At 48.3% G+C, this 130621-nt stretch overlaps 4 protein-coding genes, 1 long non-coding RNA gene and 2 other non-coding genes across 7 annotated transcripts; 5 read left to right on the top strand and 2 right to left on the bottom strand.

The window, feature by feature from the left end:
• Nucleotides 1-1283: 1283 nt before the first annotated feature.
• On the bottom strand, nt 1284-2693 carry ZBTB3 (zinc finger and BTB domain containing 3). Its single transcript, XM_056852274.1, has one exon. The coding sequence runs from the start codon at nt 2689-2691 to the stop codon at nt 1294-1296; it is 1398 nt and encodes a 465-aa protein (XP_056708252.1). The 5' UTR covers nt 2692-2693; the 3' UTR covers nt 1284-1293.
• Nucleotides 2694-18246: 15553 nt separating this feature from the next.
• On the top strand, nt 18247-24254 carry LOC130479938 (uncharacterized). The gene is made up of 3 exons (XR_008933401.1): nt 18247-18402; nt 20324-20401; nt 24142-24254. It is a non-coding gene; the product is annotated as an uncharacterized LOC130479938 (long non-coding RNA).
• Nucleotides 24255-24270: 16 nt separating this feature from the next.
• LOC130480837 (5'-3' exonuclease PLD3-like) lies at nt 24271-39789 on the top strand. Its single transcript, XM_056853460.1, has 10 exons — nt 24271-24429; nt 26694-26785; nt 28829-29012; nt 30230-30344; nt 33349-33476; nt 33602-33802; nt 35576-35715; nt 36009-36174; nt 38245-38344; nt 39590-39789. The coding sequence occupies exons 1-10, from the start codon at nt 24271-24273 to the stop codon at nt 39787-39789; spliced, it is 1485 nt and encodes a 494-aa protein (XP_056709438.1).
• Nucleotides 39790-44631: 4842 nt separating this feature from the next.
• POLR2G (RNA polymerase II subunit G) lies at nt 44632-59083 on the top strand. Its single transcript, XM_056852282.1, has 8 exons — nt 44632-44745; nt 46818-46927; nt 48630-48789; nt 52528-52578; nt 53743-53808; nt 54768-54839; nt 56548-56581; nt 59024-59083. The coding sequence occupies exons 1-8, from the start codon at nt 44734-44736 to the stop codon at nt 59035-59037; spliced, it is 519 nt and encodes a 172-aa protein (XP_056708260.1). The 5' UTR covers nt 44632-44733; the 3' UTR covers nt 59038-59083.
• A 3083-nt stretch (nt 59084-62166) lies between these two features.
• On the top strand, nt 62167-80613 carry EEF1G (eukaryotic translation elongation factor 1 gamma). The gene is made up of 10 exons (XM_056852276.1): nt 62167-62278; nt 63905-64063; nt 66068-66131; nt 67277-67419; nt 68521-68664; nt 69503-69632; nt 72766-72958; nt 76974-77146; nt 77245-77369; nt 80310-80613. Exons 1-10 carry the CDS (start codon nt 62264-62266, stop codon nt 80466-80468), a joined length of 1305 nt encoding a protein of 434 aa, XP_056708254.1. The 5' UTR covers nt 62167-62263; the 3' UTR covers nt 80469-80613.
• Nucleotides 80614-102830: 22217 nt separating this feature from the next.
• On the bottom strand, nt 102831-102933 carry LOC130481264 (U6 spliceosomal RNA). The gene has a single exon (XR_008933452.1). It is a non-coding gene; the product is annotated as a U6 spliceosomal RNA (small nuclear RNA).
• Nucleotides 102901-103003, top strand: LOC130481265 (U6 spliceosomal RNA). Its single transcript, XR_008933453.1, has one exon. It is a non-coding gene; the product is annotated as a U6 spliceosomal RNA (small nuclear RNA).
• Nucleotides 103004-130621: the final 27618 nt, after the last annotated feature.

The raw sequence follows: 130621 nt of genomic DNA, 5'->3' as shown, positions 1-130621 counted from the left end.
AAACCAAACCCTATTGAACTGATTCAACAACACAAAATGTATCATGTAGAACTCAGTTAACATATTAAATGTTACTGATAAGAGTATTGAAGGAATTTAGAAGTATAAATGCCTTCTTTTTTTAAAGAAAAATTGCAGGTATACCCAGTACTTGAGAGGGTTTTGCAAACTGCTGCCCCTATGCTACCATAGAACATGTATCTTTAATTTCTGCCACCTGACAGATAGGAAAAAATAAAAGTTGAAGGTAAAAAAACAAATTCTGTTGTAAACAAAAGAAACTGTATTATTTGGCCAGAGACTTTCACACTGTCCCAATTTGTAGGACTGCCACCACATTTTTGTATTAAGTTATATTAACACCAAATTCTTAAGAAGTTCTCAGATTTTTTTTCATGCTGTACATTTGGAATGAGTGAAATGCTTTGCAAGACACGGTTTTTCTCCCTCAGAAACAGAAAATATTTCATTAGCACTTCCCAAATTTCCCAATTTTCCCTTTGGAAATCCTGAAATGCGTGGACTTTTTATGCTGTACATTTTGAATACAAAAACCCTTACCTCAAGAAGCATTTTACTCATTCTAAAAGAGAAAATATTTCATAGAAGTTCCCCCCACCCCCGTGTTCCTCAAAATTTCTCAATGTTTCTGTTGGCTAAATAGAAAAAAAAACTTCTAGGGAAATAACAGGAAAAAAGCACACACACCCTTAAACTTTCCTATTTTTTCTAGGCCTTCACATCTCTAGGGGTGCTGCTTCTCTTATGTGACATATTCTGCACAATCATTCAGACTAGAAAGGGGTTTCAAGTGAAACTGCAATCTCCATAAACTGCCATGATTAAAAAGCTTCCACACCCACTTCTGAGCAAAAACCAAGCCAGGATCACTTGGCTAGCTAAGCAAGAGATCTCCTCCAGTCTCACGTTCCCTAAAGCCACAATGCTTTGTATATAAATAAACATGGGGGGAAATCTTTCCCCATACTAAGAGTTCATACTGTGTGGCTTCTTCTGGACTATGTGCTGGATCCAAAGCCTGGATCTGAATTGTGTTGACCAAGAACTACCCTGTGAAAAAAATAACACCAAATCCTTGAGGCAAAAGACAGAGGGACAACGTGGGAACACTGAGCCGAGAACAATATGGAGCGGTCAGTGGCTCGGAAGGAGGTTGCCTTTGTCACTTGGCTACAGACACTGTGGATTTTTGCACAAAGTTCAAAAAATTTGGCCTTTGTGTTGGGAAGCAACCGAGTCAAACTGCAGACTCTGGCCCCAGATGTGGGCACCCTACGAGGGATTCTCCACGTCCTGTTTGCACCGTTTGGCTGCCAGGTCTGCGTTATGCGCCTTGCGGATGTGCCGGTAGAGGTCTCCAGACTGGGTGTAGCTCCGCATGCAATAGCGGCATTCGTAGGGGCGCTCCCGCGTGTGGACCGTGGCGTGGCGCCGGAGCGTGTAGGAGCACGAGAAGGTCTTTCCGCATGTCTTACAAGTGGGCATGTCCTCTGTGAAGATGCCAAAGTTAGGGTGAACCTCATAGTCTTGCAGATACATCTGCTCGTGCAGTGGTGGAATCGCCATGTTGGAGAAACTTTGCCCCCCAGGAACGGGGATCATATGATAGGGTACGGGCTCCTGAGTCAGGAAGCTGCCCTCTGAAGATACCTCCTCCAGCCCACCAGGCTCTGCAAAGTTGTCCAAGTGGCGGCTGCAGCTTCCGGCTGACCCTCCCTCCACAGCGGGCCGCTGGAAGACACTCTCTAGCCTCCCCTCCGAGTTCCGCCCCTCCAGCTGCTCAGCCGTGTCTGGCTCCTCATCGGAGATCACAATAGCTTCCATTTTGACTTTGACGGAGGACCTGTTTGGTTCCTTTTGGCAAAATACGCGGAGGCTTCCTTCCCGCTGTTCCACATACTTCGCCGGAGCAGTGTCTATACTGGAAGGCCCCTCGACAATGTTCCCCAGAGGAAAGCAGCTATGTGAGATGGTTTCAGTGGAACTGCTGGGGCTGGAGAGGGAGATGTCAACGATAACTGGCGGGAGGGGTCTGGTTGGAGGAAGAGCTTGTGGGGAATCGCCTTCCATGCCAGGCTGTGTGGTGTCCGCCACATCCAGGGTGGAGGCCAGGGGTTCCTCAGAACCAGCTTTCTCTACTCCTTTCCATTCCTCTGTGTTTTTCTTCTCTGCTTCACAAGGCTGAGGGGGCGGAGGGGGCAACGGTTGCGCCTCAGGGGCCCGCAGTTGGCACTTGGAGGTGCTGGGCAGAAGTTCCGAGCTGGCCGGGTAATCCTCTTCCTTCTTGGTGCTGTCTGCTTCAGCCAAAGCCCGGGCCTGCAGTTTCTTTTTACACACCTTCACAATGTCATTCATGTGCAGGTAACTGGCGGCAGCAAGAATGTCCTCCACCGGAGTGTCGTTGAAGGAGAGGCCGCCTTGGTACATGAATTCCAGGAGCAGCGCAAATGCTGGGGCGGTGACAATTTCGTTGTTGACGCACACCAAGTCCCCCTTGTCCAGCCCTTCCTTGTAGAACATGTGGAAGAAGGCACTGCATGAGGCCAGCACGGCCCGATGGGCCAGGAACTGGGTGCTGCCCACCAGCACCGTGCAGTCACAAAGGAAACCCTCGTGCTGCTGATCCCGCAGACACCGCAACAGGTTCTTGCTGTGGTCGGGGAAATCCATGCTGGCGGCCCTTTCAGGACTGTGGAGGAAGAGGAAGAAGAGTTGGTTTTTATACGCTGATTTTCTCTACCACTTAAGGAAGAATCAAAGCGGCTTACAATCCCCTTTCCTTCCTCTCCCCACAACAGACACCCTGTGAGGTAGGTGGGACTGAGAGAGCTGTAAGAGAACTGTGACTGGCCCAAGGTCACCCAGCTGGCTTCATGTGGAGGAGTGGGGAAACCAACCTGGTTCTCCAGATTAGCGTCCACCACTCAAGTGGAGGAGTGGGGAAATCAAACCCGGTTCTCCAGATCAGAGTCCACCGCTCCAAACCACCGCTCTTAACCACACCACCACCCTGACTCTCCAGCCCTTCCACTCTTGGGATGGATGAAAAAGGGGGGACAGTAACTTTATGGCAAGGGCTGTGAATGGTTGGATTTTCAGTCTTTAGGCCATATTCTGAACCCCAGGTGAGGTGAACTATTGGCTTATATTAGTCCATCTAACTCAAATTATCTCCTCTAACTGGTAGTCAGTCCCCAGCGTCTGAGGCAAAGAAAAGTTTTCCCCAGCCAGGCTACCTGAGATGCTTTAGAGTCATAGAGTTGGAAGGGACCACCAGGGTCATGTAGTCCAACCCCCTGCACAACGCAGGAAATTCACAACTACCTCCCCCACACACCCCCAGTGACCCCTACTCCATGCCCAGAAGATGACCAAGATGCCCTCCCTCTCATGAACTGCCTTAGGTCATAGAATCAGCCTTGCTTACAGATGGCCATCTAGCCTCTGCTTAAAAACCTCCAGGGAAGGAGTGCTTACCACCTCCCGAGGAAGTCTGTTCCACTGAGGAACCGCTCTAATTGTTAGAAAATTCTTCCTAATGTCTAGATGGAAATTCTTTTTAATTTAATTTCAACCTGTTGGTTCTGGTCCGACCTTCTGAAGCAACAGAAAACAACTCGGCACCCTCCTCTATATGACAGCTGTTCAAGTACTTGAAAATGGTTATCATATCCCCTCTCCTCCTCTTTGGGCTTTAAAATGACCTGGGAACTTTCTGGGGCAGCACCTTAGCTCTGCTATCTGGGGGTCTACTATCGACCCTCAAGTAACCAGGGGTAGAAAGGTGGAACTTCAAAGTCTCCTGCTGATTTCTCACTCCAATTCTATGTCTCTTTCATTTGGGGTTATTACACCCTTCCTGACCCCAAACAGTTGTCAAGACAGACAGGCTGATGGCCAAGACCGTTCTCCTCCCAAATCCCCCCACAAATCTCGCCCCGAATGGTCACCATAACTTGGGCACCCTTCCAAAGTATCCCAAAGGAGCCCAGTACCCAAATATGAGCCTGCCCTCGATATTTTTACAAATGCATGCTGTGGACTCTCTTTATCATATGCTGATTTGAAAAACTAAGGCAGACCTTCTTTTCAAAGATACATTTGAAAAATATAAATCATGGGGAGGGGCTGTGGCTTAGTGCTAGAGCTTCTGCTTGGCATGTAGTAGGTCCCAGGTTCAATCCCCGGCATCTCCAGTTAAAGGGTCTAGGCAAGTAGGGGATATGAAAGACCTCTGCCGAAGACCCTGGAGAGCCGCTGCCGGTCTGAGTAGATGATACTGACTCTGATGGACCAAGCTTCATGTGTTCAACCCTTACCCCAATTACTTTTTCAGAATGCCCTCTTCAATTACCAGTTCAATTAATTGTGCCCCCAACAAGAATGCCCCTTGCTTTAAGCTCCACTGGCTAGCCTCTTCCCCATTGTCCAACACCTTTATCCTTTAAAAGTGCCTCTGTAATGAATTGCCTTCAGCCTATTTTGTGCTCTGCCCCCAAATAACACCTGTTCCATCTTTCCCCCCCCCCCATAATTAATCTCCCCTCCTGGATACTGGGCTGGTGTTTACCTCCCCCCTCCCATTTGCATTTTTCCCCTCAGCTTCTCCCCACTGTGCCTTCCCCCATGAGGACCCCCTTCCCAAACACTGGCTCCTCCTTAGTCCACCCGTCCCCCACCCTGAGCCCCCCACACTTCAAGCCTCTCCAGCCCCCACCCATGGGAAGGGGAATCTCATGCGTTTCCTTCCTTTAGCATATAATATAACATATATATGTAGCCTATAACGCGCCCTTCTTCCTCCCCCCCAATAGGGGGTGCGTTGGGTGGTGCTGGGACCCCTTCTTTTCCCCCCACTTACCCACCACAAAGCAGAGGCCTCCAGGGGACCGCCCCCTCCCTCCTGATTGGCTCCTCTTCCCTGTCAGTTCCCTCCCGCTCCTTCGATAGGCGTGGCTTTGCAGCGCCCATCTGTCACTCTCTCCCCCGCTCTCCTGCCGACTGGCTCTCCGTCCGCCCGCCCTCTCGCAACACTCATTGGGTTGCTGGGTTCGTTCGTAGTCGCGCTCGCCCAATCTTTATTCCACTGGGTTTGAATGAGCTTGACTTGAGAGCAGAGAAAGGTGAGATAGTGGGGGGGCGGGTCTTTTGCCACCCAAATGTATCCTCTCATTGGCCCATCCGACCTCTGTCAATCACGAAATGCTCCCAACCTTTTTTGATTGGAAGAGCTACGTAACGGTAACGTCTCCGAGACCGAACTGTCCGTTGACTCCTGGCCCTTAGCGTTGATTGGTGGAACCTCTCCTTGAAGCAATCCATAGGAAGAAGAGGCGAAAATACGGTTTCTATAGTAACTAGGAGTTGTTCGTAGGGGGCGGTCGCATACTTAATTTATGTAAATACGTATACTTGTAACGTAATATCTGAGTAGAGGAAAAACCACACGAACTTCTATAATAATTTATAATATAAATATAACATACATTTTATAATTCTGTGATTATATATTTAGTACATTTTTATCCCACCCGGGGTTACTGTAAACGATTCTCCTCTTCCTCCATTTTATACGCACAACCCTGTGAGGTAGGAGAGGCTGTGAAAGTGGTGGGCCTAAAGTCTCACAGCAAGTTCCCATGGCAGGTCAGATTTATAATTTGGGTCTCCCAGATCCTAGTTCAACACCATACCTGCTATGTTACAGTGGCTTTTCATATTATTATATATTACCATAATATCACAATTGTTTATAATACACCAGAAAGCCAACCTCTCCGTCTCACAGCTCTGCCCTAAGTTTTGTACACTGCTCATCTTAAAACATGACAGAATGTCAGGAAAACAATGTAATGCAAGAAATTGGGTTGGGTGCAGATGGGACGATCAGAGCCAGAGACCGCTAGGCCCAATTTCCAGGTTGGGCTTCAATGCAATTAAGGAAGAATCAGTTATTTCTTCTGAACTGGAGGGCCTTTCAGGAGCACTGTTATTTCTTTTGAACGACCTATGAATTGCTAGCATCACAAATGTATTGATTGAATACAATGTTATTTTAAAGTTCTGTTATGGCAGAACTCAGGAGCTGGATTTTAGAGTTCAAGACACAAAGACCTCAGACCACTTTTCTTAGGAAAAACAAGGTTTATTTAGCAATTGCTAGTCCCAGCTTTCGCTCTTGTGAGTGATAGTTAGAAAGCTCGGCCCTGAACAGAGGCGTGCAAGACCTTTTATAATTTTTGGTTAGTTCATTATGCATTTTCTAAAATACGTCACGTATACATTATACTAATGATTGGTTTACAACCTTTCTGCTAACTTACTGGTTGATTAATATGTAATTCATTTGTTAATTGGCTTACTCATACAGACATTTCATTGGTACATCATAAAGCAGCAATATTTTCATTGGTCTAGATTACTGGTTCCCAACCGGGGGTCCATGGACCCCCAGGGGTCTGCGAGAACTAAATTAAGGTCCGCGAAACAAAGTTATAAACCCATAATAAATTAATATTTTCAATTAAAAGTTCTCTATTATAAAATATATATATTCAAATATAATTCTAAGTTTAATGTTTAACTAACAGTTATGATTAAAGTTTATTTTCAAATTCCCGGAATTTTTATTTTGAACCTTGGGGTCCCTGCACCGAATAAAAAAGTCCTAGTGGTCCCTGGTCAAAAAAAGGTTGGGAACCACTGGTCTAGATAATACTTGTTTAGAGTTATTGTTAGTGCACCTGGTATTTTATCTAGCTGCCCTCCCTAACAGTCCCCACACATCTTGTCTGCTTTAAGTAACTTTTCTCTGTTTTTCACCTTGGAGAGCTGAATAACAACTTTCTTTCTATCTCTGAACTAAATATATCTTTTTGGCCCCCTCCTTTGGAGTCCAGTGATTTTCCAAAAGGCCTACTGATTATCTAAAAGCCTGCCACCTCAGTTCAGAAGCTTTTATCTTCTCATGGCAACATCCGGGCAAGGCCTTGGCCTATATGTAGTGTTGCCAACTACATATGGTGGCTGGAGATCTCCTGCTAGTACAACTGATCTCCAGGTGACAAAGATCAGTTCACCTGGAGAAAATGGCCGCTTTGGCAGGTGGACTCTATGATATTATATCCCATTGAAGTCCCTCCCTTACCCAAAACCCACCCTCCTAAGTCTCTACCCCCCAAAGGCAAACTTATTCCGGCCTGGTGTTCTTATGAACAACCTCCTTACATAAATAAGCTACTCCTTGGTCCCTTTGATCACTCTTCTTAGAGTTGCTAACTCTGGGTTGGGAAATCCCTGAGGATTTGGGGGCAGAGCCTGGGAAGGGCGTAGTTTGTGGAGGAGAGGGTGCCCGACAGGGATGTGATGCCTTAGAATCCACCGTCTGAAGAAGCCATTTTCTCCAAGGCAACTGTTCTTGGTTGTCTGGAGATCAGTTGTAATTCCAGGAGAACTCCAGTCCCTACCTGGAGGTTGGTAAGCCTAACTTCTGGTGAGTCATAGTAACTAAAAGAGAGATTAGCTTCAGGATCACTTAAGAAAAAGGGTGCCCGTGGCCCTGAAAAATCCACCTCAACCCAAGTGGAATTTCAGCTTGGCAGAACTGGGCAGGGCAAATAGTTGGGAGTGTGGCATTCATCCACTTTTAGGCCAACAGCCACCACCCCTTTCTAAAAAAAAGAACCTATTTTTGACCAACCGAACCCAAAGGGTGCTCATTAACAGCACAACTTCATCCTGGAGAGGAGTGACCAGTTGAGTGCCACAGGGGTCTGTCTTGGGACAGGTGCTATATAACATTTTTATAAATGACTTGGAGGATGGAATAGAGGACATGATAATTAAATTTGCAGATGACACCAAGTTGGGAGGGGTAGTTAATACCCCAGAGGACAGGGTCAGAGTTCAGAATGACCTTGATAGACTGGAGAGCTGGGCCATAAACAATGAAATGCATTTCAATAGGGAGAAGTGTGAGGTACTTCACCTAGGCTATGAGGAGAGACTTAAGGAGTTGGGTTTGTTTAGTCTGGAGAAGAGAAGGTTAAGGGGTGACATGATGTGTGTGTAAAGTGCCGTCAAGTCGCAGCCAACTTATGGTGACCCCTTTTGGGGTTTTCATGGCAAGAGACTAACAGAGGTGGTTTGCCAGTGCCTTCCTCTGCACAGCAACCCTGGTATTCCTTGGTGGTCTCCCACCCAAATACTAACCAGGGCTGACCCTGCTTAGCTTCTGAGATCTGACGAGATCAGGCTATCCTGGGCCATCCAGGTCAGGGCGGGTGACATGATAGTCATGTTTAAATATTTGAAGGGATGCCATGTTAATGAGGGAACTAGCTTGTTCTCTGTTGCTTTAGAGACTAGAACACGGACTAATGGATTTAAACTAAGAGACAAGTGATTCCACCTAAACATTAGGAAGACCTTTCTGACGGTGAGGGCGGTTCGACGGTGGAATGCCCTGCCTGGAAGGGGGGGGGCGGTGGAGTCCCCGTCTTTGGATGTCTTTAAGCAGAGGTTGGATGGCCATCTGTCGGGAACACTTTGATTGTGGGATCTGCATGGCAGAGGGTTGGACTGGATGGCCCTTGTGGTCTCTTCCAACCTTGTGTGATTTTGTGATTTTGTTTGAATTCTAACAAAATATTTCCCTTTCTTTAAAACAGGAACTCTCAAATTCAAATTTCCAAAATTTTTTTTTAAAAGGTTAGCTGGGTTGAATCCGTGGTTCAAGTAGAGCCCATGAACTGCTGTCCTCACTCTTGATTTAGTGAGAATTTAGTTCTTTCCAAACAGGAAAATGCTTCCATTCCTAAACTTCCATTTTTTAAAATAGATATTATTTTACATATGTGGTTAGGTATGATATTTATATATTAGTTTTGACACAAGTGTTCTTGAAGCAGCTGACGCTCCTCTCCCTCTGATAGTCTTAGTTGAAAGTTGAGTTAGGGGCTCTCATCTGGAGAGCAGCTAGATTGGAGTCCAGTACCCCCTTAGACATTTGTTGTTCTGAACTTGTGAATGAACTCAAGTTTTGCAGTCTCGCATTGTAATCTCCCCTTGAAGCTTCTCTGTTTGAGGACTGCTACTGTAAGGTCAGCAGTGGAATGAAATGGGAGATTAAAATGTTTCCCCCACTGGCTTTTTAGTGTTGTGGGTTTTTAAATGTCCATTTATTAGGGCTGTTTAACTTAGAAAAAAGGCGGTTAAAGGGACACATGATAGAGAGCTATAAAATTATGCATGGTGTGGAGAGTGGACAGGGAGAAGCTTTTCTCCCTCATAATACTAGAATGTGGGGTCATCTGCTGAAGCTGGAGGGTGAGAGATTCAAAACAGATAAAAGGAAATATTTCTTCACACAATGCATAGTTAAAGTGTGGAACTCCCTGCCCCAGGATGTGGTGATGGCTGCCAACTTGGAAAGCTTCAAGAGGGGAGTGGACATGTTCATGGAGGAGAAGGCTATTCATGGCTACTAGTAAAAATGTATACTAGTCATGATGTATACCTATTATCTCCGGGATCAGAGGAGCATGGCCATTATATTAGGTTTGTGGACACAGGCAGGACAATTCTGCTGCAGTTGTCTTGTTTGGGGGCTTCCTAGAGGCACCTGGTGGGCCACTGTGTGAACAGACTGCTGGACTTGATGGACCTTGGTCTGATCCAGCATGGCTTTTCTTGTGTTCTTATGTATTCTGGAGGTGGATCCTGGCGTAGCGGCTGCTGCCTTCCCTCCCTAAAATGTCCCCATCAATGGCAGCTGGAAATTGGAGGGAGGGGGTTCTCATCTGCATCTGGCACAGCACAGCACTGCCTGTCTGCTGCCTCCCCTCCCTCTCAAGAGCGCTGCAAGCCCTGCAGCCTGGTTTCACTAACTGGCATTCTTGTCTGCCTTCCTTCCTTCCGACAGCAGCCGCTAGGAGTCAGCTGGCGGACGAAGCCTGAAAACAGCCAGCCAGCCAATTGCTAGCTGTTGTTTCAAATGCGTCCAGCGGGTTTGAACTGTTAACGTCTCTGCGTGGTTGGAGCGGAGCCGAAAAGTTTCAGTGGGACTTTGGAACAGCCCTTTCTGGTGAAGAGGAGAGAGAGAAAGAGGGAGAGTGCTGCCGGTGGGCATCCCCAGGAGCCCTTCCTCCCATCCTGAAACAACATGAGGAAGAAAGAGCCCGTGAGGGGGGATACCCCTCTGAGAAGATCCACCCGCCTGCAGCAAGAGAGGCCTGGGGAGCAGGTGAGGATCGGTGGCGGGAAACAGTCCTGCCAGGGAGGGGGCACGGTTCAGCGGCAAGGCTGGGCAAGCCGAGGTCCCAGGTTCGGTCCTTGGCATCTCCCAGTAAAAGGATCTCAGGGTACGATCTCGGAGAGCAGCTTGGGGTCAGAGTAGACCGCTGGGAGTAAATGGACCAATGGGCCATCTGGACAGCTCTGTCTTCATCCATAACAAGGACCAAGGAGCTGGATTTTCCATAGGTCTGGCCCCTTTCACATTAGGGGATGTGGAATCCAAAGGCAGGTGACCAATTCCCTTTGACAGAATTGTTTTTCACATTTGTGGGGCATGGAAACAGCAGACGCATGCATGCATTTAATGTGTTGAACCCCGACAGCGTGGCTTAATTCTTTTTGGTAAAATTTTAATTTTAATTAAACAAAAACCTGGCACGCCGGTAGCTCAGAATTTGTCTGTCACCACAGTGCTTTGTGCTTGTTAGCCAGAACAGCCGGAAGGTGGGAACAGCTTGAGTAATTCTAAAGAAAATTTTCCACCTTCCTAATTCATTCTTATATTTTCCAAAGTAAGAAGAATAAAGAATTACGTCTTTAAAAAAATGAAAGCTGAAAATTCAGAGAAGGAGCCTAGAAAATTTCTGTGGGTGGCAGTTTTCCATAGAGTCCCATATTTAGGACCTTGAAGGAAAACACGGGCATTTCGCCAAACCAATATATTAAACGCTTTAAACCTTGCCGTTCCAGTAAGGTCTGAATCCGGGTGGCCAAGATTTGGACACGTGTGGAGGTTATTGTTCGCGTTTGTCTTGCAGAAGAATGCAGGTGAATTCCCCAGCAGCAGCTCTCCTTTGGTACGCCCACCCCTTTGAGGTTTGCCCGGCGCCTGCCCTCTCCTCTTCCAGGCGCCAGGCCAAAACTTTCCTTCTTACCCAGCCTTCTTAATTAAGGGGTTGATCTTTTGACATTGCATTCGTAGCGTGCGTCTAGCCGGGGAAATGTTTTATGAGACTCGTTTTAAGCTGCTCATTGTTCTTTGCTGCGTTTGTGCTCGGGCTGGGTTTTGAATGCCGGGTTTGAAACAGTTTATTAATTGCCAACAACCCTATTGTTGTTGTTGTTTTTACGGTTGTAGTATGTTTTCCTTTCTAAGCCACCTCCAGCAGGTTCTCTGGAGTGGCAGCACAGACATTTTCTACATAAATATATGTGTGTGTGTGTGTGTGTGTAAAGTGCCTTCAAGTCGCAGCCAACTTATGGCGACCCCTTTTGGGGTTTTCATGGCAAGAGACTAACAGAGGTGGTTTGCCAGTGCCTTCCTCTGCACAGCAACCCTGGTATTCCTTGGTGGTTTCCCATCCAAATACTAACCAGGGCTGACCCTGCTTAGCTTCTGAGATCTGACGAGATCAGGCTAGCCTGGGCCATCCAGGTCAGGGCAGACAGGTAAAAAGTATCTTGGGTAGCAGGTGCTGTGAAATATGTTTCTCTGCTGGAGGCCTGGAAAGCCACCACCAGTCAAAACAGATCTTCATATGAATGGTGCCATTTTGGAAGAAAATACAACTCATTGGATATAGTTTTAACTGTATCATTAATTGTTTAAATGTTTTAATTTTTTTCTATATTTGCTGCCTTGTTAGGGTTGCCAACTTCCAGGTAGTTACAATGACAATAGAAAACCTGTGCCGTATATAACGTCGTTGTGGAAATTAGCAGCACGAAAGGCTCCAAATAAAATCCAACTGGAATTACATCACAAAACTATATTGAACTCAAGCATTACATCATGCTAAATATCATGCTAAATGAAACAAAATCAAGCATTACATCATGCAGAAATAAGAAAATACAAACATATGCGGCTCAGACAATAACCCCCGGTGCAACAAGCTAGTAAAGTGGGGCGGGACAAATCCTTCTACTGTCTGGGATGGTCAAGTCGCAAGTCCAAGGAAACCAACAGGTAAGCAGGACGGAGAGAGTTCATGCAGAGGAGAGGAGAGGAGAACGCGTGGCTAGTCGCTGGTGCGCGTTTCAAAAAGGCTTTCTTCAGCTCCAATAGAAAGGCAACGTCAGCTTTTAAGTCCATATGGTGATAAGCTGGTTGTCAAAAAGACCGTCAACACAGCTTTGGAGTCACAGAAGAAAGATCTACTGGCTCAAAGAACCCCAAGATGCCTTCACACAGCTCAAGTAGTCCCTGTCCTAGTTTCCACAGGAGACAAAACTAAAGTCTAGATACCAGGCTTGGCTGCCCACAGCAGCATGAGTGACAGAAGACCATCGCACATAATGGACCAAAGCTGCAGCACTAAAAAGACATCAATATCAGGGTAGCCATTGCAAATGCTCCTTCTTTGTTGGTTCAGGTCCCTGGGGACCTGAACCAACAAAGAAGGAGCATTTGCAATGGCTACCCTGATATTGATGTCTTTTTAGTGCTGCAGCTTTGGTCCATTATGTGCGATGGTCTTCTGTCACTCATGCTGCTGTGGGCAGCCAAGCCTGGTATCTAGACTTTAGTTTTGTCTCCTGTGGAAACTAGGACAGGGACTACTTGAGCTGTGTGAAGGCATCTTGGGGTTCTTTGAGCCAGTAGATCTTTCTTCTGTGACTCCAAAGCTGTGTTGACGGTCTTTTTGACAACCAGCTTATCACCATATGGACTTAAAAGCTGACGTTGCCTTTCTATTGGAGCTGAAGAAAGCCTTTTTGAAACGCGCACCAGCGAGTAGCCACGCGTTCTCCTCTCCTCTCCTCTGCATGAACTCTCTCCGTCCTGCTTACCTGTTGGTTTCCTTGGACTTGCGACTTGACCATCCCAGACAGTAGAAGGATTTGTCCCGCCCCACTTTACTAGCTTGTTGCACCGGGGGTTATTGTCTGAGCCGCATATGTTTGTATTTTCTTATTTCTGCATGATGTAATGCTTGATTTTGTTTCATTTAGCATGATATTTAGCATGATGTAATGCTTGAGTTCAATATAGTTTTGTGATGTAATTCCAGTTGGATTTTATTTGGAGCCTTTCGTGCTGCTAACTTCCAGGTAGTAGCTGGAGATCTCCTGCTATTACAACTGATCTCCTGCCGATAGAGATCAGGTCACCTGGAGAAAATGGCCGCTTTGGCAATTGGACTCTATGGCATTGAAGTCCTTCCCCTCCCCAAACCCCACCCCCCTCAGGCTCCGCCCTAAAAACCTCCCACTAGTGTGAGAAGGGACCTGGCAACCCTATGCCTTGTGGACGCTGATTAGGTGGAAAGGTAGCATAAAATGTTTTTAATAACATAAATAATAAATACTGGGGTGGGTCCAACCATCCTACAAGTAGTCTTGTGCCAGCCTAAGGAGCCTCCCTCCAATTTAAGTGTCTCTTCATCCAGTGTGAGACCAACTTCAGGAAGTCTCCTTAGATTGGAGGAAGGCTTCAGACCCATGCCAAAAGGAAAGGCGGGGTATAAATTTTCCACAAATAAATACATAAATACGGTTGGATGGGGATAAGATCCGCCCCACTGTCTTGAGTCCCTAAGTGCATTGTCTGAAGTGTTGCTTGACAGAACACATGCAGTTTTGCAATCAGAAGGCTCTAGGATCACACCCTGGTATCCTGAATTGAGGAAGTCAAGTAGTCAGTGTTGAAAAAGAAGAAGAGTTGGTTTTTATATGCCGACTTCCTCTACCACTCAAACCGGCTTACAATCACCTTCCCCTCCCCACAACAGACACCCTGTGAGGTAGGTGAAGCTGAGAGAGTGTGACTAGCCCGAGGTCACCCAGCTGGCTTCATGCATAGGAGTGGGGAACCAAATCCAGTTCACCAGATTAGCCTCCGCCGCTCATGTGGAGGAGTAGGGAATCAAACCCGGTTCTCCAGATCAGACTCCACCGCTCCAAACCACCGCTCTTAACCACTATACCACACTGGGCGTGGGGGAAGCCATTCCACTACATCACACTGCGGGTGTGGGAAGCCGTTCTCTGCCTGAGAGCTTGGAGAGCCGCTGCCATTCAGAGTCGAGGATGCTAAACTGGAAGGCCCCCCCACTGTAGCCTGACTCAGTACAAAGCATCTTCATGCGTTCCTTGCGAAGGCAGGAAGTCGCTGTGAGTGGCTGAGGAGGCTGGGAGAGGCCTTCTTGAAGCTCCTATCTCGTTGCAACCGTAGAAACATCTGTGCAGTTTGCCTGCAAGAGGAAACTCCCAAGAGAGTTCCGCTGCCTTAACTGCAACTTTTTAACAGTTGCAAAAGGCAGCCTCTGTTCACTCGTCTGCAGGGGCTTTCTCGCACCATTGTCCAAAGCATTGCTGACCACATTTTGCCCGGTAGCCCTGCACGTCTTTTTCCAGTGACAACCATGTAATATTTTTGACCTTGCCCTGAATTGCAGAAGGGCCTTTGCTCTTTTTAATCCGGTGTGATCTTTCTGCATTAGGGCTGCCAGGTCCCTCTTCACTACCAGCGGGAAGTCTTTGGGGCGGAGCCTGAGGAGGGCGGGGTTTGGGGAGGGGAGGGGCTTCAATGCCATAGAGTCCAATGGCCAAAGCGGCCATTTTCTCCTGGGGAACTGATCTCTATTGACTGGAGATCAGATGTAGTAGTAGGAGATCTCCAGCTAGTATCTGGAGGTTGGCAACCTTTTTATGCATAGACTGTTGGGTTGGTTTTATTTATTGATATGGATCTATGCTGGTTTCTTGTTTTATGCATGATTTGTTAAGTGCCTTGAGGGTTTCTTTGGACTCAGAAGGTGGGCGTTTAAAAAAACCTCCCTGATAAATATGAAAAGAATCCTTACGAGCGCTTACAGTATGGAGAAGAGACTGGTTATGCTTTTGCACCACTCAAACTTGTTGCTGGGGGAAATACATGCAGTAGACCTGAATAGCAAGCAGACACCCAGACCATTTGTTTGTACATGTTCACAAGCCACTAAATATAGCAGTGGGTAGTATATGAGATACTCTATCTCATGGTACTGGCAGATCCCAGGGAGGCTGTGGAAAATGTGAACAGGTGCTTGGAGGCACTTTGGGGGTTTGCACACCCCATAAATGAGCAAGGGGCACTTGCAGCTTGGGGACGCTCCTGGACCTGGGCCTCCTGTTGGATAAACAGGTGGCAGCAGGGGCCAGGGGTGCCTTTCACCAGCTTTGGCTGGTGAGCCAGCTGTGGCGCTTCCTGAGTAGAAAAGATGTTGCCACTGTGGTGCATGCCCTGGTAACCTCTAGATTAGTTTACTGCAACATGCTTTATGCGGGGATGCCCTTGAAGACTGTCTGGAAACTACAGTTATTGTAGAATGCTGTGGCCAGAGTGTTGACTGGAGTGGATCGAAGGGACCATATCATTCCAGTCTTCTTCTACCTGCACTGGCTTCCAATTTGCTTTCGGGTTAAATTCAAGGTTTAAAGCCCTGGATGGCCTGGGGACCAACACACCTTAAGGACCCCCTTCTCCCATCATATGAACCTACCCACTCGCTCTGGTCATCCTCAGAGGCCCTGTTTTAGTTGCCCCTGCCATCTGAGGCTAGATGGGTGGCGACCAAAGAAAGGGCCTTCTCAGCTGTGGTACCAAAACTTTGGAACTCCCTCTGTTGGTTTTTGTCTGTCTCCCTCTGTTGGTGCCTTTCGCCAGCAGGTGAAGATCTTTTTGTTTCATCTGGCATACTCCCAATAACTGTTATTGGCCCTCCTTCTAGTGCTGTTTGTTCATGTGCTTTTAATTGACTTTTATAATTGTAACTGTATTATTGTTTAAATGTTTTAATTCTTTTAAAATATTTGCTGCCTTGTGGACCCTGATTAGGTGGAAAGGTAGCATAAAATGATTAGGTGGAAAGGTAGCATAAAATGTTTTTAATAACATAAATAATAAATACTGGGGCGGGTCCAACCATCCTCCAAGTAGTCGTCCAACAGCCTAAGGAGCCTCCCCCCAATTTCAGTGGCTCTTTGTCCAATTTGAGACCAACTTCAGGAAGGTTGCTTAGGCTGGAGGAAGGCTTCAGACCCAAGCCAAAAGGAAAGGTGGGGTATACCTTTCCCACAAATAAATACATAAATAGGGTTGGATGGGGACAAGATCCACCCCTCTATCTTGAGTCTATATTGGGAGGGGCAGTGGCTCAGTGGTAGAGCCTCTGCTTGGCATGCAGACGGTCCCAGGTTCAATCCCCGGCATCGCCTGTTAAAGGGGCTAGGCAGGTAGGAGATGTGAAAGACCTCTACCTGAGACCCTGGAGAGCCGCTGCCGGGCTGAGTAGACAATACTGACTTCGATGGGCCGAGGGTCTGATTCAGTATAAGGCAGCTTCATGTGAACATGTGAGTCCCTAAATGTATTGTCTGAAATATTGCTTTATACAACACATAATGAATTGATGGAATTTGCCGAAACAGAATGTAACGATGGCCACTGGCTTTAGGGGACTATAAAAAGACATTAGACAAATTAATGGAGGAGGTTAATAAAAGCTGTGATAGCTACATGGAACTCGCAAGTACAGAGACAATATATCTCTGAATACCAGTTACTGGGAAGAGCAGGTTAGGGCTAGCTATTGCTTTTATGTCCGGCTTGTGAGCTTCCCAGGGATATCTGTTTGATGTCATTTGGAAACAAGATGTTCTCCTAGATGGACCCTTGGCCAGTCTTGCAGGGTGCATGTTCTTGTGTCCATTGACAATACAATGGAAAATGTACAAATCTATAAATATGTACATAAATACCATCAAGTTGCAACCAATTATGGTGACCCTAGCAAGGGTCTTTCAAGGCAAGTAAGGAGCTGAAGTGGTTTGCCATTACCTTCCTCTGCAGAGTCTTCCTTGGTGGTCTCCCATCCAAGTACCCACCCTGCTTAGCTTCCAAGATATGATGAGATCGGGCTTTACCATGCTGCCTTCCCTCCCACAAATCCATAAATAAGAACACACATACACACAATTCTGTTGTGCACAGACTTTTGGACTCCTCAGTATTGCCTCCAGGTGAATTCTCCTGTCAGAGTCCCCAAACCTGCAGAGACTTGCAGGTAGTAACTAAGGCTATACATTTATTTGAACTGGATAAATTGCTGGGCATGGTAAACTTGGGTAATTACACCTAATACTTTCCTGCCTTCCTACAGCTGAAATCTCTTGTTTCCCCCACCTCAGAACATTGCATTTAATAGTAATTTTATTTTAAAATACAAATATTTGCGAGAGTAAAGGGTTACGTTCCTCCTCCTCGTGGCAGCCACTTGGTGGGTGGGGCCCACCAACCTTCCTCATAATTCCAAAAGTGCCTGCAAGACCCGTGGCTAGAGTTGCCAACCTCCAGGTGGTGGCTGGAGATCTCCCGGTATTACAACTGACCTGCCGATAGAGAACAGTTCCCCTGGAGAAAATGGCCGCTTTGGCCATTGGACTCTATGGCATTGAAGTCCCTCCCCTCTCCAAACCCCGCCCTCCTTAGGATCCAGCCCTAGAGTAGGCTGCAAGCCATTGTTGGGACATTTTTGGCTGTAACATTAAGGTGCACTCTGTACCTACTATAAATATTATCAAGATTGTAGTTGAAACATCTGGATGTAATTGGTTTGTTATGGTTTGTGTGTCTTGTGATATGTATATGTATGTATAGGATTAGTAGTTGTGCACATATTGGATTGTTTATAGATAAAATTGGATGTTGAATATATTTTTGATATTGTGAAGTGTTGTATTGTGGCCATTCTATGTGACTTCAGTTACGCTGTTCCTATCGCATAGGTTGATGTTATGTTTAGTTCTATAGATTCCCAGAATTCAGCCAGTTCCACTCAAATCAGATCAGTCATAGTTTCCCTTCTATCCCTTTTCCCCACCACATCCAGAGGGACAGCTCAAGGAGAAATGGGTTTGGGGCCTTCCTTGACACATTTGTATGCGCACTCTCAGTTGCAGGTTTCAAAGGAGTTCCAACACTCAAAGGAGAGGAGCATTGCTGACATTCTTCAGCCCCGGGAGAGCATCAGAGCTCACAGACAAGTTATCCCAACTAAGGAGCCGTCACCTCCTCCTCCATCCAGTGGTCCTCTGTTGGTATCAGGACTAGAAGCTCCAAAGGATAGCAAGCAAGCCATGCTGGAAAAAGATAATCTGTTGGTGAGTCCTGACACCCAATTTTGGCAGGTTCGGATTTGGGGTTTTGTTGAGGTCTGTTTCCCGACTAGTGTTTTGTTTCACCTTAGCTTTTTTATCACAGCATGGTTTTGGGGAACATCCACATGATGTCATCCCCTGTCCATCCTGCTTCTGTGATCCCCCCCACTTTGCTGCGGTCTTTCCAAAACCTAGTGTGGTGGAAAGATCTCAGTCAATGCACCATTGGATGCCATGTAGATGGGAAAGTGTACCTTTCTACAGGTCCTACCATTTTCCTTAGCTCAGCCCTCACATCATTCTCTGGCACCATCACCGGATAACTAATTGACATTTTACTGTAGTGTTATAAGTCTCTAGTGCTTTTCCTTTTGGAGATATAAGGGAAATTGTGGATGCTGCACATTTCCCTTTATAGCTTGGCAATGAAAAGGGCTAAAGGCTTACTGTTTGGAAAATGAAAGCTGGGAACTACTGCACTGGTGTAAAAGGTCATTATAATGCTGAAGTTATATAGCAATTCCTGATTTTTTTAAAGGTGGAGGGGGGAAATGGTGGCAGCAAGATATGGAGGCAAGAAAAGTCTGGGGAATGCTACTGAGTCAATGTCCCATTCCGACTGCCATGGCTTCTGCATTCTGCATCACAGAGAAGCAGCTATAGTAAGCAACAGAGATGGCCGGAGACATCTTGGTCCTTGAAATTGAAAATTCAGGTGCTAACTTAGATGTGATGCGGGAAGCACCTGGAGGCGCTTTTCATTGTAAAGCCAGTCAGCCAGTGTGTGTTTGTGTGTTAATCTGATGGGAGGTAATGAAAGTACTTAATCTTTCTCTGCTAACGCTCACTCTCTTCAAACTGCTTTCCTCCTCACAGGGAAAAAGATATGAGGCTGTGTCTTTCCAGGTGGAAAGACAGCTGGGCAGGGAATGACTTTGACTGGGGGGGGGGGAATTAACCCCCCCGACTGCTGCTCTGATAAGATTCAGAGCCCTTCTGTAGCTGCTGTGTTGTTGTTTTTAAAGCTTGTTGAGAGATGCTTTTGAATCACATCTTGTTTGGCTTTAACATGGAGCACAGTTTACGGGGATCTGCACAAGCTCCATTGGGAGACAGAATAGTCCTGCGCAGCTATCATTTGTTTCAGTGGGGTTTGTGCAGGATAATTTCCCGATGGATTGTGGCCCCAGGCCCGTAAGTTAGATCTAGGGTTGCCCAGCCTCCAGGTGGGGCCTGGAGATCTACGGGAATTACAACTGATCTCCAGACTACAGAGTTCACTTTCCCTGCTGAAAAGGGCTGCTTTGGAGGGTGGACTCTATGGAATTATTTGCCACTGAGGTCCCTTCCCTCCCTTCCCCACGCCCCACCCCCCACTGGCTCAACCCCCAAATCTCCAGGAATTTCCCAGCCAGGAGTTGGCAAGCCTAGATTTTGCTTTGCTTCGTTTAACGGCACCTGACATTCTGAATCAGGTGCTTTGGCTTGCCTCTGCCTGGCAGCTCTTCAAGAGGCAGAATTATGGCCTTCTAAGTCTTCTGGCAGCAGTCTGATACGCACAGATTGAGAAGGTGAACCAGGCCTTTAGGAGTATCTGTCACTTTGATGTCTGTGGGTCAGGCTGCTGTTACAGGTAGGGTTGCCAGGTCCCTCTTCGCCACCGGCGGGAGGTTTTTGGGGCAGGGCCTGAGGAAGGCGGGGTTTGGGGAGGGGAGGGACTTGCCATGGAGTCTAATTGCCAGAGCATCCATTTTCTCTAAGTGAACGGATCTCTTATCAGCTGGAGATCAGTTGTAACAGCAGGAGATCTCCAGCTAGTACCTGGAGGTTGGCAGCCCTAGTTACAGGCACAGAAAATAAAGATGGCCACCACAGCTGGGTGCGTTGAATGGACAAGAAGACATACCTCCATTTTCCTTTTCAGTCCCCTTTTGTCAGGCTGAAGAGACTGGACATCCCACAGGAAGAGGAGCCTTCCCCACACCAAAAAAGCCCCGAAGAGGTAACCAGGGCAGAATGAAATGGGTGCGAATCAGGGGCCTTTTGGAAGTACAATTTATCTGAGGAAAACTCTGCCGTCTTCTCGTCCTCTGTAGGGTTGCCAGCATGAGGCTAGCAACTGATGGGGTGTGTGTGTGTGAGCTTGCTAGTGATGTTATTACATCACCAGCAACATGCTGATGTCACTGCATCGCTGACGATGCTCTAGCATTCAGCCCAAACTCTGTGGTTTAACCATAGAGTTTTGACTGAATGCTGCAGTGATGCTCTGATGTCAGGAGGCTGGCCATCCCCCCCCTCCCTTTTACCCCTATTTTTCTCCCTCCACCCAGCTGAGCAGTGGCAGGAAGGGCCCACTGGTGGCGGGAGATCCCCCACCCCAGTGGGGAAATGGCAGCCCTAGACTGATCAGGCAAAGTTTTGTTGAAGTTGCAGGCGTAGCAGAGTGGGAAAGGATTAACCTGGTGAATTTCTACCTTCCAGGAACAGGAGCCATGGCTGGCGGAAAACTGTAGCAGTTCTGATGCTCAGCTGTCTAACATTTCATGCAGAAGGTCACTACTTGAGGGCAGCCCCCCCCCCATTACACAAGCCCGCTACACATGGCATTATGCATGTTGAAATAAACATGAATGGGAGGAAGAGCACGAGCATACTGAACCTGCCCATTCCACCTATGCACAATTGCTGGCTCATGAGCACAGAGGGCCAGTCTACACATCACAAAGTCCTTTTGTCCGTTGGGGAGTGGCACAAGGCTCCGACATGCCACTTTGGGCTCTGTTGCTCAGGTGACTACATGTAATTTTTGCAGCACAGCCCACTAGGGTTGCCAACCTCCAGGTGGTTAGTGAAAAAAGACAGCAGTATAGTTCATATAACAACAGTGGTATTTATATCTTAACCCCTCAAAATAAATGAATGCAACAAATTATATACAGTGTATAAGGCAATACACAACTTAGGCATACAAGTCCAATTAGGACACAATTGCTGAAATGTATGTACAATGACAACATTAATAAAATTAATTCATATTAATTCAGCATCTTGTGGTTCCGGTCTTTTCTAGAGGTGCACTTCTTTACAGAGTTCCAGGTAAATCTCTGTTTCGGCTTAGAAGCCTTCCTCAGGGACCAACTCTAGCTGTTAGTACTTAGCCACTAACAGCTAGCGTTGGTCCCTGAGGAAGGCTTCTAAGCCGAAACAGAGATTTACCTGGAACTCTGTAAAGAAGTGCACCTCTGGAAAAGACCGGAACCACAAGATGCTGAATTAATATGCATTAATTTTATTCATGTTGTCATTGTACATACATTTCAGCAATTGTGTCCTAATTGGACTTGTATGCCAAAGTTGTGTATTGCCTTATACACTGTATATAATTTGTTGCATTCATTTATTTTGAGGGGTTAAGATATAAATACCATTGTTGTTATATGCACTATACTGCTGTCTTTTTTCACTAATTAACTTACAGCAGGCTAACCTTAGTTTGCTAAACCTCCAGGTGGTGGCTGGAGATCTCCTGCTATTACAACTGATCTCTGTGCGACAGAAATCAGTCCCCCTGGAGAACATGGCCACTTTGGCAATTAAACTCTGTGGCATTGAAGCCCCTCCCCTCTCCAAACCCCACCCTCCTGAGACTTCACAAGGGTTGCCAGGTCCCTCTTCGCCACCAGCGGGAGGTTTTTGGTGTGGAGCCTGAGGAGGGTGGGGTTTGGGGAGGGGAGGGACTTCAATGCCATAAAGTCCAATTGTCAAAGTGGCCATTTTTTCCAGGGGAACTGATCTCTATCGGCTGGAGATCAGTTGTAATAGCAGGAGATCTCCAGCTACCATTTTTGCATTACAACATGCAAAAATAAGAAAATTACAAACATGTGCGGCTCAGACTTATTTTTGCATGTTGTAATGCTTGATTTTGTTTCATTAAGCATGATGTAATGCTTTATTTCAATATAAGTTTTGTGATGTAATTCCAGTTGGATTTTATTTGGAGCCTTTCGTGCTGCTAATTTCCACAACGACGTTATATACGGCACAGGTTTTCTATTGATATTGTACCACCTGGAGGTTGGCAGCCCTAGGAGAGAGCAATCCCCACCTCCCCAGGAGCAGGGCAGGTGTGGCTGGGGAGGTGGGGATCAGCAGGTGGTGATGAAGGGTGGGGCTAGACTAGCATAGACTAGACTCCAGGTATTTCCCAACCAGGGGAAACTGATCTCTGTTCCCTGGAGATGAGCAGGATATCTCCAGCCCCCACCTAGAGGATGGCAACTTTAAAATGGGCTCCCATAAGAGGCTAAGGAGGAAGGAAGGAAGGGTGCATGAGAGGAGCTGCTGTCCTGGGACATAAAGCGAATCAGGTGAAGCAACATCCTTCTCTTCCCATTCTGAGGTAGAGTTTGTAGGTTGCCCTGGCCACCAGCAGTTAAGGGTTGCCATATCCCGGTTGGGAAACTTCTGGAGATTTGGGGGTGGAGCCTGAGGAGGAGAGGGACCTCAGTGCGGTACAATGCCAGAGAGTCGACCCTCCAAAGCATCCATTTTCTCCAGAGGAACTGATCTCTGTAGTCTGGAGATGAGCTGTAATTCCGGAGGGTCCCCAGGTCCAACCTGGAGGCTGGCATCCGTATTCTGAAGCTTGGGAGACCCACCAAAGGGACCCAGCAGAACAGCTGAGGGCTGGCCAACAGAGCTGGAGAGGCTCACCGAAACAAAGTCCTCTTACCGTCCCCCGCAAAACATGCAAGCTTTGCATGTAGATTTGCCCTGGAGTCTGCATATGTAGGAAGTGATCTGAAATGTTTGCAATGTGGGTAGACATCATCCTCATGAGCTGGATGTTTTGTGTATGTGGGGCACTGGGGCTAATTTCTGTTTATACACATCGATTTCAGTGCACATAGTGTGCATGTGTAGAGTGATGCATCTACTCCACCTGTGTGTAAATGTAATGAACACTCCACCTTCTTTATGCTCTATCGGTTTATTCTCCAATAAGCTATCATCTGCTGATAAAAACTAAGACAGAGCTTCTTTTCAAAGGCACATTTGAAAAACATAAATCATGGGGAGGGGCTGTGGCTCAGAGGTAGAGCATCTGCTTGGCATGCAGAAGGTCCTGGGTTCAATCCCTGGCATCTCCAGTTAAAGGGACTAGGCAAGTAGGTGATGGGAAAGACCTCTGCCTGAGACCCTGGAGAGTCGCTGCCGGTCTGAGTAGACAATACTGACTTTGATAGGGTCTGATTCACTGTAAGGCAGCTTCACGTGTTCATCAATTCAAATTATACCTTAACTGCTGCAGGCTATGAATCGGCACATGCATTAATGCTCATATGTGTTCGTTGACAAGCACATGTGCTACAGACAAAATGCTCCTATCCTCCATTGAGAGGAAGCTGAACCCTGAACGTTCACAATTCACACCACGTTTTAACAAGACATCCCCCCCAAACAAAAACAAAAGCAAAATTTGGGCAGCAATTTATCCGGCAGAGATGCCAGATAACCAGAACCGTCCTTCTAGCTGGAGCATGTGACGTACCTCCTCTTTCTATTTTGGGAGGCAGTTGTTGAAGTGTGCAAGGTAGGTGGGCATTCAGCCATGCTGCCAGTACCATTTGGGGCCTTTACGCATTCTTTTTGTCTGTCCCTGGAGGACAGTGCCCCTTGAGTCATGCCTCACTCAGAGTGAGAAAGAACAGCCTTCTGGTCCACTTCTCCTCACAGCTGCAGGACCCGAATGTCGAATGGGAAGTGGTGAAAGACCAGCGAGCCCGGCTGCGGGTCCTGGAGACCAGACCGCAGAGCGCAGAAGAGAGGACAGCGGTGGAACAGGAGGCGCCCAGCTGGCAAGGCATGGTGGTAAACAGGACTCTTAGGAAGCAGACCAGGGTGGGGCCTGCCCCTCGGCTGTGGGGCTCGGCATCGCAAGCCCAAGCCAGGAAGGAGGCCGAGCCTCACAAGCTGCTGAGTTCGGTTTTGCCACCCAAAGCAGCCGGCCAAAAGTGGACCAAGGTATCGGAAAAATATTATTTCCATTGGTTCTTGAGCCCCGGGGAGTTCTCCAGTATGTTCTGTTGAAATGAATATGCCCCCCCGCATGGAGGCCCCACTTCAAAAAGGATGTGGACGGAATGGAGCGGGTGCAGAGGAGAGTGACGAGAATGATCAGGGGCCTGGAGACCAAGCCCTACAAGGAAAGGCTGCCTTGGAGTTGCCACTCTCTAGATGCACATTTCCCCCATCCGAATTCTCAAAACTCTGCATGGGGGCTTATTGTTGAGTTTTGAGAATTTGGATGGAGAAAATGTGCATCTAGAGAGTGGCAAGTCCAAGGCAAAACCTCCTCTGCATAAATGGCCCTTGGGACTTGGGAGTGTTTAGTCTGGAGAAGGGGAGGTTGAGGGGGGACATAAATGCTCTCTTAAAATATTTGAAGGGCTGTCACTTAGAGGAGGGCAGGGAGCTGTTCCTGTTGTCAGCAGAGGATAGTATTCACAAGAATAAGTTTAAATTGCAGGCGGAGAGGTACTGTAAGAGTTGTTTGACCGTGGAATCAGCTACCTAGGGATGTGGTGAGCTCCCCCTCACTGGCGGTCTTTAAGCAGAGGCTGAACAAGCACTTGTCAGGGATGCTCTAGGCCAGTGATGGTGAACCTTTTAGAGACCGAGTGCCCAAACTGCAACCCAAAACCCACTTATTCATCGTAAAGTGCCAACACGGCAATTTAACCTGAATACTGAGGTTTTAGTTTAGAAAAAACAACTCCTACGTTAACATCTTATGCTCACAAGCATAAAATGATCCAAACAAAGTAAGGAAAGCAATCCCAAGTGCTTTCATTGATTTAAAATTATTTGGCAGAGAATTCCACACTTTAAGGATTTCATTTTCAGAACTAACTGTACTATCCTTTGTCATCCATAAAATTAAATCATGGCAATGACTGACAAACACCCTTTTCCCCATCTGCATTCTCAAAACTCTGCAGGGGGGCTTATTGTTGAGTTGTGCATCTGAGTGGCAAGTCCAAGGCAAAACCTCCCATTCACAAATGGACAATAACCCCCCCATGCAGTTTTGAGAATCTGGATGGGGGAAATGTGCATCTGAGTGGCAAGTCCAAGGCTAAACCTCCCATACACAAATGGACAATAACCCCCCCCCATGCAGTTTTGAGAATCTGGATGGGGGAAATGTGCATCTGAGTGGCAAGTCCAAGGCTAAACCTCCCATTTACAAATAGACAACAACCCCCCCCCCCATGCAGTTTTGAGAATCTGGATGGGGGAAATGTGCATCTCAGTGGCAAGTCCAAGCGAAAGAGCCGCCCGCCGCCAGGCTCCCCCAAGCCTCCCACTGCCCCGCTCCGCCTCAGCAGCAGCGCCGCCGCCCCACCCAGGTGCCGCTCCAGACCTGCCACCGGCCGCTCATGCTCGGCCCCGAGGGCTGCCCTGCTGGCCACACCGCTACGCCCGCCGAGTCGCCCCCGCCCCTCGACAAAGTTGGCTGCGGCACGGCGGAAACTTGTGCCGAGACCGCGAGGAGGGGCGGAGGAGGGGGACGGGCAGCCAAGGGGGCGGAGGAGGGGGCGGGGGCGACTCGGCGGGCATAGCAGTGCGGCCGGCAGGGCAGCCCTCAGGGCCGAGCATGAGCGGGCGGCGGCGGGTCTGGAGCGGCGCCTGGGTGGGGCGGCGGCGCTGCTGCTGCTGCTAAGGCGGAGCGGGGCGGCAGGAGGCAGATGGCGTCGAGGCCGCGAGGAGGGGGCGGGGGATGGGCGGTGGGGGCGGTGGCTCCACGCATGCCCATAGAAAGGGCTCAGCGTGCCGCTTGTGGCATGCGTGCCATAGGTTCGCCAACACGGCTCTAGGCTGATCCTGCATTGAACAGGGGGTTGGACTAGATGGCCTGTATGGCCCCTTCTAACTCTATGATTGTATTATTCTATAACAGCATGCGTATGTGGGTAGGTGGGCACTGTTTGGATTCTCCAGTGCAGGTCCCAAATGGACTCGGGCAATCCCTCTGTGTGGGCCAACGTTTCTGTTCCTTATGAAGGTGGAGTGGAGCAAACAGGTGTTTCCTGCTACACTCCAGGTGGAAGGAGAGGGTCCTACCCACTTCCTCTCAGCCTCCAAGGGCTGTGTACAGATGCTTGTCAAAAAGAGGTTGCATGTTTTCAGCCCCATTTTTAACCTGTGTGTGACTGTGGCCTCCGTGCTCAGAGGCAGTCTACCTTTGAATGCTAAATGTTGGGGGCAAAGGCTTCTCTTCACAGCCACAGGACCCAAACATCGAGTGGGAAGTGGTGAAAGACCAGCGAGCCCAGCTGCGGGTCCTGGAGACCAGGACAAAGGCCATTACCTTTGTGTGGGTGCCCCCCCCCCAGCAGCCTTTGGTTAGCCACTGTTGGAAAGAAAACACGGGGCTAGCCAGCCCTTCTGACCTGCATAGCCCAGGCTAGCCTGATCTCATCAGATCTTGGAAGCTAAGCAGGGCTGGCCCTGGTCAGTATTTGGATGAGAGACCTCCAAGGATTACACAGAGGCAGGCAATGGCAAACCATCTCTGTCCGTCTCTTGCCTTGAAAACCCTACAAGGTCACCATAAGTTGGTTGCAACTTGACAGCAAATTTTAAAAAGAGGCCGCAGAATTGTCTTTAGGTTCTTATACAAGGGAGGCTTTGACTGTGGTTTCCTAAGTGGGGTGGGCATGGTGACAGAGTCTGAGAATTTCTGCTTGCGGCAGACACAGAGTCTGAGGACTGGCCTTTTGAAAGGAGGGCCCTGTGTGGTTGGCGTGAACGGCAGGCATCTCTTTTCATCCCCTCTCCTCCTCTTCCTTCTCAGCGATCCTTTTCTCTCCCCGGTCTCTGCCTTCTCCTCTTCCTGCTTGTCCTGGGCTTCGCGTGCTGGTTCATCTGGAAACACGGAAGCCCCGTCTCCCTCCTGGAGCTGGCTGCCTACGGGCAGTGGGGACTGAGAGGCATTCCGAGGCTGTGGAGCAGGACAGAGGAATGCAGCACTCAGTGCAGGTAAGGGGTGCTTGTGGGCATGCACTCTGGCCCACCTGGACACAGGTGGTGTAGTGGTTAAGAGCGGTGGACTCTAATCTGGAGAACCAGTTTGGATTCCCCACTCCTTATGAGCGGCGGACTCTAATCTGTAGAACCGGGTTGGTTTCCCCACTCCTCCACAAGAAGCCTGCTGGGTGACCTTGGGCCAGTCACAGTTCACTCTGCACTCTTTCAGCCCCACCTACCTCACAAGGCATCTGGTGCGGACAGGGGAAGGGAAGGCGATTGTCAGCTGCTTTGAGTTGCTTATAAAAACCAACTCTTCTTCACAATTCCAGGGATGACCAATCAAGGAATAACCAGTAAAAGTGGGGGCGGGGGAAAGAAGGGGAAGGACAGGAACAGGAAAAGTACAAAGCGAATAACTTCAGGGATGGGGGCAGGGGTAGGGAGGCCATCTAAGATTAAAACCGTCGCTGTCTTCAACCATAGGCCTGGCAGAACATCTCAGTCTTACAGGCCCTGCGGAATTGAGCCAAGTCCCGCAGGGCCTGGGTCTCACTCGATAGAGAGTTCTGCCAGGTTGGGACCAGAGCTGAAAAGCCTCTGGCTCTGATTGAGGACAACCGGATACTTCTTGGGCCAGGGACCACCAGTAGGTTGTTACCAGCTGAGCATATAGCTCTTTGGAGGGGGGTGTATAGGGGTCCTGCATGTGTTATGGCCCCAGACCGTTTAGGGTTCGCAGTAGCTGCTTTTCATTTTTTTAAAATTGGGAGAGTTACATAGATTTCTGCATAGCATAAGATACTGGTTTTAGAAGAAGGGTCCAAGGTCAGAAAACACCAGAATATATTCATTTATTTTGATTAGAATATTTATATTGTATTTTGAGGCTATCGTAGTTTGGTCACATTATGAGAAGACAAGAGTCACTGGAAAAGACCATCATGCTAGGAAAAGTTGAGGGCAGCAGGAAAAGAGGAAGACCCAACAAGAGGTGGATTGCCTCAGTAAAGGAAGCCACAGCCCTCAATTTGCAAGATCTGAGCAAATCTGTCAAAGATAGGACATTTTGGAGGACTTTGATTCATAGGGTTGCCATGAGTTGGAAGCGACTTGACGGCACTTAACACACAGAGATGTTGTTTGATTGACCATATTCCATGGTAGCTATCAAAGACCCCCCACATCATGAACTGGAACAAATCTTGAAAATGACAGTAGCAAACCAAATAAAATGGCAATCGATCCATCTAACAGTAGTAGCACAAGGATTGCAGGTTTTCAGATCAACCCAAAGGCTCTCTAGGGAGGAGTTGGCTTCTGACTTAGACAAGGTGAACATCCTGGTCCTAATCCTGCCCTTTTCCTCCTCTCCCTTTGTTGGCTCCAGCCTCACGTTGGTGGAGAGCATCCCGGAGAGCTTGGTATACCAACCAAAGGACCCTCGTCATCTGAGCATCTACCAGGCATGGATGGACCTTCTGGCCGGAGCCAACAGCAGCGTAGATATTGCTGCTTTCTACTTTACTCTCAGAGACTCAGATATTAAGATGGAGGATCCCTCTTCTCAGCAGGTCAGTTGTGCTTCTAGGATGCGGCACAGCAGTAGAGGGAAAACATGAAGGCCACATTAGCGCGAACCCTTTGTGGAGGACAAGGGATAGGGTTGCCAGGTCCCTCTTTGCCACTGGCGGGAAGTTTTTTGGGATGAAGCCTGAGGGGGACAGAGTTTGGGGAGGGGAGGGACTTCAGTCCCATAGAGTCCAAATGCCAACGCGGCCATTTTCTGCAGGTGAACTGATCTCTATCGGCTGGAGATCAGTTGTAATATTGGGAGATCTGCAGCCACCACCTGGAGGCTATGCAACAAAAATAAACCAGCACTAGACTAAACCTCTCAACATGTATTGTATATCTTCAATTACAATGTGCAAACACAGCATACAACCTAAAAACATACTATACACATAAGAAAACCCACTCTTACAACAATACAAACCTGAAGAAATAAGTCCGTATAGATCCTCTGTTTACATAAACTTGGACAACTAGCATTTCATCAAGGTTGCAAAGGTAACAAATCATTTTGTCCAAGTTTATGTAAACAGAGGATCTGTACGGACTTATTTCTTCGGTTTTGTATTGTAAGAGTGGGTTTTCCTATGTGTATAGTATGTTTTTAGGTTGTATGTTGTTAAGTGTTTGTTAAGGTTGTATGTTGTTAAGTGTTTGCACATTGTAATTGAAGATATACAATATATGTTGAGAGGTTTAGTATAGTGCTGGTTTATTTTTGTTGCATAGCCTACATACAGCACTGGTGAATTATTTTTTTGAACCACCTGGAGGTTAGCATCCCTAACGAGGGAAGCCCTGTGGCGGAGGTGCCCAACCGGTTCAGCAGGGCTGCTGGCAGGGGGAGACTTACTAATAGGGTTGACAGTTCCGGGTTGAGAAATACCTGGAGATTTTTGTGGGTGGAGCCTGAGGAGGGAAGGGTTTGGAGAGGGACTTCAATGGGGCATAATGCCAGAGACCCCACCTTGCAAAGCGGCCATTTTCTCCAGGGGAACTGGTCTCTGTTGACCTGGAGATCAGAAAAGATCCAAAGCAAGTAATAAAAACTTTTAAAAGAAACAGGGCCTCAGGCAAACCAGCCTTTTCTCATCAACATGGAGCAACATAGAGGTAATAACCCTGAATCTACCTTGCAGGGGTGTTGTAAGTAACACTGAGGAAGTGCAAACTGTGTCATATGAATAGAAACTATTACGGTGCTGTTATTCTGCAGGGCAGAGATGTCTTTGACTCACTGCTGAGCCTGCCTTCTCGAGGGGTGAAGCTCAGCATCGCCGTGAATAGTCCCCAGATGTCCGAGAACGACACAGAGGAGTTGGCCCGCCAAGGTAATAACAGATAATTTCTTAGCAATGACAGTCATCTTCTGAGGTCTTTCGAGAGTCAGTGAGGATTAGTGTAGTGGTTAGAGCATTGGACTACAATGGAAGAAGTATGGGTTCAAATCCCAGAGCTCAGCCATGAAGCTCATTGTGTAACTTTAGGCCAGTTGCTCTCTCTTGGTCTGACCTATCTAATAGGATTGTTGTGAACATAAAATGGGGACGGAGGAGCCTGAACATATTGGAGGAAAGGTAGAATAAAAGTGTACTAGAGATAGGGTTGCAACCTTCAAGTGGTAGCTGGAGATCTCCTGCAATTTCAACTGGTCTCTAGATGACAGAGACCAGTTCTCTTGGAGAAAAAAGCTGCTTTGGAAGGTGGATTCTATGTCATTATATCCCATTGAAGTCCCTCCCCTCCGCAAACCCCGCCCTCCCTAGGCTCACACTCCAGATCTCCAGGTATTTCCCAGCCCGGAGCTGGCAACCCTAACTAGAAAGACAGAGAGATCCATGGGCCCCTGGCTTCTTGAAGTTAGGCAGGTAGTTGCTGGTAGTGGGAATCTTTTGGTTGGGAAAACAGCAGGTGAGTGGGGGGATCAGCCCCCTCCCTCATGTCATGGTTCTCATTCAAATCGTTGCCTCATGTACCAGTGAGAGCCAGCATGGTGTAGTGGTTTGGAGCAGTGGAGTCTGATCTGGAGAACTGGGTTTGATTCCCCCTGCTCGGCCACATGAGCGGCAGAGGCTAATCTGGTGAACTGGATTTGTTTCCCCACTCCTCCACATGAAGCCAGTTGGGTGACCTTGGGCCAGTCACACACTCTCAGCCCCACCTACCTCCCAGGGTGTCTTGTGGGGAGGGGAAGGGAAGGAGATTGTAAGCCGGGTTTGAGTCTTCTTTAAGTGGTAGAGAAAGTCGGCATATAAAAACCAACTCTTCTTCTCCTCCCTCCCTCCCTCCCTTCCAGTGTCTTATATGGTTTGGCCTGAAGACTATGGGTTGGATCCAGACTAAATTTTTGAATGGCAGAATGGGACCTTTCGGTTTCCCCCTTCCAATTGCAGCCCACTGATATCCATGAAATGCTGCTCTGGGGGTAACAGGGACCCCGAGAAATGGAATGAGGGGGTCTGCAGCAGGAAGGGGGAATCAGTGGAAAGCGCCAATCCAGTCTGGCTTTAACCCAACGTTGTAACTGTTGCATCTAGTTGTATTTTTCGAAATCAAATATTTTGGTTCGATTGCTTTTGCTTATTGGGGAGTGGGGGGAATCCCTTTGAGAGATTTGCACAGCATGGTATACTTTCCCCAGTTTTTATGTACTAAATATCAGTCAAATATATTTTGCTAAATCAGATCCCAATAGGTTTACATTGGGAACATTTTCCAGTTCAGAATCCTTCAGAAAACCCACATTGCTGGGGCTAGAGCAGTGATTTTTTTGCTTTCTAGATTAAGAGATTCTTTTCCACATTGATTTGTCTGCCAAGGAGTTTATGCAGATCAGCCATGGAATCTCTTGTCGGGTTTCCAACTGCCTCCAGAAAAAAATGTCCTGTTCCTTTACTAGAGGATTAATGGGACGTTTTTTACCAGATGTTATTTACCTTCATGCCCTGAAAAGCTTCAGCTGCTCATTTCCACGCATTCCCCACTCTCTTAAACGGACAGGACATTTTTCTCCGTGCTTGTATGCAAACCTAAACCTCTGTGTTTTGCAGCGGATTCTGGGAGTGTTCTAGGCCATGCCCACATGCTTTGAAGCATAGCTTTGCAACCCCATGGACCAGAACAGGGGTCCCCAACCTTTCAGAGCTTGCTGCCACCTTTGGAATTCTGACCCAGCATGGAGGGAACCAGGGTTGCCAGCTCGGGTTCTGAAATATCTGGAGATTTGAGGGTGGAGCCTGGGACAGTGGGGTTTAGAGAGGAGAGGTACCCCAGTATGGTACAATGCCATGCAGTCCACCTTTCAAAGCAACCATTTTCTCTGGGAGTAGTGGAATTAATGTTTTAAATAAATAAATACATAATAAGCAGTTTGTGTAGGGTTGCCAGGTCCCTCTTCACCACCGGCAGGTGGATTTTTAGGGCGGATCCTGAGGAGGGTGGGGGAGGGACTTCAATGCCATAGAGTCCAATTGCCAAAGCAGCCATTTTCTCTAGGTGAACTGATCCCTATTGGCTAGAGATCAGTTGTAATAGCGGGAGATCTCCAGCTACTACCTGGAGGTTGGCAACCCTAAATTTGTGTAATTTGGAGATGGGATGTAATTCCAGAAGATCTCCAGTCCCCATCTGGAGATTAGTACAAAATCAGTATAGGATTCAAACAATCACTGTATGAACAAATCACATATAACAAGGGTAATCAATATAAAGCAATATAATATGGTTCTATAGAGGCTTTGCAAAAGGGTGCATTCAAAATACTAGTATGCAAATACAAAAACCTCACAAACTAATTGCCATATAGTAACAAAGTCCCAAAGGGACTGAAAACGTGGTTGTGATTCAAAGTCCCCATCTGGAGATTGGCAACCCTAGTGGGCACATCCACAAAATGGCTGCTGCACAGCTTACCTTCAGTCACACTGTGAAAATCCTTGAACTGTGGCAGCAGCTGCTGCCAAACCAGCATTTTTTTAAAAATCTGCACAGCCAATCAGATCTCCAATGTCCCATCAGAAGCCTTGCTAGACAAAAGGCCCACTTGGCCCCTCCCACTTGCTAGAACATTTGACGGGCACTAGGAAAGAAGTCAGTGGACACGAGGGTGTCCATGGGCACCATGTTAGGGAGCCCTGGCCTAGAAACTTGCTGAATTTGGTTCCCAATATCAAACTATGCATATTATTGTGGAAAATACAGAGCCCTGTGATTAAGGCAACCTAGAATGCCTCTTGGTTCTTTCTCTGCCGATTTTGGCCCCTGAAACGGATGAGGGACGAAGAACGGGGGCCATTTGCCAGAGTGAATTGAATGTATTCCCTTCGTCCTCCACAGGTGCAGACATACAATCTGTGAACATGAAGAGTTTGACCGGGGGAATCGTGCACACCAAGTTGTGGGTGGTAGATCAGAAGCACGTCTACATAGGCAGCGCCAACATGGACTGGCGCTCGCTCACTCAGGTACCTTCTGGGTGAGGGGGTGGAGCATGGGGGCGGGGGGTGATCGCTCCAGAGAAGCACTTCTGCCCGAGGGGAGGTTGGCTGGAGCGAGAGAGGCCATCTTTGGGGTGTTCTTTGCGCGACAGGTCAAGGAGCTGGGTGCAGTCCTGTACAACTGCAGCTGTCTGGCTCAGGATCTGGGCAAGATCTTTGCGATGTACCGCATGCTGGGAGGAGAAGGGGCGTCCATTCCTGGAGCGTGGCCAGCCAGCCTTGCAGCCGAGTCCAGCCTGAGCAGCCCCCTGAAGCTGCAACTCAACGGCATCAGTGCAGAACTCTACATTTCCGTAAGCCTGGCTATTGTCCCGCTCTCTTCATTCCCTTGAGCAGCAGGAAGCCCCAGGGTAGGTCAGTTTCACTGCAAGGAAAGAGCCCAGGAAACCACATGAACACACATGACGCTGCCTTATACTGAATCAGAGCCTTGGTCTATCAAAGTCAGTATTGTCTACTCAGACCGGCAGCAGCTCTCCGGGGTCTCAGGCAGAAATCTTTCCTATCATCTTTGCCTAGTCCCTTTAACTGGAGATGCCGAGGATTGAACCTGGGACCTTCTGCGTGCCAAGCAGGTGCTCTTCCACTGAGCCACAGCCCTTCCCAAACCCTTTCTGTACTATCAGATTCTACACTGATATACGAGTTGAGCAGGTGGGGCAGCAAGCAGAGTCCCAGGCAGGCAGTGTTCATCTTGAAAGTAGTCAGCAGTCCCCCAAAAACATGACTGCACCCTCGGTAGAGATGCCAGCCTCCTGGCAGGACCAGGGGAACCCCCCGATTTACAGCTCATCTCCAGACTACAGAGATCAGTTCCCCTGGAGAAAATTGAGGCTTTGGAGGGTGGACTCTATGGCACTATACCCCACTGAGGTCCCTGTCCTCCCCAGGTGCCACCCCCAAATCTCCAGGAGTTTCCCAACCTAGATCTGGCAGCCCTAATCCTTGCCAGCCTCCCGAGACTGCAAACATTCAAGTGTGGTGTAGTGGTTAAGAGCAGAGGTTTGGAGTGGTGGACTTTGATCTGGAGAACCGGGTTTGATTCCCCATTCCTCTACATGAGCGGCGGAGGCTAATCTGGTGAACTGGATTTGTTTCCCCACTCCTACACATGAAGCCAGCTTGGGTGACCTTGGGCTAGTCACAGCTCTCTTAGAGCTCTCTCAGCCCCACCAACCTCACAAGATGTCTGCTGTGGGGAGGAGAAGGGAAGGTGATTGTAAGCCGGTTTGACTCTTCCTTAAGTGATAGAGAAAGTCAGTGTATAAAAAACCAACTCCTCTTCTTCTTCCTTTCTTGCCGATCAGAATGGCCAATCGATTTCTTTCAATCTCAGCCCAGGCAGGTGAGCCAGTGTGGTGTAGCGGTTAGAGTATTGGACTGGGATTCGGGACACCCAGGTCTGAATCCCCACTCTGCTGTGGGAGCTCGCTGGGTGACCTTGTTCCAGTCACGCACTCTTGGCTTGACCTACCTACAGGGTTGTTGTGGTGACAAAAAGGGAGGCGAGGAGAATGGTGTAAGCCGCTTTGGGTTACCATCGAGGAGAAAAGCGGGATATAAATGAAGTAAGTAAATAAATAAACCCTGCTAGCTTAGAGTAGCTACCAAAGGCAAAGAGGAAGAAGAAAAAGAAATTTCAGTTAGAGCGGTTCCTCAGTGGAAGAGGCTTCCTCGGGAGGTGGTAGGCTCTCCTTCCCTGGAGGTTTTTAAGCAGAGGTTAGATGGCCATCTGTCAGCAATGCTGAGTCCATGACCTTAGGCCAGTTCATGAGAGGGAGGGCATCTTGGCCTTCTTCTGGGCACGGAGTATGGGTCACTGAGGGTGTGTGTGTGGGGGAGGTAGTTGTGAATTTTCTGCATTGTACAGAGGGTTGGACTAGATGACCCTGGTGGTCCCTTCCAACTCTATGATTCTAAAGGCCTCCCTGTCCCTGACTCCCTGGAGGGCCATTGCTAGGCAGGTCACTGAATCTTGTATGTTCAGGGGCTCCTCTGAAAAGGGGGCCGGGATGTCTCTCCTTCTCCCTACCAATGCTGTGCTTTATTTATTTATTTGGTTGCAGAGTTCCCCACCAGCCCTGTGTTCAGCAGGCCGCACCTCCGATCTCACGGCTATTGTGCAGACGATCGAGGATGCCCAGGCTTTCGTCTACATTGCTGTGATGGACTATGAGCCGCAGTGCTCATTCTGCAAACCCAGGAGGTGTGAGCAGGGGGTGTAGTAGCTGAGAGGGGGGGCTAAAAGAACCACAGGACCTCTTTTGCTTTTTCTGAGAACAAAGGGGAATTGAGCACTTTTACACATGCCAAATAATGCACTTTCAATCCACATGAAAACCTTCCAAATACTCTTTGGATTCTGTGAACAGAAAGCCAGATCTAGTGGTAACGTCATATTTGCAATCAGCCAATTTCTGTTTTGAGGATCACCAGCTGGGGTTTCCTCTAATGCTGCTGTGCGCCTCTAATGCTGCTGTGCATGCTTCACCCCCATAGGTTCTGGCCTGTTATTGATGACGCCTTGCGTGCTGCAGCCTGTGACAGAAGGGTAAATGTGCGCCTCCTCATCAGCTGTTGGTCCCACTCGCATCCTGCCATGTTTGTCTTCCTGGAGTCGCTCAGCATCCTCAGCCAGGAGCCACTGAGCTGCCCCATCGAGGTGGTGAGTCCTGGGACCAAAGCGGGAAAGCTACGAAGGGACTTCTGTCGTGGACATTTTTCATGATCCAGATGTGCACTGCTTGGCTTCTGCAGGTCCTGTTTGGAGAGCCACCGCCAGTCAGACTAGGCATGGGGATGCTGTCTCCTTTTGCTACCACTCGTCTGCTTCCCCAGCCCTTTTTTGCACACCCGAATGCATTAGATGTCAGAAGCTAAGCAGGGTCGGTCCTGGCTAGTACTTGCATGGGAAACCACCAAGGGATACCAGGGTTGCTATTCAGAGGAAAGCAATGGCAAACCACCTCTGTCAGTCTCTTACCTTGAAAACCCTACGGCAGGGGTATCAAACTCATTTGTTACGAAGGCCAGATACGACATAAATGTCACTTGGCCGGGGCATCCCTCGCCAGCCCAGACTGGGAGTGGGGGAGCTGCCTCGGATGGTTTGCGGGCCAGATAAGAGCTTTCAAGGGGCCAGATCTGGCCAGCGGGCCTTACGTTTGACACCCTTCCCTATGGGGTCACTATAAGTTGGCTGCGACTGGATCGCACTTTACAGACAGATGCATTGGGCATTGACAAGCCCCTGACTCTCCTCAGGAGCGCCCTCCCCTTTGGGCCAGTAGCCTGTTGGATAAGACCACTGCCTCATTTTACAGACCAATTATAAGAATTACCGAGATAATGCCTTGCGTTTGATCGCTCTGAAGCTCTAAATCGGTGCCAACATAAGCATAGTGGGCTAACTGAGAACAATGGTGGTGGAAAGTGCTTCTGCCCTCTTGGCTATAAGGCAGAGTTACTTAAGAGAGTTTTGGAGGGCAGCCTTAGCCTGGCCAAAATGGGGCTGTCCTCCTGGTGGGGCACATGGTGTTTCTAGAAAGGTTTGAAGGTACAGTATGTCTCTTTTAGCGTTTGTTGTTATCCACTTGTTTTTATACATCACGTTTTTAAACTGCCTTAGCCCACTTGTCCATCTTGGCCCAGTACTGTCTCCTCTGACAGGCAGCCATTCTTCAGAGTCTCAGACAGAGAGAGGTCTCTCTCAATACCATCTACTTGAGAGCCTTTAACCCAGGGGTGGGGAACCTTTTTTCTGCCAAGGGCCATTTGCACATTTATGACATCATTCAGGGGCCATACCAGGTGTAGATCTGCCGGTGGGGGGGGAAGAGGCAAGGGTTGCCAGGTCTCCAGCCACCACCTGGAGGTTGGCAACCCCAGGGGAGGCCACACAGAGAAGGCCTGCAGGGTGCCCCCACTCCCCCCTCCCAGGCGGAAGGGCAGCCAGCAGTGGGCCCGAGCAAACGAGGTGCCAGGGAGGCGCAGCCCACAGTTGATCGGTAAGGGAGGAAGGAAAACAAAGAGGAAAAGGGAGGGAGAGAGAAAGGGAGAAAGCAATGGAGAGAAAGAAAGAAAAGGACGGAGGGAGACAAAGAAAAGGACGGAGGGAGACAAAGACAGAAAAAGGGAGAGAAAGGAGAAAGAGTGACAGAAAAAGAGGAAGAAAAGAGAAAAGCCTTCCCCCACACACACACACACCCGCGCACGCTGGCCCCACGCGACCGGGCCCTAGCCTCTCCTGCCCACACAAACCCGGCGGCGCACAGAGCCCCCGCGACCGGGCCCCAGTCTCCATGCCCTCTCCTCCCCAGAGTCCACAAAAGGCCCCCCCGAAGCCCAATCAGCTCCTGCATGCATGCTCTGCCGCCGGGAGCCGCCAGCCTCTTTCCCCCTCCCTCTCGCTGCTCAACAGCCGACAGTCGGCGAGAGGAGGTCCAAAGGGCGCCGCAGCGCTGCTGTAAGCCGTGGTGCCAGGAACACCCTCTGGGAGGGCCGGCCTGCGCCTCGCCTCTGCAGCAGGGTCCCAGAGCTCCCGAGGGCCACAAAAAATGTCCTCGGGGGCCGCATATGGCCCCCGGGCCTGAGGTTCCCCACCCCTGCTTTAACCGGAAACAGTGGGAATTGAGCCTGGGACCTTTGGCACGCCAAGCACATGCCCTGCCGTTCAGCCTCAGCCCCTCCCTTGAAAATGACCCCCACTACACTGTAATGTCTGTTTTCCTTTCAGAAACTTTTTGTTGTTCCTGGAGAGGGAGAGCAACCACCGATCCCGTACGCACACGTCAATCACAACAAGTACATGGTGACTGACCGCCTGGCCTACATTGGTATGTACCTCTCTTGAGTAGGGTTGCCAGCTCCGGGTTGGGAAATACCTGGAGATTTTGGGGGTGGAGCCTGAGGAGGTTGGGGTTTGGGGAAGGGAGGGACTTCAGTGGGGTATAATGCCACAGTGTCCACCTTCCAAAGTGGTCATTTACTCCAGGTGACCTGATCTCTGTCGCCTGGAGATCAGTAGTAATCCCAGGAGATCTCCAGCCACCACCTGAAGGCTGGCAGCCCTATCTCAGAGCCCTCTCATCATCTCCATTTGCTGTCAGGATGGCTAGGGCTACCTCGGCAAGAGTGTTTTCCTCTGAAAGAACGTTAAGGCCTGGATAATCTTTCCTGGAAATGTTTATTTATTTAGGAATGTTTAAGGCTGGGAAAGAACTATTTTATTTTAACGCATTTGTACCCCACTTTTCTCCCCAATGGGGACCCAAAATGGCTTAAAACATTCCCCCCTTCTCCATTTTTATCCTCACAACTGCCCTGTGAGGTAGGTTAGGCTGAGAGTGTGTGACTGGTCCAAGGTCATCCAGCAAGTTTCTATGGCAGAATGGAGATTTGGCACCTGGGCCGCCCAGATCCTAGTCCGACACTTTAACCATTACACCATGCTGGCTCTCAGATAGGCTTGGGAGGTGCCAGGAGTCTCGAACCAAAGACTTTAGCAGTGGGACTCAAGCATTTACATAAAAGCCCTTTGAGCTGAGAGGCAGGGTATAATATTTTTAAAATAACTGTTAACTAATTCTCTTTTTGCTATTTCACTGCCAGCTGGTAGTGGTCCACGCTCACTGCGGTAGACTAATTTACTCTTTGGAGTGCCTTTTAAAGATAAAATTGTTGTTCACAAATGTACAGGTGGAGGTAGTGGGAACGAAGCATGCCAGCAGGCAATTGTTCATGTAACATCAGCCCAGCCTGCCAATTAGGGTTGCCAACCTCCAGGTACTAGCTGGAGATCTCCTGCTATTACAACTGATCTCCAGCCGATAGAGGTCAGTTCCCCTGGAGAAGGCCTCTTTAGCGATTGGACTCTATGGCATTGAAGTCCCTCCCCTCCCCAAACCCCGCCCCCCTAACGTTCCGCTCCAAAAACCTCCCGCCAGTGGCGAAGAGGGACCTGGCAACCCTACTGCCAATTTTCCCAGTGCCACCTTCTGGATGACTTCCTGTGCTCTTGATCCTGCAGGAAGCTCTTAATTCTGCGTGGGTTATGTTTGGGCGTCCCTTTGTCCCTCCAGGTACCTCCAACTGGTCCGAAGATTATTTTACCAAAACTACAGGGGTGGGGCTGATAGTCAACCAGAGCAACCATGACAGTATTACAGCAGGCCAGGAATTCACCCTGCGCCAACAGCTGGAGCAGGTGTTCCTCCGGGACTGGGATTCTTCCAACATTGTGCCACTCAGCCGTCATAGGAGTTGCACTCAGATAAATTAGGACAGCGGATGGCCCTGCCTTGAACACCCTGGCTGTGGGCTTCCCAACAGCATCTGATCGGCTGCTCTTGGAAGCAGGAGGCTGGACTACTCGGACCTTTTGACCTGAACCTGCGAGACTCTCGTGATGTTCTTAAGTATCCACCAATCGGCAAATCCTCATGGAACGGACCAGGCATCCTGCGATGAGCAACCGTGGCTAGCAGAGCCACGGGTTGTGGAGTGCTTGTGGGGGAGGGCAAATAGTTCCGACCAGCAACAATGTGGACTCAGGGCAGGGCGGGGTATGTGTGTGCTGTAAACCATGTAGCAAAAACAAAACAAAAAGGGAACCCATTTACAGGGAAGATTTTTTTTGTAAACTACAATATTTCTTTTTTAATTTGCCAGGTTTTGATTGTAGATTTTTGAAGTGCTGCCAGAGAAAGGAGGCGGCTTATGCTACGCTTGGCTTGAGTCTAGCTCTGTTGTGCAGAGCTGGAGTGTTAATAAAGGGTGGGGTAGTTCGGGGGGGGCTGGAACTCAGCAGGGGAATGGTGGAGAGGGATCCATAATAGGTCTTTATTTGCGCTTTATTTTGGACAATCTCTGGCGATGGGAGAGCTGTGTGAAAATTCTTTTTAAAATGCAAGTAGTTATGTTGGTCCCTTAGAAAAATTCTATTTGTAGGTGCAGCGAAGCAATGATGTAATCTTCAAAAATGGCAAAGCCCTGTGCAAGCTTGGGAGGTTATCAGAATTTTCCCTTGAGTTGTATGTTGAAACAACAGCAAAAAGAATAAAAACTTTGGGGGCAGGGGTACGAGATAAAGAGACACCGCTGGATGTCTCTTTCTGCAGTTTGTAACTGTCTTCAGATAGATCGGAAGAGGCAGTTTGCAGAATTAAACTGGGTGCTTGATGGGAAAAGGTCTCAGGCTGCAGAAAGGATCCTGGGAAAGGAGCCAGTGCTTTTTGATCCCAGCATACCTTGCTACACCTGAATGCCTTTTTGTACCAGGCACCAATTATCAGCGCAATCCTGAGTGTGTGTGTGTGTGGATAGTTGGGTTGGCCAGCCTGAAAAAAAAAACGTTTAAAATGCTATATTTGAAAAACCCTGTGAAACTCCTCCATAGAGTCTCACGGGGCTATGCCTGCCTTTTTGGTGGCACAAGTTCACGCCAGCTAAAGCGGGCGTTCCCGAGGCGAAGGGACACAGGCCCTTCACTGGGGAAACACTGCCGGTGACGCTGTACCAGCGCCCAAGCCTTGTATTGCTGCGCTGTTCCCCAGAACCGGCATAAGTGGCCCTGCGTAGGCGTTAGCGCCAGTTTAGCCTGCACAGGGTTATGCCGGCTCTCGTGCTGGTTGGGGGGCCCCCCTTTCAGAATTGCTCTGTAAGTCTGCAAACTGCCCCCCCCCATTCCAGCTATTACAACTGCAAAGTGGGCATTTGCCATATTCAGCAACATCCTCCCCCACCAACTTAAAAAAGAGATTTGATTACTTTTTAAAAGTTTGCATGCCATGGTTTCTTTGGGGATTTTTTGGCTGGTTCTAATAAAGGTGTTTTGTTATTCCTGTGTGGAAAAATAAAGGCAAAACCATATAAATCTAGATGAGCTTATCTCAGAAACCTGCCCTGCTTTCCTGTACCTTTCGACCACCTGAGAATACTAGAGGGGCAATGCAGCTCGGGAGCACCCAAAAACTTTGCATGTGGATCCAACTAGGATTGGGTGGGTGTTAACTTTGTGTTTGCCTTTCTGAAAAGTGTTTTTATTTAGTGGCCTGGGGGAGCTTGTTTGGGGGAGGGAGATGCATGTCTCTGTGTTTAGCAGTGCAGCTACCTGCAGGTCTACCTTGTAAGGCCTCTCATGCTTTTCTTTTGTTCTTACAAGGCACCTGTGAGTTTTGTTAGTGCAGGGGGAGAGATCTGATTAACTTCAAGCTTAAAGAGTCTTGAAGGGAAGATGTTATTTTCCCACACACACACTTTGTCCAAGAGATCTTGGCCACAACCCTGTAATCATTATATGTCTGCAACCCATTCTGTATACTTTGTAAACTGCAGACTTGGGGCATTTCCCCAATAGCCAGAAAACATTTTCCTCTTCCCAGCACCAACAACATTAAAAAACAAATTGGCACCGACTACCCAGCCTGATGAATAATCCTAGACAACTCAACATGTTGCTGGTTTTTTTTTAATTTCAAGCACAATTTTATTTTAACAAACCCAAACAACCATAAACACATTAAAGCATAAATTCTATATAAAGTATATATGAAGCTTGCCACTCAAAATTGCAATTCTATTGTCAACCTCATTGAATTACACTGCTCTTTGTTTATAACATATTCTTCCAGATCAGTTAGCACATTTATAGCTTACTTATTACCTAAAGCTTTTATTTTATCTAAATTTGACTCAGTTCTGTTCCAAATTTCTAGCTAAATAATTTTTTAATCAATTTTTCCTAAAATTCTGTGATTGGCCTATTATGTATAAAAGATGTCAATTGTGTCACAGTTGTGTATTCCGTTAATTTGTTGCTCTCTGTTTTTGTGCTGTTTGGGGTATGTGTGTGATGTATATACACAACCCTCTAATCATATAACCTTTACAGATATGGACTGATTGGGAGGGTGGGGACAGTATTATATATATGGCACATCTGTATACTTCCCCCACACACAAATATCACAAAACAGTAAGCAAAGTTTTGAGTTCTCTAGGTTTATTCATCAGGCAGGGTAGCTGTTCTTGAAATTTCTTCTTTGAGTCAACACAGCTATCTATAACCTTTGTGTACAGATATGGACTGATTGGGAACGAGGGGACAGTATTATAATTTTGTTCTTGTGATCTCCTGTGTTGTGATATCCAGGGTCCTGTTGGCAATGATGGCACAAAAAGTGCCCTTGGCACCTGTGGTCTTTTCGATGAACCTACCTTTTTACTCAGGGATTTAAAAAATTTTTTTAGTTAAACAACTGTGTAACTTTTATCCATGTGCGTTTTAAGGAAAGGGCAAGAGAGCACCCCTCTGCTGGGTGTATAAAAGGGCGTGGGGAGCTCCGGAGGGGGATTTGCTTTCTATTGCAGAATTTATATTTTTATACAATTCCCGTTTTTAATAAAAAGTGTTGAATGTTGCTGGTGTGTACACAGTACTTTGGTTCTTTGTGAAATGCATATGGCATGAATGAACACCCTCCACCACTTGACAGATTAAAACAGGGGCATTTAAGGACATAAGAAAAGCCATGCTGGATTAGATCAAGGCCAATCAAGGGCAGCAGTCTGTCCACACAGTGGCCAACCAGGTGCCTCTAGGAAGCCCACAAACAAGACGACTGCAGCAGCATCCTGCCTGTGTTCCAAAGCACCCAATATAATAGGCATTCTCCTCTGATACTAGAGAGAATAGGTATGTATCATGACTAGTATTCATTTTGTCTAGGAGCCATGGATAGGCCTATCTTCCATAGACATGTCCACTCCCTTCTTAAAGCCTTCCAAGTTGGCAGCCATCGCCATATACTGGGGCAGGGTGTTCCACAATTTAACTATGTGTTGCATGAAGAAATAGTTACATTAGGGTTGCCAGCCCTGGGTTGGGAAATTCCTAGAGATTGGCAGGGGCCTCAGCCAGGTATAATGCCATAGAGTCCACTCTGCAAAGTAGCCATTTTCCCCAGGGGAAATGAAGTCCAGTCCTGAAGTCTGGAGATCAGGTACAACTCCAGATGTCCAGGCCCCACCTGGAGGGTAGCAGCCCTACTTAAAAACACTCCCTTGTCTCCTTCCAGGGCCACTTCACCATTTTATTTGTTTAGCTAGCTACTTCATCTTTACCCCAGCCTTTCTCCCCAATGGGGACCCAAAGCAGTTTACAACATCACATGAACACATGAAGCTGCCTTATGCTGAACCAGACCTTTGGTCCACCGAAGTCAGTATTGTCTACTCAGACTGGCAGCAGCTCTCCAGGGTCTCAGGCAAGAGTCTTTTACATCACCTACTTGCTTAGTCCCTTTAACTGGAGATGCTGGGGATTGAACCTGGGACCTTCTGCATGCCAAGCAGATGCTCTGCCACTGAGCTACAGCCCTTCCCCAACATCCATTTTATCCACACAACAACCCTGTGAGAGAGATTAGGCGGAGTGTGTGTGACTGGCCCAAGGTCACCCAGAAAGCTTCCATGGCAAAGTGGAACCCATGTTTCCTAGATCATCCTCAGACGCTCTAACCACTATCTCCACTGGCCTTGACGAGTCCCTCCCACCCCCACTACTTCACTTCTGAGGGCTGTTCGCTTGTGAGCCTTACGCTGTATTCATTCAGTTTGCAACATCCTAGTCCTCTACTAATTGGAAAGGCAGGAAGGGAGTGATTACCCAAAATGACTAAATTTACTAGAAAAACATGATCTGCTTATCTTCCCAGCCAGTCGGGGGTCCAGAGATTTAATTTCTAAAGATCCTGGGCAGGGAACTAAACCCAACGGCAAAAGTGGGTTTAGTTCCAAAACCGGCAAAACCCAGAGCCAGGAAGCAGAAAATTGGGACTCCGCTGGATAAACAATTTGGCTCCTTGCTTTTCTTCCAAAGAACCTAAAAGTACCCCCATTCCCCCCCAGAAAAAAAAACCCACCTCCGACCACACTGGTTTTTGGGTTCATTGACAATCCTGTAACAGTTCACCATAGTAAATGTTTATTTCTGTAGGATACTGCTAACCACTACGGCGCTATGATTGGCGTCCCTGCCCGTCGACAGCGCGTGCGCATGCAGACAACTGCAATTGGTCGACGCGTGTTTCTTTAAGAAGCGTCGGAATCTTAGCGGCCGCTTAGCAGCCAATCGGTAGGAAGCTGGTTTGCAACAGCCCGTCGCTAGAGTGTATGAGCGTTCCTTCCGGTCTAGAAAGAAAAGCGGGGACAGGAGACGGGGAGGATGTTTTACCACGTGAGTAATATTCGCGGGTGGGGGGCATTTCCCACCCATTCTTCCTTAGTTTAATTCTTCTATGAATGGGAACGGGGTAATGGCTGATAAAATTATGGAGAAATATTTTCTTTCTCCTCTGGCTTTACGCTGGGGAGGCGCAATATGTGTGGGGCATACGAAAAGCAAGTGGCGTGTTAGTGGTTTATCAAATTTCCACGAAGATGAGGTTACTAACTTAGGTGGCTTCGTGGTGGGAGAGCGCAGTGGGCAGCTGTAGGGGGAAAACCTTCCATGTCCAAGGGCAGTATATCTCTATCAATTACTAGAGACAAGCAGAAGGGAAAGGCTCTGACTTTCGTTCCCTCCTTGAGTGTGCCCAGAGCCATCTGGTTGGCTGCTGTTGGGAACAAAGTGTTCCATATGTTGGATCTTTAATCTGATTCCACAGGGCTCCGCTTATCTTTCTAGCTAGCCAGGGATCCAATAGTCTTTTGACTCCTGCAGCTTGGTCCTGGTGCAGATGAGCCCTGGCTTGGTGGGAGAGCTTGGCACGCAGAAGGTCCTGTCTTCAATCCCTGGCTTCTCCCTTTAGAAGGCTCAGGTAGCAGGCATGGTGAGAGGCCTTGGCATGAGTCCCTGGAAAGCTATCGGTCTGAGCAGACAATGCTGACCTTGAGGGACCAACGGCCTGACCTAGTAAAAGACAGCTTCATGTGCACCGATACTGAATTCAGCAGGTCTGACTCCTGTGTAGTTATGTGCATAGAGTTGCGTCTCTAGATAATGAACTTCCTCTGTGTAATTTCTCTCCGTTGCTGCTGCAGTCCCCCAGAAAAAAAAGGACTTGAATAGATCAACACTGCAGCCAAAACTCAAGGTACTTTAATGCCCTGTTAGTTTCAAGGATGTTTAGTTCCAAGTGAGAAGCTTTCTATCTGGCGTTTTGCAGGGAGCCTTTGCTGCCTGCAAAGCCTGGACGGCCCAATAAGGGGTCCCTCGCGTATGTAGGGGTCAAGCTATCTACAATACAAAGCAGAGTTTTATACCGTTCTAATGCGGTTGAAGTCGATAGGTTTAGAAGGGTATAACTCTGTTTAGGGTAGCTCTGTTGGTGTTTTAAAGATCAACAATGTTATGACTGGAACCTGAGCGTCAATCAGAAGCCAGTGCGGCTGTCTTGAAAGAGGGTGAATAGGTTTCTGACTTACGTGGAACAACTGGGGCTTCCGAACACCCATTATAGGTAGCCCCAGAGTATGGGTATTGTATGTGTGTCTGTAAAGCGCCGTCAAGTTGCAGCCGACTTATGGCAACCCCTTATGGGGTTTTCACGGCAAGAGACTAACAGAGGTGGTTTGCCAGTGCCTTCCTCTGCACTGCAACCCTGGACTTCCTTGGTGGTCTCCCATCCAAATACTAACCAGGGCTGACCCAACTTAGCTTCTGAGATCTGACGAGATCAGGCTAGCCTGGGCCATCCAGGTCAGGGCATGGGTATTGTAGTAACCAGGATGTCGGGTTCTGGGGTTCGGTAGCCACATGATGACTTTCAAGCCATTCTTTCACATGTGTGAGCCTGCTGTGGCAGGACAGTGAAAAAAACCCCCAAAGCTGGTATCTCCACCTTCTCCCTATCTCTTGGTCTAACATTTTACTGCATTAATAATAATCTTTGAAAGTTCAACTTCTACTCTATCACCCTGCCTGCTTACTGAGATCATCATTTGAGATTCTGCTCTGCATGCCCCTGTTCCTTTCGGAGTTTTTTTGGTGGTAGGAGGCAGGGCCTTCTTGGTGGTATCATGCAGGTTGTTAAATACCCTGTCTGGAGATGTTCACAAATTGCCTACTCTTTGTCCATTCTGGCACCAAATAAAATTGTTTTATTTGAAAGCTTGTAAAGTCTGGTAGCTTTAAAAGTTGTTTTGCTTCTGTCTGGATTTGTCAGCTGCTACTGTGTGTGTGTTTTACATTTTATTTATGGCAGCCCTGCCTTAATGAAGAACAAGTCTTGTTATCCACCGATAAATATTATGTATGAAATATATATAAATGTTCCACCCTGTTCTCTGCCCACTTTATGCCTTCAGATCTCCTTGGAACATGAAATCCTGTTGCATCCACGTTACTTTGGGCCCAATCTTCTCAACACGGTTAAGCAGAAACTTTTCACTGAGGTGGAAGGAACCTGCACAGGAAAGTAAGTAGGGGATGGGGGGAGCAGGGGGGCTTGAAGATATATTTTATTTATTTCGAAGATTCACTTTTCCACCCTAGGTGTTAGATCCTATTGATCTGTTCTGCTAATGTCACCAGGGGATAGTGTCACTATGTGTTCTGCTATGTGTTCTGCTAATGTCACCAGGGGATAGTGTCACACCAGGGGATAGTGTCACAGGGGGGGGGGGCACAGATCCTTGGCACAACTTAAAATCACAATGTTTTAGAGAAGAAGTGAAAAATCCAACTCGAGTGTATAACTGTTTATTGCCCAAGAACCTGTTCCAAATAATTTACCTCAGAAGGAATAGAGTGATGTACAAAACTGCCAGTCTTAGGCAGAAGAAGAGTTGGTTTTTATATGCCGACTTTCTCCCCCACTTAAGGAAGAATCAAACCGGCTTACAATTGCCTTCCCTTCCCCTCCCCACAACAGACACCCTGTGAGGCAGGTGGGACTGAGCGAGTGACTAGCCCAAGGTCACCCAGCTGGCTTCATGTACAGGAGTGGGGAAACAAATCCAGTTCACCAGATAAGCGTCTGCCGTTCATGTGGAGGAGTAGAGAATCAAACCCGGTTCTCCAGATCAGACTCTACCTCTCCAAACCACTGCTCTTAACCGCTACACTGTGCTGGCTCCTAGGAACAGCTGCCTAGGCACGTACGGGGCAGCAGCTCTTGTTCAGCCCCATCCCTTTTCTGATCTTTACCTCATAAGGAGTATGGAAAAAACTGGTGCCAAACTGTAATTTCCTTCTGATATCATAAAATGTCCACTGTGATGATCTCTGCCAGCTGGCATCGTTTTCTGCCATGTTCCTTATGAGGTAAACACTGGGCTCTGGAAGAGAGTGAACAGGATAGTCTGTCACAAGATTGGCAGTTTGGGAGATGCCAGTTTCTGTATGATGATTAAACAGCCAAACTTTATATTTCCTATGAGGTAAATTGTGAACATGAGCACTTGGACTGTTTGGTAGAGTTAAGATGCATTGACTTAACGGCTGTCCTGCAAAAGAAGAATCTTTAACCATCTGAATGGGATTAAGCTTCCAAATCTGGCCTGCCTAATTTGGCTGCTGGCTCCACAGTTGAGGGGCCACCACAGAAAATGCCTGCTTGGGGTGGGGCAGTGGAGGACTGGGTCTAAAAATATTGGTTGCCAGGACCCACAACTATAAGGCTATCATTTTAAAGATATTGTTTAATGTTTAAGGGGGGCCACTTCCATCAGGGGCCCACTTGCCATCGGGCAAGCTGACACAATGGCCAGTCTGCCACTGGGCAGGGGTTGCTGGAAGAATGAAAAAGGTAAAGGTCCCTTGTGCAAGCACTGGGTCATTCCTGACCCATGGGGTGACGTCACATCCCAACGTTTACTAGGCAGACTCTGCTTACGGGGTGGTTTGCCAGTGCCTTCCCCAGTCATCTTCCCTTTACCCCCAGCAAGCCGGGTCCTCATTTTACCGACCTCGGAAGGATGGAAGGATGAGTCAACCTTGAGCCGGCTGTCTGAAAATGACTTCCGTTGGGATTGAACTCGGGTCACGAGCAGAGCTTGGACCGCAGTACTGCAGTTTACCACTCTTCGCCACGGGGCTCCAGCAAGAATGAAGGGGAGCGTTATTTTGGTTTCCTGGTAGCCTTGGACAGATAGGGATTTTCTTTCTTTCCCTCCCAGATACGGATTTGTCATTGCGGTTACAACCATTGACAACATTGGGGCGGGTGTGATTCAGCCCGGGCGGGGCTTTGTGCTGTATCCGGTCAAATACAAGGCCATCGTCTTCAGGCCTTTCAAAGGGGAAGTTGTTGATGCTGTTGTCACGCAAGTGAACAAGGTAAGGTGGTGGCAATGAGGGAAACTGGGCAGCGTGTTGCCCTGTCAGTTCTGGACCTGTCTGTATATCTAGGTCCCGTTTTTATCCTGTCCTTCCTCCAAGGGCTGTGCACGTGATTTGTCCCTGTCAAGGAGGTCCGGCCTGCCCTCCAGCAAACCGGTTCCTCCTTGGGTCAAAAGTTGCCAAACTCCCCACTGGGCTTCAGGACTCCCCCTAAAGCACAATGCGGGTAGACTGCTACCTTGTCGAGGAGACTCGGTCTGCTCTCCAGCAGGCCGATTCCTCTTTAGTTCAAAGTCACCAAATGTTTTCTAGGAAAACCCAAATTCCTTACTGTGCCCCAGGATTCCCCCTTTGAGCGCAGTACAGGTATATCGCCACCAGCTCTCAATTCCAAAAGGCTGGCTTTCCCAGGGATGAGCTGAGAGCTACTCTTCCCCAGCCAGTTTCCCAAAAGTCAAAACAAGCAAAAACCGTCCCTGCAGAGTAGAGCTTCTGCCAGGGGAGGCTTATTGCCACAAAACACTAAGGTAGGTGGTTTCTCTCTCTCACACACACACTCAGGCACTTGGATTTAGCCCTGAGACCCAAAAAAAAGGTTTCTCAGACTTCAATATAAAGTCTATAAGTTTATTTAATAAAATGTGCTCGTTACAGAAAGGAAATTATTTGTGAGGCAGATAGCATAAAAACAAGAAATCTTAGCAATCTCTAACTTCACAGTAGTTCTTTAAGTTTCAGGCAAAACAGGCAAAGTTTCCAAGAGAATAACAAATGCAAGGCTTTAGTTGATTTATAGTTACCAAGACCCAGTTTTGGTCCTAACACGCAGAGTGTCAGCCCTTCCTGGTTGCCAGATGATGATCGCTTGGAGACATGACCAGCATGTCTCCCTCCCAAGCTTCATGATTTTGATTAGAACAGAGTTCATATTTATCTCTCCCATCTCATTGGGTGATGGCCATTCCACCCAATGAGATGTTGGGGACGCAATAAACTTGTAAGATATTTGGCATGACACCTCTAGGCCTTTTGAAGTTACAGATGTATTTGCATCTCTGCAGCAATACAAAACATCTGGGCTCCTTCAAGCTTTTGAGATGTCAGGCTTCTAAGGATTGTCACCAAGAGAACAGATAGCTGATTTACAATAGGAAGGCTTTGAAATGGAGGTGCTTTGAAGTGGAGGTGGCAATGCTTCCGGTCTCCACACCTTTCCCCCCAAAGTGAAGTGGCTTCCCATGGGAAATGGAAATGGTTTCCCACGGGAATGGTTTGTGAGAGAGAGCTGGTCACCAGCTCACAGTTTGATATCAAGACATTGAAGACATAGAAGGCCGCAGCCTGAACCAAAGTTTGGTGATCAGAAGAAGAGCAAGGTTGCTTTTCTTTACAGTCCCTCCTCTGTTTTATCGTTGCAACAACCTTGTTTAGTAGGCTAAACTGAGCGAGAAGGACTCATCCAAAGTCACCCATTGAGTTTCATGGCAGATTTGGGATTTGAACCCAAGTCTCCCCAGGCCTACTTTAGTCAAAAAGGGCAAGAGTCCTACTTTGAAGAAGAAGAGTTGGTTTTTATATGCTGACTTTCTCTACCACTTAAGGGAGAATCAAACTGGCTTACAATCACCTTCCCTTCCCCTCCCCACAACAGACACCCTGTGAGGTAGGTGGGGCTGAGAGAACTCTGTGACTAGCCCAGGGTCACCCAGCTGGCTTCGTGTGTAGGAGGGGGAAACAAATCCATTTCACCAGATTAGCCTCCATCACCCATGTGGAGGAGTGGAGAATCAAACCCGGTTCTCCAGATTAGAGTCCACCGCTCCAAACCACCGCTCTTAACCACTACACCACGCTGGCTACTTTGGACCTTTAATCAAACTGGCTGTCCTGTCCTTACGTGGATTCCATTTCTGATCGCTGTTCTGAAGATCATTCTTGGATCTGGCTAAGGAATGGACACCATTCACAAGATTCCTTAAAACCAGATTAGTTACTGCCTACATTACACACTTTTCCCCATGGGTGGTGTGGGTGGTCATCTTCCTTTATCCTGCATTTCCTCCAGGGCACGCACAGTGGCATATGTGATTCTCTTGGCCTACTGCCTGAATAGCGATGGGGCCGGGCAAAACTTGTGAGCGGAGTTCCATGCTTGCCAGCAAACCTCTGGGTCACACCTCATCTGCTATCCCTGCTCTTATCTGCCTTTCAAAGTGATTAAATTAACTGCATCCTTTTTAAAGGGATTAAATAAATTCTGCCTATTACCCAGAACAAATTTGTTGCTGTTCTGATTTGGAAGAGAGTTTGGGGAAATTAGCAGCTTATTAAATGGGAGTTCCCTCTTATGTTCCTCCATATTTCCTTCCCCCCACCTCACTGATTGTTTGTAGGTCCCACTGACTGAAAAGGCATGACTGATCTGCTCATAAAAGAAGCCAGAATTACAAAGAGGCCCTAACATAAGCCTTGCTGGATCAGCTCAAGAGCCTTCTAGCCCAGAGTCCTGTGTGTAACAAAGGCCACCCAGGAAACCCACAGACAGGGCTCTTTTCTTCTCCCTTTGCTACAGAGCTGCACTGCCCCGATCATGGAGGTTCTATGCAGCCCTTCTGGATAAGTCTTGTAGCCACCTTATACTGAATGAGACCATCGATCCATCACAGTCAGTACTGTCTACTCTGACTGGCAGTGGCTGTCTAGAGTCTAAGGCTGAGGTCTTTCACATCACCTACAGCCTGGTCTTTTAGCTGCAGATGCCAGGGATTGAACCTGGAACCTTCTGCATGGGTAGCAGAGGCTCTACCGCTGAGCCACAGCCTTACATCCAGAAACCGACGTCTTAAAGTCATCCCTAGTCCCCCTCTCAGCATCCTTTTGTGCTCAGAGTCACTGTAACTAAAAGGCTCTCAGTCTTTAAATGGGACACATCAAGGCACATCTGTGAATTTGGCTAGAGCACAGTAAGGTACGTGTATTAAAGAAAACTCTTGTATGCCTGTCGGCCTCCACCCTGGCTGCAGCAGTGTGACTGCCTCTGCACGTGGAGGTTCACACGAATCTGCCTTGCACTGAATCAGACCATTGATCCGTCAGGGTCTATATCATCTGCTCAGACTGGCAGTGGCCTTCCAGGGTCTCAGGCAGAGGTCTTTCACATCACCTACTGCCTGGTCCTTCTAACTGGAGATGCCGGGGACTGAACCTGGGACCTCCTGCGTGCCAAGCAGATACTCTTCCATTGAGCCACAGCCCCCCTCCCGTAATTTTCCTGGCTAATGGTTACTGATGGCTCTCTCCTCCACATGAACACATGAAGCTGCATTATACTGAATCAGACTCTCAGTCCATCCAAGTCAGTATTGTCTACTCAGACCGGTAAGGGCTTTCCAGGGTCTCAGGCGGAGGTCTTTCACATCATCGCTTGCCTAGTCCCTTTAACTGGAGATGCCGGGGATCGAACCTAGGACCTTCTGCATGCCAAGCAGATGTTCTACCACCGAGCCACAGCCCCTCCACTATGAATGTATCTAATCTCTTGGGAAGATTCTGGGGCCTTCTGTGTGCAAACCCACTGCTCCACCACAGAGGCCCAACCTCTTTGCCGCCAATTAAGGTCTCTCTCCCATTCATAGACCCTGTTCTCTGTTCTCTGTTGCTTTGCAGGTATTTTATTTTAGAAGTTAGCTTTTTCTAGCTAGTGATGTCCTTCTATTCTCTCCCCCCCCCCCCCAGGTTGGACTGTTCACTGAAATTGGACCCATGTCCTGCTTCATTTCACGGCACGTAAGTATTATTGGGGGGGGGTAATCAGGGGTGTGTGTTGTGGGTTTGAAGTGCATGGCATGGGACAGGTGGAATATGGGAGAGACCTCTTTGAACCCTGGAGACGTTCGACATGAGAGAAGCCCTGGTGGAGCAGAGCAAACACCCATATCTTTCAGCATCCTGTTTCCAACAGGGGACACAAAGGTTGGGTGGAGAAAGACTAAATAATATATAGAGATGTGTTTATTTTAAGGCACTAATATCTATATTAAGAACATTAAAAGTCATATTAAAAGAAAGCACAATGGCAACTAATACAGGTTGATAAAGTTAAACCAATTTGACTCTGTGCCCAGTATAGCATGGGAGGCTAACATAGCCCAGAAAAGACTAGTGTGTACTCCATGGCATACCTGGGCTATTATAATACTGTTATATTGTTGTATAGTGTGTGTGAATTACAAGGGATTTTAGAATACCACTGATGAAGGCCAGTGGGCCAAAACGCATTTGGTGCGTGGTTTAAGTTTATCAACCTTTGCCATTGTTCTTTCTTTTAATATGATTTAACGTTTTTAATGTAGATATCAGCTCCTTAAAATAAACATTTCCATATATTATTTAGTCTTTCTCCACCCAACCTTTAGGTACCCAGCTGTTGTTTTTAGGTTGGGTCTTTCTTTCCCCCCTTAATTGATTGTTTCCAACAGGGGACAACCAGGTGCAGCTAAAAATCACTAGCAATGCACGAGCAGCTCTTCCCCGCTGTTTCCCTTCAGCAGTGGGTCTTCAGACTTTCCTTGTACACAGCAGTTAATTTATCATGGCTAAGCTCCTGGCTAGACAAGCCAGCATCCCCAACTGTTCCTCAGGGGTGTGCCACAGTTTTGTACAGTGAGTTCCTGCCAGGAAGCTCCTTTTAACAGTGCTGTGAGGACCTAATCCTGGTCAGAACCACTGCAGCTCGGGGGGAAAAGAACTTCCTGCCACTTCCGTGCTGTTTTTCTGACCTGGTGCCCTTGGAAATGTTAGTTCCCTCACGACACGCCTGTCTGTAAAAAGAGCACTGTACGTTTGGCGTTCTTCTGATGTGTCACGTCAGAGGTAACATCTGTTTTGGGCCCTGTGCCGCTGCCCCCTTTCCGTACTGTCATTAACGCTTGCTTCCGATTCTCTTTGCAGTCCATTCCTTCTGAAATGGAATTTGACCCCAATTTCAATCCGCCCTGCTACAAGACAATCGGTGAGGTGAGTCCGGTTAGACAGCAAGAACCTGGGGCGGTTTGTCCATACTTTGGGGACGTGTGTGGTGCGCATGATACTCTTGCCTTCTCTTCGCTGGTTCTGTGTGCCGAAGCATCTGCAGAGAAAGAGGGAGCAGAAGAACATCGGGATCTCACGTGCATTTATTGATTCAAAGGGCAGCGTTTGTGTGATGGGTGGCATGGCAGGGCCTTTTTGGTGGCAGCACCACGATGATGGAGTACCCTCTCCCATGAAACATGACTGAACCTCACCTTTCAGGAAGGTTGTTCCAACCCACTTATTCAGCCTTAATCTCAGGCTGACTGTGCTTTTTTTAAAGTGAGGAGGGGCCATGGCTCTGGTACAGCATCTGCTTGGCACTCAGAAGGTCCCATGTTCAGTCCCCACCATCTCCAGTTAAAAGGATCAAGTGTTCTATAACTGGAGAGTGTGTTCTATAACTGAACCATGAGGCACAGGCTGTGGCTCAGTGGTAGCTCATCTGTTTGGCATGCATATGGTCCCAGGTTCAATCCCCCACATCTCCAACTGAAAGGACCAGGTAGGTGGTGGTGTAAAGACCTCTGCCTGAGACCCTGGATTTCTGCTGCCAGTCGGAGCCAACAATACTGACCTTGGGGGTTACTGCACTTTGTATTCCCAGCAATGTATTAAGAGTTTGAAAATGTTGTAAAAAACATCGCTTTAAAAGGGTTTTTGGATACCACGGCTTATAAATGGTTGGAAGACGTCTTCACAGCTAAAGGGGCCAAACAAAGTTCCAACAGTATTTTTTTATAACGTTTTCAGACTCTTAATACATCGGTGGGAATACGAGTGCGGTAACCCCCATAGATGGACCAATGTTCTGGTTCCGTATTAGGCAGTTTCCTGTATGTTAAACAGAAATATGTTAACAAAAACCCAACTCTTGAGTACTGCTGTGTCCTTCATTCCACCAGGACATTGTCATCCAGCAAGAGAACGAGATTAGACTGAAGATCGTGGGAACCCGAGTGGACAAGAACGATATTGTGAGTCTGTGTGAGGGAGGAGGGGCGGGATGGAGGTTTCTCTGTTTACTTCTGGTGCCTCCAGCTGACTCATGTATGCAGGCATAACCACTTGCCAGCAGAGGGCAGCATAGGTGATAAACCAGGGGTGATATTTGTCACAAGTGATGTGAGCTACTCTCTTGCCTCTGTGTGCTTCCCCTTGGTGCACAGGTGTAGCTTTGCGAGTGCACAGGCACGCCCTTGCACTACCTGGTTTACAGCATGCAATTGCAGCCAGCCTCACCTTTCATATTGCTCTACTATGGGCGCAGGAGGTGGGGAGGTTGCAGGAAGCATAACCAGCCCCGCTCAGCAGGAAGAGGCTGATTGATTTCCCAAATCCAACTGAGAACAAAAAAAGGGGGGGTTCTGTTTCCATCACTGTACTTGTTCCCATACCCCACATCCGAACCCCAAATCTCAAAGCCAACTTTTCATTAGCAATAGTCCTCTGGCATATCTGCCTTAAGGAATGACATATCCCATGTTGTAGTGTATGGCCATCTGCTGGTCAGGCCTGTTCCACTGATGTGGAACAACATGGGGTGTTGCTGGGGAGCATAGGGGAGTTCTCCAGGTGTAGCGTTTTGGGGCATCTTCTGTACCCGGGCGTTCGCGGAGGGCCAGGCGGCCCCTCAGCAGCCGCGCGTCCGCCAGAGAAGGGCCTGCCATCTCCCTCCATCCTTTCTCCCCCTCCCCCCTCTCCTGTCTTCCTTCCTCCCTTTCATCCTTTCTTCCCCAGTTCCTTCCTTCTTTCCTTTCCCAGTTCCTTTCTTTCTTTCTCTCTGTCCCTCCCCCCACTCTTTCTTCCTTCCTTCCATCCTTTCTTCCCCAGTTCCTTCCTTCTCTTTCCTTTCCCAGTTCTTCCTTCCTTCCTTCCTTCCTTCCTTCCTTCCTTCCTTCCTTCCTTCCTTCCTTCCTTCCTTCCTTCCTTCCTTCCTTCCTTCCTTCCTTCCTTCCTTCCTTCCTTCCTTCCTTCCTTCCTCCCTTCCTTCCTTCCTCCCTTCCTCCCCTTCCCTCCCCTTCCCTCCCCTTCCCTTCCCTTCCCTTCCCTTCCCTTTCCTTTCCATTCCCAGTTCCTTCCTTTCTCCGTCCCTCCCCCTCCCTTCCTCTATTAGGGTTGCCAACTTCCAGGTGGTGGCTGGAGACCTGGCAACCCTAGCATCTCCCCCCCCCGCCCGGAGAGCTACACCTGGTATGGCCCCCGAATGATGCTATAAATGGCCCTTTGCAGGAAAAAGGTTCCCCACCCCTGCGGTAGATGCTTTAAGCCATGTTGGCTTAAATTGCCATGTTTAAATTGCCGTGTTGGCAATTGGCGGTAAATAAGTGGGTTTTGGGTTGCAGTTTGGGCACTCGGTCTCTAAAAGGTTCACCATCACCGTCCTACACTGTCACTCTATATCCATGTGCTTAGTTGGTATTCCTGGCGAGGGAGTTTGTGGCCTGCTTTTGTTGGGTCAGGCGATAACACAAGTCTGATCCCTGGAATTTCTGAACAAAAGGATCACAGGTACGGCAAAGGCCCTTGCCTGAGACCTCTTTCGGGGAGCTGCCAACAGCTGACGTGTAGCCCCTATGGGTTTAGATAGACCACTGGTTTGAGTTAGCATGATCATACAGCATTTGGATCCTGTAGGAAGTTGTGCCAGGGTTTAATTGGTCTCCGCTACTCTTTCTGTTGCAGTTTGCAATTGGATCACTCATGGATGACTACCTTGGTGAGTTTTCCCCTAGTGTTGCAGGTTGGGAAAGTCCCATGCTGTGCATAGTATACATGGTGCGGGCGATCCCATTTGGACAAGAACTCAGTATATTTGGGAGGGGGAATGAGTTAAATGTGACCTGAAGTGGGTGAGAATTGAGGAAAGCAAAAGAAAGCAGGGGACTAGTATTATGTAGCAGTTGTCTACTTACAAGGATGTGGTGATGGTCACCAGTTTAGATGGCCTTGGACATGAACGTCCACATACAGAGGAAGTCTACCTCTGAAATATCATTTGCTGGGGGAAAGTGAGATGTTGGCCATTTGTGTTATGCTTGTGCACTTCAAGGTGCAGACAGCTAGCTGCTGTTGGTTACAGAATGGCATGCCAGATGGTGGTCTAATCCAGCAAGGCAATTATTTTGTTAATGACTCATGTAGCCAAATGGCTCAGAAGTATATCCCGAGTGCTGAGTCACCAGTGTACTTTGGGTAAATAAATAATTCTTCAACATGCTCATGCATGAGGTCTTAGTGTAGTGGTTAAGAGCGGCGGACTCTTATCTGGAGAACCGGGTTTGATTCCCCCACTCCTCCACATGACCGGCGGACTCTAATCTGGTGAACCAGGTTGGTTTCCCTGCTCCTCCACTTGAAGCCAGCTGGGTGACCTTGGGCTAGTCACAGCTCTTTTTGAACTCTTCTCAGCCCAACCTACCTCACAAGGTGTCTGTTGTGGGGAGAAGAAGGGAAGCAGATTGTAAGCTGGTTTGCTTCTCCTTAATAGGTAGAGAAAGTCGGCACTCTTATCTGGAGAACCGGGTTCAGTTCCGCTTCTCCACATGACGCCTGCTGGGTGATCTTGGGCTAGTCACAGTTCTCTCAGAACTCTCAGCCCCACCTACCTCACAAGGTGTTTGTTGTAGGGAGGGAAGGCGATTGTAAGCTGCTTTGAGGCTCCTTATGTTAGAGATAAGCACATTATAAAAACCAGCTCTTCTAAAATGAAAATTATCTTTAGGGCACAGTGAATTTGGGGGAATGGAGGGGGTCTCCCACAGGTTCTGCAACCAGCAGTTTCCCATGGGTTTGTTTTTTTTAACAAATTGTATTGATTTTTTCTCTTTTTATGATTTCCCCTTATTTTAACAACAATTTAAAAATACTTTCGAATTCACAATCATAATTAATGTTGTCTTAATTATAAGTTATTACAAGAAATTTCTTGACTTCCCCATCACCTCCGTCTACCTCTTAATAAAGTATTTACTTCCATCGTTAATATTTTCTGATCCTAATAGTATTCTCATATCAAAATTTTCATTTCTTTTACAATATCACATTCTGGATCAGAGTAAAGTGTAACCTTTCATTTTCCCCAGACCTAATTCATATTCGCAGTAATTCATCCAAGCCTCCCATTCTCCCATGAATTGTTCATTATCTTTCTGATTCAAAGTAGCTGTTAATTTCGCCATCTCCACCAGTTCTAACATTTTAATAATCCAGTCCTTTTTTCCTGGAATATCTGCCCCTTTCCATTTGGCTGCATAAAGCAGTCTTGCAGCTGTTGTAGCATATATTAAAAATGTCCTTTGTGTTAATATATCAGCAGGAATCATACTTAATAGCATCATTTCTGGTGTTTTAGGGATATTTTTTTGTACAATCAGTCTTATTTCATTGTAAATCATATCCCAAAAATCTTTCGCCTTGTCTCAAGTCCACCACATATGGTAAAAAGAACCAATTTCTTTATTACATTTCCAGCATTTAGGGGATGTCACCTTGTAAATCTTTGCTATCTTCTTTGGTGTTAAATACCATCTGTAAATCATTTTGTAAATATTTTCCCTTATTGATTGTGCATTAATTCCTTTCAGGTCTTTTGACCATAATCTTTCCCATTTGTCTAAAGTAATATCATGTCCCACAGTTTGCGCCCAATTAATCATTGTTGGTTTAATTATTTCCTGCTCACAATAAATTACCAGTAAAAGATTGTACATTTTAGATATCAGTTGAGTATTATTATCCAATAGTAGTTTATGAAAGGCTGACTTTTCTTTAGAAAATCCTGTTTTCATATCCTGTAGAAAAACTGACTTGATTTGATAATATTGGAGCCATTGTAGATCATCTTTTAGTAACTGGTAGTCTTTTAGTGAGCATTTTTTCCCATCCCATTCAAGTAATTCTTGATAGGTAACAAAATTATTAGGTCTAAGTGGGCGCAATGTCAGCATTTCTTGATGCGATATCCACATCGGTGTTATTGGTTCGAAAATATGTTTATATCTCATCCAAGAACGAATTAGGGAGGACTTGATTATATGGTTACGAAATGATGCTTGAATCTTAGTTTTATCATACCACAAATAGCCGTGCCATCCACTTAAATTATCAAAGCCTTCGAGATCCAGTTTCCCATGGGTTTTAACCTCTGCTTTCTCTCTAGGTCTGGTCAGCTGAAGCCCCCGGTTTCTTGATATCCTTCTCCTCGGTTTCTGTGTCCCAACATCAGTCCTTGGCCCCCTAAGGAAGACTCTGGCCTGCAGCTCTCCTGTTCCTGTATTTACAGCCTGCGGTCTTCTCTCCAGCAGCTGGGAGATGAAGGCTGGAAGTTGTGTGATTGTTTCTTCATTAAAATGTTCCTGTTTTGTGGTTACCATGGCTTCATCATTTGTACCTCTCTTGCTATTGGTTTTTACCTTCTTTTCTGCCCGGGGCTTTCTCATTGTTGGCCTAGGAAACCCGTTGTCAAACTGTGATATTGTAGCTCTTGCAGCCTTCTAAGGTTCATGTCTGCATGCTGAGGCAAAATCCCTTAATGACAGCCATCCTTCTGTTGCCTAATCCTTTATGGTGTAATGGTTAAAAGCTGTGGTTTGGAGCAGTAGGCTCTGATCTGGAGAACCGGGTTTGAATTCCCACTCCTCCACATGAGCGGCAGACGCTAATCTGGTGAACTGGATTTGTTTCCCCACTCCTGTACATGAAGCCAGCTGGGTGACCTTGGGCTTGTCACACTCTCTCAGCCCCACCTACCTCACAGGGTGTCTGTTGTGGGGAGGGGAAGGGAAGGTGATTGTAAGCCAGCTTGAGTCTGGTAGAGAAAGTCAGCATATAAAAACCAACTCTTCTTGTCAATTCTATCCTGTCCTTTCCCGGCTTGAGCCGGGTTCAGGGCGGCTAACAACAGTGTAAATTTACAATTTATCTATACAATAAAAACATAAAATATATATCTTGATACAAATCTTTAAAATGTAACAAATTTGAAATGATGCCCAAATAATGTTAAAGAACTCACATGGGGAATTGTTGCTCTGCTTATCAATAACATGTAATTTGTCATGAAAATCAGCCTTTCAGGGGTCCTCAACCTTTTCGAATTTTTGTACAGTGTGGTAGGAGCAGCCACAAAATGGCTACTGCAGGAGGCGGAGCTAGCCACAAAATGGCTACCGCAGCTTACCTTCAACCACACAGTAAAGATCCTTGTGTTGTGGCAGCTGCTGCCAAAGCAACAGATTTAAAAATCTTCAGACCCGATCAGATCTCCATTGCTCAATCAGAAGCCGTGCTGGGCAAAAGCCCCACCTGGCCTCACCCACTTTCTAAAAACACTTGGCAGGCACCAGAAAGGTTGTTGTTGGTTGCCAAGTCACCCATGGGCACCATGTTGGGGACCCCTGCACTAGAGGATTAGAAAGTGGGTGAGTGGCAGAAAGCATATGTTTGGATTTCCAACAAGATTTTTTAGAAAAAAATTTCAATCCTGTAACAGTATGGATTATCTCATGGATTAGCAACAGGAACCAGGAGTAAACGGATGGTTTTGGTAAACCAGCTTGGTGTAGCGGGAGGTTCAAATCCCCACTCTGCTGCGGAAGCTCACTGGGTGACCTTGGGCCAGTCACACTCACATGAACGCATGAAGCTGCCTTCTACAGAATCAGACCCTTGGTCCATCAAAGTCAGTATTGTCCGCTTAGACAGGCAGCGGCTCTCCAGGGTCTCAGGCAGAGGTCTTTCACATCCCCTGCTTGCCTAGTCCCTTTAACTGGAGATGCCGGGGATTGAACCTTGGACCTTCTACATGCCAAGCAGATGCTCTACCACTGAGCCACAGCTTAACCCTACCGCACAGGCTTGATGTGAGGATAAAATGGAGGAACGGAACACAATGTAAGCCATTTTGAGTCCCTACTGGGGAGAAAGATGGGGTATAAGTGAAGTCAATAAACAAGGGAAGGAGGTATAATCCCCTGGGTTAAGTATTGTGACCAGTGTTTAATATGTTTATAAATTATCTGGAAGTAAGTGTGTCGGGTGCCCAAGTTTGCAAGACACAAACGGCACTGTGAAGAACTCCACAAGGATCTCTTCAAACTGAGTCACAGTGGAGCACATAATTCTTGGAGATCTCCAGGCCCCACCTGGTAGGGTTGCCAGGTCCCACTTCGCAACCAGCGGGAGGTTTTTGGGGTGGAGCCTGAGGAAGGTGGGGTTTGGGGAGGGCAGGGACTTCAACGCCATAGAGTCCAGTTACCAAAGCGGCCATTTCCTCCAGGTGAAATCTGTCGCCTGGAGATCAGTTGTAATAGCGGGAGATCTGCCACCACCTGGAGGTGGGGGGGGGGAGAAACAGGCACCTCTATACTGATACCAAAGGTTAGGAAAATAGTATAGGAGCGAAGAACATTTACAAACAAGGTGCAATTTATATAAGCTACTGAGATACCTGTGTGTGTGTGTAAAGTGCCTTCAAGTCGCAGCCGACTTATGGTGACCCCTTTGGGGGTTTTCATGGCAAGAGACTAACAGAGGTGGTTTGCCAGTGCCTTCCTCTGCACCGCAACCCTGGACTTCCTTGGTGGTCTCCCATCCAAATACTAACCAGGGGCTGACCCTGCTTAGCTTCTGAGATCTGATGAGATCAGGCTAGCCTGGGCCATCCAGGTCAGGGCACTGAGATACCTATATACCGTACATACAATGTACAAACACAAGTAACCACACTATAACCAACACACAGTATGTACAAAATATACAATCAAAGGGCAAAAAAGTCTTTCAAAGGTCTCATCAGAGTACCAAGTAAGTAATGAGTTCAAGTTCAATATTCAAGATGAATGAGAAGCCACAATCTTCAATTGGTTACTTGTGTTTGTACATTGTATGTATATAGGTATCTCAGTAGCTTATATAAATTGCACCTTGTTTGTACATGTTCTTTGCTCCTATACCACCTGGAGGTTGGCAACCCTACCACCTGGTAGAGATGCCATCCTAATATCTTTTCCTTGCAAGGAAGCATGCTTCAATAAATAATAATATGGAATGCCACAGTGGTTTTGTGGTCGTCGCCTTGCATATGCGAGGCTCTTAACAGCGGCGATTGCCTTCTCAACCACCTTCTCACGCTTTCGGGCATGTCAGGAGTAGCCCCTTTAAAAGGGTGCAGACCGTTTTCATTGCCCCTGGTGCGCATGCGCCGACTAATACCCCCCCCCCCGGGCGCCTGACCGCCTTCTTTGACAGCGAGGCTCCGCCTCTCTCCTGTGACGCATTAGACGAGAAACTGGGAGTGGGCGGGGCGCTGCAGGAATGTCGCGTCTTTCTGCCTAGTTGTGCCGCAGCTCGCTTTACGGCAGCCTCTCGCGACGCTCCTCCTTTTCCTCTCCTCGCTAAGATGGCGGCGGCCGGGGTGAGCTTGCGTTTCCCAGCGAAAACCGTTGGCAATCCGTTTCCATCCGGTGTAGGGGGAGGCGGCTGGGCTGTGGGGGTAGGGGAGCTTGAAAAGAGGGGCCCGGCCTTTCGTCCAGAGGCGATATTAGCGGGGGAGAGGGGCGGACGAGGAGAGGGGCGGGGTGGGAGAGGGGCGGACGAGGGCCGGGGTGCGAATATGACAATTGCTCCCCTTCCCTGGCATTTGGGTGAAAGTATTTCAGTGTGGTGGTGGGTGGATATATGAGGGGTGGGAGCGGTGGGTCTTCCAACTCTCCCGGGATAACTGGTATACTGGGGGGCCGACGGGATGCTGTAGAGGGGTACAATGAGTATTCTGAGTCGTAATAGGTTTGTAGGTTTAGAGTCCCCACATATGAACACATGAAGCTGCCTTATACTGAATCAGACTCTTGGTCCATCAAAGTCAGTATCGTCTAGTCAGACCGGCAGCTGCTCTCCAGGGTCTCAGACAGAGGTCTTTCACATCACCTCCTTGCCTAGTCCCTTTAACTGGAGATGCCGGGGACTGAACCTGGGACCTTCTGCCTGCCAAGCAGATGCTCTACCACGGCCCCTCCCTTCACTGGGAGTTCCAGCAGAGCTGCTTTAAGAAAAGGAGCTTTCCTGGTGTTGGCCCTTCTTGAGGGTTGGTCTTCACTGGGGACATCTGTGTGCAGAGGCAGTCTATCTCTGCACCCCAGGTGGGGACACACAGTAGGGCATGACTTTGGCGTTCATGCTCAGTAAGGGAAAGCCCGGAGGTGTGCCTAGCAGCTGCTGGAGATGGAGGGCTGCGTTAGGTAAGATTTTTTGGGTTTAGTGGTGCGGCGTGGCGGTCTTGGAAGTGCTCAAATGGATGCGTTGGAAGGAACTGGTCCTCTTGGGAGAACAGGGATAGGATGGGGTGTGTTGGAGGTCTTTGCAGAGCTTATTTGGCAGATTCCTCGTCTGATATGATCTTGGACCTCGTTTGGTAGGGGAGATTGAAAGAGTAGGGTTTTGCAACGTCAGTGTGTGAGGGGTGCTCTGGGTTGGTGGGTGTGGTCGAAGTACTGCTTGGACATCTAGGAAAATCGATATCGCAGCCTTTCGGCGGAGGGTGTATCAGCAAATGAGGCTGATGGGATTTTATTTGATGACAGAGCGTTAAGATGAGAAGCTCTCTCAATGGGAGAGGGGCTGTGGCTCAGTTTGTAGAGCATCTGCTTGGCATGCAGAAGGTCCCAGGTTCAATCCCCGGCATCTCCAGTTCAAGGGACCAGTCAAGTAGGTGATGTGAAAGACCTCCGCCTGAGAGCCTGGAAAGCTGCTGCCAGTCTGAGTAGACAATACTGACTTTGATGGAGCAAGGGTCTGATTCAGTGTAAGGCAGCTTCATGCGTTCATGTGATGTCCTGCAGTATGTCTGTGTTGCAGTGACTGAAGGTGGGGGGCTGGTACCCACTATGGGGCAGAAGACAAAATCCCGTGTTTACATTTTTGAACTTCTTGTTCTTACCCTTTGGTAGGAAAGAATACAGACTGCTTTCAAAAAGCGAGTTTCCCGCTGCTGTTAAGGGTGGCTGAGTCAGGTTTCTCACGCTGTGTTTCGTTCTCTTTGCAGACTCTCTACACCTACCCAGAGAATTGGCGGGCGTTCAAAGCCCTCATTGCTGCTCAGTACAGCGGCGCCAAGATCAAGATCGTCTCGGCCCCGCCTCAGTTCCACTTCGGGCAAACCAACAAGACCCCCGAATTCCTGAAGAAATTTCCCGCTGGGAAGGTGAGTCGCAGGGCTTGCGTGCATTACCCGCCGCCAGCTGCCTGCTTGTCTTGCTCCATCCCTCTGGGTTTCCGCGAGCAGGTGAAATTGGAGCCACGTATCAGAGAGCCAGGGTGACCTTGGTGGGAGCAGGTTGAAAGGTGACACTGGTTGAATGGGCTTTAGGGCACTGTTTAACCTACGCCAGTGGTTCCCAAACTTTGGGCCACCGCCCCCTTGGTTCCACAGACTCAACCCCAGCGTGCCCTACCCCATCCTATAAAAAGCATTATTCAAAATAGAGGTTTGCGTGACTCACTAAAGAAGATAATAACAATAAAATTTCAAAACAGCAATTAATTGCACAGCTATTCAGAATCAAATTAAAACTTTTTAGTTGAAATTTATTCAACAGAACTGATGAACTTGATCCAGTGGTACCAAGCTCTTCAAAGTCTGAAAAAAAATTCTGGTAGTTTCCACCAAATTTGCCATCATGGTGCCATAGCTTGATCTATTGTAAATTAGTGAACAATACAGTTGAAGGGGCCCACCTCTAGCGCCCCCCCTGCTGCCCTCTTGCCTCTTAGTGCCACCCTAGGTAATCCCACCGGCCCCCAGGGGGGTGGTACTGCCCACTTTCAAAACCACTGACCTACACTATCAAACAGCACTGTGCCTGGTGATCAGGCTGGGAGCAACCCAGAACTGTAACATCGCTAAGGTCTTTCTGGCGCACATCTGTTCGGATCTGTAGATATGGGGTCACTTAGAGCCCTGCATAATGATGATTATTGCTCATGTGTTTCCAGGCATTCAGTGTTTAAAGTGGTGGATCGGGTTGGGCCATGGCGCCCTCCAACCCCTTTTCTGGCACCCACCAAGTGTTTTTAGGAAGTGGGTGGGGTCAGGTAGGGCTTTTGCCCGGCAAGGATTGACTATTGGAGATTTGATTGGCTGTGCAGATTTTTTAAAATGTTGCTTTGGTGTCAGCTTCCACCGCAGCACAAGGATCTACACTGTGGTACTGAAGTTAAGCTGTGGTAATGATTTTGTGGCTGGCTCTGCATCCTGTGGCAGCCATTGTGTTGCTGCGCCCACCATGCTGCATCAGATTTCCAAATGTGCCGGCAGGATGGAAAAGTTTGGGACCCCGGGTTAGGATTTGAGTTCCCCAGAAGGAGCAGGACAGTAACACAAGGGCTCTTGCCTGTCTCATATCTGGGTTTCCTGGGGATCTCTGGTTGGTCACTGGGGAGCAAGATGCTGGACTGGATGGACCCTCTAATCCAGCATGGCTCCTTTCCATGGTTTTTATCTGTATTGCAGAGGGACTAACCCAAGGGCCACCTGATTTCGTGGGGAAGATGACTTTGAGAGAGGGGCCCTCCTGACTCATAGCTTGCTATCTTAACCACTGTGCTATGTCAGTTTAAAATGCACATATATCAGGGACGAATACATACAGTTTAAAAGGTGGCTTTCTCCCCTCCCACGGCATCCAGTGTTAGGTCACAGTGGAGCTGTTTTTGAAGGACTTGAGGCTGATGTCATGGTACCAGCCAACGCATTTGCTAGAAAAAAGTGGTACAGCTCCTCCTGGATTATATCAGGTGCTGCAGGCAGACCGCCATATTTTTTAACCTTTCCCTACTGGGGCTCACTGTATGTAGAAGAGTACGAATAAGGGTAGGCTGATGTGCTAGTGTTCTAAATGCAAGGATCCATTGTTTTTTCTACATTGTTGCTGTCTGAAAAAGCTTTTCCTTGTTGATTCTGCCTATTGTATAAATTACTTCTTATCTTTGGGGGGTTATCATTAGTACAAATAAATAAGTATCCGATGTATTACTGTTTTGAGTTCTACCTGCACTGGAGATGCCATAGAACAGGCTTTCACCTTGGTTGCAGCAGGCGTGCCTGAGGGGGCTGGGTGGGGCAGGTTGGCCCGGTAGCGGCCTGGTGGGCATTCAGGGGCAGCCATGTTTTCACCAGCTGCAGCTTAAGATTCACTGTTTTTTGCAGGTTCCAGCCTTCGAAGGGGATGACGGCTTCTGTGTGTTTGAGAGCAATGCCATTGCACATTACGGTAACCTCGGTTGCTCTTCTCTAGAGATGTGAATGCCTGGAAAAAGCAGGCGGAAAAAAGGTTTTCCCCCCCCCAATCAATTTTTCCAATGGAAAAATGGGAAATTTGGGGGAGTGCTGAAAAAACTCCGTGAAATAGTTTCTGTTTTAGAATTAGTAAAATGCTTTTAAAGACAAGATGGTCATGCTGTAGACACATACCACTCTTGAATCCAAGATGCATTTCTGCACCTAGAAGGAAACCAAAAGCCCTGAAGCAGGGCTTTCATTACTTCTCAAAAGTTGCATGCCTTCTGTTGTCCTTTTGACCTGACGTGGTTGACCTTTCCGCTTCTCCACTACTGTGGCATATTTACCCGCAGACCGAGTAAACAGGAACTTAGTTTCCTACCTTGCAGGAAGGACAAAAAAGATCAGGAGGTGGGGCAGAAACTGTACCAAAGCCTCAGAGAAAAGTTTCATTGAGAACTGAGCTGTCTCTAACTAGATAGCAAAAATTAAGGTACATGTGCTGAGACAGCATAGCGTATGTCAGCTTGCAGTTTTCTCTCAAGTATTGGGCACATTAGCAGTTTTTCTTGCACAAAACTAAGTATAACTTTTAAATTTCATAAATATTTCAGATATTGCAATTTTATATGCTGGTGAAGCAGTAAAACTGGTTTAGGTTAAATAGCATAGCAAGTATTGCATATATTTCAATTTCCCCCCAAATTTCAATTGTTTTCCAAGGAAATTTTTTTTCCTCATGGCTGTAAAATGTTTGAAAACGCTCTCTCAACGCTTTCCACAAAAAGTGGTAGTTGACTTGTCCAAGAGTCCTAGATTGTCCTCAGCACGTGCACTGCTCCTCAAATTGCACATGGGTCGGCACTGGCTGCTAGTGGAGTGGGAGACGGGAAATTATGGATGGGCAGCAAAAACCTTGTTTTGAGGAGGGCTGGCAGCTGTCCCACAGTTGCTTTAAAGAAGACCAGAAAGTTGACATCTGAGAACAGGCTATCAAAACCAGATTTTGTTCTTGGCTTGACCCCCCCACCCCAAAAAAAAGGCTCCTATCTTACCCCCGTGCACATGGGTGAATAGTTGGGGAAACCTTCTCGACTTAACCCTCCCCAAGATAACCGGCTGCTTCACCCCTTCCAGTCAGCAACGATGAGCTGCGAGGAGCCACCAAGGAGGCAGCCGCCCAGATCATCCAGTGGGTGAGCTTTGCCGACAGCGACGTCGTCCCCCCTGCCAGTACTTGGGTCTTCCCCACGCTGGGCATCATGCATTACAACAAGCAGGTGAGTGGCGACTTTCTAAAGCAGCCTTACATGGAGTCGGCCCAGCGGATGCAAGGGCCCCCCTGCTGTGATCGGTCGTTGCTCCACAGTGACATGGGGCAGAAATGTCTTGCCAGCCCTGCTACCAGAGATGCTGGGGCTTGAACCCAAGATCCTTTGTATGCAGAGCAGGTTCTTTAGTTGAGCTATGTGCCAAAGCGGGACTACAGCTGAACATCAAGAAAACAAGTAATGACTACAGGAGAATTACACAACTTTAAGGTTGACAGTGAGGAAATTGAAATTGTTGAAGACTTTCTATTCCTTGGCTCCACCATCAACCAAAAGGGAGACTGCAGCCAAGAAATCAGAAGGAGATTGAGACTGGGAAGGGCAGCCATGAAGGAGCTAGAAAAGATTTTGAAGTGTAAGGATGTGTCACTGGCCACCAAGACTAGATTAATTCATGTCATCGTATTTCCTATTACTATGTATGGGTGTGAAAGCTGGACTGTGAAGAAAGCTGATAGGAAGAAAATAGATTCCTTTGAAATGTGGTGTCGGAGGAGAGTGTTACGGATACTGTGGACTGCCAAAAAACCAAATCAGTGGGTTATAGACCAAATCAAGCCTGAACTGACCCTAGAAGCTAAAATGACTAAACTGATGCTATCGTATTTTGGTCACATCATGAGACGACAAGAGTCACTGGAAAAGACAGTCATGCTAGGAAAAGTTGAGGGTAGCAGGAAAAGAGGAAGACCCAACAAGAGATGGACGGACTCAATAAAGGAAGCCGCAGCCCTCAATTTGCAAGATCTGAGCAAGGCTGTCAAAGATGGGTCATTTTTTAGAATCTTTTTTAGCTCCTTTATGGCTGCCCTTCCCAGTTTTACCCATGATGATTTTATTGCATTTAATAGATATTATTGTCTGGCCTGTATGTCATTAGCTGCCTCGAGCCTGGCTTTGGCTGGTGATTGAGGGCGGGGTGCAAAATTAATAAATAATAATAATAAATTAGTCTGAAGTGCTGCAAGGCTTCGGGTTGTTGCAGCAGACCAACACAGCTTCCCGTCTGGAATTTCCTCCATAAATTGTGGGTTTTTGTCCTCTCGCCAGGCCACAGAGTATGCCAAGGAGGAAGTGAAGAGGATTCTGAGCATCCTGGACTCCCATCTGAAAACCAGGACGTTCCTGGTGGGGGAGCGGGTTACGCTGGCTGACATTACGGTTGTCTGCACTCTCCTCTGGCTTTACAAGCAGGTGAGTCCCTAGAGCCTCGATGAGGAAGACGGCTTAGGTACCAGTGCCGTAAACACCATTCACCTCTTGTAGGAGAGGGAAATGGGCCAGATGGGGCTGGTTCGGCTTCTCTGGCAAATAGGAGCCTGTTGCCTACTTGTCAGGGTAGCCAGGACTGAAAGAATTGGTTTGATCATCTGTTCTATGGTCCAAAGTTTTTGATGGGCAAGGGCTCGCTGCTGGTAGAGCAGGGAAACAGCATCTTGTCTGAGGCTTGGGGCTACCGTCATATTTTCCCACTTTGCTTGGATTGCTGCCGAGCTGCTTGGAGATGGTAGAACAGGCTCTTAGCTCTGCTGTGCAAGAAGTCTTGTTTTCTAAATATCAAGGGGGGGGGGGCTAGAAGATCCCTGACTTGCGTGATTACTGTTGAAACTAGGAATTCAAAGAAGCTGCAAAAATGTCGCCTTCCAAACTGTACGTGCTGGGAAATCTGTTTCTACCAGTCACGAAGGAAGAGCGTGGAGTTGCTGCAGGCCCAGGAATCTAAACCTGAACACATGAAGCTGCCTTAAACTGAATCGCACCCTTGGGTCCGGCAACGTCAGTATTGTCTACTCAGATTGGCAGTGGCTCTCCAGGGTCTCAGGCAGAGGTCTTTAACATCACCTACTTGCCTCGTCCCTTTAACTAGAGATGCCAGGGATTGAACCCGGGACCTTCTGCATGCAAAGCAGATGTTCTTCCACTGAGCTCCAGCCCCTCCCCTGAGTGTTTCGGAGGTCCAAGTCAGAGAAGGCTTGTGCTGAGACTTCCAGCCCCCTGCTTATGAACGTCCTGGTTCTCGCTTTGTTGGCAGGTTTTGGAGCCATCTTTCCGCCAGCATTACGAAAACGTCAACCGTTGGTTTATGACCTGCATAAACCAGCCGCAGTTCAAGGCCATCCTGGGAGAGGTGAAGCTGTGCGAGAAGATGGCGCAGTTTGACGGTAAGGGCAGCTGCAGTTTGGTCTTTGGTCTTCCGTGGCTCAAACAAAGGATGTGTTTGATCGGTCATCCCTGTCCTTTCTCAGATCCGGGTGGCTCTGTTGCTGTTTTTGACAAGTGAACAGGAGGAAGGTGGGGTGTCTTTCCAACTCTGTTTTCCAGTTTTCTTTAAATAATGGGGCAGGCTGGAAAATGTCAAAACGTCTTCAGCATGGTGTGTAGTGGTTAACAGCAGTGGTTTGGAGCGGTGGACTCTGATCTGGAGAACCGGGTTGGATTCCCCACTCCTCCACATGAGCAGCGGACGCTAATCCGGTGAACTGGATTTGTTTCCCCGCCCCTACACAGCTGGGTGACCCTGGGCTAGTCACAGCTCTCTCAGCCCCACCCACCTCACAGGGTATCTGTTGCGGGGAGGGAAAGGGAAGGTGATTGTAAGCCAGTTTGATTCTCCCTTAAGTGGTAGAGAAAGTCGGCATATAAAAACCAACTCTTCTTCAGCAGCAGCAGCTAAACGGGGTGGGGGTGGGGTTGTACCCCCTTCGCCCCTAGTTGCCTGCTACTTGCCGTTGCAGTCAGCTGGAGCATGTTGGGACGCATGTGCTGATGTATCATTTTGTGCAAGTAAAGCCAGTTCAGAGTGAAGGCAGTGCCTCCTGGGCGAGGAGGAGTGGGGCTGTGCTTGAACGTGTGTTAGGAAAGAAAGTGGCTGCCCGCTATTCACAGAAACGCAAGTCCCTTCCTTGAGCTCTGCCTCCTGTGCCATGCGATTGGTGAGATGGGCAAACACTGCAGCTTCTGTCATTCAAAGTAGAGCCTTTTTCTCACAGTGTGCCAACTAGGGGGTCTGCTTGGCTTCAGACCTGGGAATTTCTCCATCCCCTGAGAGCCAGCGTGGTGTGGTGGTTAAGAGTGGTGGACTCTAATCTGGTGAACTGGGTTGGTTTCCCCACTCCTCCACATGAAACCTGCTGGGTGACCTTGGGCCAGTCACAGTTCTCTCAGAACTCTCTCAGCCCCACCTACCTCACAAGGTGTCTGTTTGGGGGTGTGGAAGGGAAAGCGATTGTAAGCTGCTTTGAAACTCATTAAAGGTAGAGAAAAGCGGGGTATAAAAACCAACTCTTCTTCTCTGTACTTGGCTCTCAAAGCCCCAGTGTGCCTTGCAGGCTTCCTGAGGTTAAGAATACGTGAAGCTGATTTACACCATCAGAATGTTGTCGTCACATTTTGACAAAAAAAAACAGCTGGTGAGCGGCTTCCATAAGGCCCCAGAGATTGAATTTTTCCTTCTACCCATGCATAAAATTTTCTTCTGTCAGAAACTTCTGTTTTTGGTGCAAGATGGCCTAGCAGCCATAAACCTTCTAATGTAGCTACCTAGACTAAAAGTGTTTGATTGGATCCTGCAATTCCATCACTGGAAAAGACAATTAGGCTGGGAAAAGTTGAAGGCAGCAGGAAAAGAGGAAGATCCAGCATGAGATGGATTGACTCTATAAAGCAAGGGTGGGAAACCTTTTTCCTGCCAAGGGCCATTTATAACATCATTCGGGGGCCATACCAGGTGTAGATCTCCCGGTGGGGGAGGAGAGGCTAGGGTTGCCAGGTCTCCGGCCACCACCTGGAGGTTGGCAACCCCAGGGGAGGCCATGCAGAGAAGGCCTGGAGGGCTCCCCGGTCCTCCCCCCCTCCAAGGCGGGAGGGCAGCCAGTGGTGGGCCCGAGCAAACAAGGCGCCAGGGAGGCGCAGCCCGTGGTCGATCGGCAAGGGAGGAAGGAAGGAAAACAGAAAAGGAATAGGGAGAGAGGGTGAAAGAAATGGAAAGAGGGGGAGAAAGAAAAGGACAGAGGGAGACAAACAAAGAAAGAGACAGAAAGAGAGGGAGAGAGAAAAGCCTTCCCCCACGCACACACACACCGGCCCCACGCGACGTGGCCCTAGGCTCCATGCCCTCCTCGCCCCAGAGTCCACAAAAGGCCCCCTGAAACCCGATTGGCTCCTGAGCACATGCTCTGCCACCGGGAGCCACGGGCCTCTCCCCCCCCCCCTTGCTGCTCAACAGCCGACAGACAGCAAGAGGGGCTTACAGTGCTCCGGCGTTCCTGCACGCTGCGGTTATAGGGGGAAGAGGAGGAGGCGAGAGGAGGTCCAAAGGGCGCCGCAGCAACCCTGCAAGCCGTGGCCCCAGGAACACCCTCAGGGAGGGCCGCCCTATGCCGCGCCCCCACGGCGGGGCCCCGGAGCTCCCGAGGGCCACAAAAAATGTCCTTGGGGGCCGCATACGGCCCCCGGGCCTGAGGTTCCCCCTCCCTGCTATAAAAGAAGCCACAGCCCCCAGTTTGCAAGACCTGAGCAAGGCTGTTGACAATAGGGTGATTTGTGGGTCATGAATTCGTAGGGTCGCCATAAGTGGGAAGCGATTTGACGGCCCTGATCACACACAATGTTAGAGTTACGTTCTTGCGGAATGTACGGTACCTTTTCCACCACTGCAGAGCTTAGCAGAGTGGAGTCATAAGATCGAAGTCGGTGCATTTGGAATAAAGCAGAGGTTGGCGTAGCTTATGATCCCTTCCATCTAGAGCACAGGCTTTGGCCAGATACAGATGATATACTGTGGACAGATGATGGGTCTGAGGAATCTGTTTCTTTGCCGGGGGGGGTGGGGTTGCACTTCCCCTGAAGGCTTCCAGCTCTGAGGTGCTGTTAGATCCATTGCTTTGGATGGAAGCACAGCACCTCTGCAGCATGTAGCCCCTTGAACTAGCTTGGGCTGTTCTGCCAGCTGCCATCTTTCTTCCAGTGTGGTGTTGTCAGGTGTATTGGTTACGAGCGGTGGTTTGGAGGGGTGAAGTCCGATCTGGAGTTTGATTCCCCACTCCACATGAGTGGCGGAGGCTAATCTGGTAAACTGGGTTGGTTTCTCCACTCCTCCACATGAAGCCAGCTGGGTGACCTTGGGCTAGTCACAGCTCTGTTAGAGCTCCCTCAGCCCCACCTACCTCACAGGGTGTCTGTTGTGGGGAGGGGAAGGTAAGGTGATTGTAAGCTGGTTTGATTCTTCCTTAAGTGGTAGAGAAAGTCGGCATATCAAAACCAACTCTTCTTCTAATGTGCTGTCCTGTCTTGCAGCTAAGAAATTTGCCGAGAATCAGCCCAAGAAGGAAACCCCCAGGAAGGAGAAGCAGCCAAAAGAAGAGAAGAAGCTAGAGAGGAAAGAAGAGAAGAAACCGGCACCTGAGCCTGAGGAAGAGATGGATGAGTGTGAGCAGGCCTTGGCAGCTGAGCCCAAATCCAAAGACCCCTTTGCTCACCTCCCCAAGAGGTGAGGCCCAGGACAGGAGTGGCGTTGCAGATTGTCAGACGCCTGTGACGGGGTTTCAGCTTAGCAGCTGAAGGGCCGGATTTCTCTTCCCACTCAAAATTTTAAGCATAGGGGCAGCCCTGACCTGGGTGGCCTGGCTAGCCTGATCTTGCCAGATCTCAAAAGCCAAGCAGGGTTGGCTTCATACTTGGATGGGGGACCGCCAAGGAATTCCAGGGTCGCTACACAGAGGAAGGTGATGGCAAACCACCTCTGTTAGTCTCTTGCCAGAAACACCTACATTTCACCTGTGGTGACAGCACTTTACACACATATGGGGAGGGGCAAGAAGCAATGTTGATATTGAATTCTTCCCCTCTACCTTCTCTAAATCTGATCCAGCCTCAGATTCTACAAGGCATGGGCTACACCCTTTCAAACATACTTTTCCCTGATTAAGTGCTAGAAACATGCTTTCATCCCTTAAAATAGAAGTGGTTTGCCATTGCCTTCCTCTGCATAACAACCCTGGTATTTCTTGGTGGTTTCCCATCCAAGTACTAACCAGGGCTGACCCTGCTTAGCTTCTGAGACCTGATGAGATCAGGCTTGCCAGGCCTGTTGGGCTCCTCTGTGTGTGTGTGTGTGTGTGTGTGTGTGTGTGTGTGTGTGTGTACCGTCAAGTCACAGCTGACTTATGGCAACCCCGTAGGGTTTTCAAGGCAAGAGATGTTCAGAGGTGGTTTGCCTCTGTTTGGGCCGAGAGAGTTCTGAGAGAACTGTGAGGGGACCAACGTCACCCAGCAGGCTTCATGTGGAGGAGTGGGGAATCGAACCCGGTCCCCCAGATTAGAGTCCTCCGCTCTTAACTACTTTGTCACGCTGGCTCCTCACTACCCAGCTTGAAAGGTAGAGTGTCCCAGGAAACATACCCAGCTGTCCTTTGTGGTTCTAACTTGCAAGGGTTTGTCGGTCAGGAGTAAGCCGTCTGCCTCCCGTTCTAGTCGGGCTGCAAGGGACGATATTGCTGAGCATTCCCAAACTGCTTTATCCCTGCTCTTGAACACATGAAGCTGCCATGAATCAGACCCTTGGTCCATCAAAGTCAGTCTTGTCTACTCAGACCAGCAGCGGCTCTCCAGGGTCTCAGGCTGAGGTCTTTCACATTACCTACTTGCCTAGCCCCTTTAACTGGAGATTCCGGGGATTGAACCTGGGACCTTCTGCATGCCAAGCAGAGGTTCTACCGCTGAGCCACAGCCCCTTCCTTTTGCTTGGCAATGCCTTTCTTGAGGTCTTGGGTGGAGAAGGGCTTGCCTCCTCACCCGCCCCCTGAGAATCCTTATCCTTTAACTGGAGATGCCAAGACCTGAATCTGGACCTCCTGCATCCAAACCGGATAGCTTACTGCTGAGGAATGACCGGAATTCCCCAGAGCAGTTTTGAAAACCAGGATTATACGCTATAAATGTTGTGCCTTGGTGCTTTTAAAAACGTTTTTTGAACATGAGGGGGAGGCGTGCACGCAGAGTGGGGCTTCAGGCTGGCTGAGCGTGATGTGGCTTTCCAAGCCTGCCCTGTCTAAAATTGACATACGCAAGTGTCTGGTCCCTGAGTTGCCACTAGGGGGCAGGAGATGGATGCTGCTTGGCGACTGCCGGGCCCAAATCCACTTTTCTCCCACGCCCTGCCACGTGCCTGGGACAGACTTTGTGCTCCATTTTAGCCTGGCTGAGCCCTCCCCTCCTGTGCTGGGAGCAGCTCTCGCTTGCGCCTGGAAGGGATCATTTTGCCAGAACTGTGGGCGGCTAATGGCCGGTGTCCTAACCTCGCCTGAAGCAAAGAAGCGAAGCTAGTGGGATGATTGGGGGCTTGAACGAGGCAAGGAGCTGTTCTGTCTGCAGGGTGGAAGCGGCTGCAGAAAAAGGCGTGTCCCCCTGTGCGAAAGCGGGATTTAGTAGGGTGGCACTGAACTAGCCTGGTGTGAGGTTGGGCTAATGATCCATCGCTGGCTCACTACCCCGTGGCTGCGGCCTCCCTCCTTCTTCTGCAGAGACCTTCACTCTCTTGAGTGGAGGGGTGGCCTGATTCGAACTCCTGCCTCCTTTCCCCACCCCCCGGTGTAGAACTTGCTCATCTACAAAACTGGAGTCCTTCCCCCCCCCCTCCCTTGAGGTTGGAGGAAGGAAGCGAAGCTAGTGGAATGATTGGGGGCTTGAGTGAGGCAAGGAACTGTTCTGTCTGCAGAACGGAAGTGGCTGCAGTAAAATATGTGTTCATCAGAAACAGTGATACAATTCTGGGCATGTTAGTACACTGCTGGTGTTAGCAAAATGAACCCTCCTGTGAGCCAGCATGGTGTAGTGGTGAAGAGCAGTGGTTTGGAGCAGTGGACTCTGATCTGGAGAACCAGGTTTGAGTCCCCACTCCTCCACATGAGCAGCAGACACTAATCTGGTGAACCAGGTTGGTTTCCCCACTCCTACACACGAAGTCTGCTGGGTGACCTTGGGCCAGTCACAGATCTCTCCTAACTCTTTCAGCCCTGCCTACCTCACAGGGTGTCTGTTGTGGGGAGGGGAAGGGAAGGTGATTGTAAGCCGGTTTGATTCTTCCTTAAGTAGTAGAGAAAGCATATAAAAAACAACTCTTTTTCTGTTGGTAGCAGAAATTAGGAAATGCACGCCCGTGTTTTTACACGGCTTAGCCAGTACTGCTCTTCTTTTTGGGTTGTAAGACTACTTAAAGTTTTGTTTTACCCACCTGACCTCTGCTTTCTGGGAAAGCCCTTTTTCAGGGAAATTTTCAGCCGGCTAACCTAAAGCCAGCCATGAGTTGAGTGGGTTTGGCATTTGAAGTCCTGTCAGAGCCCTGGATCTCTGAGGGATTGCAGAGTGCTGAAACACACAGATACACACGCCCCAGCCCTTGAAAAGGAGGGTGCTTTTCTGATAATCGGTGATGTTGCTCGGACCTATGAGGCCTACAAGCCTCGCTGCAGCTGTCTCATGGCGATCCCTTGGATTTTCAAGGCAAGAGACGAACAGAGGTGGCTTGCCATGGCTACCTTCTGCATAGTGACCCTGGTATTCCTTGGTGGTCTCCCATCCAAATACTAACCAGGGCCGCGCCTGCTTAGCATCCGAGATTTGACGAGATCAGGCCAGCCTGGCCCATCCAGGTGAGGACAGTTTTACAGGGAAATTTTCAGCTGGCCAACCAAGAGCCAGTGGGGCAGAGTGGTAAGCTGCAGAACTGCAGTCAAAGCTCTGCTCACAACCTGAGTTTGATCCTGACAGAAGTTGGTTTCAGGTAGCTCAAGGTTGAGTCATCCTTCCAAGGTCGGTAAAATGAGTACCCAGCTTGCTGGGGGTAAAGAGAGGATGACAGGGGAAGGTACTGGCAAACCACCCCGTAAGCAAAGTCTGCCTAGTAAACGTCAGGATGTGACGTCACCCCATGGGTCAGGAATGACCCAGTGCTTGCACAGGGGACCTTTACTTACTTTTAACCAAGACGAAGAAGAAGAGTTGGTTTTTATATGCCGACTTTCTCTACCACTTAAGGGAGACTCAGAACCAGCTTACAATCACCTTCCCCTCCCCACAACAGACACCCTGTGAGGTAGGTGGGGCTGAGAGAATGTGACTTTGCCCAAGGTCACCCAGCTGGCTTCATGGGTAGGAGTAGGGAAACCAACCCGGTTCACCAAATCCGAGTCCACCGCTCTAAACCACTGCTCTAACCACTACAACACGCTGGCTAAACATCAGCGATGAGTGAGTGGGTTTGACTTTCAGTCCTATTCTGTATTCTTGCTGCTCCAGTTGACCCCCTGTGTTCTTACTTTCATTGTTTCTTTCTGATACATGTGTGGGAGCAGCGCAGGGGTTGTGTGGGTAAATCTAAGATGGTGGGGCCTGGCAGGCGGGGTCACGGGTAGCCCAGGTCATCTGGGAGGAGAAGGAGGTTCCCGCAGCTGGAGAAACGCAGGCTCCCTTTTCGCGTGCCCAGTAACCGGCGGCTCTCCTCCTAGCCCCTTCGTCATGGACGAGTTCAAGCGCAAGTACTCCAATGAAGACACCCTCACGGTGGCCCTGCCCCACTTCTGGGAGCATTTTGACAAGGAGGGCTGGTCCATCTGGTACGCCGACTATCGCTTCCCCGAGGAGCTGGCACAGACGTTCATGAGCTGCAATCTAATCACAGGTCAGAGCCCGACCTCCTCGGTTTCCCCTGCCTTGGGCTGGCGGTTCCCGGAGAGTCACTTCTTTTCCTCCTCTATCTCCTCCCCCCTCCCCTGACAGGCATGTTCCAGCGCCTGGACAAACTGCGCAAGAACGCCTTTGCTTCTGTCATCCTTTTCGGTAACAACAACAGCAGCAGCATTTCGGGCATCTGGGTCTTCCGGGGGCAGGATCTAGCCTTTCCGGTGAGTTGGGGGGGCCTTGGGCGGACTCACCCCAAAGTTAAGGGTATCCTATGCTGGAATCGATAGTGCTCCTGAGTGGAAATGTGGTGGATCTTGTGAATCTATTCCGCCGATGACAGTGGTTTTTCACCTGGTGTTGGAAGCTCCAATGTCTTCCGTCAGAGGGAGGCTCCTTGCACTGGGGTAAACGTTTGTGGAAGAGGTCTGTAGGATTTCAGACAGCAGTCTTGTAAGAAGACCTGTGCTTTGCCCCAGCTTCCTTTAGGTGTCCCTCTTGCTAAAAGGGTTTGACGCAACTGCGACTTCTGGAGCCGCCTTGTATAGAGTCAGACCGGTGACCTCACCCAGTCACCGATAATCTAAAATAAATTGTGCCTCTTTGGATTGAGGAGGGCTGAAGTTAACATGACCCTCAGACAGAATGGAAAGGAGTAGCCTTTGTTATCTTGGCAGGGGCTGAGAAGTGGGCTTTGAGGAACGTTTTTGCTTGGTTTTATGCACATACACATTTAATCCCAGGAGTTTGTCGTTTGATTTGAAAAACATTCGTCGCTGGTTGTGTGTATGGGTCTCTAGCCACATTTCCAGTCAGGACCACTCTGGCTCGCTGGTACTAGATCACGATGGGTACCCTGTGTTAGTCTGTGGTACCAGTAGAAAAGAGCAAGAGTCCAGTAGCACCTTAAAGAATAACGAAATTTCTGGCAGGGTGTGAGCTTTCGTGATTCACAGCTGTGAAGTCACTCACTCACTAAAGCTCATACCCTTTTCTCCTGATGCTAGATCAGGTGTTCGACACGAACTGTCGAAACAGAAGTAGAATTGGTTACTAATGAATGGGCTCCAAAGAAACTCATATTTTGCTAGTGGGACTAATTGAGTGCACGCATGCCAGTATTTGAGGGGTTTTGCCAATATTTTGACAAAGGAAATCATGCTCGTTGATGGTTTCTCTGTGACTTTATATCCCACCTTTCACCCAATGGGGACCCAAGGTAGTATACATCATTCTTCTGTCCTCCTTTTTATCTTCATGACAACCCAGTGAGGTAGGTTAAGGCTGAGAGTGTGTGACTGGCCCAAGGTCAGGTTTAATTAAATGCCAAGGCCAGCATTTGTCATCAAAAACACAGTCAATACACCAGAAGTAACCAATCAATATCCATGAAAATACATCAAATGTTAGCATTTCCCCTTAGTGGAAAGTGAATTGAACATGACTTCTATTATCTAACTTTGTCATGAAACATGTACAGTGTGTGACTGGGCCAAGGTCACTCAGCAAGCTTCCATGGCAGAGCAGAGATTCGAACCTGGGTTTCCCAGATCCTGGTCCAGTACTGTAACCACTACACCACACTGGCTCTCTAGCCCCCCAGTGAGTGGCGTTAGCACATTGGAGCCACTCCAGAGCGGGCGCAGTGCAGAACCTTACTCAGGTGCACTCACTACCTGTGGTTTTATTTTAAGGGGATGTTAAAATCGTTGGAGTGAGATGTGTGCAAGGAATATTGTTGAATCCTAACACCCATCTTGGGTGGCTCGCATCAAAATTCAGGGCTGATAAAATCAAAACTAGTTTAAAGCAAGCAGCAAAATGTACTCAAAACAGTAGCTGAATATCCGCCTTGCAGTTAGGCTGATCCCGAATCGAGACTGGAGCAAAAGCAGAACACCTGAATGCCCGGAAAGGAGGTGCGCCAGGTGAACCTCCCTAGGAGGAGCATTCCCAGAGATGTAGGACCGCCTCTGAAAAGGCCCTGTTTGCTACCTGCCTCCCTTCTGCTGCCGGGATACTCAGAGAAGGGCCTCGGGAGCAACTAGGCAAATTCCCATGGGATGGGGGAGGTCCAGATATCCTGCACCCTGAACATTTCAGGGCCTTGCTCCAGTACAACACTTAGACTTGTGCTCAAGATAAAGCTGGGAACCCGCGTCGGTTTTGCAACACAAGGGGTAATACGATCACAGCACCCTTGCCGTGGTGTTTTGGACCAGCTGTAGTTTCCAAGAGATCTGAGGCAGCCCCACCTAGAGCTCATTACAATAGTCTGGCCTCGGTGTGGAAAGGGCACAGCTGGGGGTACAGGAGAGCGGCTGGAAGCTGCCAAATAAGCCGGGCCTGTGTTAAGTGTGATTTAGCTTGCAGAGAGTGTGCTAAACCTCAGCACAGCACGAGCCAAGGGTTGTTGCAGCCCTGCTTCTGTCCCTTCAGTGGAAGGGGTCCTAGTTCTGGCATAGAATCAGAGTTGGAAGGGACCTCCGGGGTCATCTAGTCCAACCCCCTGCACAATGCAGGAAATTCACAACTACCTCCCCACCCCCAGTGACCCCTACTCCAAGCCCAGAAGATGGCCAAGGTGCCCTCCCTCTTATGATCTGCCTGAGGTCATGGAATCAACATTGCTGACAGATGGCCATCTAGCCTCTGCTTAAAAACTTTTTAAAAAGAGAAGGAGAGCTCACCACCTCCCGAGGAAGCCTGTTCCACTAAGGAACCGCTCTTAAAAGAGTTGGATTTTATATGCTGACTCTGATCTGGAGAACTGGGTTTGATTCCCCACTCCTCCACATGAGCTGTGGAGGCTAATCTGGTGAACTGGATTTGTTTCCCCACTCCTACACACAAAGCCAGCTGGGTGACTTTGGGCAAGTTACAGCTCTATTAAGAGCTCTCTCAGCCCCACCTACCTCACAGGGTGTCTGTTGTGGGGAGGGGAAGGGAAGGTGATTGTAAGCCGGTTTGAGTCTTCTTTTTCTAACTGTTAGAAAATTCTTCTTAATGTGTAGATATAAACTCTTGATTTAATTTCAACCCGTTGGTTCTTGTCCATTGGTTCTGGCACGAGAGTAGACAGCCCTGGCCTTGCGGGTGAAACCTGGGATATTCCCCTCCTCCCCTCCGCAGTGTGCTGACCGCCCTCCTGTGTCTTTCCCCAGCTGAGTGCCGACTGGCAGGTGGATTACGAGTCCTACACTTGGAGGAAGCTGGACCCGGATAGCGAGGAGTGCAAGACGCTAGTGAAGGAATACTTCCTGTGGGAGGGGGAGTTCAAGCACGTCGGCAAGGTCTTTTGCCAGGGCAAGATCTTCAAGTGAGGCCACGGCAGGAGGACTGTTCCCAAAACACGGACCTAATGAAGGACAAAGAGCCTCCCGGAGCCGCCAGTAGCAGAAACATCGCAGGCGGGAGAGACGGCGTGACGTTCTGAGACGTGTATTAAAAAACCCAAGTGTGCTAGTAGCTTGTGTGTCGGTCTGCTTCCTGGCAGAGGGGAGGGTGGGCGAGCGCTTTATCCTCTGGGCACAATACGTAACCTTGTGGCTTGCTAAAGGGGCCGTGTCGGTGGTCGGGTATCTCCTTTGCCCTGCCGTTCTGCGGCTGCTGGATCCTACCGCGTCGTCTCTGGGCTGACTGAGAGAGGCTGATTCCGCAGATCTGTCACACCTTCTTTGTATGCAAAAGGACCCCTCGAGTTCCGTCCCTGGTCTGTCCACTTAAAAGATCTTGGGTGGCAGATGCAGAGACCATAGAGAGCTGGTGTTATGCAGATGAGGCAGTTCTGAACTGTGAGACCAGTCGAGTCTGACCCGAGGTATCAGGCAGCTTCCTGGCTTCCTAATAAGCACAGCACGGCTTATTCCCACATCCTAGTATGTTCCACCGGAGACTAGGAGCCCCACGACAGCCTCAGAAATGGTGTTACCCACCTCCCATGCTGAGAGACAGCGTGATGTAGTGGTGAAGGGTGGTGGTTTGGAGCAGTGGACTCTGATCTGGAGAACCGGGTTTGATTCCCCACCCCTCCACATGAGCGGCGGAGGCTAATCTGGTGAACTGGATTTGTTTCCCCACTCCTACACACGAAGCCAGCTGGGTGACCTTGGGCTAGACGCAGTTCCCTTAGAGTTCTCAGTCCCACCTACCTCACAGGGTGCCTTTTGTGGGGAAGGGAAGGTTGATTGTAACTGGATTTGATTCTTCCTTAAGTGGTAGAGAAAGTTGGCATATAAAAACCAATTCTTCTAGTTGCAAGGCTCAGCATGAGAGCTTAGCATCTTCCCCCAAGATTGCACAGGCCCCAGCCCTTAGCAAAGAGACAGGGCAAACATGATCGAACTCGAGTTTGTGCAAGCAAATAACCGGACACTTCGGGCCTTTGTTGACGAGGCCTAAAGTGGGCAAGGGGTGGCCCCTTATCAAGCTGCTTGGCAGGTTCCTGAGCCCCAGCCCAGCTCCGCGGGAGTGTCTAGGGATGCCTCCCTGCGGTGCGTTTGTCTTGACTCATTAACAAGGCAGTGTATGGAAGTGGGGTGTGCTTATCAGCGCTATGTGTTTCAAGGGCCAAAGTTGAGGACAAACAGGAAAACTGCACCTTGGGTATTGATTTAGGCCTTGCCTGGGCAAACGAAGCGAGCCAGTGGGAGTGTCGCTTGACGCCCCATCTGCCTGAACAAGGGCGACCTGGGAATTTTAGTCAGCAGCCGCTAACATACCCTGTGGTTCTGGACTGAGAGTCCCACCAAGGTAACCATGACGTTAAAGGAATTTCATACCCGCTTTCCAAATCCCAGGAAGAGGTTCGGTGTCGGCACAAAAACAATGTGGGATATGTATTGGTTGTGCAGCTCGGCGTCCACTTTGCCCCTGTGCTGTTTGTGGAAATCTTGCTCACCTCCTCCCCACCAATGAAATTTTGGGAGTGCTCAGTGGGCTGCCCCATGGCGCATAGTGGTCAGCTGCAGTACTGCAGTCAAAAGCTCTGCTCACGACCTGAGTTCGATTCCGACTGAAGTCGGTTTCAGGTAGCCTGCTCAAGGTTGACTCAGCCTCCCATCCTTCCGAGGTCGGTAAAATGAGGACCCGGCTTGCTGGGGGTAAAGGGAAGGCACTGGCAAACCGCCCTGCAAACAAAGTCTGCCTAGTAAACGTTGGGATGTGACGTCACCCCATGGGTCAGGAATGGTCCGGTGCTTGCGCAGGGAGCTACCTTTATCTTATCCGTCGGGATCGAACTCAGGTCATGAGCAGAGCTTTTGACTGCAGTACTGCAGCTGACCACTCTGTGCCACGGGGCTCCTTCAAAATGCCATTAGGCAGTGGCAATTGCTGAGGCTGGCTGCAGGTATTTTCTCCCCCTCCCTCTCCTATTTACTGCCGGCTGCCACAAATCACGTGCTCAACGCTCAAGTGGTGGTGGTGGTGGGGGGGGGCTACAGTTAATCACATCCATCTGGTTTCTCTGGGGCCCTCAGGAAGAGTGAATCATGCAGGCATCCTGCGTGCGGGTGGGGCTTGCCTGCGAGCGGCCCTGTTTGTTTTGTTTGGCTGCGGTGGGGGTGGAAGGGTCTGGCAAGGCTGCCACGGGCTTGGCCCCTGCAGAAAAGAGGCAGGAGGTTGCAAGCTTTGCCTGCTGCTCGCCCCTCTTTCTCCCAACCTGGCCCTTGAACAGTGCGATTTGGGGGGGGGGTCTTGGCTGGCGCCTCATGCACTCCCCTCTCACTGGGCAGGCGCTTGTAAGGGTTGCTCTGGACCCTTGTAAGCCAAATACTTTGGCCGTGACATAAGAAGACAAGACTCGCCGGAAAAGACAATAACGCTCAGTAAAGGAAGTGCCAAGCAGGGCTACAGCTGAACATCAAGAAGACAAAAGTAATGACTCTACAGGAGAATTACACAACTTCAAGGTTGACAATGAGGTAATTGAAATTGTTGAAGATTTTCTATTCCTTGGCTCCATCATCAACCAAAAGGGAGACTGCAGCCAAGAAATCAGAAGGAGATTGAGACTGGGAAGGGCAGCCGTGAAGGAGCTAGAAAAGCTTCTGAAGTGTAAGGATGAAGCTGCCTTATACTAAATCAGACCCTTGGTCCATCAAAGTCAGTATAGTCTACTCAGACCAGCAGCGGCTCTCCAGGGTCTCAGGCAGAGGTCTTTCACATCACCTACTTGCCTAGTCCTTTTAACTGAAGAGCCCAGGGATTGAACCTGGGACCTTCTGCCAAGTGTCACTGGCAACCAAGATTATGTTAATTCATGCCATCGTATTCCCTATTACTATGTATGGGTGTGAAAGCTGGACATTGAAGAAAGCGGATAGGAAGAAAGTAGATTCCTTTGAAATGTGGTGTCAGAGGAGTGTTACGGATACCGTGGACTGCCAAAAAAACAAATCAGTGGGTTATAGATCGAATCAAGCCTGAACTGACCTTAGACGCTAAAATGACTAAACTGAGGCTATCGTATTTTGGTCACATTATGAGAAGACAAGAGTCATTGGAAAAGACAGCCATGCTAGGAAAAGTTGAGGGCAGCAGGAAAAGAGGAAGACCCAACAAGAGATGGATTGACTCTTATCAAGGAAGCCACGGCCTCAGTTTGCAAGAGCTGAGCAAGGCTGTCAAAGATAGGACATTTTGGAGGACATTGATTCATAGGGTCGGCATGAGTCGGAAGCAACTTGACAGCACTTAACACACACACACACACACACACACACACAAAGATGAAGCCAGTAGGAAAAGAGGAAGACCCAACAGGAGGTGGATTGACTCAAGAAAGGAAGCCACGAGCTTCAGTTTGCAAGATCTGAGCAAGACTGTTAACGATAGGACATTTTCAAGGTTAATTCATAGGGTTGCCGTTAGTCAGAAGCAACTTGACAGCCCATAACACATGCACATACCAATGCTCACAGCCTGTTGATGAATCTTGGGCAAATGCTCGTGGAGTAAAGAGAAGATGGGGCAAAACCTCTGAGCGTGTACGGAGTGCCCCATCGTTCGTAACCACCACTTGTTGCTTACAGTCCCAGTGGCGGTCTTCCTGACCCCTCCACTCACACAAGTTTGAGCAGAGCCACCTTAACACTACTGAAATTGTCATTTACCACATTTAAATTTCCTGGCAGGGAAAAGTCTGTCTTGACCGGGGACAACGTTTTCCACTTGTTTTCCACTTCCATCTCTGATCCAGTATTTGACAACATGTTAATAGCACTTCAAAGCTCTTCAGAGTCAGGGCACTTTCACACATCCTGAATAACGCACTTTCAATTCACTTTCAATGTTAATAAGGTTAATTTTAATTGATAAAATTTTATCTGTATTTTTTGCAAAGAGATCATTTTATCATGCAATGGGTTTTATTGATAAGGTTTGAATCTTTCCTGGCTAATGCCGTAATGATAAATCTTACTTCTTAATCCACTTTCAGTGCACTTTAATGATAGTTTTGTAAGTGGATTTTGCCGTTTCACACAATAAAATCCATCTGCAAAGTGCATTGAAAGTGAAAGCGCATTGAACACATGAACACATGAAGCTGCCTTCTACTGAATCCGACCCTTGGTCCATCAAAGCCAGTATTGTCTACTCAGACCGGCAGCGGCTCTCCAAGGTCTCAGGCAGAGGTCTTTCACATCACCTACTTGCCTAGTCCCTTTAAGTGGAGATGCCGGGAATTGAACCTGGGATCTTCTGCGTGCCAAGCAGATGTTCTACCACTGAGCCAAGCAGATGTTCTACCACTGAGCCACAGCCCCTCCCCAGCATGTGTGAAAGCACCAGTCTTCTTACAACAGTCCTGTGAAGCAGGCTAGTATTTTACCTCATTGGGGATGGGGTTTTTGTCTGTGTGGCTGAGGGATTGAACAAGGGGGTTCCTGTATTGTAGCACTGTCTGTGTTAGTGAAATAACTTCTGCAAAGTGGTTTCTCCAAGGTGTGGGTGTGTGTAGGGGGATGTTATGTGATTTAGTTGATCTAAGAGTAACAAGGGCTGTTATTGCCCAGAGCTCTCCTGAATATAAATCCCATTACAACAATTGATTTGATGGGGAGGGGCCCCTCTTTGTGCAGTTTCCCCCCATTGCTGATTGAAGAACTGATCTCTAGCCTTGGATGTCTTACAGTTGGATTCTCTCCTTGTGCAAGCAGAAGACATATTTTGTGGCGTATCTTCCCTCCCCCCCCCCCCCACATCTTCCAGCATGGTAGAGTGGTTAAAATGTCAGGCTAGTATCTGGGAGACTTTGGTTCAGATTCTTACTCTACCACGGAAGTTTGCTTTTGGGTGACCTTGGGCCACTCATTCGCTCCCGGCCTAACCTACCTCACAGGGCTGTTGTGGAGATGAAAAAGAGGAAAGGAGAATGATGTGAGATGCTGTGTGGTCCCCATAGGAAAGAAAGGCAGGGGGTAAATGTCGTAAACTGAGGCTATGGTTCTTTGGTCACGTTACGAGAAGTTGAGAGTCACTGGAAAAGACAAGAATGCTAGGAAAAGTTGAAGGCAGCAGGAAAAGAGGAAGACCCAACGTGAGAGGGATGGATTGACTCTGTGAAGGAAGCTACTCAGTTTGCAAGAACTGAGTAAGGATGTTTTGGCTGGCAATGATTTATAGGTTCCCCTGAAGGGCCTTAGGACACTTAACACAGACACATAAATGAAGTAAAAAAAGAGATTCCCACAGGAGCCCTCTGTGCCCCTCCCCCAGGACATTTGCGGGGCTTGCTGCAGGATCCCAGGACTGGCCCCTCCCTTGCCAATGTGCTAGTAGCACTCTTAACCCCACAGCTTCCTCCCCCAAGCTTTCTGATACTGTAAGAATGAGGCAGGGGTGACTTTGCCCAGTTTCCCTCCCCCTGCAGCCTCCATGACTCTGGGGGTGGGTGGGTTGCAGAGGGAGTTTGGGGAAGTGGGGGAAAGATCTGCCCCCTCCGAAAAGCTCTTTCTGCTAGTTCCTAATGCCAATTCACAAAGGAAACAGCCATAATCTGTGTGCGCCTGTTTCCCTTGCCTTGCTGTGAATTTTTTCTGCAGTGGGTGAAGCAGGAAGTATTTTTTTGGGGGGGGGGGTGAGGAATGATAGTAAACCCATAGGCAGGGTGACTGGACCCTCCCTCCTATTTTGATGTCATCTCTGCTCTCTCTCTCTCCCTCTGTGTGTGTGTGTGTGTGTGTGCGCGCTTTAACAACTTGCCATAAATTCTGTGGCTGGCTTTGGAATGTGGGCCTTCTTCCAACGTTCTCTGGCAGCGCATTCGGGGAAGTTGAACTTTTCTTCCCGCCCCCCACTTTGGCGAGTGAGAAGCCGGGCAGGATAGAGTTAAAAACGAGTCCCTCTCCATCTTCCTTCCCGTTGCCCCCACCCTTGTGTCTGTTGCATTGGTCAACAGCCCAATTTCCCTCCCCAATAAACCCAGCGAGGTGCTTTAAAGAGCGACTCCAGCTGCTGGAGGGAGGGGAGGGGAGAGGGCAGGGCCCTGGCCAGCACATCTGGAATCCATTCTTTGCGCCAGGGCAGCCCCACCCAAGCTTTTGCTATGTGGGAGAGAGATCGGTGACTCAGCCAGTGTGGGATCCGCCTCCTCCAAGGGTGCATTGCTAGAGCAGCAAAGGGTGCATCTGCAGACCTGGGTTTTCAGACTGTCTAGATGGCCTCTGGAAGGCCGACCTTTTTCCCCACCCTCCAATGCAATCTCACCCTTTGGCAGTGCTCTCGTGGCCCGCCCAGTACGGCTTTGGGTCAGCGGCTCGTGGGTGGAGGCTTGAGAATCGCATGTTCCTGAAGTTGTTTGCAGAGTTCAGAGACGTTTTGGAGTCCAGGAAGCTGCTCACTAGGTGACCTCCGTTTCCCCACCGTTCTCCCCTCCTGTGGCTTCTGCTACCCAATTTTCTCATCCCCTGTTGGTCAATCGAGTTTTATTTTGATACAATATCAGCTCTGAATACAAATCAAAGTCAGGTTAAAATAATAAAATAAAATAATAAAAGTTGATGATTCTGGGAGGGATGATTTGAAGAAGAGGAGGAAAGATCTATGGGGAAAGGTTTTCAATTAGCCGTTTACGAATCCCGCTAGACCGGAGGCAAAATTTGGCTACTTGAATGGTTATCTCCCGAGAGGAGTCTGCTAAGAGAAGGGAAACTTTAGCTTCTTCTGATCTCCCAGGAAAGGATGACAATATGGGGAGAATGTACTGTGATCTTATGTCGTTGTAGAAGGGACACTGCTGCAGAACATGTTCTATTGTTTCCACTTTCTCTGTTTTGCATGGGCATAGTCATTGATGATTGGGAGTATGGAGATACCTCATCCCCTGTCATTTCATCAGCTCTCCAATTCCTTAAATTCCAGTTTTTTCGGTGGAGGAATGGACATGTACCTTTTGTTTTTGCAGCCAAAGCAAAACTATCTGGAGTAGATTGACGGAGACCGATGGGGCCAGGCCCCGTGTGTATGTGTTAAATGTTGTCAAGTCACTTCCGACTCATGGCGACCCTATGAATCAGTGTCCTCCAAAATGTCCTATCTTTAACAGCCTTGCTCAGGTCTTACAAATTGAGGGCTGCGGCTTGTAGAGGTTTATAAAATTATGTACTGTTTGGAGAGAGTGGACAGGGAGAAGCTTTTCTCCCGCTCTCATAATACTAGAACACGGGGTCATCTGCTGAAGCTGGAGGGTGAGAGATTCAAAATCGATAAAAGGAATTTTTTTTTTACACAATGCATAGTTAAATTGCGGACTCCCTGCCCCAGGATGTGATGGCTGCCAACTTGGAAGGCTTTAAGAGGGGAGTGGACATGTTCATGGAAGAGAGGGGTATTCATGGCTACTAGTAAAAATGGATACTAGTCATGATGCACACCTATTCTCTCCAGGATCAGAGGAGCATACCAAATATATTAGGTGCGGTGGAACACAGGCGGGACGGTGCTGCTGCAGTCGTCTTCCTTGTGGGCTTCCTAGAGGCACCTGGTTGGCCCCTGTGTGAACAGACTGTTGGACTCGATGGGCCTTGGTCTGATCCAGCATGGCTTTTCTTATGTTCTTATGTTTATAGAGTCAATCCATCTCTTGTTGAGTCTTCCTCTTTTCCTGCTACCTTCCGCTTTTCCTAGCATGATTGTCTTTTCCAGTGCCAGGCCCAGCAAAATAGGTTAAAAAGTAACACCTGTGAATAGAAGCTTTACTCAGAAAGCGCAAGCGACCATTACACAGCCAAGAATCAACTCGCAGACTACTATGTAGCATTAAGAAAGTAACAAGGCTGAAGAAGCCATTATTGGTGAAAGCGTCTGTTACCTGGAAGACGTTTCCATTTGACATTAAATGCCAGCTTGGTCCTCGTTTGAATCTCCCACAGCACACGGCCAGCGGATTAAAGAGTCTGATTCCTGACACTGACCCTATAAAAAATCTACAGGAATCTTTTCCACTTTCTGGACCAGCTCTTACAAAGACTGATATCATAACAGGAAAGTCTTAAAGACCCAGAGGGAAAAATTAGACATAGATTTTTTGTATATAGTCTTCTTAGACTTTGTTCTTTGATACTTGTTGTACTATGTTCTCTTGTTTGGCTATTGCTCACTTGTAGATACTGCTTGCACTACTTTTTGTATTGACTGTCTCCTTTTGAATATATGTGTAGAACGGAGCCTAGTGTTGATTATTTTTGCATAACCTCCAGGTAGTGGCTGGAGAGGTCCTGGGGTTAGTGCTGATCTCCAGGTGACAGGGATCAGTTCCCCTGGAGAAAAGGGCTGCTTTGGAGGGTGGACTCTGTGGCATTGTACCATGCTGAAGCCCCTCCCCTCCCTAAATCCTGCCGTCCCCAGACTCCATCCCTAAAACCTCCCAACCCAGAGCTGGCAACCCGACTGGCTGAGAGGTTTACCCACAAGGCATTGAAACATCTGGTAGTCTGAGAGACTTCTGAACGTAGGGGCGGCGCATGAATTGTGGAGCAAAGAGTGGGGTCTTTAATGAAATCCACAAGCTCTGTGCTCTCTCCTCTCAATTGTAGCTAGGGTTGCCAGGTCCCTCTTCGCAACTAACAGCAAGTTTTTGGGGCGGAGCCTGAGGAGGGCCGGGTTTGAGGAGGGGAGGGACTTCAATGCCATAGAGTCCAATTACCAAAGCAGCTATTTTCTCCAGGTGAACTGATCTCTCTCGGCTGGAGATCAGTTGTAATAGCAGGAGATCGCCAGCTAGTACCTGGAGGTTGGCAACCCTAATTGTAGCCCTTCCCACGGGTCCTCATCGTTTATTTTATTTACTTCATTTATACCCCATCTTTCTCCCCAATAGGAGGGCAAAGCAGATTGCACTGTTCTCTTCTCAATTTTATCCTCACAATTTTATCCTCACAACAACCCTCTGAGGTAGGGTAGGTAAAGGCTGAGAGTGTGTGAATGGCCCAACGTCACCCAGCTACTTTCCGTGGCAGAGTGGGGATTCGAACCTGGGTCTTCCAGGTCCTACCTATAGGATGTTATAACTGCGTCACCACGCTGGCTGTCATAAGCTGCGCTCCCAGCTCTGTTCAAACTGGGAACTTTGCCAGTTGTTCATGTAGAATTCATTCCAGTATGGGAAAAGGTGTAGCCATAACTCTTTTTCTTTGTTCTTGCGAGAGGTGGGGTGCAGAAAGCGAAATCCCCCCCAAAGAGGGTTCCCTGGATGGAGGCTGTCCCCACAGAAAGGGCAATTGACAGATATGGGGTGAATGGCTATGATGCACAGTGGGGGTTTTGCTTTCACCGATCAAACTCCTTTTTGCTAATGAAAGCCGAATCGGTCTGCTCCACCCTGTGAGAAAAATAACATTCCCAGCGGCCTCACCTTGTTTTGAGTGGCAGCCCTATCTTCCTGACACCCCCTTTAATTCCAGAAGGGAAGCGTCGAGGTTTTGTTCATTGCTTTCAGCCCCTCTTCTGAGTCTCTTCACAAAAGCAAAGAGGCTCTGCCTCAATTCTGCCCCTCCCTTCCCCAGCCCAGCCCAAAGAAACAGGATCTAGCCTCCCTCTGTGCCAGGGGTCAGAAAGCTTTTACAAGCAGAGCCGCCAAACTATGTCAAAATTCCAAGCAAGAGAACAACAAGCAGCCAGAATGAGAGAGCCCATTTGCAAAACTGAAAATATGCAGCTCCGGGTTACTGGGCCTTGACATGTAGATTAAACATCTGGAAAGCTTCTGCAGCCCAAACAGTGGTTGTCCAGAGCCCTTGATTAGGAACCAGCAAACAGGGGGTCTCACTAGGGTTGCCAGGTCCCTCTTTGCCACCAGCGGGAGGTTTTTGGGGCAGAGCCTAGGGAGGGCGGGGTTTGGGGAGGGGAAGGACTTGAATGCCATAGATTGCCAAAGCTGCCATTTTTTCCAGGTGGACTGATCTCTATCGGCTGGAGAGCAGTTGTAATAGCAGGAGATCTCCTGCCACTACCTGGAGGTTGGCAACCCTAGGTCTCACTGTATGAAATAAATATACATAGGAGCACTCTCAATTATGTGCATGGTTCGGGTTGGATTACTGGGAATTGTTCGCCTTCGTTTTCCTTTCCGTGAAGCATCTCTAAGAAGCCCTTGAGTCCTATGATTTGTTCTGGTCCTGTTAGAGACTTTAATGAAATTTTGCTGTGCATCATTTTGATACATGTTGCTGATGAAGCCATGTGCGAAACGTGATTTGAATCTAGACAACACGTCCGGTCACCTTCCCTTCGTGGCTCTCGCCTGGGACATCTGCTCCTTCAGCTGTCTATAAGTACAACAGAAGTCCATACTGGATTATAAACGTTGACTTACCTGATCTTCAGGATATTTACTTACCTTGTGCCTTTGGACATTTATATTTGAACTTGACATCATATTGGACTTCTATTATTTATTTTGTATGTGTATCTTCGTTATCGTTGTATATATTTTGCACTTTTGCACCACTTCACACTTTGATAAAGCTATACCTTTATATAATAATTTGTGAGTGCTGTCTGGATTTTTCCCATTATCCATACAGCACTGAGCCTCTATTTTCTCCAGTACCTGGAGGTTGGCAACCCTATACCTATACTTTGGTCTGAACAAGTTTCAGCAACCAACACTCTTGCACAGCTTCGCTCCTGGGCCAGGGAGAGGTGCAATATGCTAAAGCCATCCAGGCCGGCTTGAGCCTGGAGCATCTCGTATTGCCCGCCATTCAAAAGCTCTGCTTGTAGCCTTTGAAGTGCCTGTCTCTGCCTGCCCTCCTCCGAATGCTGGCAGCTCCCTGGCCCTGCGGGGAGATCTCTAACGTTCCCATCTTGCCCCTTCATGCTTTGAAGTCAGTGTTCACATCTCCTTCCTGTCGGAAGGCTGGAGAATGTTTCACTGGTGGGGGCGGGGAGGCCAGGCCAGTTTATGGGGAGGGAAGGCTTGGGTCTGGCACGGATTCTCGCAGGCATCTGGCTTTGAACAGCGGGGCTGGGGCCGAGATGGTATGCGGCTTGTTGTGTTTTCTGCGGGGAGGAGCGGGAGGCCCGATTCCAACTCTGGCCAAGGTGGTTTGGCCGAGGCCTGCTCCAACCCGGGCAAGAAGGCTGTGTTTCTTAGCAACGGGGCCGACTTGTGTTTCCGAACCTAGGGTTGCCAACTCCAGGTGGGATAGGGCTTCCAACCTCCAGGTAGTCGCTGGAGATCTCCTGCTATTACAACTGATCAGAGATCAGTTCCCCTGGAGAAAATGGCCACTTTGGTCATTGGACTCTATGGCATTGAAGTCCCTCCCCTCCCCAAACTCCGCCCTCCTCAGGCTCTGCCCCAAAAACCTCCCGCCGGTGGCAAAGAGGGGCCTGGCAACCCTAAGGTGGGACCTGGCACTCTCCTGGAATTACCAGTAATTCCAGACTACAGCTATCAGTTCCCCTGGAGAAAATGGCTGCTTTGGAAGGTGGGGATTGTATAGCATTATACCTTGCTGAGGTTCCTCCCCTCCCAAACAACATACTCCCCAGGCTCCACTCCCACAAATCTCCAGGAATTTTCCAGTCTGGAGTTGGGAACCCTAATTTTCCAGCCTGAAGTTGGTGTTCTTTGTGGCTTGGACTGGCGATGTTCAGTGTGCTAAAACCTATTTACCAAATCAAGCTGATGGGCTCCAGTGCTATGGTTGCCAACCTCCAGGTGGGGCCTGGAGACCTCTCAGAATTACAATGGATCTGCAGATGATAGAGATCAGTTCTCCTGGAGAAAGTGGCGGCTTTGGAGTGTGTGGGGGTCTATGGAATTATACCCAGCTCAGGACTTTCCCTTCCCTAAACCCCACCATCTCCAGACTCCTCCCCCAATATCTTCAGGAATTTCCCAACCAGGAGTTGACAACCCTAGTGGGGTTGAGTCCTCTCTGCCCTAGATTCATCTGAAAGCACTGGGCCTTCTTTTCTAGGCCTCAGTTTCCTGACTGTAAAATGGGAGTAAAAATATAACTCTGGGATAGTGGCAGGAGAAAAGACACAACTGTGGGGAATAGGAAGCCCTTGTCAAATTAGAAGAGTAATATAAATGGCATGAGAAGCCCCCCCATTCCTCTTCTTAGGGTCCCTGGGTGGATTGTCTTGGGTTCCTGTAGGTTCCTGTAGATATGTTTCAATTTGCATTAAATAGGGTTGCCAACCTCCAGGTACTAGCTGGAGATCTGCTATTACAACAGATCTTCAGCCAATAGAGATCAGTTCACCTGGAGTAAATGGCCACTTTGGCAATTGGACTCTACGGCATTGAAGTCCCTCCTCTCCCCAAACCCCGCCCTCCTCAGGCTTCGCCCCCAAAACCTCCCGCCTGTGGCAAAGAGGGACCTGGCAACCCTAGCATAAAATCTGAGCAGAAGGGATGGGGAGCCATTGCCACTTCTATATTCCAGAAGGGATAACTTTGTAGGGTTGCCAGGTCCCTCTTCGCCACCGGCAGGAGGTTTTTGGGGCGGAGCCTGAGGAGGGTGGGGTTTGGAGAGGGGAGGGACCAATGCCATAGAGTCCAATGGGCAAAGCGGCCATTTTCTCCAGGGGAACTGATCTCTATCGGCTGGAGATCGGTTGTAACAGCAGGAGATCTCCAGCTAGTACCTGGAGGTTGGCAACCCTATAACTGAGGCTGCTTTCAGATGGAAATGGGTTCCCAGGCCCCCACTCTGACGGGCAGCAAATGGGTCTGTTTTGAAGTTTTGCCTAGAAGGGAGATTAACTTTGTCCCTTTGTCTTATTTTAGTCTGTTTTTTGCTGGGAGAAAGGGGAGGAATGTAGCCCAGCCCTGAGGGGTTTCCTGCCTGTGGGGATACCTCAACTGTAAATTTCTGGCCTTTGTGGGTAGGGGGATATCGTAGCAGGAGAGGGTGGGGTGGTGGAGCAGCCCTGCCTTTGAGCAACTCTCCTCAAAAGCGACACTCCCCAGACGTCTCCCTTCTTCCAGCAGCTGCACAACAGAAACCAACATGTGGAGTTTCACTTGTTAGTGTGCTGGCGTAGCGGAGACCTGCTGTTTTCTTTCTGGCTGGGGCTTTTTATTTTTTTCCATGTTTTTTTTTTGGCTTAAAAATATTTTTAATGTTTACGTACATTCACTCTCTCATTTTAGGAGACCAGGTTTCCTCTGTAAGCCTGAACAATGTACGAATAAAAACAGTAACAAAAAGAGAATGCAGGCTGGAGAAAAATAAACACCCACTGGTAACAGCATACATTGTTCTCCCTTCCACATATATCCTCCCAACACCCCTGTGAGGTAGGGGAAGGCTGAGATGGAGTGACTAGTCTACAGTCACCAAGTGAGCTTTGTAACAGAGCGGGGATTTGAACTCATGATCCTCGTCCCAACAGCCTTGGGTGTCAGCAAATGAAACTCAACCAATAACAAATGGGGGCCCCCCCTCCAGATCCCTTCAAGCTGGACTAGTGGAATTCAGACCAGAACGGATGCAAGCAACTTTATCTAGAGAGAACCTTGCAAATACTCCCTGGTAAGAGAGCCAACATGGTGTAGTGGTTAAGAGCAGTGGTTTGGAGCGGTGGGCTCTAATCTGGAGAACCGGGTTTGATTCCCACACATGAGCGGCGGACACTAATCCGGTGAACCGGGTTGGTTTCCCCACTCCAACATATGAAGCCAGCTGGGTGACCTTGGGCTAGTCTCAGTTCTCTCTGAACTCTCTCACCCCACCTACCTCACAGGGTGTTTGTTGTGAGGAGGAGAAGGGAAGGTGATTGTAAGCCGGTTTGATTCTTCCTTAAGTGGCATATAAAAACCAACTCTTCTTCTGCTGCTGCTGCTGGTTCTATCAAGTATTCTCACCCTTTTATTGATCACATGAAGCTGGCAGCGGCTCTTCAGGGTCTCAGGCAGAGGTCTTTCACATCACCTTCTTGCATAGTCCCTTTAACTGGAAATGCCAGGGATTGAACCTGGGACCTTCTGCATGCCAGGCAGATGCTTTACCACTGAGCCTCTGACCACTTTGGAAAGCCACCCTGGGAGAGCTGCTGCCAGTCAGAGGAAACGATACGGACCCTGTCAGACCGATGGTCTGTCTCAACAGAACTGTGTACTTGTATGTATGTTACCCTACCCACTGGTCCACTGGAGCACACTTAGAGTTACCAGCAGTGGGTTGGGAAATATCTAGATATTTTGGGGGGTAGAACCCCGTGGAGCAGAGTGGTAAGCTGCAGTACTGCAGTCCAAGCTCAGCTCATGACCTGAGTTCGATCCCGACGGAAGTCGGTTTCAGGTAGCCAGCTCAAGGTTGACTCAGCCTTCCATCCTTCTGAGGTCAGTAAAATGAGTACCCAGCTTGCTGGGGGTAAAGGGATGATGACTGGGGAAGGCACTGGCAAACCACTCTGTAAACAAAGTCTGCCTAGGAAACGTCGGGATGTGATGTCACCCTATGGGTCAGGAATGACCCGGTGCTTGCACAGGGAACTACCTTTACCTTTTTAGAGCCCAGGGAGGGCAGGGTTTGGGAAGGGGAAGGACCTCAGCATGGTATATTGTTATAGGTTCCACCCTTCAAAGCAGCGCTTTTCTCCAAGGAAACTGATTCTTGGTCATCTGGGGATCAATTGCAATAGCAGGAGATGTCCAGGTGCCACCTGGAGGTTGGCAACCTTACACAGTATTCACTTCCTGGGGGGGGGGAGGCGCAGGCCCTAAAAAATGTCTAAGAAAAACACTCTCTTTATTCCTGCTTTATCCTCTCCAAATACACTCTGTGCCTGCATAACGGCTCTGTGAGTTTGGCACAGTTGACTAGCATTATGGTTGCCAACCTCCAGGTACTAGCTGGAGGTCTCCTGCTATTGTAATTGATCTCCAGCTGATAGAGATCAGTTCACCTGGACAAAATGGCCGCTTTGGCAATTGACACTATGGCATTGAAGTCCCTCCCCTCCCCAAACCCCGCCCTCCTCAGGCTCTGCCCCAAAAAGCTCCCGCCAGTGGCAAAGAGGGACCTGCCAATCCTAACTAACATCCATATGCTAACCTGGCCAGTGCTTTACCCAAGCCTTATGTGCTCCAAGGCGCCAGTTTCTATTTTAGCAACAACAGGTGTGTGTGTGTGTGTGTGTGTGTTTAATGGAAATCTCTAGGAGACAATAAAAGGGCCACCCCAGTCACTAACAGAGAAACAATAAGACCAAGGGTGATGCTGCAAGTAAAGAGAAAAAAATATTTTATTACGCAGCCAAAAAATTCCCTATACATATTTTGCCAACAAGCTTCTTCAGGGGAATCTGGTAGTCTTTCAGCATTCCTTCAACAAGAGTACAAGATCAGTAGCAAACGCCACTGATCTTGTACTCTTTTTGAAGGCACGCTGAAAGACTACTAGATTCCCCCGAAGAAGCCTGTTGGCGAAATGTGTAGGCAGCCTCTGCCAGACAGTTACAAGGCTGCTGCGACCTCCCACCTCGCCTCTTCTTACCTGTTTCTTGCTCTCCCTTGCTAATTTCTCTTGGCACCAGCCACAGCTCTTGCCTGCAGATTGCCTGGCAGGAGGGAGGAGAGCTTTGTTGGCAGCTTCAGAGAAGGGGGCCAATTAAAACGGGAGCTCTGGCAGGGTGCCGGAAGCCTGAGAAGGCCTCATGGTTCTGCACAGCTTCCCTACCACTGCCAGCCAAGGTCCCTTTCTCAACATAGAGTCATAGAGATGGAAGGGGCCATCTAGTCCAGCCCCCTGCTCAGTGCAGGACCAGCTTGGAGCATCCCTGACAAGTGTTTGTCCAACTGCTGCTTGAAGACTGCCAGAGAGGGGGAGCTCACCACATCCCTAGGCAGCCGATTCCACTGTTGAACTACTCCTACTGTAAAAAAAAGTTTCCTAACATCCTGTCGGTACCTTTCTGCCTGTAATTTATACCCATTATTACGAGTCCTGTCCTCTGCTGCCAACAGTAACAGCTCCCTGCCCTCCTCTAAGCGACAGCCTTTCGAATACTTCAAGAGAGCAATCATGTCCCCCCTCAACCTCCTCCTTTCCAGACTGAACAATCCCAAGTTTCTCAGCCTTCCGTCATAGAGCTTGGTCTCCAGGCCCTGATCATCCTAGTCAATCTGTTCTGCACATAATTGACATGGGGTACAGTGAAGTGCCTGCTATCTTCAGGAGCCTTAAAAAAGGGGGGGTCATCACATTCACAGGGAAGAAGACAGATATTTTTAATGATAGCTAATAATGGAGCCTCCATCGTCAGGGGCAGTTTACCTTATTGTGTCAGATATACAACGGGGAAGGGCTTTTGCCCTGTTTGTGAACTTTCCAGAGTTATCAAGCTGACCCCTGCTGGAAACAGAATGCTGGGCTTAGTCTGATCCAATAATTATAGCTAAATGGAACCTCCATGTTCAGAGGCAGTTTACCTCTTGGCACAAGCTGTTGTGGACACATCACAGGGAGCTTGTGAACCTGTCTTGTGAAATTTCCAGAGGCATCTGGCTGGACACTTCTGGATACAGGAAAACTGGACTAGGTGGACATTGGGGCTGATCCAGCAAGGCAGGTGTTTGGTGTTTCTCACCCAGCGTTGCCATTAGCAACCCACTGATAAGGTTTCTGTGCCTTGGATAGCTGCATAACAGGCAGAAATTAATACATGAAGCTTTTGCTTCCAGAGAGGTGTACTGATTAAAAGCTCTACCTGTGAATTTCCCCTTGTTATCATCTTCCTTCTTTTCACAAAGGTGTCTTAACTTGCAGTCCTCTGCTCTACCTGTTGAACATCCCTCCCCATCTAGACCAAAGTAATGGGACCCTTTGGCTTTAAGCAAGCCTTTCCATTGTCCCCTTCTTAAGGTTGCCATGTTTTAATTGGCCCCCCGCTGCTCCACCAAACAGGAGTTTGCTGTGGAGAAAATGAGGAGGTGAATCTTTTCTGACCTTGGAGATAAAGGCCAGGAATATCTGCCAATTTTTTACATTTCAGATGGCTGTTCTCGAGGCATAGGAGCCTGGCAAGATAAATAGATTGCCATTCTTAGAAAACTAGGAGCTCGGTCAAGCAACAGAGGGGACATGTGAATCTCCCCTGGGATCGGCTGTTTGGTGAATGAAAATGCTGAGGCTGTTTTTATTCTCCCCCCCCCCCGCACATATGCCAATTGTTCAAGTGTCATCTTCCACTTCCACACCAGCGTGGTGTAGTGGTTAAGAGCGGTGGACTCTATTTAATCTGCATAATCCTGTGGGGAAGGCTAGGTAGAGTGACTGGCCAGCGTGGTGTAGTAGTAAAGGGTGGCGGACTCTAATCTGGTGAACCGGGTTGCTTTCCCCACCCCACACATGAAGCCAGTTGGGTGACCTTGGGCTAGTCACAGCTCTCTTAGAGCTTTCTCAGCCCCACTTACCTCACAGGGTGTCTGTTGTGGGGAGGGGACGGGAAGGTGATTGTAAGCCGGTTTGATTCTTCCTTAAGTGGTAGCGAAAGTCAGCATATAAAAGCCAACTCTTCTTCTTCTTCTGATGGGGTTGCTGTGAACATGTCTCCGTGTGTTTCTCTATCTCCACCCACACCAAGATTATAGACAAGAAAGCCATATCCTCTAATGCAGGGGTGTCGAACTCAATTATTACAAGGGCCGGATATGACATAAACGTCACTTGGTCAGGCCAGCCCATGCCTCGCTAGCTAGGGTTGCCAACCTCCAGGTACTAGCTGGAGCTCTCCTGCTATTACAGCTGCTCTCCAGCGGATAGAGATCAGTTCCCCTGGAGATAATGGCCACTCTGGCAATTGGACTCTGTGGCATTGAAGCCCCTCCCCTCCTCCAAACCCCGCCCTCCTCAGGCTCCGCCCCTCAAAACCTCCCGCTGGTTGCGAAGAGGGACCTGGCAACCCTATCACCAGCCCAGATTAGGACCGGGGTGGGTAGCTGCCATGGCTGGCTCGTGGGCCAGATAAGAGCTCTCAAAGGGCCGAATCCGGCCCCCCGGGCCTTATGTTTGATACCCCTGCTCTAATGTCTTGATCTGGATTTTATGTTTAGACTCTGGATTAAAGAGGCAGGCCAGCACGGAGGCCAGTGCAGAGTTGGGCCCCACTCGGGCTCGCTCCAAGTTCTTCTCCCTGAACGAGCTTCTCCATTTGGCACACCACCCACAGGTTCCTGCCGATGCCACCCACAAAATAAACTTTCTCTCTTAAAAATGCAGAACCAGTTATTGCAGTGTCTAAATTAAAATGTCGTTGGCCACGCTGGGTTGAGTCATTCATCACCACTGGATTGTTGACATGGAAAGAGATCATCCGATTAAGGAAGTGGGATGGGCAGCTATCAGTACTTAGAGGAACAAGAGATTTAGCTACACTGCTCTTTGGTTGGTGAATTAACGCCTTAATAAAAGGGAAGAACTACCCTGTCTCCCTGGGATCTCCTCTGCTATCTTTTGCCATCTGCTTTCCCTTTTCCTGTTTCACCTAAAGTACCATAATGATATTACTAATTAGATATGAAGAAGAAGAGTTGGTTTTTATATGCCGACTTTCTCTACCACTTAAGGGAGACTCAAACCGGCTTCCAATCACCTTCCCTTCCCCTCCTCACAACAGACACCCTGTGAGGTAGGTGGGGCTGAGAGAGCTGTGACTAGCCCAAGTAAGGTTGCCAACCGCCAGGTAGTTGTGGAAACTATAGTACTAGCTCAAAATAATACACAAGCAACTATGCAAACATAGTGGGAAGGATTCACGAGGTCAGAGACGGAGTTCAAACAGCAACGCTTTATTGTGGTACAGAACAGAACTGGATGACTGTGCAAAGGGGCCCTGCTTATATGCCCCCCTGGCTGCCTGCGGCCACTCCCCCCCTGATCCGTGATAGGGGGGAAACAACCCCCGGGGTGCCAATGGCATGTCCCGGCTTAGGACCAATGGGGCGCTCTGACAAGGGCCAATAGCGTGAGCAGGGGCCAGGAGCCTTCGTTGGGGATTCAAGTTCCTGGGTTCCCCCTGCTTACTATCCCAACTATTTACATACATAACAAGAGGGACCTGGCAACCCTAAGCCCAAGGTCACCCAGCTGGCTTTGTGTGGAAGAGTGGGGAAACCAACCCGGTTCACCAGATTAGCCTCCGCCACTCATGTGGAGGAGAGGGGAATCAAACCCGGTTCTCCAGATCAGACTCCACCGCTCCAAACCACCGCCTCTAACCACTACACCATGCTGGATATCGGTGGCAGGTTTAGCGTGATAAGCTTTGCAGGAGGTGAACTGTTCAATCCAAGCTGGTTTCCTTTGCAACTCACTGTAGACAATGAGCTCTTTGTGTGCTTGGCAAGAGCTCCTCCTGTAGGCCTACTTGTGAAAAGATAAGCTTTGTCAGAGGTCAGCTGCCAGTGAATGAAGAATAGAATTTTAGTAAAACAAGCATATAAAGAAGCAGACCTAATTCTGTCACTCATAGTTCAAGATGGCAACAGAATGTGTCACCTTGCATTTAGAAAATCTTGTTTAGATATGCAAGATTCAAGTCCAGTAGTACTTTGGGGACCAATAAGATTTCTAGGGTATAGGTTTTTGAGAGTCAAAGCCATCTAGTTCTTCCACCACAGACCAAAGTTTTTACCCTCTGAAGCTTGTTTAGATGTGTAATCCGAAATAATAAAACAGGCCATTTCCTGGCTTAGTTTTGTACAGCTGATCTTTAGTATGGGTCAGGAAGTGGCTCGCCACAAAGAGGATTCTTCCATAGGGCTGGGTGTCCATGGCTGACTGCTTGCAAAATCTAAGTGATTCTCCCAGGTATGGAACGGGGTGGTGGAGACCCCAGTTTACCACTGAAGGAAACTTTCTTGTTGATCCCTCCAAAACACCACAGTCCTTAATTCGCGGACCTTTTCCCAAATCATATGCAAAATGCAGGGCCGGATCTAGGGGGGTTAGAACGAACACTTGCCCCGGACACAGGAAGAGAGGGGGTGGTGGGGCGGCAGCAACCAATCGAGCGCCCCCCCTTGTCTCTTCCCCAATGCCTTCTTTCCCTCTCTCTTGCCCTTCCCCCTTTCAGCTAGCACCATTAGGGGTGGGACAGCATGGCCTGGAGAAGGCGCCACCACACCCTTAAGCTAGCTAGAAGCTACTGGGGCACCCAGAGCCAGGCTAGCCTGACGCCATGGGCTTTGCACATGCCCAGAGACCACTGCGTCAGGCTAGCCCGGCTCTGGCTGACCCAGCAGCTTTGAGCCCAAGGACGGGCCTGCACTCCCAACCCCAACACCGGACGCTGACTGAGGGCGGGATGGACCTGGCCCTGGCCCGGCTTCGGCCTACCATCTTGGAGCCCACGTTGGGCTGTCGCCCCCGGTGGGGAACGGGGCTTGCTCTTTGTTGCTGGAGCCGTGCAGGGGGGTGGCGGCCCGGCTGCTGCCCCTTGGAGGTAGACTGGCCCTGCACGTGGAGGATCCACTGGGCCAGCTGCATGTCCCCCTTGACCTGTGCCAGCTCAGCTTGCAGAGGTTGCATTGCTGGCCCTGGTGTGCGGGCCCCAAGAGGCAGCTTTGGCTGAGAGCGCAGCTGGAAGGGTTTTTTTTTCCAGGGTAAGGTACCTCAGATTAACCCCCAACCCACCTCCAGGGGCGGAGACAAGAATGCCAGGCGGGAGAGTGGTGTAATAATATATGGGGGTGTCATTTTTTTCCTCTCCCTCCCCCTTCAAAAAATTTAGACCTGGCCCTGGCAAAATACACTTCGCGTATGCTCAGAGGCTCTCCACAGTGGCTACCTCTAGATTCTAGACCAGTGGTTCCCAAAAGTTTCGGGCCACTGTCCCCTTGGTTCCACAGGCTCAACCCCAGCGCCCCCTACCCTACCATATAAAAAGCATTATTCAAAATACGGGTTTCCATGACTCAGTAAAGAAGATAATAATAATAAAATTTCAAAACAGTAACAATTAATTGCACATCTTTTCAAAATCAAATTAAAACTTTTTAGTTGAAATTTATTCAACAAAACTGATGAACTTGATCCAGTGGTACCAGCTTTTCAAAGTCTGGAAAAAACTTCTGATATTTTCCACCAAATTTGCCAGCATGGTGCCATAGCTTGATCCGTTGTAAATTAGTGAACAACACAGTTGAAGGGGCCCGCCTCTAGCACCCCCCTGCTGCCCCCTTGCCTCTTAGTGCCCCCCTAGGTAATCCCACCCCCCCAGGGGGTGGTACTGCCCACTTTGGGAACCACTGACAAGCCATGTTTCACAGTGACTCCTGATAGATCACAATGAGTAGCCCTGTTAGTCTGCCACTAATAATAGAAAAGAGCAAGAGTCCAGCAGCACCTTAAAGACTAACAACATTTCTGGCAGGGTATGAGCTTTCGTATCTGAAGCTGCGAGCTGTGGCTCACAAAAGCTCACACCCTGCCAGAAATTTTGTTAAGTCTTTAAGGTGCTATTATTGGACTCTTGCTCTTTTCTATTGCTACTGACTCCTGAGAGAGGCCTGTTTCTGGTGCCAAGAGCCTGAACTGTGGAAATGCGAATGAACAAACCTTTGCATCCTTGACAAGCGTCCTTTACAACATTCCTCCCACCTTCTGACTAGGATAAAAGGACTCCAATCTCCACTTCTATTCTACTGTGTTTGACGAAGGGTGCTTTGACTCTTGAACGCTTACACTTTGAAACTCTTGTTCATCTCTAAGGCGCTACTGGACTCGAATCTAACTGCACTATCGCAGATCAACACGTAGGGTTGCCAACCTCCAGGTAGTAGCTGGAGATCTCCTGCTATTACAACTGATCTCCAACCGATAGAGATCAGTCCACCTTAGGGTTGCCAACCTCCAGGTAACTACAAAAATAGAACCTCGGTTGTTAAGGAGCTTACAACCAAACAAAATAGACAACCCCATATTGCTTATGCCAAATATTGCTTATTCAATCTCACTTAATATTCCTACAATGTGATACTCTCTACACGTAACTAAACCAAAATTACAAAGAAACTGACCTATATAACCAGATAAAAATTATACATACAACCCATACAACCATTACAGATCACTATGCATCTCCAAATCGGAGGAAGCACCCCTGTATATTGTAGGTAATGTCTGTGCAAGGTTGTCTTGTATTCTCTCAAGGTGAGTGTTCAAAGTCAGCGTATATTATTTGCAATAATTCCACATATAGTATTTAACTTTTCTTTTTCTTGTTTCTTACGCTTCACGAATGTGCATGTCATCCTTGTGCAGGGGCCATGCTAATCTTCTCTGTATCGTTCCAATTTTGCACATATACTAAAATTGGAATGATACAGAGAAGATTAGCATGGCCCCTGCACAAGGATGACATAAAATTATTGCAAATAATCCACGCTGACTTTGGACACTCACCTTGAGAGAATACAAGACAACCTTGCACAGACATTACCTACAATATACAGGGGCGCTTCCTGCGATTTGGAGATGCATAGTGATCTGTAATGGTTGTAATGGTTGAATGTGTTGTATGTATAATTTGTATCTTCCTGCGATTTGGAGATGCATAGTGATCTGTAATGGTTGTATGTGTTGTATGTATAATTTGTATCTGGTTATATAGGTCAGTTTCTTTGTAATTTTGGTTTAATTACATGTAGAGAGTATCACATTGTAGGAATGTAAAGTGAGACTGAATAAGAAATATTTGGCATAATTTGGCATCGGGTTGTTTATTTTGTTTGGTTGTAACCTCCAGGTACTAGCTGGAGACCTCCTGCTATTCCAACTGATCTCCAGCCAATAGAGATCAGTTCACCTGGAGAAACTGGCTGCTTTGGCCATTGGACTCTATGGCATTGAAGTCCCTCCCCTCCCCAAACCCTTCCCCTCCCCAGGCTCCGCCCCCAAAAACCTCCCACTGGTAGCAAAGAGGGGCCTGGCAACCCTATCAACACGGCTACCCTCTGAAACGGAGCCTGCATGGTGTACGTTGCCCTCCATCTCTGAGTCACCCCAGTGGTCCCCCACATATCTGAGATCTATGGACAGAGGACATGAATACCATGCAGGCTTGAGGCCTGATGCATTCAATATTTTCGAAGTTAGTCAGTGCATTAATGGGTGGGGTAGGGCTTCCCTGAAGGTGCCCCTTCGTCTGTTGCTCACAACTTCTGCAACATATCTCTCTCTGACAGGGCCTGTGACTCCGCAGGGGCTTGTATCCGGCCTGGCTGTGACTCACCAGGCCCCGTGCCGGCCGTCTGGGTTAATTGCTGTCAGTCCATTTGAATTCTTTGTCTCTTGTTGCCAGAGCAACCCAACCCTTTAGGAAGGATGTAACGGACGTGCGCTTTGTGGATGTGCAAAGTTGTCATCGTAGGGTTGCTGTGGTTTGAAAAGGGTTGGTCTTACTCATGGCTTTCCCAGAACAATAAGAAGAGTTTTTCCATTGCTATGGCAACTGTGGGCCATATATATGTAAGCAGAGGGAGAAATTCTACACGTCTTATGCAAAGGCTACTGTATTGATCCACAGGCAAATCCCAAAAACAAAACTTGCATAACCCCGTTTATTAAGGCCACCCCAAATATCACAAAGTAGTGTGCGCGTTGTCCTTAACTGCATTTATTAGGGTGGCAATGCTTAGATTGGTTATCGATCCATCTATTAAAGAGGCAGCCATGATTAACCAGGTGGTTGATTAAAAAAAATATACTTACAAATCTACAATTTTTTAATGCTTTCTTAGAAGAGGCATCCCTCCCCTATTCTCTCTTAGGAGGGAATCCTCTTCTGGAAGGAGCAGCCGTCTGCATGCACAAGGTCCCACGTTCAGTCCCCGACATCTCCAGTTAAAGGATCAGGTAACAGGTGATGTGAAGCACCTCCACCTGAGGCCCTGGAGAGCTGGTCTGAGTAGATCAGGGGTCCTCAACCTTTTTTGAGTCTGCAGGGACCTTTTGAATTCTGAGTGGGAGTGGTGAGCGATACCCCAAAATGGCTACCCAAAACGGGGAGCCAGCATGGTGTAGTGGCTAAGAGCGGTGGATCTGGCGAACCGGGTTTGATTCCCATTCCTCCACATGAGCAGTGGAGGCTAATCTGGTGAACTGGATTGGTTTCCCCCACTCCTACACACGAAGCCAGCTGGGTGACCTTGGGCTAGTCACAGCTCTCTCAGCCCCACCTACCTCACAGGGTGTCTGTTGTGGGGAGGGGGAGGGAAGGTGATTGTAAGCCGGTTTGATTCTCCCTTAAGTGGTAGAGAAAGTCGGCATATAAAAACCAACTCTTCTTCTTCTTCCACCCCTGGAGGCGGAACCAAACCCAAAATGGCTCCCACAGGAGATGAGGCAAAACACAAAAACAGCAGCCTCAGGATGTGGAGCCAAACACAGTACCTCCCTCCTTGCTTTGTAAAAGAATCACAGAAGGGGAACAAAAAGAAATGAAGGACAGCCGTGGGGGTGCAAGGAGGAAGAGAAGGGGAAATAAAATAAAAAGAAGGATGAAAAGGGAATGGAACCACACGCTTGGGTGCTAACCAGTCCTCCCGGTCCTCCAGCGGTTGCGGCTGCAGTTGCAGCTGTGGAAAACCCTTTCATTTGAATGAGGGCAGCCAATAACATGGGTGCCACATTGTGGAAAGCTGGAGCAGACAATACCGACCTTGATTGACAAATGGTCTGATTCAGTATGAGACAGCTTTGTGTGAAATGATGCCTAGTGCATAGGGTTGCCATCCTTCAAGTAGGACCAGGAGATAGGGCTGCCAGGCCCCTCTTCGCTATCGGTGGGAGGTTTTTGGGGCGGAGCCTGAGGAGGGCAGGGTTTGGAGAGGGGAGGGACTTCAATGCCATAGAGCCCAATGGCCAAAGTAGCCATTTTCTCCAGGCGATCTGATCTCTATCGGCTGGAGATCAGTTGTAATAGCAGAAGATCTTCTGCTATAACCTGGAGGTTGAGCAACCAAAATGAACACCACTGCACTGTTACCAAAGGTAAAGAAGAAAGTGCAGGATAGGCTGTTGGTAATAAACCAACAACACAATATTATAGCAAAGTGTGACAAAGTGTATATGGTGCACAATTTAACATCTAAGTATAAACAGACACAAAACTATGTACAAAGATATCTCATAGTCCAAAGGGTACAAAAGTCTGGTTTCAGAGTAAGGAAGAAGGTATTCTTCATGTAGAAGTTGCTAGGAAGACGATCGTTTCTATTTCTTCATCAGTTCCATTTAGTTAAAGCTTCTATATATGCACATACAAGTATCCTATTACATACAAGTATGTAATATGCACATACAAGTATCCTACAAGTAATTATGACCAAATTACTGTTGGTAATAAACCAACAACACAATATTAGAGCAAAGTGTGACAAAGTGTATATGGTGCACAATTTAACATCTAAGTATAAACAGACACAAAACTATTTACAGAGATATCTCATAGTCCAAAGGGTGCAAAAGTCTGATTTCAGAGTAAGGAAGAAGGTATTCTTCATGTAGAAGTTGCTAGGAAGATGATCGTTTCTATTTCTTCATAACGCAACGTTATCCCGCTGGGAATAGTCAAATTGTTAGAATCGTCTGTACAACTGTGTATCGACATTGTTGTATCGTGCATTGGAACCTTAAAAATATTATTCTACACAGTTGGTTTCCTCAATTCTATGAGAGCCTGGATTGAATTAGGATACTTGTATGTGCATTTATAGAAGTTTTAACTAAATGGAACTGATGAAGAAATAGAAACGATCGTCTTCCTAGCAACTTCTACATGAAGAATACCTTCTTCCTTACTCTGAAACCAGACTTTTGTACCCTTTGGACTATGAGATATCTTTGTACATAGTTTTGTGTCTGTTTATACTTAGATGTTAAATTGTGCACCATATACACTTTGTCACACTGCTATAATATTGTGTTGTTGGTTTATTACCAACAGCCTATCCTGAATTTTCTTCATTACCTGGAGGTTGGCAACCCTACCTGGAGATCTCCCAGAATTACAACTGATCTTCAGACTACAGAAATCGGTTCTTCTGGAGAAAATGGCTGCTTTGGAGGGTGGACTTAGGGTTTCCAAGTCCCTCTTCACCACCGGCGGGAGGTTTTGGGGGCAGAGCCTGAGGAGGGCAGGGTTTGGGGAGGGGAGAGACTTCAATGCCATAGAGTCCAATTGCCGAAGCGGCCATTTTCTCCAGGGGAACTGATCTCTATCAGCTGGAGATCAGTTGTAATAGCAAGAGATCTCCAGCTAGTACCTGGAGGTTGGAAACCCTAGGTGGACTCTATGGCATTATGCCCTACTGAGGTCCCCACTCAGGCTCTAACCTCAAATCTCCAGGAACAAAGAAAAAACCTCCACCCCTTTCAGAACTAATGTTTTCTTCACATGCACATTTGTGCACATTTAATCACTCAATCACAGCTCATAATAACTATGTTTTCTTCAATCGAGCAATAGCCCAAATTATAATACGCAGAGTCTATATAACACTAAAGTCTTGAAAGCAGTGCACATATATTAGTCACCCTAACAACCCTGTAAGGTAGGCCAGTCAAATTGACCCCCCCCCCATATTAAACACAGGCAGGCTGAAGGTGTAAGACTCATGACTAAGCTAAGCCTGTCTAGCCAGCTGATGGTTTAATTCACTGTAAATGTCCTGGCAGATGGTTACAGAGAGGGCGGAGTCAGGTATGCAGCAGAATAGTCTGCAGCCCTGAGATGTGTGTGTGTGTGTAAAGTGCCATCAAGTTGCAGCCGACTTATGGTGACCTCAGCAAGGGGCTTTCAAGGCAAGTGAGCAGCAGAAGTGGTTTGCCATTGCCTTCCTCTGCAGAGCCTTCCTTGGTGGTCTCCCTTCCAAGTGCCGACCCTGCTTAGCTTCCAAGATCTGGTGAGATCGAGCTACACCATGCCACCTTTCCTTACCAGCCCTGGGATACTGTTGGCGAAATTAGCACGTCTCCCAAGAATACTTAAGTTGGCTGTCCTTAATGAAGCCAGTCAACCACAATGGCTGAATGTAGTTGCTGATCACATTGGACTAGAAACCACAGGGAAGGAAATGCTGACTCATGCTTTGCAAAGTGTCAAGAAATAAAATGGACCAGAGCGAAACGAAACTGTGATGGACTCAGGTCACAAGGGATTGGAACCTGGCACTGTCTTCAGCATGAGGCTGTGGAAAGGTCACAGATCAGAGTCAGGCTGCAATTTAAACTATTGCAAAGGGTTAGGTTTACTTTTGATTGTATCCTGCGGTTGTTGGTTTGGCCTGGACCGGAAACAAATCTTTCCCTCCCTGAAATGTTCCTCTGCAAATTTGTACTTTTATCTTGTTGTTTTCTGAAGAAAATACTGGAAATCTGTATTTGACGTTCAATGATAGATTATTTCAGTATTTAGCATGTGGAAAGACTGAATAAGTAACACGCGATGGTATTTAGTAGGTGACAGTTCTGCATGGCGTTTCGGCTTTTGTGCTTCAGACCTGCTGACATTTGGAACGATTAAGAGATGCCTGTATGCCTAACGCAGACGGATTACGTGATAAAAACTTATCCAGAAATGTAGCGTGGTGACACCTTTCCTGGCACCGAGATCAAATGATGGGGGAAAGCTTCACTTGCTGCATTTCTGCACGCCAAGCTGAATGGATATCCCCTGCCCCCCCCCCCAGCAACAGGAAAAATTTCGTAACTCTAGCTCGATCCCATGTCACGCTGGCGCAGTCTTTAAGTGAAACCATATGGATGAAGAGAAGAATTAGTCTGTTTCGTTTCCACCACCAAGTCACAGTGCCACCAAGTCCCAGTGAGGTTTTCAAGTCAGACGTTTTGAAACATATCTACGATGGTGATTCATTCTAGTGTAATAAATATCACTGCATTGTTCTAAGCACAGAAGAAGAGCCCTGCTGGATCAGACCTTGTGGTTAGAGTTGCCAGCTCCTGGTGGGGAAATACCTGGAGATTTTGGGGGTTGAGCATGAGGAGAGCAGGGTTTGGAGAGGGAAGATACTTCAATGGGGTATAATGCCATAGAGTCCACCTTCCAAAGCGGCCATTTTCTCCAGGTGATCTCTGTCGCCAGGAGATCAGTTGTAATAGCAGGAGATCTCCAGCCACCACCTGGAGGTCTATCTAGTCCAGAATCCTATCTCACACAGTGACTGGAGGGCCAACAGCAGGGCAATAGAGGCCAAGGCCTTCCCCTGATGTTGCCTCATAGAATCATAGAGTTGGAAGGGACCACCAGGGCCATCAAGTCCAACCCCCTGCACAATGCAGGAAATTCACAACTACCTCCCCCCTCCACACCCCTAGTGACCAGAAGATGGCCAAGATGCCCTCCCTCTCATCATCTGCCTAAGGTCACAGAATCAGCATTGCTGACAGATGGCCATCTAACCTCTTCTTAAAAACCTCCAGGGAAGGAGAGCTTACCACCTCCCGAGGAAGCCTGTTCCACTGAGGAACCGCTCTAACTGTTAGAAAATTCTTCCTAATGTCTAGACGGAAACTCTTTTGATTTAATTTCAACCCGTTGGTTCTGGTCCGACCTTCTTGAGCAACAGAAAACAACTCGGCACCCTCCTCTATATGACAGCCCTTCAGGTACTTGAACATGGTTATCATATCCCCTCTCAGTCTTCTCTTCAGGCTAAACATACCCAGCTCCTTCAACCTTTCCTCATAGGACTTGGTCTCCAGACCCCTCACCATCTTTGTTGCCCTCCTCTGGACCCGTTCCAGCGTGTCTACATCTTTCTTAAATTGTGGTGCCCAAAACTGAACACAGTACTCTAGTTGAGGTCTAACCAGAGCAGAGTAAAGCGATACCATCACTTCGCATGATCTGGACACTATACTTCTGTTGATGCAGCCCAAGACTGCATTTGCCTTTTTAGTTACCGCATCACACTGCTGACTCATGTTCAGTGTTTGGTCTACTAAGACAGTGCTTCCTGACAGTGGTATTCGGGGGTTGACTACCTCTGAATGTGGAGGTTCCCTTTAGTCACCATGGCTAGTAGCTACCTCTCCTCTATGAATCTGTTGAATCCCCTTTTAAAGCTCTCTTTTATACTTATAGACTACCATTTTCTGCATTGTGTAACATAGCATGTCTAATGCTTTTTGCTTTGTTTCTGATTTCTGTCCTAGTCCATAGGACTGAATCCTAGTCCAATTGCATTGCTTATTAGATGTCTCATCCTACTGATTCAATTGATTTGCACTAGGTACTCCACCTTGAGGCTCAGTGAGAAAGGTGGACTATACATAAAATAAATAGTGTAGCCAACTGACCAGAAAAAAAACCCTGATCTTACTTCACATGTGTATATAGATGCAACCTGATCTATGGAGGAATCAGCAGATGATTCTTTTTGTGGCATGAAGGTAACCAAAATAGCAGACTAACATCTACAGATTAAGAAACTGTAAAGGTGTGGGAGCTCAGGCTAGTAAAAAAGTTGACAACTCTTGTTCTTGCATTGGCTGGGTCCTTACTTAGGGCAGCATTCAGCAGAGTCATGTATTAAAACCTGTTTTTTCTGGGCTGTACTACTTCAGGCTGCAGGTGGAGGTTTGGAATCCTCTTGCATATAAAACAGTCTCCCTGCATGCAGAAAGCTAGCAGGATGGGGTATGAGTTGAGTTGCTATCTTTCTGTGTCCAGGGATTTTTTTTAAACGGGGATGTGTTTTCAAGCATGCATCTCTTCCTCTTGGCATCTAGCCTGGGGAATTAGTACAGTCTAGGGAAACCTGTGCCCCTTGTTTCTGTGCAATTCATCAACTGGCCCCAGCAAACTCCATGAAAAAGGCCTTTGCCAAAAACCAAAGCAGTTGATGCTTGATTGGTGATGGCTCATTGACATATGCAAGTTGCTGCTGGATGCTGCAGTGCTGGTTTGGCTTGTGCAAACCAGCCCTGCGTGGGCAGTTTAAAAATGTACAGGCTGAGGGTGTGACCTTTGTGTCTCTGTCTGCCCCTTCATCAGCTGCAGGGCTGGCTCCTGTAACTGGTCAGCCCCAAAGAGTCACGTAGAAGGGCGGGGCTGGGTGAATGCCTGCTTCCATCCTCGCAGTTCCTAAATGTCTGATCCAAACTGGATTTGGCATTGTGGAATCCTGTATGTAAAGATGGAGGCACATTCCCCCCCTCTCTCTCTCTCTCTCTCTCTCTCTCCCTGCATGCTCTCTCTCCAAGTGTTTCTATCAAACAGGTACAGTATTGCAATTTTCTGACTTACAAGATCAACAGTGCAAATCCTAAACGGAGTTACACCCTTCTAAATCAATGAATTTAGCAGGGTGTGACTCTGTCTAAGATTACACTGTCAGTTTCTTGCAAGTTGTCTGGTTTCCTCTCAATTTGCATTGTAATGACCTAATTGGATTGAACATTGCTCACAGTTGTACACCTTTTGGTTGGCACAGGAAGAGCCCTGCTACGCCTCACTAATGCAGCCTTATGAATCTTTGGATGCCTTTGGGAAGCTCGCACATGGGGAATGGAGGCCATGGCTTCCCACGGTTATTTGCACCTCATAGTATTCACAGATAAACTGCACCTGGCTATGGAGGTACCATTTAATCTGCATGAACACTAGTTTTGATTGATCTATCCTCCATTGGACTCCATGGCATTGAATTCCCCCCCCTCTCCAAACCCTGCCCTCCTCAGGCTCCGCCCCCAAAATCTCCAGGTATTTCCCAACCCGGACCTGGCAACCCTAGGAATCAAACTCCCTTCCATGAACCAGGCAGTCTGTTAATTTCTGCAGAATTTCAATAAATGTAATTAGCACTTGAGATAAATTATCTGATTAGAATTTCTATAACAGCCCTGTAAGGCAGACCAGGGGTCTCCAACCATTATCAGCCCACTGTAGGGTTGCCATGTCCTTCTTCGCCAACGGTGGGAGATTTTGGGGGCGGAGCCTGAGGAGGGCGGGGTTTGGGGGAGGGACTTCAATGCCACAGAGTCCAATTGCCAAAGCGGCCATTTTCTCCAGGTGAACTGATCTCTATTGGCTGGAGGTCAGTTATAATAGTGGGAGAACTTCAGCCACCACCTGGAGGTTGGCAACCCTAGCCCACAGGCACGTTTGGCATTCTGACAGCGTGGTAGGCGTAGTCACAAAATGTTTGCTGCAGGCCAATATTAGTATCCTTGTATTGTAAATGGGGGGCAGAAAGCTGAGGTTAGGGTTGCCAGGTTCTTCTTCGCCATCGGTGGGAGGTTTTTGGGGTGGAGACTGAGGAGGGTGGGGTTTGGGGGGAGTGGAGGGACTTCAATGCCATAGAGCAGGGGTGTCGAACTCAATTGTTACAAGGGCCGGGTATGACATAAATGTCATTTGGTCAGGCCGGGCCATGCATCACCAGCCCAGATCAAGAGTGGGGAGAAATGGCTGCCTTGGCTGGCTCACGGGCCACATAAGAGCTCCAAAAGGGCTGCATCCAGCCCTCAGGCCTTATGTTTGAAGCCCCTGCCATAGAGTCCAATGGCCAAAGCGGCCATTTTCTCCGGGTGAACTGATCTCTATCGGCTGGAGATCAGTTGTAATAGCGGGAGATCTCCAGCTAGTACCTGGAGGTTGGTAACCCTAGCTGAGGTGGAGAGAGACGGCCGCTAAAGTTAATTTGTGGCAGAGGCGATATGGGAACTGGGGACTCCCTTCCTTTAGCTGCCAAATCTGCCGCAACTTTCACTACCCCAGAGTCTAATTCAGAATCTGTTTGAAAGTGTCGTTAAAGCGTTCCGTGTTTCTAGCCAAAGTAAAAGTGGCTTGTGATGACAGATACTGCAATCAGGAAATGCATTTATACTGTGACCTCTTGTGTTTCTCCTCTGGAGATTTAAGCGCAGGTTATGATAACAAAGTGTGAACATCTGCTTCTTGAGTCGTAGGGACCTGAATACATCAGTTTAATGATACTTTGTTCACCATGCCCGTTGCTAGATCTTGTGGAATCGACTGCCTGGTTGGGTTGGGTTGTCCTATTGGCATGGGGCCCGGTACTAATAGTGTAGGGTTGCCAGCTCCAGGTTAGGAAATACCTGGAGATTTTTGGAGCGGAGCTTGAGGAGGGCGGGGTTTGAGGAGGGGAGAGACTTCAATGCCATAGAGTCCAATGGCCAAAGCGGCCATTTTCTCCAGGTGAACTGATCTCTATCGGCTGGAGGTCAGTTGTAATAGCAGGAGATCTCCAGCAAGTACCAGGAGGTTCAACAAAATAACAGCAGTGATGACTAACAGTCCGTACAATATATCAGAATCTTTAGTATGTAATAGCATGTAATTGACAACCAAATGCTAAATACCTAGGATACAATTATAACTCCAGTCGTGTGTCCAAAATAAGATCCAAAAGGTGAGTAAATACAGTTAATTTCATAAATTTTCAAGTTGAACCCAAAAGTTGAAGTCCATATGATCTATTCCATTGTATCCTAGGTGTTTAGTATTTGGTTGTCAGTTACATGTAATTACATGTTATTACAAATGAAAGATTCTGATCTATTGCATGGACGGTTAGTCATCACTGCTGTTATTTTTGTTGAACCTCCTGGTACTGGCTGGAGATTGTGCTGTGGTGGCAGCTACTGTCAAAACAACATTTCTAATCAAATCTCCAGTGGTCAATCAGAAATCTTGCTGGGCGAAAGCCCTACCTGGCCCCGGCTACTTCCTAAAAGCACTTGGTGTGTGCCAGAAAAGGTGTTGGCGGGCATGGTGGCTCTCACAGGCACCATGTTTGGGACCATTGTGCTAGAGTCGCAAAGAAGCAACCGGACAGTTGCAGCTGCCATTCGAGGAGCCCCCTAAAACAGGATGCTGGACTCGACTGTGGCCCTTTGGTCTGAGCCAGCAGGGCTTTTATGATGCTGTGATCTCTCTGATCCAGCATCCTGGTTCCAACTCCAGCCAAGCCAGATGCTTCTGGGAAGCAGGCCATCTCTACCCAAAGGGCCAAAGGACAGCTTCCATGGTGGCCCCATTAAAAGACACTTGTGCACCATCAAAGACATCATTGCTTTCGTTCAGAGAGCTGCATCGAGCTGAGCTCCAGGATCTGGTGGTGGACCGAAGCGGCAGGGAGGGCAGGAAAAGCACCCAGGCTCTCTGGAATGCTGGAAAGATCGCATTGCTGTGGCAACAGCTCGATTCACTCCAGATGTGGCTGCGCTCGATGAAATCACGGGAGGCCGGAAATACCTCCATGGCTTTTTAAGCTGTTCGCCTCCGGTGAGGGCTTTCCTGCCCTCTCCAGAGTATGTGGGGGAGGGCACAGTTACTCCTTATGATGGGAGTACCCATCTGCTACCGTCAGAGGCAGGACAGTCGCCAAGGGTCCCACGCTCAGTATACCTGGGAATGCGAGATGCTGGGAGACAGACAGCTGGAGATTACTTGGTGACCTGCTTGCGGCTTCCCAGTAGGGTAGCCAACCTCCAGGCAGGGCCTGGAGATCTCCCGGAATGACAACTGATCCCCAGACTGATGAGGTCAGTTGCCCTGGAGAAAATTGGCTGCTTTGAAGGGTGGACTTTATGGCATTCTACCTCACTGAGGTCCCTCCCCTCCCCTTTCCAAGCCCCACCCCCCAAATCTCCAGGAATTTCCCAACCCAGAGTTGGCAATCCTATCCCAGAAGCATCTGGCCAGATGCTGTAGGAAGCAGGATACTGGTTTAGATTGTTTTTGTCCAGCAAAGGCATATTTAGTACATGTAAGCTTGCCCAGTGGGACAAACAGCAGTTCCCTGGGGCCATTTTTAGGGTGGGGAAATATTGGGGGATAGGGTTACCAACCTCCAGGCACTAGCTGCAGATCTCCTGCGATTACAACTGATTTCTAGCTGATAGAGATCAGTTCACCTGGAGAAAATGGCTGCTTTGGCAATTGGACTTTATGCATTGAAGTCCCTCCCCTCCCCAAACCCCACCCTCCTCAGGCTCTGCCCCAAAACCCTCCTGCCAGTGACGAAGAGGGACCTGGCAACCCTACCTAAGGCCTCTCCCCTCTCCAAACCCTGCCCTCCCCAGGCTCCACCCCTAAAATCTCCAGGTATTTCCCAACCCACAGCTAACAACTCTGACCTAGCAGGGCAATCCCCAAGTCCTTTGTGAGCGGAGAGGAATGACCAGTGTAAGGGACAGCGCAAAGATCTGCCCGTGTCACTATGGCTGCATATTGACTCCATCTTTCTGCCACTGCTATCGTATTCCATTTTTCTGTCTACCTTTCAAGATCTCAAGTGTTGCTAGAGCAGCGTCACCCCTATTTCACATTCCTGTAATTCCGAATCAACGCTAGAGGCATTGCGTCCCTCTGAAAGTCAATTACTGTATCGCAAATTACAATATGGCTTTCAATTAGCTGCCACCAGAAGGGAGCCCATCCTCCTGCTTTTCCTCTGTGAGTCACTGGCCTGGGTGTGCCTCCTGATTGGAAGGGGAGAGAAAGCCAGAGATGTGACTCAGAGATGCAACAGGCAGTCATGTTGGGAGCGAAGGACTGAATGCTGCGAACATTCTGGACGCGGAGTTGGGATGGTCTTGTTCCACCCATAGGAGAGGCTGACGGGAAGGAGACAAGGACAGCAGAGTGACTCCTGCAGAGACATAAAGTTTATATATTTATTTGCTTGCTTCTTTTGTAGCCTGCCTATCTCACTGAAACTCAAGGCGGATTACAAAATTGGGGGGGGGGGAATTGATCAGTAGGGTTGCCAACTTCCACGTTAGGGTTGCCAGATCCCTCTTTGGTACTGGCGGGAGGTTTTGGGGGCAGAGCCTGAGGAGGGCAGTGTTTAGGGAGGGGAGGGACTTCAATGCCCTAGAGTCCAATTGCCAAAGGGACCATTTTCTCCAGGTGAACTGATCTCTACCGGCTGGAATTGTAATAGCAGATCTCCAGCTAGTACCTGGAGGTTGGCAACCCTATTCCAGGTAGTAGCTGGAGATCTCCCGCTGTTACAACTGATCTCCAGCCGATAGAGATCAGTTCCCCTGGAGAAAATGGCCGCTTTGGCAATTGGACTCTAGGGCATTGAAGTCCCACCCCAAACCATGCCCTCCTCAGGCTCTGCCCCAAAAACCTCCCGCCGGTGGCAAAGAGGGACCTGGCAACCCTATTGATCAGACAGCATAAAACATCCCAGAAACAATGCAATAAGATTACAATGGGACAACAAGGCAAACAAATGAAACAAGAAAAATGTCTGAGGCGCTGAGATACCATAATGTGGAAAGTGGGTCACAAAGATAATGCAGTTAAATACAATAACAATTACAATAGATTACAATCCTATTGCCGTAGAAAAGTGACATACTGAGCTGTTCCATTATGTGTGTGTGTAAAGTGCCTTCAAGTCACAGCTGACTTATGGCGACCCCTTAATGCAGTTCTAACCCCTGTAGAAGAATGCCCTCCTGGTGTGGTTGCCAACCTCCAGGTGGCACCTGGAGATCTCCTGCTATTACAGTTGTTCTCCAGATGATCAAGATCAGTTCCCCTGGCGAAAATGGCAGCTTTGGAAGGTGGACTCTATGGTATTATACCCTGCTGATCCGGACTCATTCTTGCCCTACCTGCGCAGAGACGTATCTGGGCTACTCCTTTCTGGCAGAGGGAGAACCAGCAAGCAAGGAAACATCCTTCCAATTTTCAAAAAGCTTCCATGCTTGGTCGCCGAAAGGAGAACCTTAATCACCAGGTGCGACCAGAAAAGTGGTTCTTCGGAAGCCCGGACCAGTGATAAATCACCCTAGGAGTAATAAATAAACAAACAAATAAATTTTATTTGCGGCTAGTATGCCAGATAAAACAGGTAAAACAGACCATACAGAGTAGATGTTTATAACCAAGGCCAACAAAATTAGGAATCACCCAATTTTACATTTCTGCAGATTAAGGAAGTACATTAAGGCGAAGGAGCTTCATTGCTACGGCACAGTATTTTGCGACCTGGGTGGTGATTGGTGAGCTGTCTCCCAGCAGAAACCTTTTGGTCCATTCACCCTCGTCACCAGAGCCCATTTCCCTAATCAAAGGGTCACAATATTGAAGTGGACTGACTTGTAGAGGGGACATCTAAAACCGCATGCTCAGTGGTTTCCAGCTCCCCTGTGTTACAAGGGCAAAGTCTGTCCACCCTGGGGATCTTCTTAAATCTCCTTTCTAATATGGCCGATGGTAGGGATGAACATCTGGCCAGTGTATAGGCCCTCCTATGTGTGTTCCTTTCCAGGGACACCCGAGGAGTATCCGGAAGGGCCCTCAACTCTGCGTAACCCCACCTCTCCGCCGGCTCCCCCAGGTTCAATAACCAGCCTAGCTTGTTTATGAAATGTGGAGGGGACTATTTCTGGGGGCTGGCTGCGCGTGAATGTCCTCTTTGTCGGAATGCGCCTGGGGTGGCGTGCCGCTGTCACGTGAGGGAGCATCGGTTTCCCTGCTAGCTCAGCCCTTTCGAAATCCGCCCGCTTTGCCAAGGCCTTGTGTAGAGCGGGAGCCAGTGACTGACAGGGGCAGAGACGGAGCTGGCTCGCCTGCGAGGCATAGGAATGTGTGTGTGTGCTTTTTTCCACCAAAAAAGCGACTTCTCTTCGGTGCTGCCTCTTTCTTTCCCACCAACTCATGCTGGGTGAAGGGGAATGGGGGGAGTCTTGCTTCCCCCCCCCCTTCACCGGCCGATCCCCTTCACAACAGGCTGTTTGTGCCGCCAAAGAGGAACCAGCCTCGGAGGGCCTGCCTGCACCTGGGCCGCCTTCATGCCCTGGTTTCCTTTTTGTTTAGCTGACTGTAAAAGAAAAAAAAGGGGGGGAATAAACCCCAATGAGTCTATGCGCAGTTTCCCTGGACAGGGGCTCTTAAAGAGATTCCCAGGAGGCCAGCGGGAGGCCTGGAGCAGGGCCAAGGTGCTCTGCGCGGCCAGGCTTCACTGTGGGAGCGAGAGAACCAGGGTCTCTTGTCAAAATGTGGCCTCCTCCAGAAGCCTTCAGGGAGGGATCTGGACGCAGACCGGCCTCCTAGCCGAGCTATCAGCAGCCCGGTCCTTGTAATCCTACCAGGGTTGGCTGCTGAAGACATTTTGAGGCCTTGGCCTGAAGGCACTGTGCTGTTATGTTTGCAAGGGTGTGCGCCAGGATCTCTTGCAAGTGTTGCTGATTTTTGTTAACCGTTTGTTTTGGCACCTACGGCTATGTTATATTAGAACATAAGAAAGTCCATGCTGGATCAGACCAAGGCCCATCAAGTCCAGCAGTCTGTTCACCCAGTGGCCAACCAGGTGCCTCTAGGAAGCCCACAAACAGAATGACTGCAGCAGCATTATCCTGCCTGTGTTCCACATCACCTAATATAATAGGCATGCTCCTCCAATACTGGAGAGAATAGGTGTGCATCATGACTAGGGTTGCCAACCTCCAGGTGGTCAGCAAACTAGAAACAGCACTTCACAAGCTAGACACAATGATTATAAGGTAGTGGTATTTAATAACATATCCACCACTGATAGTATATAGGCAAAAACAAGTTTTAGGGACATCCAACGCTTATAGCAAAATCAGCATGCTGGAGTTGCTGTATCTATGCTGACCTGCCCTGTAAACCATAGAGGAGAGAGAATTTTCTGTTTGATGCACTGTACTGGCTATATTTTTAAAAGCCCCTTATCTCCTGCTTGTGAAGAAGGGAGAATATTGATCCCTTGGGTGATCTAAGTCCCTGGAGAAGGGGATCATGGGAAGACAGTACTATTCTATTAAATTTCAAGAAATTAATTAGTGGCCTGCTGGATTTTTTCTTCTTCTGGAATTGTTTCTTCCTTTCCCCCCTCTCTCCTTGTGGGAATCCGGCTCAACCCTTTTTATTCTCGCATCAACACACCTTTATGAATGTGCCAGTGAGACAGGGCAGTTTTGGTTCAGGGAATATGTGTGTGTTGCATCTCTAAGAAGGGGTTATCTGTTGGCCAGGATTTTACCACCTTAGGCAAAATTTCATCCTTCTGACAGCTGCAATACAAAGAAAGGTGAAGGCGGGTGGGAAAGCATGTGAAAAGCTGCTTTGTTTCCCTGCTTTTTATAAAGTTCTTTTTAAGAAACCAAAAAAGTTGTGCAGAGAGGGCACTCTGCGTGTGCTCAGAAATACCACAGCCAAATTTTGGAGATGCCACAGTCGAGCTGACAGTGAGCTGATCGAAATAGAGAGGACCCCATGTATCACGTAGACCTGAACTAATTTTGCAACGCGAGTCTGCATACGCAGCATTCCTTTGGATTAAAGTGGATTAGGAAATCCAGCCCTGGAACCTTGAGCCAGCAAGACTCTTATCAGTTAAGAATACACACCAGACTGTTTATCCTAAACCAGAGGAAGATAAAACAAATTTGCCTGCCACTAGTAAGCTCGTCCCATGATCCCCACCCCCCTGCTTGCAAGCTGTTTTGGGGAAGTGCTGTCCATCCCAACAGAAATATTTTTTTTCAGCTTCAATCTTCTAGCCCTCATGGCTGCAAAGGGAAATGAGATGAAGCGTGGGTGGGTGGGGGGAGATAAATAATCCAGATCAGACAGAAGAATCTAACTATACGGAAACATAGTTCAACTGGGGCTCAACCAGTTTTGAATGGCTGGCCTCACCTTGGAACATGTGAACATAAGAAAGGCCCTGCTGGATCAGACCAAGGTCCATCAAGTCCAGCAATCTGTTCACACAGTGGCCAACCAGGGGCCTCTAGGAAACCCACAAACAAGACATTTGAAGCCACATTGTCCTGCCTGTATTCCAAAGCATGGTAGCACCTCATATAACAGGCATGTTCCTCTGATACTGGAGAGAATGAGTATGCATCATGACTAGTATTCATTTTGACTAGTAGCCATGGATAGCCCTCTCCTCCAGGAACATGTCCACTCCCCTCTTAAAGCCTTCCAAGTTGGCAGCCATCACCACATCCTGGGGCAGGGAGTTCCACAATTTAACTATGTGTTGTGGGAAGAAATACTTCCTTTTATCTGTTTTAAATCTCTCACCCTCCAGCTTCAGCAGATGATCCCGCATCCTAGTATTATGAGAGAGGGAGAAAAGCTTCTCCCAATCCACTCTCTCCATACCAGACATAATTTTATCGACCTCTATCATGTCTCCCCTTAACCGCCTTCTTTCCAAGCTAACCGCTCCTCACAGGGCCATTGCTCTAGTCCCCTGATTATGTTGGTTTCTCTTTTCTGCACCTTCTCAAGCTCTGCAATATCCTTTTTTAGGTGTGGTGACCAGAACTGCACACACAGTATTCCAAGTGTGGTCTCACCATAGGTTTGTACAAGGGCAGTATGATAGCAACAGTTTTATTCTCTATTCCTTGTCTAATTATGGCCAGCATGGAATTTGCCTTTTTCACAGCAGCGGCACACTGGGTTGACGACTTTATCATGCTATCCACTACCACCCCAAGATCCCTTTATTTGTCTGTCACTGCATGCACAGATCCCATCAGTGCATATGTGAAATTGGGATTTTTTGCCGGAGTACTTTTCTCTCACCATTGAGTAATTGGGGCTGGGGTAAAGTGGTAGGTATCTAGGCCAAAAGATGAATTGGGAGCCCCAATACCACTTTTTAGGAACACCAATGGCAAGGTGGCAGGTGCAGTAAATTCATGCTTCTCATTCTCATTTGTTCTCCTTTGTTAAATGGTTTGTGATTTATGGCTTCCATCAAATAGTTTCCAGAAGAATTAGGAAAAATAAACCCATCAGCAAAAGCATTATGAATTGTTAACAAAGCACCCACTTTTCCAGCAATCCCTAGGCTGGACTTGGGATAAAAGACATGCTGAAGCATAGGCCCTCCACACACACACACATCGTGCAAGATGACTGGAGATTTTGGGGGTTCAGCATGAGGAGAGCAGGGTTTGGAGAGGGAAGATACTTCAATGGGGTATAATGCCATAGAGTCCACCTTCCAAAGCGGCCATTTTCTCCAGGTGAACTGATCTCTGTCGCCAGGAGATCAGTTGTAATAGCAGGAGATCCCCAGCCACCACCTGGAGGTCTATCTAGTCCAGAATCCTGTCTCACACAGTGACTAACCAGTTACTCTGGAGGGCCAACAGCAGGGCAATAGAGGCCAAGGCCTTCCCCTGATGTTGCCTCATAGAATCATAGAGTTGGAAGGGACCACCAGGGCCATCAAGTCCAACCTCCTGCACAATGCAGGAAATTCACAACTACCTCCCCCCTCCACACCCCTAGTGACCAGAAGATGGCCAAGATGCCCTCCCTCTCATCATCTGCCTAAGGTCACAGAATCAGCATTGCTGACAGATGGCCATCTAACCTCTTCTTAAAAACCTCCAGGGAAGGAGAGCTTACCACCTCCCGAGGAAGCCTGTTCCACTGAGGAACCGCTCTAACTGTTAGAAAATTCTTCCTAATGTCTAGATGGAAACTCTTTTGATTTAATTTCAACCCGTTGTTCTTCCCATGGGTGTAACCTGACAGCAGGATCGTTTTTCTTTTTGCTAACTTGGGCAGAATCCTGCATAGCAGGCTTACAAAGGGCCTCGTGGTTGGGGTTGCCAACTTCCAGGTAGTGTTGTAAGAACAAAACAGGGCAAGCTCAACAAGTCAGAAATATCAAAAGTGTATTTTAAACGTTACAATAAGTGCAAAAAAGACTAACAATTACAAATACAGTGTGACAAATTATGTACAGATATATACAAGAAATAGATACCCAAGCTGTTACAAAGGTAATAATTCAAGTAAGCACACTGGCTAAATCCAAAAAGATGTGAAATAAAGTCCACTTCAATTGGGTGAGTATAAAGTCAATTGTAACAAGTCTTGCCGTTGCACCACCGCAAGCCAAGACGAAGAGGAAACGCTTTTCCGGATATTTCTGGCGTTTTCACCAAAAGCAGCTTCATCAGCCTAAAACCATGAATCAAAATACGTTTGCCACATGCACTAATATATTAAACTGATATATTAAAATACGGTACATTTCATTACAAAATTCTCACCTCAAACGGGGATCATAGGAAACCCGGATATTTGTTGTCCCGGTTTTCTATAGGAGGAACACGAATTGCTTAGAGGGCTTAATTAGCTCCCCATAGTCATTTTCATATATTTTTGCTATTTTTTATATTTCTTAGGATTAATTTATGCTCCCCCTCAAAGGGGCTGCAATTCTTTTTGCCTTAACTCAGAGTGTAGCGTCTTACAGATATATTTCGTAACCAGATCACATGATGTACAAGCATGCCTGGGTCGTGACAAATTATAGTTTCAGAGCACTGGCCATGCTGGTCTGTGGTAGAACAGCTGGATTCGAGTCCAGTAGCACCTTAGAGACCAGCAAGATTTTTGGGGTATGAGCTTTCGAGAGTCAAAGCTCCCTTTGTCGGATACTTACAAAGGTAGCTTTGACTCTTGCAGTCTCATACCCCAAAAATCTTATTGGTCTCTATGGTGCTACTGGACTTGAATCTAGCTGTTCTTCTGCTTATGTTAATAGGTCACAAAGCAGCTGAGCTTTTGCACAGCATTCAACTTTCCATTTAGCAGCTTGGCTCTTGCAAAGTTCATCTTGCTTGTCTTTCTCCAATAAAAGACATTCTTAACAGTGGCAGGGAAATAGAACTGTTACAGAGTCTCTCCCCTCACCTGAAAAGGTAGAATTAGCAGATGTCTGTGTATTTCTTGCAGTGTTTTCATAATTTTTTGGGGGGAGGGAGCTGTCTGTTTCATTGCTTTTTGCAAGTTTCTTGACAATGTGCATTTGAAACTTGGCAAAAGCTGGCTCTGTTTCCGTTCTGCCTCCTGCCCACCTGATTCCATCACAACCAGCAGTTGCCTCTGTTTCTTCTGCCAGGAAGTTTAGCTTCCTTCCACCACCAGCTGTTGACTGGCCAGCCCTGCCCATTTTGCAGCGGTTCGCTAAGCGGGCCTTGTGTGTATCGGGTGAGCATTTCCTCAAATGCCTTCTGTGACATTTTCCTAAGAAATAGGCAGCGGCTCTTACCTGCAAACGATGTTCAATTTGTTATGACTCTATGGTCCAGTTGATGAAATTAGGGACCCTTTGAGGTACTTGTAATGCTCCCGTACTCACATTGCCTGGGCAAGATTTCAAGTTCTCTAGAGCTCTTTACCAGGCTTGATGTTTAAAAGAAAAAAGGAAAGGGTGGGAGGAGAAGATGTTTCATACCCTAGACATTAAGTCTGCATCCTGTGTGGAATGCTAGGCAGACTGGAACAGATAAGGTAGTGCTGAGAGGAGCTGGTATAAGGTACACCTTCTAGAAAGGAGATCGGAGAATGGCAACTTCTGATTGTAAATATAAAAATAGTATCAAGTGGGTAGCTGTTTTGGTCTGCAGCAGGTTTTATCTTCTGGGTGTGTCACGTGTAGCGTTTTACTTCATCTTCATAGGAGCGAATGGCACCCATTCATTTCATGGGCCTCAGGGACCCCTCAAGGTACCGTCCTTCTTTTCTGGTCTAGGTAAAGGGAGCATTCTCCTCCTCACATGTTCATTTCCCTCCTCGGGCTCTCTGGAACATAAATCTGTGAATGGTTGGGTGGGTGCATCTTGGCCTTTAGCGCACATCTGCATCAGGATATAGTAGGTTGTCAGGTCTCTCTTCACCACCAGCAGGAGGTTTTGGGGCGGAGCCTGAGGAGGGTGGGGTTCGGGGAGGGGAGGGACTTCAATGTCATAGAGTTCAATAGCCAAAGCGGTCATTTTCTCCAGGTGAACTGATCTCTATCAGCTGGAGATCAGCTGTAATAGCAGGAGATCTCCAGCTAGTACCTAGAGGTTGGCAACCCTAGGATATAGACACGAAGTTCTGTGGAATGCACAGCCTGCTGACTCGTATCCTGCAGCTGCGAAGATGTGTTTTGACCTGTGGGCAACCTACTGTAGGACAATGATTCCCACCCCTCCCCAAGTATACCTTTAGCCAAAAGAACTGTCATGCTCTTGGCTTTTAATCCAGCGGGGAACAGTTGTGGAGTGAACAAAAGCTGTGTACAAGTGAAATGTTAGCAAATGGGGTGTTGGGCATTTTCAGTGACCCGAGAGAACTGGAGGGTAATCAGCATGTCCCTGTTTAATTGGAGGCTACGTTGGCACAGAGACAGGGCTGTAGCCTGCTCTGCCTATTCAGCTAGTCCACCTACTGAGCCCTACCCTGTAGCTTGGTCACACCAGAGTGTGACAGAATGTTAGGAACTGGATTTCCTACAGATCCCATCCACCTCTCATTTATTTGGATGGGGCTTGTCCACTTCCTGGTGGATCACAGCCCTTGTTGACAACCTTCACAATTGTGTGTAATTCTGCACTTGTTTTGACTCGCTTTGGCTTTTGGTCTCTGGCTCCTTTTTAATTGTTCTGTTTATTGGGGTTTTGAAGCTTTTCGATGGCTGTTGTTATTTCCTATTATGGGATGGAGAACAGTGGTGATTGCTAAGGTGGGATGTTCAGCTCCTTGAGATGGAATGTTTGCAGGGCCGTGGGATGCCGTGGTGACCCTGAAGTCAAGTTTAATCATCTTTCTGTGCAAAAATACATAAGCATATGCCAAGATCTCTGCCAGAAAGGCTTATATTTGATTACTTTTGTGATTCCTTAAATGCCAGCAGCATGCTCAGTAGGGTTGCCAACCTCCAGGTACTTAAACAATCTTAAATATACAACCTGTGCCAGTATTAAGGATACTTCATAGAAGAGGCAGCATGAAGGCTCATAAATCAACAGTCCATAATAGGAAAATATACACTTTAAGTCTTTTATTGCTAGGCAATTCCACGGGAGAAACTGGGTGAGCACCTTACAGTCTAGGTCTAATAGACACACAAGTTGGGTTTCAGGAGGCATCCTACAGCATGCAGTAAATGTGAAATCGACCTGCATTAGGAGCCAATAAACTTTGAATGAGCTGACGAAGCGTAGCGAAACGTGCTACAGCTGGCTACACGTTCTCCTCTTCAAGTTGTATTATTTTGCCTTGGGGCTCTCCCCTGGACCTTTCTGGACCCTAGAAGGAATTGGACCTTCGGGCACCAATTGGAACCTTCGTGGTCAAGAATGGGTGCAGACGCGGTTGTTGTCTATGACTTGTCGTTGCTGAATTGCAATTCTTTTCCCTTGTATGTTTCATGTTGTTAGGTTGTCTTAGGTAGTTAGGGGACTTTTGCTATTGTGTTTAATTGTGTTTAGGCAACAGCATGAAGTAATGCTGGAATTGCCTAGCAATAAAAGATTTAAAGTGTATATTTTCCTATTATGGACTGTTGATTTATGAGCCTTCGTGCTGCCTTTTCTACGAAGAAACCTCCAGGTACTAGCTGGAGATCTCCTGCTATTACTACTGATCTCCAGCAATAGAGATCAGTTCACCAGGAGAAAATGGCCGCTTTGGCCATTGGACTTTATGGCATTGAAGTCCCTCCCCTCCGCAAACCCCTCCCTCTGAGGGCTCCACCCCAAAAACTCCCCTTTACTAATGAACCCGGCATCATTTTTGGTTGCCCTTTGCCAGAGGCGAAGAGGGACGTGGCAACCCTAAGAGCAGAAAGAATGTGCTCCCATTTACTAATGTAGGACATATTTCCTAACTTCTTCTCATTTCCCCTTAACTGCCCCTATCTTTACAACCTCTGGTAGATCAGGCCAAATGATCCAGCAACCTTTTTCCACCAGGAAAAAGACAGACACTCTGGAAGCTCAAAAGCAGGGCTTGGAAGCAACAGTCCTACCTCGTTTTCTGTCCCCAGTTATTCCAAGGTATCACTGCCTCTACCCATGGAGGTTCGATTGAACTGTCGTGGCTAATAGCTGCTGATAGATCTAACCTCCTCCCTCAACTTGTGTGTGTGTAAAGTGCCGTTAAGTCGCAGCCGACTTATGTCGATCCCTTTTTGGGGTTTTCATGGCAAGAGACTAACAGAGGTGGTTTGCCAGTGCCTTCCTCTCTGCACAGCAACCCTGGTATTCCTTGGTGGTCTCCCATCCAAATACTAACCAGGGCTGACCCTGTTTAGCTTCTGAGATCTGATGAGATCAGGCTAGCCTTGACCATCCAGGTCAGGGCCCTCCCTCAACTTATCCGATCCTTTTTCAAAGCAAGTGGTTAACAGCACATCTTGTGGTAATGAATTCCGTATGTGCTTTACGCATTGTGTGAAGAGGCCCTTGAGTTTCTCTCTCTCCTGAATTTACTGCCCGTTTCAATGGATGAACTGGAGTATTACGGGAAAGGGAGACAAAAGTTCTCTGTATCCACTTTTTTTGAAGCCATGCAGGATTTTATAAACTCATCATTTGTCTGTCTTTCCCTACACTAAGTACCCCCAAACACTTTTTCTGTGTATGGACAATATTCAGGCATTGTTTTTGGTTGCCCTTTTCAGCATTTTGTTGTAGTTCTACTATATTGTTTTTGAGATGGGCTGACTGCAGCTGTAGTCCACAGTGATCCCAAGGCCACTGTGCATAGATGGACAGGAAGCTTTATATGCTAGCTTCCCCCCCACTCCCTTTATTCACAATTCTGAATATGGATACTCTTCTTCACTGCCGCGTGAAAGCTGATGCCAAGAGCTTGAAAGGAATCAACAAAGGAGCCAGCCTATCTATAGTAATCAGCATTGTGCTTCCAGTGCTCAAAGTGCTTAACTTATATTAGCTTATTGTAATCACTGTACCAGCCCTTTAAGGTAGACCAGTATTATTTCCCTCCTGTTGCAGATGGGGGACACCTAGTGTGTTTGTGGCCAAGATGAGATTTGAACCAGCACACTGCTGGCTTGAAGAAGAAGGAGGAGGAGCAGGAGGAGGAGGAGGAGGAGGAGGAGAGGAGGTTTTTAAATGCCGACTTTCTCTACCACTTAAGGAAGAATCAAACCGGCTTACAATCACCTTCCCTTCCCCTCCCCACAAAAGACACCCTGTGAGGTATGTGGGGCTGAGAGAGTTCTGAGAGCTGTGACTAGCCCAAGGTCACCCAGCTGGCTTCATGTGGAGGAGTGGGGAAACCAACCCAGTTCACCAGATTAGCGTCCACTGCTCATGTGGAGGAATGGGGAATCAAACCCGGTTCTCCCGATCAGACTCCACCGCTCCAAACCACCGCTCTTAACACTACACCACGCTGGCTCTCTACACCACAGCTAACACTCTTTGCCTACGCTATGCCAGTTTTGTAAGGGGATAGAGCCGAACCCTGGGGCTGGATCCAGAGGCTAAATGGAAAGCATCTGTGTGCAATAGGATTGCCAGGTCCTTCTTGGCAATTGGACTCTATGGCATTGAAGTTCATCCCCTCTCCAAACCCCACCCTCCTTAGACTCTGCCTCAAAAACCTCCCACCGGTGGCAAAGAGGGGCCTGGCAACCCTAACCATAGTGGCTAGATCTTTTCTGCCCAGGAATGGCAGCAGCTGGCAAACCAGTTGAAGCCGGTTAAAGGCACTCCTGGCCACAGCTGCCACCAGTTTATCTACTGGCGAGCCTGGGCCCAAGGGCATCCCCCAGACTACGGACCTGCTCCCTCAAGGGGAGTACAAACCCCATCCGGAAGGGTGACACCTTAAATGGGAGTTGCATCATGCATTGCTCTGAAGCATTTAACCAAGAGGCTTTGGGTTGGGAGGGTAGAATAGGGTTGCCAGCTCTAGGTTGGGAAATGTCTGGAGATTTGGGAGGCGGAGCCTGAGGAGGGTGGGGTTTGGAGAAGGGGGGACTTCAGTGCCATAGAGTCCAATTGCCAAAGTGGCCATTTTCTCCAGGGAAACTGATTTCTATTGCCTGGAAGTCAGTTGTAATAGCAGGAGATCTCCAGCCACTACCTGGAGGTTGGCACCCCTAGGGTAGAACCACATTCACAGTAGAGCTGGTGTATACACTGCCTTACCTGCAGAACTGATTTGCCCCACCTAAGTTTTTTTTTAAAGCTTTCCAATTTGACAAATTCCATTTCAAGATCAAGAGCTTATTTTTAGGCTGGAATATGCCTGGCTAAAAAATAGATCAGTCAGTGATAGCAGGGGCCCCTCCCAAAAAGCAAACACCTTCCACCTGACCCTCCCAGCTCTGGTCACCAAAATTTCTCTTTGCTCAAGCAGGGCTGGCTATTGTTTTGGCGGCCCTGGGCAAGATGCCTTCCTCCCCCTCCCCCGCCAGCATACAGCTTCCTTTTTCTTGCACATTTCTACAATCACCCGTACACTCCCTTCCTGCACATGGTTGCAGAGTGTCGCTGCTTCATGCTTTGCTCCACCACCCCAACTAAGGAAATGGGAGCCCCTCCTCAAAAAGCCCCCATGATATTGCAGAGGCTTCTGGGGCAACGAGAAGAAGAAGAAGAGTTGGTTTTTAAATGCCGACTTTCTCTACCACTTAAGGCAGAATCAACCCGGCTTACAATCACCTTCCCTTCCCCTCCCACCACAGACACCCTGTGAGGTAGGTGGGGCTGAGAGAGCTGTGACTAGCCCAAGGTCACCCAGCTGGCTTCATGTGGAGGGGAAACAAATCCAGTTCACCAGATTAGTGTTGGCCACTTATGTGGAGGAGTGGGGAATCGAACCCGTTTCTCCTGATTAGAGTCCACCAGTCCAAACCACTGCTCTTAACCACTACACCAAGCTGGCTCTCAGCTTCCAGGTAGGGACTGGAGAACTCCCAGGATTACAACTGATCTCCAGACTGCAATTGCTTGTCTGTCTGTCTGTCTGTCTGTCCGTCCATCCATCCATCCATCCAAAATGTTTATTCCACTTTTCTTGGAGAAAACCACTGCTTTGGAAGGTGGACTGCATGGTATTATACCCTACCAAGGTCCACTCCTCCCTAAATTCAATTCTCGCAGGCTCCACCCTCAAATCTCCAGGTATTTCTGAACCTGGAGTTGGCAACCATAGGGGCAACCTTCCATTACCTGGTAGGAGCAAATGGGTGTGGTTGGCCAGTGCCTGTGGCGATGCCTTTGCCAGGCTGTGGGCCTCATCAAGTGCCCGATCATGCCAACCCTTGATGAGAACCCTGGGTTCAAGTAACACTACTTAAGAACTTTGGCAGGTTCACACACTCCTTCCCCCCATAAAACGCAAACTGAGGCTACAGACATATCTGACCTCAATTTGTGTCAGAGCCGTGCCAGGAAGGGAGAGGTGGTTTAAACCCTTCAACCCACCCACTTGGTTCCCTGTTGCATTTTATTGCATTTTACGGGAGAACAGGCACATCCTTTAAAAACACACATTTTCTTTTAAAACAAAGCAGGGAGCCCGATTGTGAGTAACAGAACAGAGAGACGATTGAAGGGTTAAACTCCTCTCTCCCTTACCTGCATGGCCCTGGGGCAAATTGAGACGAAGGCCTTTTATGTATGGTTGTTCCCCCCACTACTTCACATCTTTTCTGACCTTTACAAGTCACTTTACTCTCTCCCCACGTTTTCTGGATGCCGCCAGAAACGGCATCCAGAAAAGGCGGGGAGAGAGCAAAGTGGCTTCTAAAGGTCGGAAAAGGCGCGCATAATGAAAACGAAGCCCCGAAATGGTGTGTGTTGGGGGTGATCCCGATGGGGAAAATCCATGCATAAAAAGCCTGAGGGAACATTTTATGGCTCTTCCCAGTAGCTTTGAGCCCTTGAACAAACTAGCCTCCTTTAGACATTATTGTTTGTGAAAATGGCAGTTGCTTGAAGGGATCTAAGGAGTAAATGAACAAACTTATTTGACAAAGTTACTCCCTTTAAGATGGTAAATATGCCTGATGGGGGAAACAGTGTTAATGTCAAACTGGTATGTTTCAAATTGTAGTAATTCAAAGGTATCGAAATAGAGATATAGGCCTGGCAATAGGATGACACGCATTTATGAATTTTCCATCCATGTCTTAGTGCCACCTGGAACTGTGCGTTCTATGCGTTGTACACTCCAGATCCGAATCCACATCTGCTAAGCAACATGACCATTTATGCATGGGAGGTTTTGCCTTGGATTCACCGCTCTCTAGATGCACATTTTCCCCATCCGGATTCTCAAAACTCTGCTTATTTTTGAGTTTTGAGAATTTGGATGGGGAAAATGTGCATCTAGAGAGCGGCAAATCCAAGACAAAACCTCCCATGCATAAATGTCCCATGTTCGCCTCTGCTGTGGGCCACATGGGTGCCGCATGTAGACCCGAGCATGTGCAGCGCTGGTTGCCTTGCTCTGACTCCTCTAGGCTCTATCTTCTGCAAGGTGGGAAAGGGCTCAGTAACAACCAGCCAGCCAACCAAACAAAAGCGTCATCCTTGAGCGATCGTCCCCACCCAAGAAAAGGATCATGCGCCGAGACCACAGGAACAGCGTTTTCCTCTCTCTGCTTATCTTGGCTCGGATCATGCGTTTCCTCTCCCTCGCTTGTAGCATGAGGTGCCTGCAGCCGCCCCGCCGCCTGCTCTGAAACCACCGTCTCCTTTCTGCTGCAGCGTAAAATGTCAGAAAATTAGGCGGGCGCAGCCCCCTTCTAGGCACGTTCGCTCACCCCGTTGTTTCCCCAACTTCTGACCGCAGGTACAGGCCTTCCCCGCCCCCTAATACAGGGGGCACATGTCCCTCAAAAAAAAGAAAGAAAGCTGGAAGAAGGTGTAAATAAGAACTGCCCTTAAAGGAGCTTTGCTTTTGCTGAGCTGGGCTGCCATAGTTCCAGGTGGTGTCTCAGAGAAATTAATGTCTAAGTTCTAAGGTTGCCAGCCTCCAGGTGGGACCTGGAGATCTCCCGGAATTACAATGGATCTCCAGATGACAGAGTTCAGTTCCCCTGGAGAAAATTCTATGGTATCACTCTCTGCTAAAGTCCCTCCTCTTCCCCCAACCTCCACTCCCACCAAACCTCCAGAAATTTCCCAACTCTGAGTTGGCAACCCTGTGTCTAACTGGTGATTCCCTCCGAACCAAC

The sequence above is a fragment of the Euleptes europaea genome, chromosome 7 (genome assembly GCF_029931775.1).
Source record: "Euleptes europaea isolate rEulEur1 chromosome 7, rEulEur1.hap1, whole genome shotgun sequence".
Lineage (NCBI taxonomy): Eukaryota > Metazoa > Chordata > Lepidosauria > Squamata > Sphaerodactylidae > Euleptes > Euleptes europaea.
Note: the sequence above shows the minus strand (reverse complement) of the source record. Positions and strands in the feature narration are given on the sequence as shown.

Excerpts from the sequence above, each read along its gene's own strand:
- POLR2G (XM_056852282.1), top strand. Across the intron at positions 46,928-48,629 it reads GAAGGAACCTGCACAGGAAA|ATACGGATTTGTCATTGCGG; the intron begins GTAAGTAGGGGA and ends TTTCCCTCCCAG. Across the intron at positions 53,809-54,767 it reads GCTACAAGACAATCGGTGAG|GACATTGTCATCCAGCAAGA; the intron begins GTGAGTCCGGTT and ends TCATTCCACCAG.
- LOC130480837 (XM_056853460.1), top strand. The coding sequence starts at position 24,271 with ATGGTGGTAAACAGGACTCTTAGGAAGCAGACCAGGGTGGGGCCTGCC. Across the intron at positions 35,716-36,008 it reads TCATTCTGCAAACCCAGGAG|GTTCTGGCCTGTTATTGATG; the intron begins GTGTGAGCAGGG and ends TCACCCCCATAG. Across the intron at positions 38,345-39,589 it reads TGACCGCCTGGCCTACATTG|GTACCTCCAACTGGTCCGAA; the intron begins GTATGTACCTCT and ends TTGTCCCTCCAG.
- ZBTB3 (XM_056852274.1), bottom strand. The coding sequence starts at position 2,691 with ATGGATTTCCCCGACCACAGCAAGAACCTGTTGCGGTGTCTGCGGGAT.
- EEF1G (XM_056852276.1), top strand. Across the intron at positions 77,147-77,244 it reads GAGCTGCAATCTAATCACAG|GCATGTTCCAGCGCCTGGAC; the intron begins GTCAGAGCCCGA and ends CTCCCCTGACAG. Across the intron at positions 77,370-80,309 it reads GGCAGGATCTAGCCTTTCCG|CTGAGTGCCGACTGGCAGGT; the intron begins GTGAGTTGGGGG and ends GTCTTTCCCCAG.